Source organism: Channa argus, chromosome 1 (assembly GCF_033026475.1).
Source record: "Channa argus isolate prfri chromosome 1, Channa argus male v1.0, whole genome shotgun sequence".
NCBI lineage: Eukaryota > Metazoa > Chordata > Actinopteri > Anabantiformes > Channidae > Channa > Channa argus.
The window spans coordinates 20,961,151-21,090,854 of record NC_090197.1 but is presented as its reverse complement, the minus strand read 5'-3'; the positions used below and the strand labels follow the sequence as shown (position 1 = coordinate 21,090,854).

The 129,704-nt window shown below is 39.3% G+C and overlaps 4 protein-coding genes and 2 long non-coding RNA genes across 11 annotated transcripts; 4 read left to right on the top strand and 2 right to left on the bottom strand.

Moving 5' to 3' along the window:
• Nucleotides 1–8,503: 8,503 nt before the first annotated feature.
• Nucleotides 8,504–11,522, bottom strand: LOC137128521 (1-acylglycerol-3-phosphate O-acyltransferase ABHD5-like). The gene is made up of 7 exons (XM_067506683.1): nt 11,373–11,522; nt 10,635–10,717; nt 10,115–10,520; nt 9,703–9,854; nt 9,409–9,520; nt 9,144–9,324; nt 8,504–8,810 (listed from the first exon to the last, which is right to left on the bottom strand). The coding sequence occupies exons 1-7, from the start codon at nt 11,441–11,443 to the stop codon at nt 8,730–8,732; spliced, it is 1,086 nt and encodes a 361-aa protein (XP_067362784.1). The 5' UTR covers nt 11,444–11,522; the 3' UTR covers nt 8,504–8,729.
• Nucleotides 11,523–16,662: 5,140 nt separating this feature from the next.
• Nucleotides 16,663–29,966, top strand: LOC137128527 (uncharacterized). 2 transcript variants are annotated; one of them, XR_010914590.1, is made up of 4 exons: nt 16,663–20,865; nt 23,680–23,823; nt 26,113–26,174; nt 29,574–29,966. It is a non-coding gene; the product is annotated as an uncharacterized lncRNA (long non-coding RNA). The 2 variants fall into 2 exon arrangements; XR_010914591.1 differs by lacking the exon at nt 26,113–26,174 and having other exon boundaries at nt 16,675–20,865.
• Nucleotides 29,967–36,753: 6,787 nt separating this feature from the next.
• On the top strand, nt 36,754–37,166 carry LOC137128515 (uncharacterized). Its single transcript, XR_010914585.1, has 3 exons — nt 36,754–36,853; nt 36,939–37,003; nt 37,108–37,166. It is a non-coding gene; the product is annotated as an uncharacterized lncRNA (long non-coding RNA).
• Nucleotides 37,167–45,287: 8,121 nt separating this feature from the next.
• trim71 (tripartite motif containing 71, E3 ubiquitin protein ligase) lies at nt 45,288–77,525 on the top strand. 2 transcript variants are annotated; one of them, XM_067506664.1, is made up of 8 exons: nt 45,311–45,412; nt 45,529–47,133; nt 62,120–62,287; nt 66,100–66,234; nt 70,321–70,563; nt 70,710–71,207; nt 71,726–71,866; nt 72,095–77,525. In XM_067506664.1, the coding sequence occupies exons 2-8, from the start codon at nt 46,405–46,407 to the stop codon at nt 72,665–72,667; spliced, it is 2,487 nt and encodes an 828-aa protein (XP_067362765.1). In that variant the 5' UTR covers nt 45,311–45,412; nt 45,529–46,404; the 3' UTR covers nt 72,668–77,525. The 2 variants fall into 2 exon arrangements, with proteins under 2 accessions (XP_067362754.1, XP_067362765.1); XM_067506653.1 differs by having other exon boundaries at nt 45,288–47,133.
• A 26,565-nt stretch (nt 77,526–104,090) lies between these two features.
• cckb (cholecystokinin b) lies at nt 104,091–107,636 on the top strand. The gene is made up of 4 exons (XM_067506637.1): nt 104,091–104,221; nt 104,815–104,935; nt 105,042–105,197; nt 107,192–107,636. The coding sequence occupies exons 2-4, from the start codon at nt 104,815–104,817 to the stop codon at nt 107,326–107,328; spliced, it is 414 nt and encodes a 137-aa protein (XP_067362738.1). The 5' UTR covers nt 104,091–104,221; the 3' UTR covers nt 107,329–107,636.
• A 15-nt stretch (nt 107,637–107,651) lies between these two features.
• LOC137128494 (trafficking kinesin-binding protein 1-like) lies at nt 107,652–127,103 on the bottom strand. 4 transcript variants are annotated; one of them, XM_067506614.1, is made up of 18 exons: nt 126,939–127,103; nt 125,048–125,242; nt 122,864–122,940; nt 122,406–122,522; nt 121,889–121,989; nt 121,625–121,730; nt 121,463–121,541; nt 121,137–121,267; nt 120,975–121,049; nt 120,681–120,818; nt 120,528–120,604; nt 119,553–119,801; nt 119,110–119,387; nt 117,256–117,374; nt 116,701–116,908; nt 116,476–116,581; nt 115,701–115,826; nt 107,652–115,515 (listed from the first exon to the last, which is right to left on the bottom strand). In XM_067506614.1, exons 3-18 carry the CDS (start codon nt 122,912–122,914, stop codon nt 114,927–114,929), a joined length of 2,550 nt encoding a protein of 849 aa, XP_067362715.1. In that variant the 5' UTR covers nt 122,915–122,940; nt 125,048–125,242; nt 126,939–127,103; the 3' UTR covers nt 107,652–114,926. The 4 variants fall into 4 exon arrangements, with proteins under 4 accessions (XP_067362715.1, XP_067362723.1, XP_067362697.1 ...); XM_067506622.1 differs by having other exon boundaries at nt 119,110–119,384; XM_067506596.1 differs by lacking the exons at nt 125,048–125,242; nt 126,939–127,103 and adding an exon at nt 123,800–124,042.
• Between the last annotated feature and the right edge of the window lie 2,601 nt (nt 127,104–129,704).

Below are 129,704 nucleotides of genomic sequence, written 5' to 3'. Positions count from 1 at the left end.
GCACGTGTTGATCCTTTGTCTGAAAGTGCTTATTTGATTTTAGTTTAGGCTGTCAGAGATAGCAGTCGAGAGAGAACAGCAAGTCAATTAAAGAGAAAGTTTCGAAATGGTAGCTTGGGAAAAGGACATTTAAAGACAAGACATAAAAAGTAAAAAAATCCATGGAACAACAACTAGACCTGTGAAAACTAAAATATAAGACCAGAAGTAGAAAGAACAAACTGCCACAGGGAGAAGAAAAGGAACATTTTAGACACTGTTGCTAAACAGAAAATTATAAAGCAGGAATGATCAAAGCTTAAATTAATTTAAGCTTTTTTGTTGTTGACATCTTTGATTTGGTTTTCTAGTGTATGAGTTCCACAATGAATGAATAAAAGCAGGGCTGGGAGCTGGTGCCTTTAGATTTAATGGATGTGAAATTTACCCAAAATGATAGGAAATCTTCACTGACATTCCATGATCCACCATTTACAACGTTACATTAAACAAATCAATTTGTTTATTGATATTTCATTTCCTTCTGACAAATAATGGCATATCTATCCAGATTGAGTTTATACACAGTTATGTGTTTTACAAAAGTCATAAGAATAATTGTGTAACTTAATTCTTTCCAATACATCTTTAGCAGGGTACATATGATGTAAAACATAAAGCATACTTCTTTTTACTGATCACTTTTAATTACTGATGCAATACTTATGTTGAATACTACAAGCTTTTTTCCACTGTATATCGCCCATGATGGAATCTTGCTGCAGGAAGCATTGCATAATTCAAAGTGTTGATTATGTGTCTGTTACTGCATTGTTTATTTCTTATATCAATATCTCCTATTAAGATGCACATGCTTTCAGTATTAGTCTCTCTGCCATACCAATTCTTTGAAAACAGAAGGGAACCAGAGGGAATTGCATAACAAATGATAAAATAAAAAGTTTTGAAGGAAGTCTGAATATGAAAGTAAAACCACATTTTTATTGCACTCCATTGTCAATGAGTGATTTGTTCTGGTATATCAGGTGCTTGTTATTCCAGATGAAGTGTCTCTCAGGGCTGAAATTGTGATTATATACTAAAGTCCAGGCTAAAAGAGCTTGCTTGTGGTTAATTTAATTGGAGTTTGTCCACAGAATAATTGTATTTCAACAAAAAAATCAATAGCACCAATGAGATTGAATAGATATGTGGGAAAAGCAAACCAGATGCTGTCAGATTTTTAATGAATTCAACATTCTGCTTAACCTTAAATGTGTTGTTTAGAATAGTGAAGTCCAAAATTTCAAGACCACCTTGTTCTCTACTGCCTCTGTTGACATAATGGGGTAGTTTTTTTCCCATCCAAAAACGTACTGTGTATTCTTTTCACCCTGTTCAAGCCATTTATGGTGAGACCTAATAAAGGCCCCCTTAGTATTCTCATCATATACACTATCTAACTAGTTTTGGAATATGTTAATATCTAATTTATTGTGATTGTTAGAATTCTCATATTTTTTTTGTAATTCCAAAATTGCTTTAATGATTAATTTTTCTTTATCTCTCTTAGTTGTGATTATAGTTGTCTTTTTTTAATTGCAACTTTTTGGATGTCATATTATATCAATTCTCAAAAGCATCCACAGTTAATTATGTTAAACAGGCTCCATGATACTCGGTGAGATACGGGTTGTTGAGGCTGAGCTCTATGCACACACACACCCACAATGTGCTATGAGAAACTAAAATAATAGACTGATAAGGAGTCAATAAATTATTCTTTTTTTATTTTTATTTATTTTTTATTTATTATTTATTTTTCTTTTTTCACTGCAGCGCTTTAGTGACAGAAATCAGAACGAATCATACCTTATTATAAACACTAATATTGTTTTATTCTGTTTAGGCATGTAAGCAAAGGCTCAGGTTTCTAGAACCTCAAAAACACAGTTTCAAACTATGCAAACAGTTTAATTTTGATGTGAAAGGGATTCTGAGATACCATATCTCCTGAATCCTCTGCCACTGCTGCAGAGCAGTGGAGGTAAACAGACTTTAACGTGTTTCTCTAAGAACTAAAAATTTCTATCTTAAAAACATGCAACAGCAACATGTCTTTCATTTATGATGATAATCTGTATATTAGACAAGATGGCTAAAATTAAAATAGAAACATGTAAAATAACAGAAACAGAATAAAATAAATAGAACAGAAAAACAATGTTATGTTAATAATAAATAAATTAAAATAAATTAACTTGTACCACACTATAGCTTTTTTGGTAAGCTTCCATTTCTGTTCTCCAGTGTGCCTTCTTGTCTTGTTATCCCAGCCTTTGAGGAGTACAGCAGAGCAGAAGGTTTGTTATACATCTTTACCCTACGTATCATAACCTTGTGTTTTCAACTTTCGTATTTTTTACCTCATGTCTTTGTTTTCTCTGAATGTGTTGCACTGTCATGGGTCAAACAATCAAAGTTTAAAGTTATAAACCACCAGGCTCTATACTGAGGATAGCAGGGCTTGACAACACCATTTACAGTGGTGAATGGGTGGGGAGAATTCTATTTTCCTGAGATAGTGAGCATGGAAGTTGGAGGGCACATCATGCCCGTACATCATGCAGCTTATTCTGACATGTGAGGACAAAAACATGTACGCTTATGATGCAGAGGACATGCATTTGGTGGCTTTAGGCCTGAAGGAGCTCTCTGACTAAAGGGGCTAAAGTCTCCAGCCTCCAACACCGTTACAGTGGGAAATCCTTCAAAGATATGGTGAGAAGCTTTGGTTATTAAATGAGACTAAGTGGGCGTGGTGATTCCTAGAGATTCCTAGAGATCCCCCAGAGATTAAAGAAACAACATCAAGAACTTGTGAAGTCCACATGGTTGGAATACAAAAATTCCACACATGCAAACTGTAGGTGAGTGTTTGTCCTAACATTGGATGTTGGGTGAAAACTAATGTCTTTGTGGTGCAAAATTTTCTTTAATTACTTGAGCTCCTCACAAAGAACTGAGAAAAATTATCTATGTATGGGGGTCTTGAATGAGATTAAGATTGCAAATGTATTGAGGTCATTCATAAATTCATTCATTCATGTAGGGAGTGTAATACAGGAAATGAATATTAATGTTAGTAGAAATTGTCATGCAATAAACTAATAAAAGATAAACAATTTCCAATAATTTTAAGCATATTTGAACACAAAATGGTCTAATTAATAGTGCATGTTAAGCTTCACTTTCATCAAAAATACCGCAGTAACTTTCTGACAGATCTGTAGCATTCTACCAGTCTGTGAAATTCAAATGCAGATGCACTTAAATTGATGGTGCATGCTGCTCTGGTCTCAAGAGACAAGCTGCAACTGGATCCAATCAGGACAGAAGACACAGTGGAAGCCCTAAGTACACATCTGCCCAAGACAACAAGTACTTATGAGTGTCCACCTCGGAAAAGCAGATGCATTACTAACCCTAAATTGGCAGCATTGTTAAATAAAATGAAAGAAACCAAATGCCCAAAAGGGCAGAATTGGGCAGTCGGCTAAGATACTTAAAGAGTGGATTTACATGACTGGTATAAAGGTTTGTAAACCAAAGAGTAAAGGTTTGAGGAGATTAGATCCAAGTAAAGAACATACAACTCAGAGCCCATAAAAAGATAACAGAAGCCTAACACCATCAGTAAAGCATAGAGGTGGAAATGTGATGATCTGGTGATGCTTTGCAGTGGAAGAGTGGGTGATCTGCATTGTGTGCAAGGCTTCCTCAATCAGCATGAATTACCTTCATTTTGACAAAGAACTGATGTCAAAGCAGCGCACAATGTTTAATATCTGCCTGCAAACTTTCTAAGACAACTGCTCAATTTATGATCTACTGTACAGCAATTAAAGTACACTTAAACTTTTATTTGTCTTGGAGTCCATTGTGTTTTCTTGGCTGCATCTTATGTTGCTTCATACAGTCTAATTTTATTCTGTTTTACAGTTTAGCTTCTCATCTTTGATTAGTCACTATCACAGACACTTGTGCAACTGCATTATGCAAACCTTATCTCCAGAAAAGCTGGTACTTTTTGTAAAATGCAAAAACTGAAATCTGATTTGTCAATTCGCTTGAACCTTTATCCCTTATGGGTTTCTGCTCTTGGCCTTTACACAGTTAGTTTTCCCTGGAGTCCCTGAAGCGTTTCACATTGTACTGTAGACTGTGAAACTCTGAAATTCAAATAAGTTGATGAGTGGAAACAAATAATTGTTTTGTTGTATATTTCTCAGGTAATAGTAAACACAAATTGTTAAATCACACGTTTTAGTTTTTATTGCATTTTCTGGAAACTAAGTGTTTACTTGCTAAGGCACTAAAATGACAATACTTTCACTTTTCTCACATTGTCGAGCCCTCCCACTCTCTGGCAAGACAAGAAACAAGGAATTATAGTTTTCTGCTACACCTCAAGTCTCGGTTACATACAGTATCAGATTTGCACAGACATTGCTTCATCAATTTTAGACTGTTCATATTAAAACAGGCTTTACATGGGCAATTTAAATTCCTTTACTCTATTGTTGGGTTCTTTTAACATCCATGATCGACATTGTTCCCACAGAGGCAAAACAAGACTGAAAATTTCTATAAGGTATATACATAGCTATGACATTAATAGAATGTCTGTGTTACTGACTTTATGTGTTACCACCACAAAATGGTTGTGTGTCATGGATGACATTATTGGATCTTTATAATATTATCATAATAATTATATAATATTATTATAATATTGTCTGAGCCAATAATTGGACAGTTATTAAAGTCTTTAAAAATGTGAGAAGTCTTCAGATAGCTAAACCAGAACTAGAGATCAAATCAGCCAATTTCAGAACATTATACTCACCTTGAAAGTGAAACCAATTCTACTCCAGGACATCAAAAGACAACTGGGTTTACAAAACAGATGTACATGATTGTCAGGATTTAAGTGGGGGTGGCAGACTTCCTCTCAAATCTCATCCTGTTGGTCAGGACACTGCTTCAAATGATCACGAGTATGAGAACAGGCTGTTGGATGCTACCCAAATTAGTTTAAATGAGAACCCACAAAGGAATAGCTCTAACCCTAACCAGGAGACAGAAATTCTAGCTAAAAAGCCTTTATTTCTAAAATAAATTAGTTTTACCAAATTAGTAGTCTGGAGAGTGAAAATAAACATTCATTGTCTGGTTTTAAAGGAGCCCTTCATTGATTTTACAAGACAAGACTCCAAGACTCCATTTACTGGTCACAGAGAGTAGATGAGAGTTTTCCTCACCCTGTTAAACATGTATAATATCCTCTATGGACCTAAATACAGATTTGACCTGATTTATCTCAGGTTGACCTGGAGATCACAGATTTCTATTAAGGATGTGTGCCTTACAAACTGAGGAAAGGGATATTTAGGATTAGTTGAAATGAGGTGTAAACATAGCAGTGACATATTTTGATCTTTTATACTGTGAATGGAATTTATTAGCATGTTTTTCAAGGTTATGATGCATTTGGAGACATGTTTCTGGCCACTGTTAACGATCCACTGTTTGCTCCCCTTATGCTGGTAAGGGGCAAACCTTGGTCTTTAGTCATCAGGCTACTTGCTAACTCTGCTGTTTGGGTGCTGGGCAGGTAAGACTGAAAACAGTAAAGCTGTGTGCTGCCTGTGGGCTTTTTCTATAAACCACCCTGTTTTACTCAATACAAACAGAATGTCAACCGAGTACAAAACATATAGGAGAATGTGGGAAGATATCAGGCAAAGTGCCACTGGAGATCACTCAAGTGCTCTTTTTAATGAGGAAAGGCCCAGCTGTAGTTTAAAAATCAATGTACACAGTTGAGACAATTATGATTATTTATTTGGTTACAGTCAGTCGCTCAGAGACCAGATCTGCAGGATCAATAGGTTCAGTGAAGAGAGAAAAATTACCAGCTTTAGAGGATTTTATGAATGAGTAGCTCTTCAGCATCAGTCTCAGTGAAGTCACTCATGACATGCCTCTGCATGACTCTAAATGTAAAAGCCTCAGTGCCTCTTCAGATCCTTTTCATTGCTTCTGCGAGGTGAAGAGAAAATCATCCCATCGACAGCTTTTCCTGTGCTATGTCTGTAGAGAATAACCAACCAGCTGGCAAACTCCATCTCTTCCTCTGTTAGTTTTTCCCAATGCACTCAGTCAGAATTGAAATGGTGCGATCATTAGGTGCTGTCGTTTTCGCTGTAATGCAAGAGCTGCGAGCTTCTGTGAAGTGCTCTCACCACATAATAACTGAGAAAGTTACTGTACATTTCAGATCTTGTGGTAAAGTAACTTTCTAGATAAAAGTGAAAGATACTGCTTTTATTTAATATCGGTTACACAGACTTGTTTTTGGAAATGTTTTTTGGAGTGTGCAAATGTCAATCTGGCATCTTTGTAGGTAAAAATATATCTCTGGACTGTAAATATCATTAGTCAGTCAGAAGCAGACTATAATTGTTTAGCTCAGACAAGATATGGGAGTGGAGCCGCGTGTGTATGATGCATATATCTCATTAGGTGGTTGACATTGAGAAAAATAATTTACTTTATCTTCTGCACAGTGATGAAGGTTGTCCAGTAGTAAAGCAATTGGGTGACAAGTGGAGCCTTTAGCAGGATTGACTTCATGTTCACTTGCAAAGATTTTGATCATGTATTAAGCACAAACACATTATTCTGAAACTATGAGGAGCAAAGAAAGTAAGATTAATGAGAAAGAAATATCAGTTCAGTCTTGTGAATCAAAAAGAAGTGTCACTGTTTTTTGGCTGCACTAAGCTGTATGTGGTGTTGCTGATTAAAGATAAACAGAGTTGATAGGCTTCCAGCAGCATCAGCACAGTTTGTTAGTGTGTGCACACCTTTTATGTGCAGTTATTTCAGGCCTTCTAGCTTTTAGTTATATCCAAACCCCAAATGAAAGCTCCTGTCACTTTTCTCACTTTTTTTAATGAAACGATTGTGTCCATGTGACTGTGTGGGTGACAGCGAAAGACTCATGATGAATAAAAGCCTACAGGCTTGTTGAGTGAGTATTATGAACAGAGGCCTGGGCACGTTGTGGGTGCAAGTTTCCAAACACGAGAGGCTGTGCACATGTAGGTCCTGCTGAATGTTCCTCGCTGGCTTGACAAGCAGGCAGAGTCTTCAAGAAAAAGCAAACAACCCATAATTACCCCGTCCAACCACAGCATTGCTTCCTGCAGTTCGTTGATCCAAAAGACTGTCTCCGTGGCTACCCTGTTGCCAGGAGACAGTTTGGGTGGGCCGAGTTGATGTCTCAGAAATGACAGAGATGGACAGAGGTAGGGTTGGACTGGTAAAAGGCCAAGGTCCTCTGTGCTCAGAAATATTTTCTCTCTAGGTTATTAACTCTCAATTTGTACCAAACTGCAGCCTTTAATACTATCATGACCCAAAGCATCATGCTGTGGGAGACATCTGTTTGAATAAGTCAGCATTAAGGAAAACCTCTGTAATTTTCTTAATCATGTTTTCTATAATTCTACATGCAGAAAAAAAAAATAGATTTGTGTCTACTAATGGGGAATCTCAAGTAAGTCTACAACCTGTATTAGCTTACTTTATCTGTTAAAAAAATAAAAATACATCAGACAGATACATGGCTCCACTCTGTGGCATGATGTGCATCCTGTAGCAGGTTTTGTCAATAGTGCCTAGTTTAGTGTAACACTCCGTACTTCTCAGAGGTCTAAGTGAACTAACTTATTTACCCTGTAAAAGATGTTTTTTTTTTCCTATCATAAAATGTTTAGTTTCTCATACCATAAAAATGCAGAATGTAAACAGTGTGCCCTCAGTGACTAGACTGCACGTTGTACATTAAAATGTAACTTAAAACACAGATTTGTTTGGTTAAGGCTTCTTTTGAAGAATCACACTCACAAAATTACCTCCTACTAAAATACCAAGTTGTTAAATTTATGTTGGAGCCCCATGAAACAGGAGGCCTATTTTTAATCCAACACACATCTGACCCTATTCTGTCACTGCACTTGTGACTTAACAGAGAGCTGAGTGTCATACTGCTCTTAAGGCAGCCCTGTCCAGGTCTCCTGAGTAGGTCACTCAGCTCAGCATGAACGTGAGGGCGCTCTGGGAGGGATTCAATGCTACCATTCTGGAAAACAGTAGAGGTGAAGCATGCAGGCTGCTACTGTACTGCCATCTGCTGGCTGCTCTCAGCAAGAGTGGTTCTGCAGAATTGGAGAAGGAAGTATGCTGAAAGTTACCAGCCCTTTGCCCTAGTTACTTCTCCCTCATATCTCTGAGTGGGTGAGGGGTCATAAAAGGAACATTTGGTGTTTGTGTAGGTTCAAAACAAGATACTCCAGATGATTTTTCTTCTTTTACTAAGAAGAATTGCCCAATATTTTAAACGTCATCTGACAACAGCAGGAGAAAAAAGAAAAAAAAATGAAGCAAGCAACACTCACTGCATCTCACATTTATTTACGAAACTTATCTACACAAGACTGAATATAGAACATAGTGGCATCATCTGACCTTTGATCGTGAGCCCTGGAGAGAGGCAGAGCTTGGATGGATTGTTTCAGTCAGTGAAAGAGTAAAAGGACAGTATGAAGAGGGTTACAGCTCTCCTACATGTCTCCTGTATGTCAGAAAGACGAATTGTTCCTTCATTCTCACTTTTCTTCTTAGGCGAGGATCTGAAGGACAGTTTGGTTAAAGTCGTCTGGCTGGTCAGCAAAAACATAATGGCCTGCTCCTCTGATCACCTAAAGGACAAATACATAAACAGAATCAGCTATTCTGAAATAACATGTGCTTTGCATTCTTAAAAGGTGAAAATGTATGAGTTTGTTTGAATATAAGTGGAACACTTTATGAAATGTATCTGATGAACATTTAAGTCATCCTAAAGAGCAAATTATCTGTGAATGCCTTCATAATGAGTCTATGAAGTGCCGCAGCTCAATGTGGATGTTCCTCATAAAACTTCCACATCCTTTGACTGCATCCAAAGGATACACTCGGTTTTGTCATGTTATTTTTCCAGCAACTTCATATTAGTAAAATAAATGACAGTAAAAAATAAATGAATAACATACTGTGATTTTCACATCGGGTCTGTCTTTTTTTAATGAATAGCCAGAGTCACTGTCGATACTGGAGCGTGAGCCATAGATGAAGGAAATGGGAATGTCAGCTTCGACCTGTCTGATCCTCTCCACCATAGGCCTCTTAGCCCAGCCGTAGGGAATGGTCATGTTTTTAAAGGCTGTTTCTCCACTGAAAATGGAAAGACAATGTTGAGCTTGTGTGATGTAGTGAGAAATGACATATCTGTTCATGTCAGCCTGAACACTTCCTCACCTTGGGGTCTGGGCATTCAGATGGTAGATGTAGTCAGAAACAGTGTTGTCGTCAAACACAGAGGAGTATTTCTGCTTAAAATCTGACCTAATGGTTTGGACCAGCAATGGGCCTGAGAGAAGAGAGTGGAAAAAAATTAGGAGGGGGGAAAATAAAACAAAAAAATCCCACAAAAACAAAAAACAAACTTACTTTGGTCTCACTTGTGTTGCATTTTCATGATTTAAAAATGTAAATCTATAGCCAAATACAGCCAAGGAAACACCTGTGTGGTTGTGTCTGTGTGTGATTCACCTAGAGGCCCAGCAAGTCTAAGTCCAGCTAGAGGATTGAAAGGGGTCATGACAGCCCCCATGGTTCTGATCCACATTGGGATGGAGCTCTGGTTTGAGTTCTCTGGACGGGCTGGGAATCCCCAGGGCTCTACCAGAAGCAGATGTTTTACCCTGCATGCAGACACACACACAATGCTTCTTGATAAATGACATAAGGTAAATGCTGAATTTCAATTACAAAACACACATGCGCTTATTGAATTAATTTAGCAGATGGGACAATGAAACAGTTCATTATACATTTTTTAAAATACTAAATTACTAAATAATGAATAGTCTGAATACTTACAATAGAGGTCACTGCTCTCAACAAAATTCTTAAGAGTTGAAAAACTGAATGCATGGCCATCCATGCACTCATCAACACACACCTGTGTGGGTATTTGAGAGCGTAGGCAGCAGACAGGTATCCTCCAAGGTTATGTCCAAGTAGCACCATTTCCTCCAGTCCCACCTTCTTCCTCCATTCCTCCAGTGCTTCCAAGAATTGGTCCTCAGCCTCCTCTGCATCAGCGCTGAACTGGGGATGGCTGCTCCTGCCGAAGCCCAGAAGGTCTACAGCATAGACTGGCCCACTGCTGGAGAGAGTGTCCAGGTTTTGGGCCCAGAGAGCAACTCCACCCCCAAAACCATGCAGCAGAACCAGAGGAGGCCTGGTCTGGGTAGCAGGCTGGGAGAAAGATGAGGAGGCCTGTAGTTGATTAGAAAATGCCAAGGTCCACAGGTAGTTGCCGTTAGAAATCCGAACATGCTGCCTGGAGAAAGGCCGGTTCACACCTGCAAAAAAAGGGAGTAAAGTAGGGAAAACAAAAACTAATGCCCCTTTAGGCAATATAAAACTCCCGACTAAAAATCTGTCGAGTCCCAAAAGTGCTTTAAAGCTACACTTACTCTTGAGCATCTTTTCTTCTGCATCTTTCAGCCGAGAGGGAGACGTAGGGCACCAAGAGGGAAGCCAGCTTGATATCCAGGAGCTGAGATTCAGGCAACAAACATGGACACAAGCAGGCAGACAAAACACAAAGTGCAGTTAAAGACAGACATAAAATGAACTTTGACCATTTCTGTTATCAGTGATGGTGTTGTCTATACAGTACTTGTCCCAATCTTCCTTCTAGAAAACACAGGGAACAGCTTGCTAATATATTTGAGAATTAAGCAGAGACACATGAGCTTGTTCTGTATTTGTAGAACCAGATGCCTACTTGTATTAAACAGAAATGCCAGCTTATTGTAAATCGTCTCCAACATGCTTCTTTTCTTAGTAAAAGTTAACTAAAAATCGTGGGCCTACAAAGAATATTTGGGGAGAACTTCTGCTGAGATTAACTGAAAGAGAGAGTTAACTAAAATTGTATTTAAAAATGACAAAATTTTTGCCCAGAGGCTATTAACAGGAGATACATTAAAAGCTGTTAAAACAATTTTTAAAGGGGTTGGTATTTTGGTTTTGTTAAAGCTACTAAATTGGTCAAGACTAGTTCAAGAAAACGATGTAACTTATCTGGTGAAAAGCATCTCAAAACGGACGGCGCTCACGATAAAGGGTAAAATAAGACGAACTTTTACAAACCAGACAAAGACATGTATGAAGACAAGTTGAAATCAAATCATTTTTTGAAAACTCACCTCTGCTCCTTACCAGGCTGAATCTCCTCCGCCATCCTTCGCATGTTGTTTGGTGATTGTGTCGCCAACATGTGAGAAAGTACAGAGTTTATTGTGAGGCGTTCAGGCACATCCGGTACTCCAAGATAAATTTTACAATTAATGACTAAATAGATCCCAAAGTATGTGTGTTCAGCATATGACTTAGAATAAAAGGTAGCAAATATGTGTTGTGTAATGACAAACTACGTTCCCCTCAATGTTTAGGACTTCCCCGGTGCCCCAATGTTGTTCGTCCAACAGCACCTGAAGGTGCAGCAACCCTATGGTCCTCTGGTATTCGACACACCTGCGTTCATCGCCTCTTTATATTGTCAATTAATTATTTGTCGTGTTGTAGTTAGTTGATTTAATCTAAGCAGTAAAATAATTTGTGCATCAGAAAAAGCATTAAGAGACGTTCAGGAACATAATAAATGCCCACGGCCGAACTTCGCACAACAGAGGTAATGCACTGTTATACAAAACATTTTAGCCCTCAAGACCTTTACGTAAAAATCCAACAATGAAACACTTAAACAGTGCGTGTAAATTACACTGAGGGTGTGTTTGGTGAATTGAAGTAATTAGTGTCTCAAATCATCGCTCAGCCAATCAGAGGCGCCACCACTACGTGACCTGAAAACACAGTTAACATTATGAAGAGTTGTTGAATGCATTTTACTTTTCTCAGTATTAGTACAAACTAAACAACTGGTTCAAAGCGTGCAGAAAAACAACATCAACAACAAATACACACTAGCTAAAGAACATATTGATAATGTACAAATTGTACACAATTTCAAATGAGGACAATATTTCATATTTGAACCAAGGCAGAGGTACTGTCCATATACACCAAAAGAAAGCTGTGTGTGTGTGTGTGTGTGTGTGTGTTGTTGAAAAATAAATCTAATCACTGTCATGCGGATCTTGTGCAATGTCAATCCAAGATGATTTTGGCTTCCCTCAAACATATCGCAGGCTAATAATAGACACAACACACATGCTTGCATAGAGATTAAAAATTTACTTATCTGCATAAATGTCTTCCTATAATTTAAGATAAGGGCAGAGATTAAAGGAAAAGTTAATCTGATTAATTTCCCTGAAGGATTGGGTTGTACAGTGTAATCCTGCTGCTAAAGGAATAACACTTTTGCTGCCTTACAATTTTTCCCCCATCTCTTACCGTGAGTCTCATTAAATCTTAAAAGGGGCGGTTATCTTATAGATTTATAGAGGTGCTGTTTTTCAAAAGCTCCTTCAAGAGATGGTTTTAAAGTCTCTGTATGGTGACTCTTAAGAGTAATTTGGGTCTTTTGGAGATCTGAAAGACTGGGAACTACCCAGTAAATTCAGTAGGGTGGTATAGGATTTAAACTTATCAGCAAACAATATGTTTTAAAAGAGTGTGCACATTATATAAGAAATAAAGAAATACGGCCATATATCTGATGTTATTTATAGTTTTATTACTTCAAGATGGTGCCATGTCAACTTAGCAGGAAACTAGAAAAATGTTTCAAAAACAGTGTCTACTGTTTTATTTGAAGTCTTACAGGAGGGAAATTTGAGGACAGTCCTGACTGTCCCGGTCCACAAGGTGGCATAGTTGTGTTTTATTAACACACACACAAACAAACACAATCTATGACTACTTTGTCATTTATTCCTCAAACACAATTTTCCTCTCATACCACCGACTTCTGGTGGCTCTTGGACTATGGGCTGACTGAGTGGTTCGTGAGTGCTTCATTTCCTTTGATGCACACCCTCATCCTCTGTGTGTGTTTCTATCTGTTCCCTCTGCTGAGCACTCAAAATTTCATAAGGCATTAGACAATGAGGCTGTAGCCGAGCCCAACAACTAGCAGGGGTAGTATAGGATTGTATCAGTCTGAAGAGGAGTAACCAGGTGAAGCTTTTAGTGAGGAGACAGTGTAAAGCTGCAGTGTGGAGCCAGCCTGATCTCTGTGTCTCTAAACTAAATGCTGGTCATGCTAGCTAGAGGTTATATGATATATCATATTTTTCACGTTTTATCATAGGCTCAGAATCAGCAACCCATGGTCTGGCAGTAAATTGATTTAAACAAAGTGCTTGTTCAGTCTCATAAGACCAGGGACAGGAGGAAAGTTCAGGGAACAAGCAAAGCCATCACAATCTGTTCTTAAATTGTCTGATTGTGTAATCTAATAACTGGAAGTGTGTGGTATACTGTTGTCTCAGGTGGCATCTAGGGTTCCTGCGTGCAGAACACCGTTCCTACAACGTATTGATTTTGACATTCAAAATGAAGATGCATCTTATTGTCATATTTCAGATAATACCATGCTTTTGACTGATCCTTAAAATTTGTGCAAAAACCAGATGAGATCTCTTTAGTTTTATCTCAGCTATGCAGTTAGGGTTAGTTAGAAAAAGTGTTATAATTTCCAATTACAATGCTAAAACAGTGTCTCAGCATAATACCACAGGCTTCAGGATTCTATAATGCTGGAAAGTTGACAAAACAAACATATTTAAAGAACCAGATAGTCATGGGAAAAAGATAAAACAATGTGTGTGTTGCTGACATATACTCTTGTTCACTATGTAAAAGTTGTTTATCATGGAGATATTCCTTGTTGTACATTACCTCATAAGGTAACTACCCAGCAAGTATCCTAAATGCTTTTATTTATAGCCCATTTTCAGCATGTGTTAGAACAAAATGATGAAGCATATAGTGAACAGAAAAAGCATAGTTGTAACTAGAATCATTGTCTTAGTTTCATTTTATGTGTGACATTGGAGCCAGAGTGCACATTACCAGGACCCTGAATATGAACCAGAAATTCAGACATTATTGGGAAGTAGTAGCATTCACTGTGTACTAATTGGACCTTGAAAACCAATGTGTCTTTTCAGGCTCTCCCACCCCTTTTGTGTTGTCGCACTTGTTAAAGCTACAATATGCAACTATCCTAGCACTAGAATGAGGCTAAAAGTCAATCCCCACTTCTCTGCCCAGCCCTTCCCCTCTAAATGCTCTGCTATACTCTGCTACGATCTGCTGCAACATTCTTCTTAATAGATAAAGTGTGTTGACCTGACACATTTCCCTGCAAAGCCACACCAACAAGGACCTGAACAGGAGGGCTAATTAGCTGGAGCAAATGAAAACGTGTGACTTTAGGACAAAATCGGTTCTCTGATGTGATTTGTATCCTGAATTGCAGCTCATGTTTTTTGAGCGTAATTTGTCCTAATTAGCCACTGTTTTTTTTTTTATTAAAACCATCAATGCACTGTCCTGGGGTTTGCTAATATGAGGTCTGATTGCTAGAAATATAAATCCTCTGCAGATCACTCTGCTAGCTGTATGCACAAAGCGCCATTTTTAGGGCATGGCCCAGTGCACTATGGGTAATAAGAGTGACCAGGCTGTTGGAAGGAATGGAGGAGAGGTGGAGAGACTGTCTGGTTGCTAGGATACGTGGCCGGCACCAACAGCGGATATGATTTATAATGGCCAGTCTTACTGTCTCACTTTCTCTGCTAGTTTCTTCCTTCCTCTCCTCCCTCTCACTTTTACATGGACTCTTGCCATCCAGTACCCTCATTTCTCTCTGCAGCGTCTCTACTGGTCTATTAACTGGCTCTGTCCGACTGATCTTGATCTTTGTGCTACTGGCATTGGTAGAGACATTTATGTGTGTTTCTAATATTCTCTCTTGCATCATGAGCAAATTCTGATCAGTTTCAGTTAGTTGATGATAACAGAACTCATTTGTGGGTCTACTGACACAATGTCGATGTAGTTGCTGTTTGCGAATGTGAGTGTGCATGTTCACATGATCATGCATAGGCTACACCCACATGAATGGATATTTTGATTTGCCGAGACCTGATCTACCTCGGGATGTAAAAATGCAGTGTAAGGCAGAGGGGGCAAGGGGCCACATGAGGGACGGAGACAAAAGGAAAAGGGAGGGCCATATGTAATATGAAAAGGTGTCACACGAGGATGTCTAATACAGGCTTTTGAAATATGTTTGTGTTAAAAGTACAATTATTAAAATAGTCAGTGATAGTTTTGTAGTTGCATTTGGGTTGAGAGAACACTATGAACTATGCTAAAAGACAGACTAATAGTTGATAGTACCGCTGCAAGAACAGACAGATAAGTCATATATGATCAGATTATATCATGATATAATTATGTTCCCCACAGTAATAGTGTTTAAAAATTTCATGTGTACTTGCGTAACAAGAACAAGGAGAAAACAAATTGACATATTGTATCTTATCACTGAATTTAAATCTATAGAACCCCAATAATCACCTTATTTACTTACAGTACATTTAGTTATTTGGCAGATGCTTTTATCCAAAGTGACTTAAGAGAGAGGTACAAAAAAAGCAAAAAATCTAAGTCAGGGAGAACATTGGAAGCAAAGTGCCAATTATCTCTCAGTTTAATTTACCTCCTTTCATTCAGTGTTGAGTCGAATGTTTGTGTGGATGGCTTGGTGTGTGCTGAATGATAGGTTTACAAATCAAGTTTATGTTTAGACTTAAAATAAAATCCTTTAAAGGGGCATCACACATTATCATTACAACCGGCTGTTACATCCAAATTATTTCAAATAGTGTGATTAGTAGAGAAAAGCAATGGTCGTGAAGGAGCTGCAGTCATGGCTCGGGGGTGGGTGGTCGTGACAGACAGACACCAACACATCGACAGGATAAAGTCAGAGTAATAGTAGAAATATATTGTTGATAATTTAACAAGGAATCCTAGAGAAATTAAGTTGCTGACAGGAATTTTACTACTAAAAATATACTATTGTACATGTAGCCAAAGTAGTACTGTACATGTGTAGGCTCTGCAGCAGTGCTGTGAGGTCTTTATGCATTAGTATAAATCCAGTATTATTACTAATGCTCCATGAGTATGAGAAGATGTTTTGTGTTGTTAGAATAGCTCAGTTGGTAAAGGCAGTTGCTTACGGACCACAGGGTGAGTGGTTCGATCCCCGGCCCTGGCTATATGTCGAAGTGTCCCTGGGCAAGACCCTGAACCCCTAACAGCCCATTCCCCTTCCCCAGCGATGCAGTGCCGGTCCAAGCCCGGTAGAAATTGGGGAGGGTTGCGTCAGGAAGGGCATCCGGCGTAAAAACTGTGCCAAATCAACATGCGGACAATGATCCGCTGTGGCGACCCCAAAAAAACTCACGGGATAAGCCGAAAGGAGAGTAGTAGTAGTAGTAGAAAGCTAAAATGTCTGCTCTGGTCAGGAGAGACATCAGTCTATCAGACTTTTTAACCTACCCAATTTTATTGTATTAGATCATTAGACAAAGAAGACTGTTTTCCTCTTAGTTCTACATCCATAAGTGATCCAGGAAGACATTCACACTAGAATGTCCATATTTCTTTTTCCCTTTCAGTCTGTCAAGTGTCTTCCAGTAAATGGAGGATAATTTTAGAGCGATAAAGAGCCCAGAGGATATCGAGGGGAGGGAAAACACACACACAATAAGATGGTCCCTCGTTCCCTATTGCACCTGCTGACCCCAGAGGATCCACTGAGATCGGCTACTGCTGAGTGTGCGGCTTCTACACACACTCAGACGCACACACATACAGGAATGCGTGCGCACTTTGACTAATAGGCCTAATGCTTCCTGAAGAGGGCCCAGCACTGCATTAGCTACGGATGTGGGATTGATTTAGAAACTGAAAGCCTTCTAGTGTACGTGCACGGGTGTGTGTATGAATATGTTGCACACTCGTAGTGTGTGTTTTTTCCATTCCACTCCTCTTAGATTGACTGTTTACTCACAAATGATGCACACACATCCATAGACAGACACAAACTGCATGAGGGTAATTCAGCTGATTTTTTAACATTGTCTTTTCAAATGTTTACATTTGGTCATTTTCAATGCAAAAAAATTATAGGGACACATAATTCACTCTACAATGTCACACTGGTCAGAGTAGGAAAGCTGTTAAATGAATCTTTAGACCATTATTAGACAGTAAAATTAATTGTAGCGTTAACAGTAGGGCTAATTAAAGCAGTTTGACCCATCACACTAATTAAACAACAGTGAAACTCCACTCCCTCGAATGCCAGACTAATCCTGACATCAGTATTAACATTTTTAATTAAATATTGTAATAGATTAATGAAAAATAATCATTTTTCATATGGTCTGTGGTCCATCATTGCCGTAGTAGACATCCTGGACATATTGTCTGCAACATTTACTAACCTGAAACAGCCAGGCTCCTGTTACTGCTGACACAATGATGTCCGATCCATCTGATTTTTGAATCTGAATTTTTTTTTCCGCTGTTAAAATTAAGAAAAGCCTGAAAGATCTGGGGATGGGGGGATTCCATATGCTGATTGATGATTAGGTAACATCCAAAGTAACAAAGCTTTTTGTTCCCACAGCGTGTAACATGAGACCTTAAAAATCCTACATACTTTTTTCAAAGACTGGTTAAAAATTTTCAAGTAAATATTAATACAGATGGCTAGTTGCCTGCAGTTTTGTAATCTGTCCTTCTCTCTCCACACTGGTTGAGGAGCAATACCTTCACACTTAAAGTGCATTGCAAGAAGTGAAGAGTGCAAAGTTACAGTATAATTAAAATTAAATTTGTGTTTCTACTAGCAGTGTTTCCTTGCTCATCTTGTTGGAAGATACTTCCTGGCAGTTGCAGGCCTGGATTAACTTGTCCTCACATTAGCTTCTACTCAACTAGGGCCATGGATGTTGTTCGTCTTGTCCTACATACCAGTCATAATATAATTAAGAGCCAATAACTTATTGCCATACATATGCCATTTGAGTATTGCTTTAGGGTTGACCTTTACTTTAAGACTTATCTTTTGAATAAGACATGTTATTGTATTGCACAAAAACTGATGGAGAGTAATGTCAAACTTGGTCACCCCCTGCATGTTTCTGTCCAAAGTTGCTGGGAAATATTAGTAAACAAGATATAACCTTAGTATATCTAATCAAAGAGAGGCCATACTGTCTGTGTGGGGGAGACTATTGGTAAGGAACCAAGTGACTGGCAGAGAATGCTGGTAGAAAGAACGAGAACGAGGGCAGAAGAACGGGTTAAAGCGTGTTGAGAGCAGAGGAGAGGGTGAGGTGGCCTGGGGGGAGGAGAAGAGAAAGAGCAGAGAAACAGAAAAGCAGACGTGGAGGAGGTGGGGAATTGATGAAGCAGAAAGCTGGGTTATTCCTGCTGTGAATCTATGTGTCTTTGCCTTGATTGCGTGTGTGAATGTGCACATGCCAGAGTATGTATGTGTGCGTGTGTGTGAGTGTGACTATGAATGGCTTTGGCAGTAAATGAAACTGTTTATCAGATCAATATGGCCATCATCTCCGAGATGACTGTGGCCTCTACTGAAGAGCAATCATAAATCACAGCAAAATATGGAGGACGCCGATCTATACCGGCTGTTTGTGTTGCTTTTGTAAGTGTGCGCGGGCACGTTGTACACTACTAGTATCACACTCTGCTACATTTTTGTGTTTTTGTGGTAGCCCATCTGTATATGTAGCTATTTGTGTGTGTTTCTGCGGGAAATAATCTTCCTCCTGATGCTCTGGGGCTGAGATTTCCGATGAAGCAGTCAGAAAATGGAGACTCGTGAAAGACATGCCACACCTAAGTCCAGTGGTGTGTACAACATTTTGCAAAATCACAGCTTCACAGCGCGCAGAGTAAGGATGAAAGGCAATGCAAACGTACACGATCGCCCATATTGTAAGTGTGACATAAACGTCCTTCCTTCTCCATAGGGTTAACAATAGCACTCATGTTCTGTGTCTGACGGCCCTCGGTGCTCTCACTCTGAATAATGTAGCCTCCTGATATCAGTGACAAGAGTCTCAAAACCAAAATAGCATCTTGAGCTCCGATAAATATAGAAGGTAATTAAATCGGCAGCGGCAGAGAGACGGAGAAAAGCCAGGAAAAAAGGAAGGTCTGTTTTATATGTGAGCATATAACTCTCCTCCGCAGCGAACTACAGAGGATCGATTGGATGGGGATGAAGCGCTGTTTGTAGTGCTTTCTGTCTTAGCCGCCCCTGCACTGACATTATCAGTAATCAATTTCTATGTTTTGAATAGTATTGTTTGAATTAGCTGTATTTAGATGGCGATCTGTGTGTGCTTTAGGGCCGGCCACGAGCACAGTGAGTCAGCACAATTTCACTGCTTAGTTCTCAGGAGACTCGGCCGTGTGTGAGTGCTCGTTGCCACTCTTTCACCCATTTTTTTACTGCCTTCCTGTGTGTTGTGTCCCTTTTCCACCTTGTCTAATTCTACCTGCATTTTGTATGAGAAACGTTTTCAGTTCACAGTCAAACCGACAAATCAGGGCATTGATCCTGTGCATGACACCGTGGGCAAAGGAGTGAGAGGCAAGGGGTGAAAGGTTGTGGAGGGGTTGAATCACCTTGTCAGAGCAACCCGGCCACCATCTTGACATGATCTCCTCTGGGAGGGTGTGTGTGTGCGTGAAAGTGTGTGTTCGTGTGTGTGTGTCCATTCAGTGTGACATGTTGTGACAGAAACTGACTGACAAGCCCCTTTGCAACACCAGCCGCTGCAGAGAGACTAATGATGACAGCTCTCAGGCCGTACACACTGCTCTCTTTTTCTTTCCCTTCATGACACACACATACACGCACACACACATACACGCTCACCATGTCTTCCTATCTCTCAGTCTCTTTGTCTTGTGTCTCTCCCTCGACTACCTCTTCCTCTATCACACGCCCACACAGACAATGGCATCCTGTATATCGTCTCCCTGACACAAAGACACAAACACACACATTTACATGAATGCTCAGGCAAACACACACACGCAAACACATGCACACAGTCATACCAGTCTATATGACAAATATTTCACAAATACACACACACAGGGAACACACATTTCTCCTTTTGAATTGTCTGTCTTTCTCTTAGACACACACACTCTCTTTTTTAATACACGCACATACACACACACACACACACACACACACACACACCCACACACAAATGCTGCACTACTCTCTCTGTCTTGGAATTTTACATTTTGATGAAGGAGGAAGCACTTCGTCCAATCAGAGCACCGAGAACAGGCACAGACCATCTCAGCGCAGACAGGAGGGTGGTTCGGATGGAGTTGGCTGGAGCTCTACCAGGGCCATTTCTACCAGCTCTGCACCGTGGTACTCCCTCGTCTCTAAGCAGCTGTTGGTACAATCTGCCAGGCTCGATAAAAACCCCTCCTCTCTGTCTCCCCCTTTTCTGTCAGTGCTAGGGTGTAGCTACTGATCCTATACTACAGCACAGAGAGTGAGAGGGAGGAGGGACATCAGGTGTCATAGCTCTGCAACCCCACCTGAGGCTGCATTACCACGACAACCAGCTCCAGGGGTACTGCCAGGTGAGTCTGAGGAGACGCACTCACACACACAGTCTCTAATGTAAAATGCACACAATGAAATTATTCCACATTGCTTTCACATAGGGATGTGTTAATCTGAACATTTACGTACTCAGGTGTGTAGCCGCTGATGTTCTCCAGGATGTCAGCTTTGTTACTTTTGCATCCTGTGTTCCCACACTGTACTGATGTGTCAGCGTAGAAGCCGTGTGTGTGTGTGTGTGTGTGTGTGTGTGTGTGAGAGAGAGAGAGAGAGAGAGGGAGGGAGCGTGTGCGTAGTTGCTCTCAGAAAGCTTGTGTGTGTGTCTACATTTGCAGCCATGCCAGTATGTACAGTATATGTGTGTGTACGCACGCCGTCCCTCCCAGTGTGGTGGTGGGAGACAAAGGGTCCTCTCTGTCTGGAACTGTAGCACCGCTCACACCGTCATGTCGGAGGCGAAAAAGAAAATAAGTCAAATAGGGTGCACCCTCCACCCATCGCCGTCGAACACTCCTGACTCACGGTGATAGGAGGACACGGTCACAGCAGATGATCACCCGGTAGGTGGGGGTTGGTGTGGGGGTGGGGTGTGTTCTAAGGACACAGGGACTGAGAGGAGGGAGGGGGGCTGGCGGTCATGACACTACTGTAATATCTGATAGACATGCCATAGAAAATGAGATTACAGCACATGTGTGTGAGAAGGGGACAACTTCCATGCACATGACTACTGGTGTGGATGTGTGTGTGTATGTGAGAGGAGAGAAAGAAAAGAATGGGAAAAGGAGCATAATGTGCCAAACTGCCGGCCATCACTGACCAATGAACCCAGACAAAGGGCGGTGGATTGTATGTGTAGTCATATTCTGTAAGAGTGTGTGTGAGTTGGTAGGGGAAGGGATTATATGTTGAATGGAACATGCAGGGTGCCTCCGTAAGCATGTGCATACAGTATGTCTGATCATCATGTCTGAGAAGATCACATGGGCGCATTGAGCCGCGGTGTTCTCACTCGTCTCTCCCTTCTCAGTCCTTGACGCCCCTATTGAACCTGTCCCATTTGACAGCTTGCCACCATCCCACCCCGACTCTTCACCGTCATGCACCAAGCCTTATTCAGCCTCTGTCTCATAAGGCTGCAGACTGACTCAACCCCGTCCATATGACACAAGATTATCAATTCCCTCTTTGTGTCAGCTACTGTAATAGATGTGCCCATCTCTTTATGTGGCCTTTGTTAAATCCTGCTCATGTGATTGCAGATATTTGTAAGGGGTGGGGGTGGGGGGTTGCAATCTAGTGTATTTTGTAGTACTGTACATTAGCATTTTAGGACTACTGCAAGCTTTTTACGGTTTGTGGAAAATATCCATTCAGATTGGTAAAGTCCTAAATGGCATTAGTTTGTACTCAAAGAAGACAATATTCTGGATGCACAAAGACTCATCTCAAAGATTTTGGCAAAAAGATTTTGTGTAAGAAGTGACAATTCCACCTTGTTTAGTTTATTTTTCAAATAGTTATTGGTTACGAATTAGAGTTTAGCTTAGTTAGAGAGGGTTTAAACTCTAGACATGAAAGTGCTCAGGTTTCGCGCTTGTCTAAAGTAACACAGACATTCAATGTGCAATAACCTGCAGATGCATATCATTATATTATGAAAATGAGTGGAGCGTGACAGGTGTGGGCTGTTCATTGTCCTCTATATATGATTACTATACACATCATGAGAACGCGATGATCTATATTCTTAGTCCACTGCATCTCCAAAACCTAATTAACACTGACCGAACTGCATAATCTTGAGTGTAAAAATGGTGGCAATCAGAACAAGCTGTACATTTCTTTTTCAGTGCCCTTTTCTCCTCTCCTCTCTCTCCCTCTCTGTCTCCCTCCTCTTACATTTTATTCCCTTTCTCAATCTTCCCATTTCCTCTCTTTTCTCTGAGATCACATGCACACACTCATCCCCTCCTCCATATGCGAGCACTGACAAGCTGTAGGGCGTGCCCTCCCCCCTCAATTGCCACAAACCTTAAAATGAGCCGTGCAGCGTACATACATTTCATACCCTTTGGAGTTCACACATGACTGACGCACTGGTCATCATATACATCTGTGGTGTACACTATGGGACCTCTGCGCCGAGTAAAGATATTGAAGACACACAATTAAGGACTGTTCTTTAATTTGAATTCTGGGAGGTGAGTGTAATGGCACAAAGACCACAAATGGTACTTTCTTTCATATACGGTGACTGTGGTGCTGAGAAATGATGGCGATGCAACAATTACCCTAATTGAACATTCTAGAGCAGCCCTGCAAAATGGCTGCCGAGCCAGCACGCTGTCTGTGATGGCCGACAAGAGTGTGTAGGTCTGAGGTGTGAGCGTGTATAGCTGCACATCTGTGTGCATGCGTCTGCGTCTACGCCTGTTTGTATATGTGTGTTTATGCCTACGTATTTGTGCTAACTCTACGTGAGAGTAATCCTTCTTTAGCTTTTTACTGACTGCTTTGTGTCAGGGGAAGTCTCCACTCACTCGAGATCTCTGCTAATCCATAATTACCAACCTGAATATACCTAGACTGTAGGACCCATTATGTCAAACCACCTAACTGTAATAGTTGATTATTGTATTTCCTGTCCTTATAAAAAGACTCTACATTTACCTTGTAAAATATAACTCTTTGCCTCAGATACCAACAGCATTTGGAGTTGCCGGAGTCCTTTTAGTTTCACTTCCACCATCTTCAGAAGTCTGCATTTTCACAGCATTGAGGTGCTGAATGTGTTCTGTCAAAGAGCTGACCTTGTTGTTTCTTTACAGCTCTCTGCCCTGCCAGCCCAGCACCCAGCCGGCCGCGGCCAGCCAGCTATCCAGCTATCTGCTCAACTATCCGTCCAGCCAAACAGCCAGCCAGCCAGGCCACCCTGCCCTGCCCAGACCTGGCAACCTACAAGAGTCATCAGGGTTAGTGCTCTTTTGGCATGCCCCTGTGCCAAAATCATCTGCAAGCATCAAGCAGAAACTCGTAAATTTATAGATCTGCACTTGAACTAAAGGCCAAACAATCAAATAATATACTACATAAGAGAAGATAAGTGGTCGAGCATGCAGCTAAGCTGCTACGCAGGCTTTGAATAAACATAGCTACTTGTCCTGATTTATTATAGTCAATAGACTTGTAGTAACTTTATTGTAGCACAAATGCTGTTACATTCTAATTTTAGAGAAGATATTGAGTTTTTTTCGTCTAATTTATGCTTGTATTTCTTTATGGTCTGACACAATGACTGCAATGGCTCCTCAATTTTGGCAATTTTTCTTCGCATCAGTCTCTTATGACACTATTGCCATATAATTCCTTAAAGAAAAAGCATTTTTGGGAGGTGGGTACCTTCTCCAACACATACACATAAACAGCCACACACACGTTTGTACCAAGATAAGCAGTATTCTCTCATTTAAATACCCACTTTTCTTCCATTTTTATTAGGCTACACACACACGCGCATATACAGAACACAGATTATCAGCATCACTGGATTAAGTTAAAGCTGTGTCTTTTTGCTAATAATTCAAATACTGCAAGTGCCTGCATATTTGCAGTTTATTAAGGAGACGCTGTAAGGAGACGACGTTAACCTAAATGACTACCAGCACTCAGGACTTATCACAGTTGTGTGGGTGTGTGGCTTGTGCTCGTGTGAGAGAGCATGTGTGTGTATGTGTGTGCGTGTGTGTGTGTGTGTTGATGTAAATGTGCATTCACTTGAAAGTGACAGCTGAGGGTCGGACTTACGGACACAAAATCTCTGCCACTGTTTTTCCTGCATTTGTCAAGCAAAAGTGTGGTCACAGAAAGGAAAGCTGCAGGTGAGGGACTACACCATTATCCAACAGAGACTGTAATAGGGTGTGTCTGTGTCTCTGTGTGTATATATGTGTGCATGTGTTTGTGTGTGTGAGAGAGAGAGAGAGCGCATGCGTATATGTCAGATACATCTGCCATTTACAATTGTGAATAATGCTTCTCTTTTGTCCACTGTCTGTCCCCTACCATTGGGTTTAAATACTGGCTTGTTTAAGACCCATAAATAAAGTAAGTTAAAACTAAGAAGAAAGATAAATGCAGAGTTTTTTTTATCTTAAAAAACCCACTAATGCACAAAGATTGGTCTTTTACAAATGAGAGAAAATTGTATATTTAGAAATATTAACCATATTTTTGGATAATTATTGTACAAACTATTACAAAGCTATAATAAGCAGAGAGACATGAGACAAGATGCATTTAGTATTGCTTTGGGTATTAAACACTATGCCAGCAAAAATTTAGAAATAACAGACATAATGATAGAAAGGTCAGGGTAAAGACATAAACCAGTTTTTTAACCTATTTCATGGGAATGATATTGATGTTCACCTTTCAGTAAAGGGAACACGAGGACAGCAGTCTCTGTGTGTGTGTCTGTGCCTGTGTGTGAGCACATGTGTGTACCTGTGTTTGCCGAAGGGCCTTTTAAACCCGAGTTAAGAGGAAATGGATGCTTGGCAGATGCTCAGCAAGCATCCTTATCACTGCTACTCTAAGCTGACCACCACAGCTCCTTAATAATGGACACAAAACACTGTCATTTCTATTTATGCACTCCCTGACACCTAACAGCCTTGCAGTGTGTTGCTACAGATAATATTAAATCCCCAATAATGCAGCGTTCAGAAAACTGGTCATTCTTAGTTCTATTAACACAATCTCATTTAACCATAGAGAAAGTAAAAGAAAAAGCTGATGCGACACATACAAAGAAGGAAAAAACCTATAGAAAACCAAAGAAATAGTGAGACTCTCTCTTTGTCAGCATGAGGAGTTGTGGGATAATGAGAATGGTGTTTGACACCAAGTGGAGGTCTGCTGGTTAATAGAGTGGGTCCAAAACACAGAGATGTGGAGAATGCTCTCCACAGCAAAGCCTTTTGCCTCCCTGGCTTCCATCCCAAGTGCAGACAACAGACGTCGTCATTTTCCAACTCAATTTACAGACGCATTAGGAGATGCTGAGGCGTGCCCAGCTCTCTCAAATGCAATCAGCCTGCCTGTGTGTTTTAAGAGGAAATTGAGGGTGCCATCTTTATTGACTTCTTTTTGACTTCTCCTCTGGTGTAGACTTTCTTCTCTTTTATTTCCACGGAAATAGTTTCAAAATGTAGACATCTGCATACGGATTTCTTTTTTTTCATGGCCTGTCTCCCTTTTAGGCTACATGAAACAAGGCAAAGAGGACGTTTGTGAGAAAACATTTAAACTCAGATTTCCTGAGGTGAGTTTAAAATACATCTGGCTACATATTGTTGAGTTGTTTTTGTTTTAAGCTAAAGTCTTAGCTATTAAATATCCACCTCTGTCCAAGTGGTCGTGCACATCTATATGCAAAATAAGCATTTTTTATTATTTGGCTGTAAAAGACAATTAAAATGTGATTGAACTTATATGAAATGTGTAGGGTGGTTTTGTAATGATTTAGTGAATAAAATTTAAGGCCATAAATTTGAATATATGCAAGATTTTTCATCTATGATGCAGCTTTTTTTGAAAAGACACGACATTTATAGTTTCTTTGATGAATCCATGATTTGAAATGAACTGATGCTGAAATTTGATTCATTTAAAAATTAAAAAAAATTAATTAATTGTGCAAATACCATTTGTTTTGCACCAGATGTTCAGTGTAATGGCAGTAAATACCTAAAATATTTTCTTATGTTAAATATGTTGAAATAATCACACCAATAGCCAATAGGGCTAATAAAATATTGTAGGAATGCATATTTGAGTTTTTTCAGTCATAAATATCCCAGACAGGATTTTGTTCTGTATTTGGGTTGTTAAAACGATGTTAAATTCAGTTCCAGGTCACTAAAAAGCTCTTTAAAATTGGCTTTGTCCAACCTGCTGGTACACTGTAAGTCTGCCTTTCCCTCTCTCTTCCTGTAATTGATTTCACACCTTTGAGCCTCACAATAGTTCTTCTGAGTGCACTTAGGGAAGAGATTCAGGAGAAAGTCAGCTTGAAAGCTACATCTATGTAGATACACCCGCACACACAAGATGCCTCCTGTCCTGCACTGCTAATGTCCTTTTTGACCCTCAGTTAAACATATGAGTAATTAAGAGCTTGGGTAAAACTGACGAGAAAAAAGCTGGACGCCAGACAAAGGATGGGGGCTGGGAATGGTGGAACTGAGATGAGGAGATTGGGAAGAGGTGGTAAAAATTAGAAGAATGTGCAGGAAAAGGAGTTATTTATAAATAAAAAAGGGACGTCTTTGAAAAGATGACATCTGATATTTCGCTCTCTTATCCACAGCCATTTTTCAATTCCTTCATTTTCTGAAAAATGTCACACATCAGTCATCTTCTTTTTCACTCTCCATTTCTCTCTGTATCACCTCATTTCTTGTACCAGCTGTTCACTCATCTGTTTCACTTTTGATCCTTCTCTACCTCCTTAACATTTTTTTCTTCTTCCCTCTTTTGTATCCCTCAGGCACTTGTCATTTTATTAAATAAGCTCCTATCTTGAATCGCCCCATAAGAGAAGCCTCGACAACAGCAGATTGATCTCACGTACAAATTCATAGCTCAAATATTGATTATTTCACACTTTGTGGACATGTAGACACAGAAAACATTATTCATATGTGCTGTTAAGTGGATGCATCGCTTCGGCAAACCTCTATTTCACTGAGCAGCGACACAGATCTATAGCGTTTAGGTGGAGGAGGTCTCTCAGAGCATGTGGACGTTATCTTGAAGCGAGGGGCTGGCTGCCATAGCAACCATATGATGAGGCAGGCAGGGCTATTTAAAGGAATTCAGCTGCTGCTTGCGTTCCTGTCAGCTTTACACCGGTCCAGTGAAAGACAAAGAATTAGATGTGAATGCAAGATAATTCCTTGCAGTTCCAATGCTACAGTGATATTACAGCCGGGTTACAAGTCAAATCCAACAGATAGCAACAGTCTAAATATTGGGTATATCACACAAACAATGGTCACTCATTTAATCTTACAACTCGATAAGTTTAATTAGCCTTTAACCCCTAATTTTTAAATCTCTTTCATATGAAATTCCGGTTAGATTTGTTTGCCCACCACTCCCAAGTGTGTATTTGTTCAGCAGCACAACCTCAGTGCCAAGCAGATTTAATTGCAGTGTTCCTCCTTATCAACACAGCTTAACATGTGAATGCATCACCATGTCTTTTTGGTGAGAACACGCAGCACACGCACACACAATTGCATCCTTACACACAGGTTCTCCCAGAATGGATTGGTAAGATACGTTCATCTTCTGTTCAAATATATGCAAATGAGAATTCAACAATGGCTAAAGCTCGCTGCACAGTTGTGGAAATGGTGATGTCCATATGCTTGAATCATCTCCACAAGGGGCCTCTGTATTGTAATGTCTCACATTATTCATGATTAAAAAAGCATACTTCTTCTCCAGAGAGGTATTGCTCAGTGGGCAGCAACACATGAGGAGACAAGTGTGAGAGGAAGAACTGCTGTGCACCTACAGCGCCTTGCATGCTAAAAACACACAGGGAGAGCAAACAAAGCATTTCTTCAACACAGTGTTTCATACACACATTTGGATGAAGAAGCTGAACATCTGAGGGAAACTGACATATACTTCCTCTCACCTACAGAGACGGTGGCTTTATTTTAGCTTAGCTTCCCATGTGTTTCTGTCAGCATTTAACTCTGGTAATGATAGACAGAGCTTCCTTTACTTTCTGCAGCTTTTACTCAACATCTGTGCCTCTTTCATGTCTCATTTTCAGCATTTCACGAAATTACCACCAAAAGGAAGCTGTTTTTAGTACAGTAGTTCAGTTTTCCCCGGTCAAAAAATTAAATAGATCAAATGTTTACCTGGCATTTGTCTTTACACAAGTAGACACTTAGTTTTTATTTGTACTTTGTCAGGCTTTTAGGCATATACCATGATTATGATCTATAGGGAGGGGGGGTGTCTTACAATAATGATAACACACTGTAATGTAGAGCTGTACATCAGCTAAATGAAAACACATAATAATCTGAATCAACCTTGTGGTCTGGGGACACAGGCTTGATTGGCAATGATCCTGAACTTTATGTCTTTTTTTATCATTGCTGGATTGCACAGCATTTTAATTTGAAGAGCAGAGTAATTGGTAAAACTGCCACTGTTCTTTTATCACTCAGTCGAGCCCAGCATGCTATCCCAATGTCTGTGAGAGCAGTCAGGAAGATTTAAAGTGCTTCACAGAAGCAAAATTATGAGTGACCTCTCTTGTAATACTCCCTCTGCTCTTCACTCTGCTCTTTATCTCATTCTAATCCCAACTCATTTCATATGCTAAGTAAAAGCTTATATTCCTCTTCACTGTACGTACACACACAGCCCTCATTGCTGTGGTGTGATTATAAAATTTACATAGAAGATGTTGTTGGAGCTGTGGCAAGAAGGAGCCGCAGAAGTGCAGCAGGGGGTTGTGGGAGGTCTAATGCCTGTCAGGTGTAGAGACTCCCAGATTCCCTCATGTCTGGTTTTATGAGGAAAACTCAACGAGAGCAACCCATGGAAAGTTCCCCTCGTGTCTCAATGCCTCTCTCCTCACCTCGAATGGTTTCCTCAGATTTCTAATTTGCATGTTCTTTTCTCACAGCTGTCACAGATGTAGCGAAGATTAGGAAAGAGAGGATGAGGGAGAGATGACTCTACACCCCTGGGGAGGACGTAATGAGGTGGAACCACTTCTCTGCTTCTCAATGGAAAGCCACTTCCACAAAGAGAGCGCCATCTGTTGGCTCGGTGGGGCGGGACAGCTGGTGTTGTGAATCAGGCCGCCACAGTCCAGGGACCGGCTACTTCCCAACACCAGGGTTTCACCATCACCCCTAACATCTCAGATTGCTTTATTTTAAACTTGGTGTATAACATGTCTCTGTTGAAATTCATTTAAATAAATATTTAACAATATATTACAGGCTGTGTATAAACATGAATGTCATTTTAACATTTTTTCCAGCTTGAATAAATCAAAGCTACATTATGAAAATGTGTCATTTAATGCTTAATAATTTTATTTTTCAAAAGTGAATCTAAAACCAAATCATGAAAACTACAAAAGGTTCAGAACATATTACTTGTCAAATTTTAAATTTTAATCAAATTATAGTGTTTCTACAAGAATTGTGCAAATATTTCAAAGTGGCTGCACAGTTGAGCAATTTACTCGGCAGCAATTTGCTGTCATCAGTTGACAGTGGACTTCTACAGGCCTTCATTTTTTGACATTTGTTTTTTCCTGGTCTCGATTGTACCAAAAAACATAAATTATTACCATTAAAATGCAATTAGGTAACATTTTCATTAAAAGTGACATTTTCTTAAATTTCCCCTCCAATGTTTCATGCTGTCAGCAGGCTCAAATGGCATAAATGTAATTCCATTAGTACACATAGAAAAGTCACGGGTTTTCATTTACTGGAAGAATACATTTATTGGGCAACATATAGAAATAACTGTGATTGTAACCAGCAAAAGTGTATTTCCACAAACAAGGAAAAATTCTCCTACTTTATTACTTTTATATTGTATTTCAACTCCTGACCCCATTTTACTGACTTTAACATCTAAAAGTGAGATGAGCCTGGCAAGTAAAAAGGTTTAACTTTAACTGTATGTGTTTAAGGTTGATACTGTGTCTATAAAAAAGAAAATATGAAATTAATTTTGAATGGCCATTGCATATATTGTACGAATGATAGGATCCTGATTTATGTACAGTCACACCTGATAATACTTTATGGAAAAAGCTTATCACTAACACAATATGTAAGTGCGACAAGAAAGAAACAATTTGCCATTAAACACAAAGCAAAAAGTAAACATTTTTTTACTTTTAGTATTTTCATAGTAAGAAAATAATGTCACCAGTAAATTGCCTCAATGCACAACACACAGTGGCAAATTTCTGCAGCTCTGCATAAACAGCTGTTTGCACATGTCAGTATGACGCCAGTAGTTTACAGGACAATTATGTCTACCTCTAACATTATGTTGTATGTTCATCCCCCTCTTACCCAGCCCTTAGGCCAAACCTTTCTAGATTGTCTTAGCTGTAGAACAGTGACATCAGTTTTTTAGTTTGCATATATCTCATAACATTTTCATGTATTAAATGATTGATGATTCATAAATGAACTATGATATATTTTAAGTTTAAATATACATATTTTACATGTTAAATACATGCTCCCTGTCAATCTAATTGAGTTTTTGATTTTCCATGTCCCTCTATGATTTTATTTTCTACATTTACATCTTCTATACATTCTTCTAATTGTCTTTTAATTTCGTTTAGGTATTATTCATCTAAATTAATTACAGACTGATTAAACCGAATTTAAAAGAATTGTGTAGTGTGCAGTAGGGTGTATCATTGCATAAATCTCGTACAATTCTACATGCCTTGCTGTATGGACAAAACACAACGAAAACCATCGGCATGCCAGTTTCGCAATGGTATAACTTTTATGTATTCGTTGGCTTTGAAATAATTGTATTCCAATTAAATATAACCACAGTGCACATGCGCATGCGGGCAGCACACCTCAACTCCCGTGAAGTTGTAATTAATAAAATGAGAGCAGCAGGGAAAGGTGGACTCTAGGAACAAGACTTTTGGTGTCGTTTCGAAGATTTATTTGTGGCACTTTTTTAATAGTTGGCAGGAGTAAGTCTGATTTAGTAACCTCCGATGGTCATTGTTTTAGTTGTCGGCATGCCCCAGTCATCAAGCAGGGTGAAACTCAACCGAGTCGTGTTCAAAGACGTTGATGCGCTAAAAGTGCTGCCGCGGCGGAGACGAGTCTCGAAGTCACCGGGCAGACTTGACCCTCAAAAGCCAGAGGACAAACTGCACTTTTCTGCAGTAATGCCAGTAAAAGACACTGCCGACGAGCCCAATAGAAATAAACGTGCCCAAAGTTTATCAGCCCGAACGAGACGAGAAAAAGTGTCCCATACAGCCAGTGACATGCCCGAAGGAGAGCCGGAGGAGAACGGCGCAGGTACGGAGAAAGAAAAGAGAAAAAAAGATGTTCGGTCATGGAAAGAGTTGAAACACGAGGAGACGTACACTAGAGGCAAGTATCACCATCCCAAACCAAACTCTAGGAGCAAAAGCAAAGTGGACCCTCAGGCTGAGGTGCCTCAATTCCGCTAAAGATTTGACACCGGTCCGCCGAGTGAAACCAAAAATTAAAAATCTCCAAAATGTCATGTGAAATGTGGCTGAGTAATGAGGCACCAGAGGCTACACGTACGATCACAGAGAGTCGCACATTCACTGATCCAAAGTCTGCAGGTGTGGATTGACACGGCGGGATGTCAGTGGTCAAACAAGTGTCAGTGAAAGCAGCAGGGACAGAGGTAGCGTTAGAGAGGGACAAAGCGGAGGGAGGGTCAAGTCCTGTGGGGGTGATCCTCAGCCTGCTGCTGCAACAGTGCCAAGGGGAGCGCAAGCGGGACCGACTGGACTGTCAAGTAAGATGCACTTTAGCAGCATTACTTGATTAGGCCTCGTTAGTTTACATCCAGCAAGTTAATGTTGTTGGACTATAGCTTACGTGCTTTAATTGACGAATTTCTTTTTTAGCCAACTTTTGGTTATGTAATGCTCAGCCATGAACCGTGCACATGCAAAGCTAACAGCGCGGCTAATTCTTTACTAACCAAACATTAACTGAACAGTGTTTCATTTAAGTGGCTGCTGATTTAATTTCGTGTCATCATCAGGATACGTATAAGTTAGCTTTCACATATAGGATTTGATACAGTATTAAATATGATGCTAACTGGCTATTCGGTTAAACGCCCTTGAGGCCAGCTCACATGGACTGCCACTTTGTGCCAGGGTCACTGCTGCACACTACTAAGTAGTTGGGCCCTTGGGGGTCACTGCCTAGATTACCTATCAGAAGCCACTGTACTAGACAGTTTGTTTATGCTTACTCAGCCAAAGTTTTATTACCCGGGCTCTGTTGGTTCCTTAATAGTAAAGCAAAGTGCTAGTACATAAGTTTTCCACTGGTGTGCTATAATTTTCTCCAGAGTGGAATTCTTAGTGTTAAACCAAAATTGTGTGTCCTCATAACATTTAAATAATTCTCACTGCAACAATTTAATTTAGTAATACACTGTTTGACAAATTTTTTTTCCCTCTTGCAGACAATAAAAATTCACACCTAAGCCGCACTGGTCTTTCTGGTAAAGAAGGGTATTTGACAACAGCTGTTGGAGCCTCCGGCTGTGCTCTCTGTGGAGACTCTAAATACATTTTCCCTCTGCAGAAGATACAGCATAAACACGGGGAAAAACGCAGAAGCCCAAGTCCAGAGCAGTCTTCAGTTAAATTTCAAGACGCACATAAGACAGAAAGCCTAGACACTAAGCTATCCAAGAAGATCCTCATATGGATAGACAAGTACCCGAAGGTGACGCTTTGTGATTTAGCTCAGTATTGTGACCGATGCAGTCACAATTGTGGCTTTGTATTACCGCATGTTCTTGAGAACAAGGTTTTGCATTGCTTCAAAAAGGACATTGCTGGATTTCGGTTTGGACCTGCTTGTTTAGGGCACAACAAACACAAAAGTGAGAAATGTGCTTTGGCTAAAAATAGTAAGTTAGTTCCCAGGGTTCATTCTGTCGAAAGGGTCTCTCGGTATCGTAGTCTGACTGAACACCAGAGAATAATGACAGAGCCCCCAGATACAGAGACTTTAACAAGTTGTAATCCAACTAATTTCTTCAAGGGTTGGACAGGTGAAGCCTCTGCAACTTGTTCTGCTTCCTCTTTAGTAGGTAAATGTAGAAATAAAGGGGAGTGGAGGACTAACATGTGGAACACAGCTGTTGAGGACCCTAGGCCAGAGGAGGAAACTCAAGGAGACAAAAGAACAAGTATTGGGAAAATCCTTAATAGTAATTTGACTTCCACCCCAGAGTTAGAAAGAATTTATTGCAATGAGACAGCAAAACCTGGCTCTGTAGACAAAGGGAAGACATACTCTTGTGTCCTGGATGATAGTCAGTCAGGTGTAGAACTTGCATTCTATAGTTGTGGCAGTTTTGGCTCAAGGGAGAAAGAAAACGGTGTTCATAGGAAACTTTTCGGTCAGTTAGGTGAACCCAGAAAAAACGATGCAGTGGAAATGTCATCCGAGCTACTCTTTCAGAGGAGCGAGGTGGACACAAACGATCCAGAGTTGTTTACCTGCCAGAGAGTGAGACCCTTTTTCAAAAAAATGCATTTTTCTTGTGCACGCACAGATAAGCCCTGGCCTTTCTGTAACAGTGGATCCACAGTTGGGTCACATGCTTGCACCACAGCCTGTCCAGCAGATAGCAATCTAATTAATCAATCAGGTACACTGAACAGCCAAACAACTGACATACTCTTGAATGCGCCTACAGACCCCTCTTCAGACATGACCCACGTGGTTTCTCATCAAAATGCAGAATGCAGTTTAGGTGAGAGAAACCTGGAGAGACATGCTAATAAGTCTTTATGCTCTCCAGACAGCAGAAACTTTACTGAGGCTGAAGTATCAGTACCCAGTCGACTCTCAGATACAGCTATCCTGTCCTCCCCAAGTCTGCTTGAAACAGAGCCTGATACTGCCACAGTATCAGCTGCATCTACACCAGTCAATGGACAAGAAACCAACAGCTCAATCTCCACCCCTTCCCCATCAGTCCTTGGCCCTAGTGACTGGGAAACAGTGACTACATTGTCTCCTATGTTTTCTCCATTCACACACAGTGGTTTCAGCAGCCTCTCAACTCTACCATCCTCTCTTCCACCTCTGCTTATACTGAAAAAAGTGAAAGGTGTTGAGGTGAACAGTGCTAATTTCACAAACTCATCACCATCATCACCACCCAAACAAATGCTAAAAACTCTAGAAAAGCCATTGATACACTCTGAAGAAACCCAAGTGACCTCATGTAATTCTGCTCTTTCACACAGCTTAGACTCCTTTTATTCATGTCAATCCAATTTCCCCCCAGAGAAGCAAGCCAGTGATGAAGACAGTTTGTCGGACAGGACCCCACCAAAACTAGAGCCATATTATAACAGTCCATTTAACCTGCACAATATTCCCAAGGAACACTGTGTGGAAATGAAAACAAATGAGTTAATGCTTTTACCATTACTCTCTCCCGTCACTTCCCCACAACCACACTCGCGGCCAAGCTCCATGCCCCATCTCCAAGAGGAGACAAACAGAGGTACCAGCAAACACAAAATGTTACTTGAACATCACCTGGTGAAATATCTTGACCACAAAGACTTTAAAGAACACAGGTATGAAGCATTGGATGGAATCCCAACTTCCAGCAGTGTCAGAGATGTGAACAATCAGAATGAAGAGGAAACCCAGGAGGAAACTGAATACGAAGACGATGTGCAAGAGGTTAACAGAAGTTCTGATCAAGCTCCCTTAGATCCTAAAGTAAAGGCCACCCTTACCTCAGGTGTTCTGACTGAGTCCAGCTCTTGTTCCAGCAGCGATGAAGATGATAACGGAGTCGTGAATGACGAGGGGCAGCCACCACATTTTGCTACAGATGGGGGATCAAGTCCATCTAAAATCACTGACCATGAAAGTGGAACGGCAAAGGCAGCTGGCGATACTCAGCCCAATGTTTTGGATGAGTTCACAGCTTATGAACAGGATATATTGCTTGTCAGTGTGATCCAGGATGACCCAGAGCTCTTTGAAAACTTGCCTGAGCAAAGCCTGCTGAAATTAGGGCCCACAAGAGTGGGCAAGGACCCTAAAAGCAGACCTCCTGGAGTGTTGAATATGCTGTCACAAAGGCCAGATGGAGCATCAATAGAGTTTGAGCAAAGGTAATCTGTCATATTTGTTAAAATCTCCTTACAGTTGTGTAGTATCAGTGAAACTAATTAACTAACTAATAAATATGTATTTTGTTTGTTTGTTTCAGATTGAGACAAGTTAATGTGGCTTTTAACTGTGACAGTTCTGAAATCACAGGTATGGCCACCGAAATATTCAACATTAATTTCAGGTAAATGGTGGGTTGTTCGAAATCCTCAAGCTGGGAAATTCCTAGCCAGCCAGTGGCTTGTTGGATATAAAGGGATGAGCAAACATAGCCAGAATGACACACGGAGCAAATTTGTAATAGAGAAATACATTTTTTACGGTAGTAAAAGATAGTAAGTTCTGCTTGCATTTCCACATCCAATGTATAGCTCATATTTCTTTTATGGAAAATACTGACCTGTTCCCTTTTTAAACCGTAAATTACATCTACTTCTACTAGAATTAGCTTCATTTGCTTGTTGTATTTTTTCAGACCTCATCCTATGGCTTAATTTTTTTGTGCGTTTGTGTTTGACAGAGAAGACACCCAGTCGACCATGGAGACCTCAGTATAGCAACATCACTTCCAAAGCACCAAACAAATGTCTTATCACAGAGAAGCAAGCCAGAAACTTGGTAAGGTAGTGAGCAGCTGTGTCATATAACTGGATAAGGACCACACTTCCCATTACAATTTATTGCAACAATTCATTGCATTACTGTGGACATTACAGCATCCTGCTGGCAGTTGACAGTTGTTTCTTGTTTTTGGGTGAACCCCCTCAAAATAAAAGTTCAGAAGGAAAAGAGAGGAAGAGATAATAATGAAATAGAATGTGTTATGTACAACTTAAATAAGTCTTAAATCTATTTCATATAAAATTCCATCCTTACAAGTTAGTGTAACAGTAGACATCTGAACCTTATGATTGAACCTTTATCAATATTAAGAAAAATGCACTGTATTAGCCTAAATCTGTGTTTTTGTACAGTGTCAGCCTGATGCCAACAATAATCATGTAAGCAGAGGCTTGGAAAGGTAACTGTTTGCACTCAAATGAAAGTATATTTCTCAGTCAGTCTTGTAGTATTCAGATAATCATTGTAGTATTGTCCTATAAAAGGATCCTGCTTATCGAGACAGTGAACTCTTCACAAACCCTCCCTCCACTTCTGAAGATAAGAAATGGTGAGTAGAGAAAAAAAATGGCATGTGTACTTTATTTGGTAGCAAGTGGAGCAAAAAGGCAAAGTGCTGTGTATGAGTGTACATTTGATCTATATTTTACACAGGCCCGAGGATCACAAACCCAACAAACATGGCAGAGTTTAGGCAACAGAAGTCTAATTCTGTAAGTATTGAATTAAAGTACATGGTTGTTCTTGCGGCTGTTTAAAAGAATAATACTAATAAATTAGTTTCTGTACCTTATGCAAGAGCTCTTAATTCTAAAAATAAAGTAAAATAATTTACTTGTATACACAGCATCACATCTATCTGTGCATTTGAGTATCAACTTATCTTCTTCTCAGTACTGCAGGCAGTACTTCAGTGAATCACAGTCCTGTGGGTTCAAGATGTGTTGGTTTCAGCATGTGCCTCTTGATGGGGATGAGAAGGTAAGCTCAGTGTGAAGTTCTCGTGTTTTATTTAACTTGCAAGCAGTATGTGAAGCCATGCATACACTAGAGTTCTCGACCGTTTCTTGTTTGGAGTCACATTGTATTTATTTTTTGTTTTTTCTCCTGTCTTTCAGTTTTGTGTTGAAACTGTGATGCGTTTCACCAAAAACCCAATGTGCCTTCACAAAGCAGGCAAGTTTTGAGTTAATGCAGTGACCAATTGTCTAGTGATAATTTTTCCTTTAAATTATGTTTTGTGTGTGAGTGACTGTCTTTACTTGTCTTGTCATTCCTTGACTGTCTTCCCCCATCTCTTTTCTGCAGGGGCTGTGTTTACAGGCTATTATAATAATAACCCACCAGGAGTGTATTTTTCGAAGCCGGCACTAGTGGCACTGCTCTGGGCTCTGCTCAAAGCTGCCATGGTGTCTGATGTATTCTCTGTTCTCAATGTCAGCTTGGCCCACAAGATAGTGGTCAGTGTGGCTATCATTGGTCTCTTAATAATATTGCCCGTGTTCTTTGTATTCCAGTAGAAGGCTGATAGCATAATTTTACTGCATGTTATTTTTACTGTTAATGGTCATTTACTATTTATTCAGTATGTTTTTGGGCATAAAATAAACTTTAAGCTTATTCCTCACTTCCTTGCTAGCCCAGCCTTGAGTTCCTGCTAGCCCTCTTTAACTTTGTGAGAGAAAAGGGTCTAATGAGCTTTGTACCTGAGCTCATGCAACTCATTTTTAAGGTATTTCCTACACACTTGACTTACACTAAGGAAGCTAGATCTGGTTTAAAAAATAAATAAATAAATAATTAAATTATTTTCCATGTGTGTTCACAGATGAACAACGCGGGTCTGCTGGACTGCCTTGATGGGGTAAAAAACACTCCTGAATTCCAGCACACAGTCTGTCCGGCCTCACCTACTTCAGTGTAAGTTGAACTTTTTCAGGCCTTATTTATCAAACACTTTCAGTCATGTTACTTGTATAACCTCCTGAATAAGGTATTTATGGTTTTATGATAAAGGTTATCCAATGGTGCACCCTTTCCAGAGTACCTCAGTTGGGCCCACTCCATTGTGGAAATAGAGGTTAGTTTTTCTATTCAGTAGATGACCTTGGTTGACTTATCCACAAAGATTAAATGATTTTGTGTTCAAGCTGTCATTGTATTCGGGCCTGCCTCTCTGTTTTCTGTCAGTTTTGTACCAAGCAAGAGGACTGGAGGCGGATGGGGGAGGTTTTCAAGTCCATCTGCCAATTCAGCCAACATCCCAACCAAGTGGAGCGAATCAGCGGGCGCATTGCTGTAGCACTCTTGTCTGAGAGCAAAGACAAGCTGTCTCTGCCCTTTGCTGTCTTTGCTGAGACTGGTAAAAACGGGTTACTTTAGCTTAAAAATCTGCATTTGTCTCCCCATAACTGTGCCTAATCACTCCTTGTAATGCGTATTCTCTTTGTTCAGTGTGTCAGAATGAAGGTGAGGACAACCTAATCAGGAGTTTTTTAGGCAGAATTGGAGTTTCGCTAATGTTACGATACCACAAAACACATCAGTGGGTTAAGGTAAATACATTAACTTGCATGTTTGGCATGCCTGTCACCGCAATTGGTATAATTGGTACAGAAGTACTTTAGAGCTACAAAGATGACATATTTTTGAAAAGAAGTTTAAGATGCGGTAATGCTAGAAGGTATGTGTTGTCTTGTATTGTGTCTCTGAATGTAGGGTCGAAGAGTGGTGGAACTGCTGTCCGTGTCGAAAGTCAACTATTCCACACTGAAGGGTTTGTTTGGGAATGAGGATGGAGCTTCACGCTGTTGCCTGGTCACTGTGGCGGCTGAGCTCTTTCTCCTGAGTGGTAGCGTGGAGGGATCTCTGAAGACACTTCGAGGTACCACTGGTTGCAATTGGTTTACCTGACCTTATATGTTAACAAATAAACTGCATTTAAACCCAGGGTTTCAGGGCCTTTGTTTACGCGTCTTTTCATTCAGAAAACAAATGGTTCCTGAGTTCATCTTTGTGGCCGTGTGAGCCTGCAGATCTGGAAAGTAGGATCTGTGTCCTAATGCGTTTGGCTGAAACAACATCTCATCGAGACACACTGGAGGTCCTTTGTAATCTTCCTGGAATCAAAGAAGCGAATAGTGAGAGAAAACAACCTTTTTATATAAAGACTGTTGAACATGGAGGCACAGGGACAGGGTTGTTGTCATGACCAGCATCCCAGTATTGTTACTCTTAAGTGATCATGTTTTATTTTTTTATTTATATATGTAATTTCTCACATCTTCAGAGAAATTAGGACCCAGTGCTTTGGTTTGTGGGTACGTGCTTATGGCTATATTTTTCTGTCTTCCCCCAGACATGATAGATGCGTCCAGGTACTGTCCTCTTTTTAACTCTCATCTACAAGTGTGTGTGGAGAGACAGGTCCTCCCTGTAGCTGCAGACACAGTAGACTTCATGCTGTCAAAAAAACTTCCAGTTGACCATAAAGTGTTACAGACACTCTTACACAAACTGGGAAAGCAAAACCTTTGGCTCCGTGCACGGGAAGTCTTCAGACGTGAGTAAAATGTTTAGGTTTTTGTTTTGGCTGCTCCACATATATGTAAATATGGATCATAGGAAACAGAGTTTAGGAAAAGCTGAATGGCACTGTCAACTGGATTGTAGCTCCATCTGCTGGTTTCATTGTGGGTCTGAACAGCTGATCAGAGTCAACTTAAAAGATACACATAAGCGTAGACTAATTGCCTTTGACAGCGGTTATTTTAACCTTTTAAATGCTAATACCAATGTGTACATTCATCAGACTCTCTGAGTGTGGGGTACTACTCTGGTGTGTCTGCTCCCACTGGTTTCATGTCACTGATCGTCCCCTGTCAGCTAGGAGAGGTGGAGCTGGCTCTCATTTTTGAGATGTTTATCACAGTCAATGCAACGATCATTCTCCAGCTTTCGGAGCGTAGCACTTCCTCCCTCGCCATCACTCTTAAAAGGTGACGTATGTTTGTCCAAGGGAAGCCTGCTTCTAATATGTGATCTGCGTGTATGTGATGATCCTGTTTCTCTTGTAGGAATCTAAGCTGTGAGAGTGAGTACCTCTCTGCTGGTAGCCGCCTCCTCTCTGCAGCTAGCATCCCTCAGCCCAAACTAACTGTGCACTACACAGCAGTTAACACCTCACAGGAGCAAGTGTTCACACTTGACATTTCCTCAGCTCGTCGATGGCTTCGCCACAATCATCTGTGGGCCAATGAGGTTTGGCTGCAGTAAACCAATGGGTTTTACACTGCTTTAATTAACTTTTCATTGCCTTGAAACTGCTTATGTTGAGCTGACTTCAGTTGACTCGAGGAAAAAGACCAAATAATTAGGATGTTTTAATGTCCCCTTAGAATAAGAAGCAGAAATCAAAACAGCGCTAACAAAGACTGACACCACGACTTTAACCTCTTTCTTTTTGTAATACTAAAAACGTGTTTTTGTTCAACTTGTTTTAAAATATGTTAATCGTGTTATGTGTTAATTTTGTATTTGTTCCTTGTTTTATGTGGTTATTTTTGTTTCCTTGTTAGTTAGACAGTTATTTTAGCTCATTTCAATCAGTCATCTTGTGCTTTACCATTTGGACAAAAACATATAGAACGGAGCCCAGCATAATTTTGTAGTGTTTTTTTGTTTGTTTGTTTGTTTGTTTTTTTCCCCCCCCAAGTCGTGGGTTTTCTTTACTCAGTTGTAAATAACAACTGAGTGTAAATAGCTTTATATTTATCATGGTGTTTCGTCTTTGACAGTATTGTTGCTGAAACTGCTTTTTACTGGTTGTCAACACCTTGCTTGAATTCCTTAATTCCGCATTGCCTGGTTAAGAGCTGTAACTTGCATTTTCTTTGTATGATATTTTTATAAAGGAAAAAGTTGTTCTACTCTAAAGAATTTGGCTCTGTAGTATTTCTTCACAAATCCCCACCCTCAACAATTATTTTTGGAATAATACAAGTAGTTGTGTACGCATTACATTCATCATACATATCAATGAGTCGTTGCACAATTACAGCCAGTGCTTTAACAGATGATAATTGATGTCTTACCAAGTATGAGAGAAAGGGAGTAGGCTGGGGCCAAAGCCTATTTATAACCCTATGCATATGACCACATTATATTCCTCTTCATACCCCAGGTTTAAAAAAAAAGTCAGTAAACAAAGAGATCTATGTCATCTCACTAAACAATTTGTTGCCCCTGGTCACAATGTCATGTTATATGTTCTTGTACTTCAACAAATTATTTTTAAACATGAGCTTAAGTCCAGTGGGAGTTTTGCACATTTTTTATTCATCCCCAAGGTTGTTCCATATAGTCACCCCTCTTGACTGAAACACATCTGATTTTTAAACTTATCCTGGATTTTTTTTAAAGTTTCCTTTTAAGATTGTAACAACTCGATCTCTTGAAATCCATATTTTGTATGTCCTGTGGTAGCATTAGTAATTGTTTTTTTACTTTAGTCCACTATGTCATTATATAGTATTGTGGTTCGATAAACACATGGCTGGTGGGTTTTTATAAGTACTCTTCTTAGAGATCAGAATGAAAATTTGATTACATCTCTTCCCAAACATTGACACAGTAGGTGACATGTGGAACATATAACAGAGCAACCAATTTTTAGTTTTGATTTCACTATATCTAGTGTGGTTCTCAACACAGCTTGTTAATAATGATGACACCCAAAACCTGAACTTTATTTAATCTTTCGATGTCAGCACCATCTGTTTCTGTTTTCTCTTCCTTATTGATTATTCTGTTGCTATATATGAATTTTGTTTTTGTAAAATTAAAGGATAATTTATTAATGCAAGATCATTCATAATTATCATTCATAAACACATTCAAGAACTGGGCTAAAGGATGACACTTGTGGCAGTCCACAATTCACCCTTGCCATTTCTGAAGTGCTTTTATGTAGCTTCACTTACAGCAATTTATAATGGCCTCATTCATAGCAATTGTCTGCTAGTAGTCACTGCAGACGTCTGTAATAAAAAGCCCAGTTTCCCGATAGTCCTAATATTACAAACATTTTCACATTAAAATGGTTTCTCTAACAGCACAGAGCTATTTTTATCGCAGCAGCATTATATTCTTTTAGTTTCTGGGCTTAATATTTGCTAACTCTCAGTAACCGTGAGCCCAAAGGTATCACGGGGCTACTTAACCACAAGGGGGAAGCACTGGCCTATGTTAAACTAAAGTAAAGCATGACAAGCAAGAGATGCCAAACTAAATAATTGTGACTTGTGACGTTTGTATTCCTGCATAATTAACCTGACGAGTTTCTTTCTCATGTGTTACTCTTTTGCCAAGGACGAGATGATAATCGACACAATTGATAAACACATAAATGTCCCATTCCGGTCTGCAAAACCCTTTTTTCTCTCACATATTTTACAGTCTATGAGACAGTCCTGAGAGAAGAGCTCCAGGGCAGGATAAATAAAACCCACTCCCAGCAGACATTCACATGCTCTGGATACACAAATGTCTATTGAGATGTTATTTCATGTTTACATTGTTAAGAGCCCCATGCTACAGAGTCAGATGATGTGCTGTAAATAATGGAAAATTACCGTACTGTCCAAACAAGCGGCAATGTGGGTGTCATCCAAGGAAAGAGACAATCATAACAAAGAGAGGGCAGCCCCCACCCCCCTTTTTTTTTTCAGGGACATGTCTTAATAATGTTTGCCTCTGCCTCAAGTGTCTCAGTAACCTTGACTGCCCTCCAGACCTTGCCCTGTGTCATCTCAGGGATGATGTTGCACCTATTATATATGCAAGACTCTATCATTCTGTAAACTTAAACAAGGCAGAGGTTAATGCACTGATTCTACAGTCACATGTTAGATGGGAAATTATCAGCTGCAAGCACAATTTTATTGTGCAGGGAAACATGCTTTCTGGCTGGTGACTTGACAATAAACACTTTGAATCCTTGAATCCAGAAGTCTGCAGTGGTTTTATGTGAGAGGTCTGTGAAACATTATGCTTGATGGACTGCTCCTTCGGGGACAATGTTTACTCACTTTGACACATCGTCATAGCCTCTAGCATGTTTTGAAGCCATTCATCCTTTTATCTGTCCCCGCTCACATTGGTCACCTTGCGAAGTTGCTGTATATCAATACACTGTCTCCCCTCTTTGTCTGAACCATTGTTAGTGTTTCCTTGAACTCCACGATTAATGGACTAACATTTGTGACCTGTGGCAAATTAGATGAGTTGCGTTGTCAATATGATCTCCTTCAGACAATAGCACAACCTCATTTCCTTTAACACACCATACTAAAGGCATATAGAAAATTAAAACTGTAAAGGCTGTCAATATTACTTTCATGTCATTTGTGTGAGTAGGTAAAAAACAAGACTCTGTGTTACTTTTCTCAGGAAGAGGAGCCTTTAATATTAATGGTCAATTAGGTTGTAATAGACTGGTATCAGTTCACCTTTCCTAGTGTTTGAGTAGAACTGAAACAAGCTAAGTTATTGTTAGGAACTTCAGAAGCAGCTTCCGTTTCAAAATAAAATTATTACAGTGGTTTCTCTTTTGCTGGTAATATTATGATAGGTAGTTACAGTGGTGGAAAATGTAATTTCTGAAGTACTGTGCTTACTTAGACTTTTACTTAAGAAAGATTTGAAATGCAGGACTTTTTCTCGTGAGGTGTACATTTAAAATTAGAATTAGTGTAAATTTAGTATAACATTTTTACTAATGGATTTAAATAATTCCAGTGGGTCATTTAATATCTTTTAAATGTTGGAATGCAAAATGAACTAATTGAAGATGTCGCTATTAGTGCTCTGGACAGTTTTTCAGACCACAGCAAGTGGTGTAACAACAGTTACTTAAGTAGTGTAACAGATATTTAATTCTGTGTATTTTAATTATATTTATCTCAAAATGCTGAAATGGTTGATTTAGGTTTTTTATGATAGCTTCAGAAAATCTGATAAATTGCCTATTCATAAACTTTTCATACATTGAATCATATACTGAATTTGCTGTCATACATTCAATTTGCTTTATAGGTATATGTAGTTGGTATACTCCTACAGAGATGCATAGTTTTGATAAAAAAAATACAAGCTAAATTATAAAATCTAAGTAGTTGATTTTATAATTATTATATAATCTAAAAAAATTATTTTTTAGATTAAGTGAATACTTGAGAACTGATCACAATTAAATGTTCGGTAAATTACAAATTTACCTCCATTTCTATGTAAGTGTGTGATAGACCTAATTTCTTTATCTTGACTTGTATATAGGCTGTTTTTCTTGGTCACCTTCAGATGAGATAAAAAAAGAAAAAGAAGTGAAGGTTTTGTGCAACCCATAACAGAGGAAATTGGTCTTTGACTAGCTCCCCCGCTTAAAACCACAACTCCCAAATGTATACAATACATGTGTGAAGTTGTCCAGTAACTTCAGCAGCCTAGTTATTAGCTAACAGCTGGGGGCCCCAGTAATCACTGTATGAACATCAATCACAATTAACTTTATATGCTGTATATCCCGGGGAATCTCTAAATGGAATTTAGTCTAATTCATGACTCATGATTTCAATTAATTTCATTCTACTTCCTTTAGCTTTTCTCAATCTGATGTTAAAACTATTTGATTCATCTTTAACTGACTGTTTTGTCACATTGCTCATTAACGCTCGTGAGCGCATCTAAGCACGCGCGCACTCACGAGCACGTGCTCTTCGCTATCGGGAACGAGCAGTTGGGGCACGCCTCTCTCTCCTCCCTTAGACGGAAGTGGGTCCATTTTTTTTTTCAGTCGGAGAAGAGCGGCTAGAGGAGCTGCAGGCCGAGCATAACGAGCCCACGAGAGCGCACAGGTTATGTTTATGTTTATTGGCTCTAGAGTAAACAACGGCATTAGCAAGTAAGTAAATGGCATATTTAAAGTTCGTATGGTGGCTGGACTGAGATTTTCCGGTTTTAGGGCCCCGTTTTTTCACGCTGTCGGACTAAAAATCCTGCGCATTCCTCCGTGCACAGAGCCAGAGAGAGTCCGACCTACAGACTGAACGGGACAGGGGAGCTGGAAGCGGCCTCTTCAACAAGGTGGACCTGTGAATTCAACAACAGAGCCTTGTCGCAGACGTCCTCTCTGATGTTTGCGCTTTATAGGAGGCTCCATGTGTTTGTTTTTGATGTCCTGACGACCCAAGGTACACCATGAAAGTGCTGCTTTGATTAATCATTTACGGTCTTTCGGTCCGAGGCTCGCGCTGCGACTACCCACCGACCGCTGGCTGCGCCCGTCGCCGCCTCCACGGGCTCCGATGGTGGATTAGATAGAAAAACAACTACGACGACACGGGCAGAAAACAAAATACAATTATAAATTCTTTGCACTCTTGTGGGTGCTGTTGCGTAGCGCAGAGCTCCGTAGTCATGTTGCTGAGGCGGTGGGAGAGGACAGGCGGAGCCCCCAGTACTTCGAGGCCAGTCCAGCGTCTCTCCAGTTTCGGGTTCGTTTTATGAGACACATCGAAGCACCATCAGGATTTCTGCCCAATGTCATCTCATTGGTCGCATTTGAAGGAATAGCGCAGATGCCTCTGACATAGACCTTACACAACTCTATTAATATTAAAAACCAAAGTGTTTTTTTCTTTTTGTTACCTCAGAAGTTTTGAAGAACTGGCTACCTTTTTGTTTTGCTTCGCGTCAGAGTTGTATAATACAGAATAAATCCTATGGACGAGAACCATTTTCACAGTTGAACTGACTTTAACACTCAATGAATCTACCTCAATTTCCACATTATCTTCTGCACAGCACAACGGGCCAATGTGTCCCCATATAAATACCACCGCCTCGTTGCTGCGCGTGTTTGTGAACTGATCCTGTGTTTCGGTAACACTGCAGATGGCTTCATTTCCAGACTCGGACCTGCAGACGTGCCCGCTCTGCAAAGAGCTGTGCGGCTCATCTGCTCCTATTTCATCTAGCTCTTCTACATCCTCATCTTCCTCACATACCTCGTCCTCTTCCAGCCAGACCACCAGGAGGCTCCACGTCCTGCCCTGCCTCCATGCTTTCTGCAGGCACTGCCTGGAGGGCCAGCGCAGTCCCGGAGACCCCCTAAAGCTACGATGTCCCACCTGCGACCAGAAAGTGTCCATCTCTGAGGCTGGGGTGGACTCCCTGCCGTCCTCTAACTTCCTTTTCAACAACTTATTGGATGTGGTGGTGAGCTCTGAGGACCAGATCCAGCACAAGAATGGCCTTCATCACAGAGGAGGCTTAGGTGGTGGCTCCTCCAGCTTTCATCACCCCCATGGAGGCCTGCTGCATCCGCACCAACTAGGAGAGCCTCAGTGCAGCTCCTGTGATGAGGAGAACCCAGCTACCTCCCACTGCCTTGACTGCCAGGAGTATCTGTGTGATAATTGTGTGCGGGCACACCAGCGGGTGCGGCTGACCAAGGACCACTTCATTGAGCGCCTTGGAGAGAACCTCCACCTGGGCAACTCCAACAGTCACCCGGGCCAGCCAGGGGTGTCTGTGTGTCTTGCTCAGTCCTTGCAGAACAACTTTGCCCTGCTGTCCCTCTTCCAGGATCGCATGAGCTTCTGCCAACAACATGACAATGAGGTGAGTAAAGCATAAAAGTAGCTAAAACCACAAATGCTGCCCCAGGGGTGAAAACAAAGGGTGTATTTGTTCATTAAAATGGGCAACAACTTTTACAGTTAACTGGGAAATGTGTGCATGTCTCACCTACATCATCTATTTAGACTGGCAAACCTACCCTACTGGTGTTGTGGTATTGCTAGGGTGGTAACATTATAGACATTCACACACACACTCCTGCAGTGTAATAGCATTATGCATGTATTATAGAACCATACTGGGGGGCCATATGGCCTTAGGTTCAAAGTGAGCTGAATGGCTCTTCACCTAGTTCCCTGGAGATGAACAGACTAGTGTGCTGAGCTGGATTTACACACACATCACCCTGCGTGCATACACACACTTATAGGCACAGACACATGCAGTGTCTGGTTAATCTGTACCACACCATCTATTCAGGATAGAGAGAGGCCCCTTTAGCAACTGCACACATGTTTCTATGACTGTTAGAAGTTCTATCCATGGACATATTATGGAGATCTAGTTTTTTTCTTATAATGGGAAGGACAAGTGGGAGCCCAAGCCTAGACTTCTTTTCTTCTTATGTGATGAGTGAAGTAAACTACAAAGACCTATAAAAAAGGAAACCAGCTTTTTCTTGGTATAGTCATATGGTCAGGAAGAATAACAAATAGCATACCTAGGGGGTATTGGAATGTCAAATTGGTACCACTTAAAGTTTTTGTTGAGGAGGTAAAGGAAGTTCCTCCTGCAGCTGAAGAATATCCTTTTGGTCCTAAGAGCATGAATAAAAATATATTTTTATTCATGCTTTATTATGAAGGTTTAGCATAATGAAGTGTGAATGTGCATTCAGAGATCACATGGTACGTGTGTTTACAAATGGTATAGATCTGTTGAAAAAGTTAAATCAATGTTAATTTATCACACAATCAATTAACAATTACATAAACATTACACAGAACACTTTGAATTTATAGTTGTAAACTGTCACATCATAAAGTACTCAAATGCCTTTACTTTTACACATTTTATTTTGAAAAAGTCATAAACACATAGAAAACTAAAATGGCAAAGTGAAAGTCATACCACTGTTCCTGCAAACATTGAAGATGCTGCAGGATGCCTTTCGTTAGGTGAAGTGAACATTTAAAAGCATGCTGGCAATACCCAGTGCTACTTAAACACTAGATGCGCAGAGGAAATCCTGATGCTTATTTCAACATCCTTGAGGCGAATTATGTTTTTTCACTCTTTCATGTTCAGATACACAAACGATGATGTCCAGAGTTTCCATCATATTTTGTAGTGTCCATTACACGTATCCTGAGTTGTAGGATAATTTGGAGCGCTTGTACACCCATAATGCAAGAACAGGCCTCTAGTCATCTGTTAGCATTGAAACCTGGTTCATGAGTAACCCACGTGCAAACTCCTCGGTGGATGTGTTTCTGTATGTCAACACTGGAGAACGCGTGTGCTGCTTGCTTCTATGTTCAGATGGTCTTTTTAATTACATTGGTCAACTTGTTATCAGTGTATTTTGGAAGTAGGTGAAAAAGGAATCATCGGTAAGCCAAGAAGCCACACAGTCAGTATGACCAGTTGATTTCAGCAAGCACATCCCGTGTCTGTGGACTGGCCACAGTTATGTAATAACTAAGCAGTTTATGCAGCCTGCCACAAGAAGCTTGCAGTGGGCTTAAGAGTGAAGTAAAATGTTAGTTCTCTGCATTTCCCACAGACAGTGAGCGAACCACATGCATAGTGTTTGAAAATGAACCAAGATGACAACAATGAGCCAGCTTTCGAATAACAGCACAAACCGACCATCAAACTTAAAAACGTAATATATATAAACATATATATATATATATGATTCACCTTCTCCTTTACGATAATTAAGTGGCCACAAGACCACTTCAGATTTCTAATTGATTTTTTTACATGACCCCCTCAGCCTCGCCAGTCCCTATACACCCCCACCCTTTACAACCCCCCATCTATTGCCAGTAAATAGGCGGGTTCAGTTTTCCAGTAAGAGCTTCATTTCCCAGTCACTCACTGTGTTTCAGCCCTGGGGGAGGGAATGACACAGGAGAAGGCTAGCCTTTCTTTACCTATGAGCACTGAGCAAGCAGTCATTGTCCATCACCCACCTCCACATCCATCTTAAAATTCCACTTATCCCCATTTATTTTGTTAGAAAGTTATTCGGGTGTTATTACTCAGTTTTTTTGTCCATTTAAACCTCGGTTTGTTTATCTAGTGTATTACTCAATACAAAAGTTGCCATTTCTTTGTGTGTGTAGTCACTCTTGGAACTTGCCAGTTTATTTAGAAACTAGTCATTTCCTCAAGTTTGTGTGCATTGTGAGTGTTGACACTGTGTTGTTTTAGCCTCAGGGTTTATGTTGTTTCAAACTGATGTGTGAATGGTAAGAAAAGGTGTTACTATTTTGAATGCTATTGTCCAGCAAAGCGCCAGCAAGATATTTCTGTCATTCAGTTTTATGGCTTGTGGGAGCTGGTTGCTGGTGGGTATAACAGGGACTATTAAGGTACTTTAATATACACAGCCAGAGTTTCTTTCACAGAATTGTTACACAGTTGCAATTTTTGCTTAGCGGTCTATCGATTTAAACTGTTTTTCAGCAGCCCAAACTGGCTAGTTGTTTCTCTTTTTTTTTTTTTTTCACCGTTTTCCATCCTGGTAATATAGACTACTGACTCGCTATATCTCACAGGTCCAGAATTACAGTGGATGTGTGCAGTTAACAGTAGCCTTTGTTCATTATTCATGTGCATCACATAATAGAAACGCTGCTTCTAATTTTGTCAGGGCTAATTCTTTGTGGTTGGCTAGGCATGTCAAAGTCCTCACACCAATATGAGAGGGCTGATAAGTTTATTCAGACTGTTGTCTTATTTTGGTCACCCTGAATAAACTGTGTGAAAAAACATAGCCTTTCACATTCATTTCAATTGAGAAGTGCATTATATAAGGTAAAACTTTTCTGAAAGTGAATGTAATATCATCTGGCAAGGTGTGGCATTGTCCACTTACATAAATTCAACCATGCATTCATGGCACATTACTTTGTCATGTCACAGCTGTATTTCTGCTTTATTGCTGAAGTATCACAGCAAAACAAAAGCAGTGTGTGTATTATAACAGTCCAGAGGTGTAAAATCCTATCTTTATTACAAACTTTTCCTTCATGCAGACCTAAAGTCTGCCTGAACGCAGATTTAAGGAGCAGAGCTTTATCAAGTTGCTGTGGTCTTCTTATCTTCAGTGTCATGTAAGCCTGCCAACTACTTTCTCCTCTCCCAGAAGATTTTACTGACAATGGTTACAGTTTCATAGTCTACACACAAAAAAAGAAAGATTTAGTTTGTTATTTTGAAAGTATGGAAAATCAGTCCTCTGAGTCCAAAAGAAATTGAATTGAAAATAAAATACAAAGGCTAATCATTTACCTTCTTAAAAGGATTTTGTCATCTACAAACATTTTTATAGGTTGGATTTGGAAAAGGATGAAATCAGAGGAAATTTTGCACATGTGTAAGTGTTTGTGTTTAAGTAATAACATCAACAATGGCTACATTCCATTTAGGTTTTTCTGTTTTCAGGGTCCTGGTTTACACATATGCCTTTAACCGTAATTATTGTTATTAGCCACACCTGTGGATTTTCTGCTGTAACAAGTCAAAATGCCTGCTGTGAAGAGACCTTTTAATAACAAATTGTAACTCAAGCCTGACAGTTTAAAATAAAATCTTAATGACTGATCTGACTGATGGCCTGACATTTTAATGGCTCTGTGCTATAGCTTCTGGTAATCATGAAATGTCTGTAATAGTTAAATCAAACTAATTTAGCCCATATTGCATGTTGTGTTCTCAATTTGTGTTCCGCATACAATCAAAATTGTTGTATAAAAACCGAAAGAAAAAAAAAATGCAAACGGCCATCAACAAGCTCGCTGCCCTATGGTTTTCTGGAATGCACACAGTGAACTTTGAGACTAAACTCCATTAAAATAACTGTGCATTTTGATCCAACGTAATATGGAGAGATGCCCTTAGATACTTTTAACAGTATTAGCACTTATATGATACCTTGCATAGTTGATGTTGGAGATTGTATCAGCAGATGGGTTTATAATCATATGATTAAAAAATGGCTTTTAGTGCTGACTTAAAGGGCAGCTTCGCTTATTTTAACTTCCCCCCTAAAATGTGATCATTATTTACTTATAAAACTGTTGTAACAAAGTGACATAATATAAATAAGGATATTTCAGCAGGTAAAAGTATGAAATAAATTACTGAAAATTGCTTAAAAACTGAAACGTGTTGGTTTTTGTAATTGTATAGCAAATTATGACTTGATGTAATCAATATATTTAGTAAATAAACAAATTACAATTACAAACAAGATCTCTATAAATACACTTCATTTCCAGACTGAAAATAGTTTGTGTTTACTAGATATGTGGTAAATGGCCACATTTACTTTTACCCAAAGCAATTTACAGTGTTGCTTCTCATTCACCCGTTCACACACACCGACACACACACTCAAACCAATGACAGTGGCTGCCATGCAAGGTGCTCGCCTGACCCACCAGGAGTTACTTGGGGTTCAGTGTCTTGCCAAAGGACTTGCCAAAGGACACGGTTTGTTTATCTAGTGTATTACTCAATACAAAAGTTGCCATTTTTTTGTGTGTGTAGTCACTCTTGGAACTTGCTAGTTTATTTAGAAACTAGTCATTTCCTCAAGTTTGTGTGCATTGTGAGTGTTGACACTGTGTTGTTTTAGCCTCAGGGTTCATGTTGTTTCAAACTGATGCCAAAGGACACATCAATACGATATGATATCAATTAACTTTTCGTTTTTTTACACAGTTGTATGACATGTCACTGTTAACAATCAAATGCATTGTTTATAATCTAGTCCCTATCACAAGGCATTTTCTATTGACGAACTTAGCATACAATGCTGGTTAGTAACTGATGTGTTTTATCAGCATCTAGATGATGACCCTTCAGATAGGGTTTGGAAACCAAGTCCCCAAAATCATTGCCCAGTTAGCTACTGTGAAAACACTACGCAACACAAAGTAAGAACATTGTGACCAAATAGGAGCTCAAGGAGTTAGCTGACCACAGCTGATGAGCTCCAGCTCATCCAACATCTATGTGTCATAAATTAGGGAGAAGTGGAAGTTGATTCAAACTAACAAGTCTCTACTGAGTGAAATTCATGTCTGTTTTTCCTTACTTATAATCTACTCAATATAATTGGTTATAGTTTTTCAACAAACTTAAAAAAATCTAACGATTTATTCAAATGTATTTATTACAATGTAATGTTATCTTAAACTAGCTAATATTATTTCATCCAAGTCTCAATTTTTACAGTGCTGCTTTCTTTGATTCTTGTTTGTAGACAAATCCATATGAACAGTATAAACTGCCATTTCTTTCCCATGTTGAAATATTACCCCTTCAAATGCCATTTAGTTCAGATCTGGTTGCATCTACTACTGGGGTCTCCGTCTTGGTTGTTCTGTCTAACTAGAACTGTAAAAATTTGTTGATTTGCCCTTAAGAATCTAGAGGTGTTTTGTGCGATTGCTATCTTGGAAAAGCGTATTCAACAAATACCTAGTTCTTCTGCGCATTCTTTCATCTAAAACCAAAATAAGCCCAGAAAATATTCTGTTGAATTGCAATATTATGTTTCATGCAATAATTAATTGTTTTGCAACTTCACCTTGAAACTCAGAACCCCAGTAGACCTAAGACTCCGGTAATGGAAATGAGTGGTATACTTCTACAGGGAAGGACATGCAAAATCATATTCATTTTTATCAAATAAATAAAATATAATATAAATTTATATACATGCATTTGCTTTGGCTCGAGTTTTCTCACTGTTATGGGCACACAGATTAGGCAGTCATATAGATCGGTTAGCCTTCTTTTAACCTTCTGTTTAAGTGTTTGGCAACAGGAATCAGAAATTGTGGAATCTCATCAATTCCAAAATAATGGAAACAGACCGATTGGTAGTGAAACAAAGGGTTTCAGTTGGAAGATAAGGCTTCTTGGGCAGTAACTACTACTACACACTGATAAGATTATACAGGGTATGTGCACACGTGTGGATGTGTTGGCCTACTCAAACTTAACATAAATGCCATTACCTACTCATGTGTAGCACTGCCAGTCAGGAAAGGTGCCATGCTATGTGTGAAATGGAAATGGAAAATTAGATTTCATCAAATGAGTGCCCCCTTCATGCTGTGATGTCACCCTCCAGCATAATAATAGAAATGTAGCTCTATCTGAAAGCTACCTAATGATATGGTAATCCTACAAAATGTCACAGTGTGATTTAGAATACATTTTTGTCACCAAAACTACATGCCTGCTGTAAAAGTGCATTGCTTCTAATTAGTGCACACAAATACCTTTTGTAACCTAGTGCACATCCCAGAGAAGATGTATCTCCACAGGGCCCATTTTTGTCTAGTTTTAAAGCAATGAAGCTTGTGAAATATTCAGCTGCAGTTGGAGGTCTAGGAATTTTATTTTAGTTTGTCTGACATTTCAACAATTCTATTTTTCTTGGTGGGTTTTTACTGCTCTGTTGTCGGGCCCTGTAGAACAAGACTATCACTTAAAACATATGCTGGGTTGACTTGGGTTGACTCTGATCCCCCCCCTACTTTTTGGAGCTTGCTAGCAGAGAATGTTTGCAAGGAAACCTAACCCAACACTGTCGCTGATACAAGGCCTGAGGAATTCCTGTAACTTGAGTTTATACCTCCTGGGTTCTCTTTCTCTCTCTCTGTCTCTCTCTCTCTGTCTCCCTCTCTCTGTCTATCTCTGTCTCTCTCTCTCTCTCTCTGTCTCTCTCATTGTCTCTCTGTGTCTCTTTCTCTCTCTCTGTCTCTGTCTCTCGCTCTCTCTCACTCACACATACACACATTCTAGGTATTTCCTTTAGCGACTCCTGCCTTTCTCATTAGCAGCCTCTGTCTGCTCTGTGTCAGAAAAAATGGACATTATAGATGCCGCACGTCTTCTCAACATGATTTAGCAGCTGTTGCTGTTAAGGGGCAAATGATTACATTTCATCAGTCCTGGAAATATCTGTGTGAGTGTGTGGCAGCAGCATTTTCATTTACAAGAGCATCTCCCATCTGTAGGTAGTTATCGTCTGAAGAGGACTTCAGTGTGTGTCTGTGTGTGTGTTTCCACACACCCAGCACAGTTGGATTATATGAAGTTGGACTTCCAGTGTTTTAATGCACAACATATGCCCAATAATTAGAGAGCATTTCCTGTTTTCATGTGTTTTGTTAATGTGTTTTATGTAGTCTAAGAAGTAGTATGTGTGTGTGTGTGTGTGTGTGTGTCCTAGCTTTGATGTCCATTTTGAGGACATATAAATTTAATGGATAGAGAGGAAGGCATTTATCACATTCTCTTTGACAACAGGATTTAAAAGGCCATTCAAAAGCTGGAACCTGCCACTTACTTCCCAGTAGCTGGGCACAAATAGGGTTTTGATTTGCTATTATTTGATTTCACTCAATGGGTTTGTGCTGTTAACACATTTGATGTTGACCCTGACCTGGTAAAAGACATTATCTACTCACCATTATGCATTACATAACCCATATTCTAAAACCTGACCACCCTTGATAAAAAATGCTTTCCCCCATAAAATTTTGCATGTAACAGCCATGTTGATGGCCTCTGTGCTAACCAACAAACCAGTGTTATGCAGAAAATAAGGTTAAACCTCAGCATCGGCTGTTTAGGTAAAGAGTTCTGTGTATGGCCTGAGTCTGAGTTCATGACTCACGTTCGACTATAGTACTGCTTGGATGTATGTATTGTGGCAGTGTCCTCTTTAATTTTTTTTTACTTGCCCTAGTCAGCTGTTTGCAGTATTAAAAGCACAGTCTGCTGGTTACATTTGCAAATAATTAACCATGTGAAACTTGGTGTGTGGAGTAATTCCACTACTAGTGGAAATTAAGACCACTAGTAAGAGCTTGATGTGACAAAGTGGTAGAATGTGCGGAAAATGCATTCTTGTTTTCTAATTTGAGGGTCATTAGTCATGTGGTATGTTTTTTATTATGCTATCTGTCATAGTACAAAACAATACACACATTTATTCGAGCCCTACTTTTTTAAACAGCTCAGGTATTAAACACACTCAGTCACGTGGTGGCTGGCTAAGAAGCTTTCCAGCTGACTCTAGTTTGTTTTCCTTCTCTGTCCAATCAGATCACTGACTCACAGCCACCACCCCCTTGTTGTATGTGGCAGAGTTTCAAAACATTGACTGCATCAGCTAGGAAAAGAAAGGAAATGGCAAAGCATAAATGATGGCTAGATAATAGAATAAAGGTAAAGGTAATACTGTCTTTTTGTAGCACATGGTATTCCTGGTATTGCTGGGAATGTTGGGAATAGATTTTCCACAGATTATCTACTCTGACCACATCTGTCATATCAGTCTTTCATATATGGGATAACACTGCTAATCTCCCCTTGATCAAGGAGTGCAGCTTTTTAAAAGAATATAATATAAGAATATAAGAATATAATTATTTGTCAGACAATAATTTCTTGAAAGCTGCTACTGACTGGTGTGTCATGTAGGGCATTTTTATCAAATGTTTTTATATGCTTGGCAGATTCTTCCACACTTCTATGTGTGGGTGTGTTGCTACAGTATTTTTATGCACAAAAAACTCAATGTATGCATCGTTTGTAAACTGGTTTTGCTTACCTGGCCAGAACTTCTATTGTTATGGTAAATTAGTTTGTCAAATGGTTAGTTATTTAGTCAACTGGAATCTGGTAAATCCAGGTGTGACATCATTCCAACCTCTGATTTCCAACTTCATGTATCAATCCATGTAACAATCCATGTATAAATGCAGCAGAAGGTAACCTGATTGCTCCTCTACCTCAGACTTCTTTTGGAAACCTGGTAGCAGAGATGCCCTTAGGAACCGTTAGTCAGCTGTGTTTTACATGTGTTGCACACAAGCATTAAACGCCTCAAATTCCTGAGAGTAAAACTAAATATGTTTGCGAATAACATTGGCTTTATTTTGTCCATTACCAGTACTAAATGCCTGGATCTGTGCGGATACCAGTACTTAATATCAGAGTGGGACATCCTTAGTTTAAGCAAGTTCCTGATTAATTAACCACAGGGTCAGTGGTTCGATTCCCGGTCCCGGATATATATCGAAGTGTCCCTGGGCAAGACACTGAACCCCCAGCAGCTCTTTCCTATCCCCAGCTGTGCAGGGCCGGTCCAAGGCCAACAGAAATTGGGGAGGGTTACATCAGGAAGGGCATCCAGCATAAAAATTCTGCCAAATCAACATGCGGACAATGATCCGCTGTGGCGACCCTGAACTCACGGGATAAGCCGAAAGGACCAAAAAAAAAAAAAACCTGAGGTTGGAACCATACAAGTACTAAATTTGAAAAGCTTTGCAAAACATATTCTGATGGAAACAGTGAAGTATTGTGAAGCATTGCAGAAGTTCTAGCATCTCACCTTCAATTAAAATGGCTTAATTTTCAACTCCTACAGCAGCATTGGTTTTTCTTGCACTACGGTGTGACATTACATGGTCCTTGTCCCTTCCCCCCACTTGGCTGTGCACACAGGCAACAAATGCTGTATGGAGTGATTTTATTGGCTAGTTGAGCTCTGCCCTCTCCCCCAGTTCCCAATACCTGTTGAGGGAGTGTGGCAAGGACTGTTTCTTGCTCACTGTAATGTGAACAAAGGGTCAGGCAACTCACAGCTATTCAGTATTTTGCTCTTGTAATGCTTTAATGTGTCATGTCCATCATAACTTGAGCTAGTAGCTTAAAATGTATATGAGCATGTTACAGTTGGACATAACTAGATTTATTCTCCATGTCCTCTGTAGCTTGTGTGTCTCTGCTACTTATGACCTATGACATAACTGTGCTCCAGGGCATCGTCCATCATTTATTAACAATGCTACTATGGCATTGCTGGATAGGTTCCTCACTAGTGCTTTCACTACTTGGCTTGTGTGTGCGCTAGTAGTGTTGACTTATATTTAAATGCATTTGCCTGCAGCTAACAACCAACATACCCGAAAATAATTTACCTTTCAATAAATAATATAAATAATTGGCTATGTGTTTACTATATGAAATGGTAACTACTTTCTCGATTGGTCCCTAAATTCTTTCAGAGGCATCCCTTTAATTCATAACATGCCATTTTTAAGCACACAAAAACACCCTAACCTATGTTGGTGTGTCTAAAATCATAATGGAGGAGTGTAATGACCAGAGAGGGAGAATGAGAAACATCCGGTGCACTAATGAAATACAGTAACTCACTTCCCCCAATGTAGCTGAGCCCTGTAGCTTAAAGCTTTATAGCTGTTGATGGCATGTTGGTTCCAGCCCCTTTCCAACAAGAAAACAGTAAAATCCTGAACATATCAAGCTAGCATTTCACTTTTTGTTCCTGGTTCTTTGTTTTGCTCTGCATTTCATGCCGGCTCGTGCTTCTCTATGTATATTTTGTTATGGCGTGCTTAATGTTGATATGTAATAAATAAATTCTGTAGGTTAGTCACCTATGCCTAAAGGGCTCTCCCCCAGGGTGTTCTCTCTGGAATTTACAACTTTGTTAGCATGACACCACACCTACTTCACGGTTTTTAGGTTGTTTTTCACGTTTCTCCCCCATGTGCACACTGGATGTTTCTGGATGGTATCTGTCATGTCCAGCGCATGGGATCGGCTATGAAATGTCGTCTCTGTTCAAGTTGTACTTGTGTAAAAGAACAGTTGTATTCCCAGCTTGCAAAGAAAATGTTTACTATCTGATTAATTTTTATTTTCCATGGGCTACAAATCCTTATGGCAAATTACTTTGAACATTAAGCTTATTGTGTTTGAGAGGCAGTTAAATATATGGAAAGCCAAAGAAGCACAGGATCATTTACATGGAGAGTTCAGTATTCTGTTTAGTTCAATAATATTGATTAGTGCTCCAAGAGGCCAGTGTGTTACGTAATCTACAACCTTGTGTATGAGTGAGTGTGTTTCACCTCAAGAGCTGCTGAGCTGTTGATAAGCACCAGATAGCATTAAAGATATCTGAAGAAGCTTTGAACTATTTGTCATAGGATCTAGTTCCATGAAGTAGGACTTAAGTGTTTTTAGTTACCTGCTAGTGGTTATCCTATTTAGTTGTCAGAATCAAAAATATTGACTGTAAAAATAATGCAGACATAATAAAATAAAGATTTCAAGATGCTCCTTGGTTATTCTTACTGATTATTTTAGTCTATTTAATGCTTGTGTGCCATATGTATGATTATGATTTTGATATAATTGTATTGCAGTGGTTGCAATGGTGACAATATAGTATGAAGCTAGACCCCTATCCACAGGACAGGGGTCAGCATGGAAAAATTATAATGCTGGCCATGATTGATGGGGTTAGCACAAACACTGCATCAAAGTTTGGCATGTTTGGGGCTTCGTGATGGCAGACTGGACAGAGTTTCCGAAACCTCTCCACCACAACACTACACTTTTAATGACTGCGTTTACTTGCATTTAAGTAACCAGGCTCTTCTGAGAAATTAACTTATTCAGGTAATTAGGAAACAGTGTTTACTGGAAATCCATGTATACATCCAGCAGAACAGTAACCTGATTTCTCCCCCATCTCTGACTTTTAGATGCATTGCTCACAGCTTTTACCTGCATAGTGACAGAAATTACAGTTTTCTGACTTTATATGTATGTGTTTTCATGACACAGAGGGTGACAACACATGCAGCTGATCTAATACAAGAGCTGGCTGTTTGGAAAGTGACTTATTTATACATATTCGAGGCACAGAAATGAAAGAAATCTGCTTTCTTCAACAGGAGTCTACCTGATGAAACCAAGTTTCCCTTATCACATCCCCCAATATCAGAAATCAGCTTTCCTGTTTACATGACAGTTAAGAAATGAGCTTTCCAGAGAAAGCCAACTGTAACCTAGTACTTAAGTCCATCTAAACGCACTAAATGATGTGGCTGATTGGGGGTAAAGTATGGGTACATGTGTGTAGCTTCATGTGATTAATTTTTTCCATCCTTTTATGTTTTAATGTGTGCTACAGCAAATAATAGTTCGGCAACACTATATTAGGAAAGCACTCCTTTTAAAAAGGTAATAAAAAAATTGGTGGTTGTGTTGTTTCACATTTTAGAGCTAAAGCACAAAATAAGATTAGGGAAAGTTAAAATTGGAAAATGCTAACTTCCTGCAAAGTTGCTTTTAAACAGGAGAAACTGTACATAATGAAAAATGCTTTTTGAGATTGTTATAAATACAAAGTAATGTTTTTATTTTTCCTTTATGTCCCCAATCTGCCACTCAGTGTCTGTTGTGAAACTTGTGGATGGTTTTCAGTCATGTCCAAAATGCTTTTTCCTACAGAAATCATAAAATAACTATAATTCATTGCTCAGGTAACTCTTATTGTTACACTGAGTAAATTATAATTAATTAATTAATTATTATTAAATTATTAATTTGGATAGATCCATGCTGTTCTTTGTGTGACAGAATGGGTAAAATAAAATTGATTAGCATGTTTTATTATTCTCCTTTTACATCTACAAACCTCACAAATGACTGTAAAGCAAGTCACCATTTTAACTGTAACCAAAATGAATAATCATTATTTAATCATTAATAATAAGCCAGCTTTAGCAAATGGAATGCTGCTGAATTCCCTAGCACTGCAAACATTATAGGCCAACAGGAGCCATTCCGCCATCAATCTGGCTGTCCATCACCCCCAACTGCCTTAATCCTGTGTCCATCATTGTCTATCTCCTCCTCCCTCCTCCACACCAGCCCAGCTGCATTCCCTACTTTTGTGAGTCCCATCCCCTTGGAATTTTAGAGATGTCTCAACTGGAGGGGTGACAAAAGGAGGGCACTCAGTGACAGAGCTGTGCAGAGACTGTAGTAAAGGACAGGACTCAGCAGAATGAGAGGCAACAAGAAAAGGACAAGATGAAAAGGTTCCAAGAGGAGCTTAAGAAAAAGGCAGGATGGAGGAGGAAGTCAGATAAAGGGGAAGATGGGCGTGTATGTCTCATTAGGTCTTGCTGCTCTCCAGGGAAATAGCCATTATTGATAGATTGATGGATTGATTGCAGGCCTCTCCCCGTCCACTCAGCTCTCTTTTTTATTGGAGACTATTGATCTGATGTCTCTTTGGGATATGATGGCCATTGCATATTTAATTTAAATAACATTCAGACAAAGGTTCTAAATCAAAGCCTAGATTTTTCAACAAAGTTAAATGACCTTTTTTCTACTTATCCCAACAGATAGGTTCACTTATTTGTCTACAGTGATCAGTGCTGCTTTTATTCCATCTATCAGGTATTTACTAATAATTTCCCTTTGCAGAATCAGAATGGGAATTAATAAGATTTGAATATATTTAAATCTAAGAATATGTGAAGCTGAAAGTGGTATAATTAAACTTAATTTAGCAAATTGTAACTTTTAGGCAAAACTTAATACATTTATGTTCAAACCAAGAATAAAGAATGTTGTCAAAGCAGTTATGGCAATAAATGGTTTGAAATGTGACATGGGAGTAAAATCCCTTTATGGCCATTGTCTTCATATTTTAAAAGACTGTCCAGAATGAGTATTGATTTTTGTTTTATTGGCTTTTTGTCTCTCTGTGAATGTTTTGGCACTGTGTTTTCGAAGAGAGATACCATCTGGGGTGTCAAGGCCCCCTGGTAACTCATGAATATGGATGACTTGTTTATCATTCATTGGTGTTTTCTCAGTAATTGTGTGTAGGTGTGTGTGGGGGTGGGTATGTGTGGCGGGGGTGCGAATCAAAATGATACAGTAACAGTAATTGATCTGGATCATTTACCAGATTTTAAAGTTGCTTATTTATTCCTGTTGTGAGGTAAAGCATGAATTTCTATTTGAAAGACTATTTTCACTCTGAACAGTGGTATGTGAATATTTTGTCCACTTTATGTTAACGGCCTTCAAACATTTAGTTAGTAAAGAATTTAAAAGAACAATATATCATCCTAGCATTCTTAAACAGCTTGCTGAGTGTTGTTTCTAATAATAGCTTATTAAGATTTTAATATTTACCACAATGATCCATGGGACCATAATCACCCTACCTGAACATAGCTATAAGATGTTAAAAACCCCGACATTGAACAGAAAGATGGTTTAAATAATGTAAAAAGAACCGAGGAAAATTTCCAAACGGATACAAGCTGTCCTCTAAGATCAAAGTTACAACAACCTTAAACCACTTTCTAAATGAAAGTGGACTCCATAGAGAAACACCTAGAAAGAGCACACTTTTTGAAAACTACAGAACGGGTGTTAACACGCACTGTTGCTTCTTGGACAATATCATTTGGACAGATGGACAGATGAAACCATGAGATATTTTTGGTAAATCTATGGTCATTCAAAGAAAAGAACAGCATCCTCACTGTAAAACATGGGTGCTCAGTTATGTTATTGGTTTTGCTTTGCTGAATACATCACATGATGACTTAAATCTTACTTAAACTTAAAGTTTATAAAGTTGTGCAGGGTAGAAATACACAGCTCTGAAAGCACCCAAAAAGTTAGGAAACTTCATCATTTTTAATAATTTTTCATTTTTAAATCATTTTTTAGATCATTTTTAAATGGTTGTATATTACTCTAACCACTTATTAAAAGAGCTAAACCTTGCAGTTGGGAGAAATACCGAGAACTGAGAGAACTGTAACAGTGTAAGTTCTAATAAACATGGAAGTTTTAGTTTGTAATATTTTCTACACAAAATTGATTTCTCTATGTATCTGTGTTTTTCCAGGTTTTTCTGTTTTTCTGTGAAACCTGCTCGTTGCCTATCTGCAGGGAATGCAGCATGGGCCATCACATGGGCCACACCTTTGTGTACCTACAAGATGCCGTGCAGGACTGCAGAGCAATTACCATCCAGCTGCTAGCGGATGCACAGCAGGGTCGACAGGCTGTACAGGTGAGAGAACACCAAATACACTCATTCACAGTTTTATTCACAAGAAATGCTATTTAATTACTTTATTTGTTGTTCTGTATAAAAATCAATAACTAATCATTGTTTTTATAGAATTGTTGAATGTAAAAAAAATCTCAATTGGATTAATTTAAGAGAAGGAGAGCAAGGCCAGATGTTTTTCATAATTTCAGAGCTTTCCTGTGTCACTCCACAGGACTCAGAGAGGTCAAACTGATTTCAGTCTCAACTAAACAAGCCAAGAGCTCTCCTGAAAGTTTTTTCTCTGTCTGACAAAAAGACAATCGTTATAGGGGTCAAACCACACAAATCCACACTCGTCCATCTCCTAGAGAGATTGAATAGGCGCTGAGCAGAGCAGCTGTGTCTCTTCATCACAGCACAGAGCACAGAGCAACTGGCTATTAGAGATAATCAGCTTGAATATGTTTGAGAGTGACCAGTTCTGGGCTGCTGGGAAGCCTGGGGTTAGAGGTGTCCAGCTGGCCCTGAAAGGAGGTAGGTCACATGGGGTGAGGTCTGGCGGGGGCTGGGCTGAAGGTCAAAGGGGGGAGCAGGAGTGGAGAGGTGGATGGGGGAGGGAGGGTGAGGTATTTAAAGGATTTCAGAGAAAGGAAAACTCCCCATCTCTTTTAAGAGATGTCTAACACTTTGTCCTCCCACATTCACTCACTCACTCATTCACACTCCAGGCCTTTTAATCTCACTCCCACACAAACACACACATACACACCTTCTCTTCATTTATGTAATTATAGATTGGGTGGTAGCTTCCTAGACCACCACCCCTTCAACTTTCAGCTTATACACTGACAAATTTATGAGTAGAAAAAGGAGGTGAGGTTCAACTAAGTGTTTGACCATTGCCTGAACATGCTTATGTCCAAAAGCACAATATTTGCTTTTTCTGTCACTGACCCTAAGCGAATCATTTTACGTTGTTCTGTAGCAATTCATTAATTAAGTGATAATTTAATTTACACAAAGGTTATCAGTTAACAATTAAATTAACTCATGTCATGTATGAAAAAAAACTGTGGCTGGGTCCAGCTTCTCGTGCGATGTCACTTTTTTTTTAAAGATGTGTAATGATTTGTTTAAATGAAACATTAAATAGAGAGAAATGTACAGAAGAGCAGGGATTTGTCACAGCCTGTGTGTGTGGGTGGGTGGTGAGCAGTATTATGACCTTGGTAAAAACTTGTTTGAAACATGAAACACTTTATTGCTAAGGTCATGTGACATGCTCCTCAGAAAAACTATACCTTTTTTAACTTAACCTTTGTGTGATTAGATCGCACTTTGTGCCTCAATGAATAGGTACTTAGGGTGTTCTTGAAATTTCGGAAATGTCACAACACAGATATGCTTAGTTTAAATTTACATTCAGGTTACAGACCTTTTCTTAACCAATCATATCTATCTATCTATCCATCCATCCATCTATTGTTTTAAGCACCAGAATACATGGAATGCATAAGAGATAACGCATACCATCTGCCGGTACCTTGTGGGTTTTGGTCTGTGTTTGTCTGTTTTTGTCCCAGGTCAACACAGGACTAAATGCTGACGCCAGATAATATGTAAACACACACAGCACTCTTGGTCTTGTCCCCTGAGGTACGAAATTTCCGCCCACTCTATACCCATTATCTTCCCTGACTTCTGACCCTGGACTTGTGACCTCCTGCATGGCCAGAGCTCTTTCTCTCTGCATTTTGATTGGTCAGTTTGACCCGCTTTGTGTTCCATGTTGTGCTCTTTGGGAAATGTTGACAGAAAGGTGGAAAAGTGAGAGGATGGAGACTCCAGTATTTGATTATTCTCTGCTTCTCTCTTGAGAAAACCATTCTCTATATTGAAGGTTCTCCCAAAGCTGTTATTTTTGCTATTTGGATAAAGAAAGCATTTTTGAGGAAAACATTTGGATTAATACATCATTTCTACAAAACATTAAAAACATTATGAAATAACAAAAAAAAATAAAAATACCAATACACATTCAAATAAAAAATTTAAAGAACACTTTGCTGACTATAGAAATATGTTTCAGGTGAATTCAGTGTTTAAGCTCCTGTACTTTTCCACAGTGGTTTGACAGATTCCAGAGCAAATAAAAAATGCGAATGTTTATACATGTCAGTTTATACATACTACATACATAATAATGATGTGCAGTTACTATTAAGAATGAATTTATCATTAGACAACGGAAAAACCAAACCAACTAACAGGGACTAGTTTGTTCAGCTGTCGTCTGAGCTGACGTCATATGTAGTGGTCGTCACTTCAGATGAAGCTTCAGAGGAGAGGATGTCTCATTTCTCTAAAACCACCTAATTTCCTTTGTAGTTATATTTGCGGGAGCCACACAATTAAAAGATAGAGAAGTCAGGGAAGCATGGATGTAAATAAAACTATTTGAAATTTACCCACAGACATAGAGTTAGAGCTCATGATACAAAGAGTATGATAAAAAAAAGACTAATTAGAGTTGTGACAGTAGGAAAATCAAACAATAAGTAATACAAATAACGGAAAAAGGTTTTTGAAAGAAAGATATGAATTACAACATTACACAAAGCCAGTAAAAAAAGGCGTTTCCTTTTTGAATTTCACTCTGTGTTGATAACAGTCCACCCCCAGTTCTTGCTGGATCCCCTCCCTGCTGCTCCCTCTCCTGGGGCCTGATTTAATTGACCCTTTAGCTGCCCACCTCAAATGGCCTGGCCGAAGAGAAAAGGGCCCTTCTGCTAGCCTTTGTTCTTGCAGGGATGCTGTGGGGGTGGGCGGGTATGTGTCTTAAGACAGGGGTTGCAGATCACGACCTGTAAAGGTTTAGGTGACCTTTGATCCCTGCAGCTATTATCACAAAGGAAGCCTTTTCCCACCTCCCCTTCGTCCTTGTGAGGTCCAGTTCACCCTGTGACCTCCCAGAATGCGCTAGAGAAAAAGGCAGATAAAACCATGGGGGGGAAGGGAGGCAGACAAAGAGAAAAATATGCATGTGTAAATGCTAACACTTTAAAAGATGCGTTTTTTTTTTTTTTTTTTTTTTTTTTTTAGTTTATGGTATGTCTGTAGTCTGTATATATTAAGTAAATCAAGAAGCATTGTGTTCTCATTTCAGTGAGAGATTTGTTCAGCACATAAAAACGCAAGTCCAAAAGAATTATCTTCATATGTTGCTATCTGGGTTGTTTGTCAAAAAATCTGACAAATTTAATATTAATAAAATACAGTTAGGCTCAAAAGTTTTTGATTTTACTGATATATTTAATTTTTTTCAGAATCTCATCAAGCCAAGTGTGTCATGTCAACTTTGACTTTTCAGCAACCAATTCTATGGAAACATTTCAATCCAAAACACTTTGAATAAAATGAGTATTTTTCCACTTTTTCTGTTCACCCCTGAAGGAGCCATCAGTCGTGAGAAAGGAATAGATTAAAAAAGTCAGCAGGTGTTTGTGCCAGGAAGACGTCACATATAGCAGTTTAATTTTTATGTTTCCTTATCCTGTGTTTCCTGTTTATGGTGGCCATCTGTATCCCATCTAAGTAATACAACAGGCCAGAGAGTGATGTGTTTGAGCATTCAGATCAGCATTCTGGTCAGTTCTTTGTCACACAGTAGAGCGAGTGGTAGCCATATGTCTGTTTATTCCTACATCTAATATCTCTTTGTTGTGGTCTCACTGTTCTCTATGATTATTAGTGGTGAAAAGGCTAATTAAAAAAGATAACAGTATTTTGTCACATCAATTAAATCACATTATTGTCTTTTGTTTCCCCAGTTAAGCATGGAGAAAGTCCAGGCCATGGCAGAGCAGGTGGAGATTAAAGCAAAAGTGGTGCAGTCTGAAGTGAAGGCTCTTGTTCTCCGGCACAAGAAAGCACTTGAGGAGAGGGAGTGTGAACTGCTATGGAAGGTGAGGTGCTACATTCACGTTAGTTTCACAAACCTGTTTTGCTTTTGTTATGGTCTGGCGATTACAGTAGCTGCCAGGTCAGGTTGGCACAATTGGCCAATGAACATTTGGCACATTGGGCCTCATTCACAAACATTGCATAGGGAGAATTCTTGCTTAACTGCACACAATTTACAAATATTCTGGTATTTATAAATATTTTCTATCTGGATTTTACTCTGTAAACAAATTTAGAACTGCCTCTGACAATGCCCAAACTCCCAGCCATCTTAGAAAATGTCAACACATGACTGTTTATAAATGCACTGGCATATTACAAACAATTTCATTAAAAAGGCTTTAATAGACAATTTTTGAAGCTGTTAATTTACTAACAGCCAAAATGTAATAAATTACCATGAAATTGACACCCTTTTATCAATATCATCTATTGTCATAATGTCAATTTTTCTCTCTAAAAATTGAGTGTTTTAAATATCATCTTACCTTTCTGAGTAAACGTCCTTGCTGGATGTCATCACTTTCACTCTTATTTCCTGAAAGTAATCCACTAACAAATGTTTGTTCAATAGCTTTGGCAAGTTTCTGATGTTAGGTTGAACGATCAGGTGGTCCTTGTCTTCCACCTGTTTTCTTCTCTTTTTGGGGGGTTTTAGGAGACACTTCTGGTTTCCAGTGTGTTTTTCGACACATGTAATTCCTAATATAGAGAAATCTAGGCGTGGCAGTGTGCAGATAGTGAATTGCTAGCACACTGTTGGTTTAGAATTTTTCAGATTTACACACCATGGTAATATCAAAATTGGTCCATGTACCTGTGTCATGAATCTGACTTGATTGTGCGTGTGCACTTATTTTCCGCACAAATTGATAAATATTTTGTGCACATTAATAAATAAGGCTCATTGTGTGCATTTTCCCTAATTCTTCCTGGTAGATCCTCTCAGGCTCAAGTGTCTGTGAACTCAGTCTTTCCACAGATGAATTTTGGTAGGGCCACTCAGTCATAGACTTGCCCTTAAGACAGTTTAGTGTGTATGGTTTGGGTCATTGATAAAAGTTTTTTTTAAATGAGCGCTACATCCTCATCCATACCCAGGCCTAGCTACCTGCATCCTAGTTACAATTACATGTAAAATGCCTGCAACAGAAGCTACTATTCAAAAGGTTGAATTTAACATACTGTAAGAAATGAGAAACCATTATATCTGAGCTTTTTTAGAGTATAAAGTGCAGGATTGGTTGATTAAATGTGTTTAAACCAAAACAAACATAAGAGTCGGTAGTTAACTTGGAAGTTTGATCAGTCTGTACTTGAGAAGACCTCTGCAGGAGCCTTTAAAGTTTAGAGGGGTTTTGGCTGAAAGTGCCCTCATCTGGGGCCCCTGAACTCTGCTTAAACTGTTTCCAAATCCCTTACCTGCCATAAAAAGCATTGCACATACAGCACTACATGCATGCTATTGTACCAGTCATGTTTCCAGTTTACACACACAAACACACATCTTCATAGGATATGGTACAGCTCAAACCAGATGGTAAAATGTTTGTAAATTTGCCAGATATGCACATGTGCAATGTTGATGCTTTGGGCCTAACAGAACTTGGCTATTAGTTAAGCTGAACACCAAGCAGTATACCAGACTCTTATTTCTGCCCATCCTACTGAGAGCAGGCTCAGTGACGTTATAAAACTGACCTTCGTCTTACTCCCTCAGATCTTAAACCCCCATTTTGTGTGTGTGTGTTGGGTCAAAGTGTCACAAAGAAGGTTTTTCAGTCACCCATGTTCCTGATTTAATCCTTTTTATACCACTACAGGACTTGTTCTTTATCCCTGACATGATAAGTCATTACTGTCAACCAAAACACACTTCACACACTGAGTTTTTCTTTTTCTTTTTTCATTCTACTGAACTTTCACCCTTGAGTGTTGTCAATTTTGATTGCTTGACTGTAGTAGGAAGTTATTAATTAAATTAAATTGATTAATTGCTTTTTTTAGTGTTACCACCAAGGCAAATGAAAGTTACATCTAAAGTACTGCACTGGTGTTCAGTGATGTAAAAACAGAAATGTCATTAGCAAAACACGTGGCACTGAAGTGTGTATTAGTGGCTTTTCTCTAATTTACTGTATATCTTTTTTTTTCATTGAGTTTCAAATGTTGCTCAGATAAAATCATTAATTTGAGTATTTTTACACTTTAATTGAAAAGAAAAATCACCCTAATAGAATTGATCGGTTGATTGATTTATAATAGTTGAACACACCCTATAACCTTTAAACCACTGGAATCACACAAAGGTGATCATCGCCTGTGCTAACAGGACAGGAAATTGAATCCAAGAAGGCACTCTGCAGTGACTCATCATTGTGTCACTGAACTAGAGAGAATTGTGGCTGTGAAATGACACCAAGGCACTGTGACTCACACATAAAATCTGAGACATTTGAAAGCTAGGAGTGTATGTCTGGGTGTGTCTTACATATATTATTGTGTGAATGTGTGAGTCTAGAGCTGAAAACATCTGTCTCTGTTTCTTTCAAAGGATTTTGCTCTAAAATGCTGTGGACAGTTGTGGACTCTAAAATCCATTAATTTTCCTAACTTACATAAATGAGTTATCACTTTACTCAGTTATCAACAATATGCACTTAGTACTAGTTTTTTATCAAATTAGGGTAATTGCAGAGTGAAAAACTATTTATTTGTCAAACTAACTTAAAACAATCATTACAGTGTGCACCTCGTCTCTTAGAATCTAGAACGGGATTGAAGGATCAGGGTCCAATTTGGTCTTGGCTCCTGAGGATTTGTCCTCTACAACATCAGTATGATCAGACTCTACCTTTCTGAATATGCAACCCAAGTCCTTGTGCAGGCACTGGTCATATCTTGTCTTAGCTACTGCTACGTGCTGCTAACAAAGCTACCAGCATGCACAATCAAGTCTCTCCAGATGATCTAAAATGCAGCAGAACTTCTCTTGTGATCAGCCAAAATGTCACAAACACTTTTTAGGACTTTGCAGTGGCACTTTGCACTCGTAGCACTGTTCTTTAATGTTTTGTCTCTTTCCTAGTCTACTTAGTTTTTTTAGGGGAATCAATTTTAATGCTTTTTAAAAGTAAGGTTAACTAATTAGTTTAGTGTACCATTCTCCTCTTTTTCAACTATGGTACTACAAGTGACTATTGTAAGGAAGCATAACTTGAGTCTTTGTCCTGAAAGTCACCCTTGGTGAATATAAAGTGTAACTCTAGTTTAACAGATGCAAATTACTATTCCACTGATGGCAAGGTCAAACAAAAGACCCCATTCTTTTGGACCCTTTGTTCTTTTTTCACAGTCACTCTCTCTACTTTGAAAAGTACTTCTAACCATAGAGGCGTTCAGACTATTGTGTTTTACACTTTTTTTGTTTGGTGGTGGGAAGAAACAGCCCGATCCCTGTAACTTTATCTGGGTTTTCCACAGAAATATGTGGTGGTCACGTTTATTTTATTTTTATTTTTTTCAAATTAGCACTGTAATTCATCCCAGTTCCTACTGCTGTTCTCTGTCTTTTGGTTCCTCCTGTTTTTCAGTTTGTTTGACCTCAACACAAACCTGTTTGAATAGAGTACTTGTGTACAATTTTACATTGGTAACTATATAATTGTGGCACCAAGCTAAAAATAATTTTTGCTCCAAAAATACAACATAAAACATGGCTTTTGTTTTTATGAAACATTGCATCACAGTGTAAAACATTTATGTTGTAGTAATAATGCTTCTTTTTTTGTTGAATTTTTTGTCAGAAGCCTGCAATTTGATTTTACAATTTACAGTAATGATTAATATTGAAAAAGTTACCCAATGAAAATAGATTTGCACGCACTGAACTCCATGTCAAGCACTACTTGTACTTATAAACTACCTGGCAGATATGCTACAGCCAACACATTGCTGCCATCCAGTGGACAGACTTGCTATGTTCAGTCTGTAATATCAGAGGTTGCAGCAGGCAGGATGATGTCTTTGTTCTAACCCTGTTTTATTGAAAGTATCTACTAAAACATTCGTGTTCTCTCTCGTTTTAGGTGGAGAAGATCCGTCAAGTAAAGGCCAAATCTCTGTACCTGCAGGTGGAGAAACTGCATCAGAGTCTGACCAAGTTGGACAGCACCATCGCAGCTGTCACCCAGGTGCTGGACGAGGGTCGCCACCTGGACGTGCTACTTGCCAGGGAAAGAATGCTTACCCAGATCCATGAACTCAAGGCTTTGAGGGGTCTGCTGCAGCCACAAGAAGATGACCGTTTCATGTTCACTCCTCCAGACCAGGTAGGCACTGGAACAGTGTTGACGGATCATAAACTAGTGGCCAGGATCACAACTTTATATCGATATTTACCTTGTAAATATATAAATGTTTATTATTAATTTAAGGAAGACAAAGAGCTCATTTTATGCCTTCATGGTTCCCACAGGCTCTTTACATAGCTATCCAGTCCATGGGCCTGATCAGCAGTGGAGCCTTTGCCCCAGTCACCAAAGCCCATGGTGAGGGTCTGAAAAGTGCACTTCGTGGCAAGCCTGCCTCCTTTACTGTAATTGGATATGACCATGATGGCGAGCCACGTCTTTCTGGTGGGGATGCAGTTTCTGCAGTAGTCATGTCTGTCACTGATGGTAACCTGTCTGCAGTGGAGGTAACAGATCACCAGAATGGCTCCTACACTGTCAGCTACCTCCCCAAGTTTGAGGGAGAGCACCTCGTGTCTGTGCTGGTCTGTAACCAGCACATCCAAGGCAGCCCCTTTAAAGTGATGGTGAAGTCAGGCCGGAGCTATGGATCCCTGGGCTCCCATGTGTCATCATTTGGGTGTGAGGGCGAGGGAGATGGTCAGTTGTGTCGACCCTGGGGTGTCAGCGTGGACAAGGAAGGATATGTGGTGGTTGCTGATCGCAGCAACAATCGCATACAGGTTAGAGCCCAACATTTACAAATGTGGTTATTGAGTTATATTTCATAAACCCTAAAATGAAGCAATTAAAGGTGGATAAAGCTAATGTAAAGAAAGCTATGTTATCTTTTTTATTCAGAACTTGGCCATTTTTTTCCTCTCTTTTGTTTCTACTCAGCCTGACAAATTAAAATAGCCATCTGCTATTTGAATTTAGAGTGCTTATATATAATTTATCATTCACCCATCAGTTAATGCAAACTTCAAACTGTTTTGTGCAGAATTGTTTATGTAGCAGAGTCTGCTTTCAAATGTTGTGTTGGAATGTAGTAAATTGTGTGATTTCACTGTACTTTCTTCAATTGACGTGAATACAATTGACATTCTTACATTTCTACAGTCTATAAAACTACACAAAAACACAAGTGAAAGTTTGACCACTGCATTTAGCAGGCTTGTTAATGTCAAAGCTTTACAGGAGTAAACCTATAAAGTATGTAACATTAAAATCATTAAATGTTTGTTTAAACCCCCTCCAGATATTCAAGCCTTGCGGTGCCTTCCACCATAAGTTTGGCTCTCTGGGTTCTCGACCTGGTCAGTTTGATCGTCCAGCCGGGGTTGCTTGTGACAGCCAGAGACGAATCATTGTGGCTGATAAGGACAATCACCGTGTGCAGGTATAAAAATCAGTGTAGTTAGACAAAAAACCCACTTGGTAATTGTGTAGAATAGCTGGAATTTCAATATAATCATCAGGGCAGAGAGTTGAATGAAAAGAAAATCTCTAAGTTACAAAAGCATGTTTGCTTCTGAAAACTATCTAAATGTATAGCTTCTCGTGCTTATTCTCCCGCTCATTCACATATGAATATGTTGGGCTTTAAGGCATTTGCTTTATCTGACAGGTGTTTACATTTGAGGGCCAGTTCCTGCTGAAGTTTGGGGAAAAGGGTACCAAGAATGGGCAGTTCAACTATCCTTGGGACGTGGCTGTCAACTCTGAGGGTAAGATTCTTGTCTCAGACACCAGGAACCATCGTGTGCAGCTTTTCGCCCCCGATGGGTCTTTCCTCAACAAGTATGGATTTGAAGGGGCCCTATGGAAACACTTTGACTCTCCCAGAGGCGTAGCCTTTAACCATGAAGACCACCTGGTGGTGACCGATTTCAACAACCACCGGCTCCTAGTTATCCGGCCAGACTGCCAGTCAGCTCGCTTCCTCGGATCTGAGGGCACTGGGAATGGGCAGTTTCTTCGGCCCCAGGGTGTTGCTGTAGACCAGGAGAACCGCATTATTGTGGCCGACTCCCGCAACCATCGAATCCAAGTGTTTGAGCCCAATGGAAACTTCTTATGCAAATTTGGCACACAGGGGAGTGGATTTGGGCAGATGGATCGCCCCTCCGGAGTGGCCGTGACACCTGATGGAGTCATTGTGGTTGTTGACTTTGGAAATAATCGCATACTCAAGTTCTAAAAAAGTTTATTTTTGCATTCTCTTCCTCCAGATTTCCTTCTACATTTTTTTTGATGAGGGAAAATGCAGAGAGAGAATGAATCAACAGACACAAAAGGAGGAGAGTGCAGAGAGGATTGAGAGCATGTTGAAATGAAGGGAAATTGAAACTATAGGTGATTATTGTTTTCATTTTCATTGAAATACTGATAGTCATATCAGATATCTGTGGCATTTATGATAAAGGGGACCTCCACAGTTGATAATCAGTAGACAAAGAGCCATGTTTCCCTTCTTCAGTCTCAGCTGCTCAGAATTCTCTCTGTAAGCTCTCCTTAAGTATCCATCTCAGGGAATTTCTCACTTTTTTGAAATATTGTACTCTGTGCTCCATACCTACCTCATTTAGCTCTTTATGAATGTACTCATTGTCAGTGAGCAGAGGTTTTAGTCTGAGAAGTTTTGCAAAGAAGAATAGTCTACCTCTAAAGTTTGTTATTTAAGAGAGACAAAAAAGGAAGACTCTTCACTTGATATTTGCACAGGATTAATAGAATTCTTGCTGTGCATTTTGAAATTATGAGTTAAATTGAACCTCCTGAATGTTGAGCTGAGACATGCTGAGTTAGTACTCACTGTAGAGGCTGCATGGTTGATTCTCATTAGAAGGCTGTTCTCTGAGATTAAACTAGGGTACAGTTATATCCTTTCATGTTTTTCGGATAGTTTTTCGGATAGTTTTTCGGTTATACATTGACCCCCCATAGCTTTGTGGCTCTATGGAATCTCATTATAGCCTTAGAAGAGAGTGTGAAGCAATGCCAAACTTGATAGAATCAAAATTAGCACAGGTCACTGTAGTACTGATTTTAAAATGACCGGCAATTTTCAGGCGGACCCACTAGCTTTACTGGCTAATGCTGATTTGATATATTATATTAGCAAAAACATTTGGGGAATTTTCTCCATATTGAACGTTAAAATGAGCCCAAAAAATAAAATTGCCCTGCCCTAATCGTGTCTTATAGGACTGGATAAACAGTGTTTGGTAAAATAACACTAACCAAGCCAATACTATTCAGTCAGCTGCATGAATAACTAAGATGCAAGTTAGTATGCAAGTAGTGCAGCATCTTCTCCAAACAGGAGGACTCACCAAAGGATGTTGGAAATGAATATTTAACATCCTGTATGTAGTAGTGATCTTAATATAAAGATTTAATAGTATAATTGAATAAATTTTGATGAGGCATGCTGTGTGACAAAAGCCTCAGAAATGCATCAAATTAAAGACCTACCATTACAATCTTTTGGATTGTGTTTGTGGTTGAAAGCAACTCCCTTTAGCACCTGTGGGCAAGAATTTGGTTCATTCCAATGAGAGTGCATCATCACAAAGATCTGCTCAATTTATTGATGCTTGGAGTTAAGGACACATTTCCAGATTGAGTGGTGTTGGACCACTTCATTAAAGATGGAGGTCTATAGACCAATGTCTGGAGTCAACCAAAGTTAGATTTTCTGCACAATGGCCAATTTTAAATTTGGCAATTAAAAGAACTAATTTTTTTCTGTAATCTTAAGTCATTGTTGCTGAGAAATGTAAAGTTCACAAAACAATTTGAGTTGAGATCATAGCACTGTCCATGTTAGACAAAAAGAATAGTGTGCCTGGGTCACACTAAGGAGTCCCTTGCTGTGTGAGGCAGGTTTCAAAACATCCTTTTCATCTGTCTGCAGAGACACCTGCACCAAAGAAAACCTGTCTCACTGTTGCATTTATTGCCTCAGCCCATCAAACAATGCCCCAGTTTTATCATAATTAGAAGGCTCAAAGTAGCATCTCAGACAAGCTTCTGTATCCCAAACTAATTTTATTAGAACTACTAGACAGTAACTCTTAGTGGAGAAAAAATGGGGTTTTGAATGCCCTTTGTAAAACCTGTCTCCCTCCAGAAGCACTAAGACAATTAAGGCTTTGTTAGCCACTTTATTAGCCTAGCAAAGAATCTAGGGACCTATGAAAATATTGACCGACTGGCTCTCACCTCTGAGGAAAGAGCCCGTCTGCACATGATCAGGATTCACAATGTTATATCTCATCTATTCTGTACCTCAACATTTGTTTTACCTCATTTCTTAATACCTCAATTCTTGAATACCTCATATCTACTGTGGATTTGAATTTTCAAATACCTCAACTTGTTACTCATTTTGAATACCTCAGTGTTTCTCTTTTATGTAAGCATACAGATATTTATACATTATAAATTCATGATAAATATACCTCATTCTTTGACTCTTCCTGTGTTAAAGTGCAGCATATGTCCCATAGCTCTAGGACCAAAGATCATGGTACTGTTTAGTGTTGAAATGAAATTTGTATTATGGTCATCTCTCCATGTTGCAACCCTGAACAACTTTTGGTTTGTTGAATCTACTGTAAATTGCCTGGTAAAATGCCTTTTATCACCAAGAAACCAAATATTTCAGATGAAAGCATTGTGCCAAAATGTGTGAGAGCTCTGTGCCAAACAGGGTTGGCATTTGGACCACACTGTTATTGAAAACAAATGTCACTGGACCATTATATCATAGATACAAATGTTTAGTTAGAGCCTCGCACTCTGATTGGATGCACTTAAGAGGGCTGGGCCCAATTTATCTTTACCTCATGATGATGATGATGATGATGAACATGCAGATTCCACTTGTACTTTGTTACCGTGTGCTAGGGCTGAGGGGAAGAAGAAAATGCCTCTTTTAAGGAGTTAAGAACTTCACATATCTGCCTGTGAGCACACAAGAGTTACCTCTATTTTCACAATTTACCAGTTTTTCATTGTGGATTCTAAGATGCTTGATGTTGGTGTCCAGGACCTCAGACAACTTTAAACTTAACTGAGGTTTACTCTAATACTCCAGAGAATTTCACCTAATGGTGACAACAGGCTGGTTTATTATTTAAGTTCAGCTATAAGCACACTGATAGCAAGCCTGTTAAAGTCCACATACCCTGCTGCTTTAAACCCAACTCAAAATCTTATTCACCTTATTCATTCTTGTTTGTTTTTGCTTTTCAGTATTACTCAGTTTTGTTTTAATTAAGATTGCAGAATTCTATCTTTAAGATCCTTAGGTCTTCACTCTTAAAGAGGAAAAATGTATTTTAAATCTTTGTTTTTCATTTTGTTGCATGCTTTAAAAAGTCCTTGTATTGTATTGACGTCTCTCAGATGGCATGGGTAGTTGACTATTGGGATGGTTTTATCAAAATATATACCCAAAGATGTGTATGTGTGTGTTGGGATTGCGTTGGATGGAATTAGCCTTTGACATTTACGATTGTATTTCCTGTTCTCTAGAAGCTCTGCAGAGCACAACCTGTTCAGCCAGCCATGCCTCAATTCCTGAGAAACAAGAATTCTCAGATAAATGCAGAAATGCAGCTGGTGTGTTCCTTGACCATTAATGCTTAGGTTTTTTAAAATCACAATAATATGCATAATATGAGTAGTCATTAGCATATCTTAACAATCTCTGTAAGTTTTAGAGACTATGAAAGCTTCTTGCTGTGCATAGCTTAACTTTTCAAAAATTATGAATCCATAAGGCGACCATTTTGTGTTCAACTTGATGAAATTGGAACTCTCGTTGTCATGTAAGAAACAGCTCAGTTTCTCCAGCACAATCATTTTGTCTCCTCATCTTTAATAATCTAGGAACTTGGGTGATGGCTGCTGATCATGTGATCATTGATTGTATTCCTTGTTTTTCTTTTTTTGGGGGGGCCTATGTGGTTTTTATCCCTTGTTTTTATTTCAGGCCTCTTACAGCTTTCAAAAACAGAAAAAAAAACAAAGCTGCAGCAGGTGATGTACAAGGACCTACTTTTAAGTGATTGTAATGTTTTAAAATTTAGAAAGGAAAAGAAATACAACTCAGGTAGTTCTCAGCATCCCTGCCCTGCAGATGACTGATGATGTAGTGACTTTGTTTCCCCCTCTCTTAGGTCTTCTCTAGATTGATTCTTTTGTGTCCATTAACATATAAAAAAATGTCTCAATCTAAAAATCAATGCCTTTGATTAGTTTCTCCTCTATTATTATTTTTTCGTTACCAATTAGAGTTTTCTTCTTTTACATAAAAAGTACAAATACTTCACACTACTTGATGCTCATTTGCTCCTTTAGAATGTAATTTGTGAAGAAAGGGGTTAAATGGGATCCTGTTGATGCTTACTTGCTACAACCAGCTGCTGGTGTCATTGGAAGACAGAACAGAGATCACAGAACACTAGCTACTAGAATGTGGTTGCAGGTGGAACATACAGCAGCGTTGTAGTTTTTAAACCTGCTTTAACATCATCCAATGAGTGAGGTGTTCGGCCTTGAAGTAAAAAAAATCAGCTCATCTTGTCCGTGCTCTTGTTTCTGTTGTGTACAATTTCTCCTAGCGGCTGATTGTTTGTACAGTGGGTGTTGTGTTTGTGCGCTGCATTTGTGTTGTCTCAGCAAAAATCCACTGAATGTATCCTTCTCACAGTCCAAGATGCAAAGGGAGCCAGCATGGCCAGCTGAATTTAGATGGGTGCTGCTGGCGCTTCCTCATCCAGGCCGCTGTGTATGTGTGTCTCTGTGTGTGTGATTATCAGTCAAACCTTATGTGTGTGAAGGTTTGCCAGCACACCTTCCCACACTCACACACCTTACTGAGTAGAAATGCAGATGTTAGGTCTTCAGTCTAAATAAGCCAGAGGAGACTATAATATATTGGCCACCTGCAGCTCTCTCTGTATTCTGTGGACTTTAAACATTTCCTATGCAGTTTTTTTTTTGTTTGTTTTTGTTTACACTAAAATAAAATTGTATTTCTTTGACTTGAGATTGTTTTCTCATTTCTTTGCTCTTAAACTCCACAAATGCAAAATAAAATCCTGTTGTTCAAGTTCTTATATTCATAGTATATAAATGATCACTCTCTGCCCTGTTTGTTGTTTCTGTCAATGGAACAAAAGGTGAACAGTATCACAGAGTCATATCATTGACACAGTTAACACCTAAAGCTGCCCAACACAGAAGGAAAACAGAAAAAATACGGGATACAAAACATTTTCAACAGTATGGGGGGAATTTGTTTTGTAATTGCTGGAGTCCTGTAAGTGCATTTCAGCATTAACTCAAACATAAGAGATCTTTTTATAGGACTCCAGGAAAATTTCAAACTTTACATCCACCAAGGATCCCACATAAACCATAAAAGGTTCTTGGTAGTAATTGTGACTGTACTGGAACAACTTAGTGTTGCCTCATTTCTTGCTTAAGTAATTACTGAAAATTACCTAATAGTTCAACATAGCACGCACATTTCTGGGATCTTCTGGAATATCTCGCTGATGCATATCATTTATAGTATCTTGGCAGTGATGCAAGCTAGGGAAACAAAACTAATTTCTATAGAATCTATTAGTTTTTTCCTACTATTAACTTTTAAATCTTCATTACATTTAATAAATAGTGAACTAAATAAATAGAAGAGTAGAGCATATGCAAAGATCTGTCATGTGTCTTCATTGGGTAATACGGAACATGTGACCATTCCATTGATTCAACCAATTACATGAACCTCAATCACAGATAACGGCCACATATCGATAACCAGGTTGCAATTAAATACTTCAATCCTTAAAGGCAATATAATATCAACTTTAAACTATAAGCTATGATAAACTTATCTTACTTTGACGAACAAACTATTCTACTTCCTGAAGGAAAGGCCTTATATTAACATATAAACTGCAAACATTTAACAGACATAGGTAGAGAAAACAAAGGTGGGATGATAATGCATATGTTTGCTGAACTATACACTAAGCCAGGCCAAGTAAGGACACTTTTGCAGGCAGCTCTTCCTGACATGTTCGTAAATGCCCTTTGAACATAAGAACAACTACTTGTCTTAACTGAGCATTTGATTATTCACAGTAATATGAGTGGAGGTTGGATTTTTATCGACAAGACAAGAAGGCCTAAGACAAGTTTCCCCTCAAGGTGCATGTGTAACAGACTCAGTTGTAGTTCCCTGCCTCTACAACTTGATGTCATCAGAGCTACATTTCACTTTCACCCTGATGGAACCACTGTGGGCTAATTATGTTACTGTAGGATGTGGTACAATGTGCTGTATTTTTGTAGGATGATGACCCTCATGAGATACAGAGAGGTACTAGATAATAGTGTGAGCTGTGTAAAACATAAAGCATCGGTGTGACTGAGATCTCTTACTGTGAAGTGTCTTTCCAGGTAAAGAGAGGTCACAGTGGAGGGGAAGCTGAAAAGTGACTGTTTGGACACAGATTAGTCATGAAGTGTTGATTCGCAAAATTACAGTGACAAGGCACGACACAGCATCGCCCATCAAATACAACAGCAATGCTGGTGAAACATCAAACATCTCCTGTGCACAGTGTGGGGGAAAGTGGGAGCACAGGAGCACCTGTATGCATGAGCCACCAACAGATGGCTGGGAGGTCCTCTGTTGGTGTATGTTTACGTGGATGTCTGAGTCTACTGTAGGGGTATGAGTGGCTGTACGTGGCTCTCGGAGGAGCCAATTAGACTAAGAAGAAGCCACAGTGCACAGAGATCCAGATTGTTTCGCTTTGGTGGCAGAACAAACTTGCCTGCTCTGCCAGGATCAGCCAAGAGCATCAGTCACCTTTAGTCACCAAAGACTTGGATCATGTTTATAGTTTTACTCTACTTATTTGTTTGCACTAAACATGGAGAAGAGCCTGACATCCAGGAAGGCCACAAGCTGTTCAATATTATATAAAGACATAATAAAGTGACACCATGTAGTAAATACAGTAAGTGAACCTATAAATGGGAAAATAATGTAAGCAATGTTACAACTCAGTTAATTACTATAAATATATCATTTCATGATGTTGCTGTACAGTAGAGTTTCTTAAAATTTAAGGTGCCATGGAATGTTTCAGAGGTCTCTCTGAAAAAGCTGCTAGTTAGGTTAGTTATAAAGATCATATGAATCATTGGTAATTGTGCAATTAAAATAATATGCAACAATGACTTTTCCCACTCTATCACTGTATCACTAGAACAGTTTACACATCCAACAGTTATGAAGTGGTCATTCATTCAGTGTTTCTGGCTACATGATGAACATTGTATTTCTTTTATTTCTGTTTTGTTCTCTACCAACTCCAAAGGTATAAATCTGGCTCTTCTGGTAAAGTAAGTGGTCTGCACTTATATAGCGCTTTTCCACTACTCAACGCTTTTATTTACGCATACGGACACACAACCACACACCGATGGGGGAGCTGCTATGCAGCTGGCCAACACTCACCGGGAGCAACTAAGTTGGTGTTCAGTGCCTTGCTCAAGGACACTGGAGGAGCCAGGCATTGAACCAACAACGGTGGGATTGATGGACGACTGCTCTACCTCCTGCACCAGTCTCCCCAAAAGTCTTCAATCGTTCACAAAGTAATGCCGTGAATGCTGCTATGGGCTAAAAATTACACTATAACAACAATGAGTGTGACTAGAACAGCTCTGTAGGTTTCTCCCTTTTAATACTGTGACATCATTTTTAATATTGTCATTTCATGCTTTTGTCATCAAATTATATTGTCATTGTCTGTATTTATTTACACTCAGAAACATCATTGTTGACAGATAACAGTAACTCAGGGTTACTGAGTACAAGTTTGAGGCAGTGTGACTGGGTGAAAGATGAGAGGGTGGTGACAACACTGATGAAAAATGATGAGTTCTTTTGAAAAAAGCCATTTTCAAATTACATGTGAATTGTTTTTTTGTTTTTCACAATGAATACAAATGATTACTGTGTTTTTTTAAAGTTGCACCTTGGGGATGAACGTGTTAAAATAAATGATTTTAAGTCACCAAGTTTGCCAAGACATGGTATGATTTTAGAGCTGTAGACAACTTTGAGTAAATTCCAGTTCTGGTATATTTAATTTGAAATGAGTACTGTGCTTTTTCTGCCTTAGATTTCGTTTTGCACAGGTCAGAAAGTAAGCAGAGGAGCTCACTGCTTGTCGTAATGTCAACCTGCAACATCGAGATGTGGGCGGATTTGACCAACTTGACGCCCCTGCCTTCTACACAGCTGACGTATTCTTAGCACAGAGATGACGGAGGGTGTGACGTAGTCGAGGCTCCAGAAGAACTCAATTCCCCTGAGGTGCCTTCATATCCAATTCAATCCTGGTCTTGAGGAGAGTCATTCCTCAGAGCTGAGGAGGTGTCAAGAAGGAGGAACGGAGGAGGGGGCAGATATGTGGCAGCAATAGCAGGGGGAGGGAAACAGAAAGAGAGATAGGAGACATCGATTTTGCCTTGTATTTCACATTCTTCAAGACTTTTCAAGCATATTGAGTCCAAGTCACAGCCAAAAGATGTTTATGCTCTGCTCATCACGCAAACCCCCCGAAAACAACCATGTAGATTGAGATAATGAGGATTTTTACCCCAAAAATGTCTTTAGTAATGGATACTGTGGGTTTGAAAAGAACAATTCATGGCTTGCCATTGTTTTGTCATTTGTTTATACCAGTGGTATTTAAGTCAGTTTCTTATTACTAGTATATTCCCCTACATGTTTTCAAGGGTGTAGAGTCATAAATATGTGTGTAGTTTCAGTTCCTCTGTTGCTCTTTTTCATGCCTGTTGTCACACCACGAACTGAGCTGTGGACTGACATGTACAGACAGATTCAGCTCTGCAAGGAGCTAAAGATAAGGCGTTAAAATCATCCTTATGTCTTGCAGCTACTGTTTATGCAATGTTGCAGCTGCTGGACTGTTCTACTGCAAGCCAAGAAAGGATCACTGTGCATCTACCCTCCCCTCTACTTCTCCGTTTCAAATGATTAGTGTCGATTAGTTATTTTACCCAGGACTGTAGCCTCACCAGCAGGAGGATGTCTCAGAAAAACTCACAAAATCACAATGGAACCTCTTTTGTATCAGAAATACAAAAGAGCACCCAATCCATTAGTCTCACCCACATGGAGAACATTCATGTAAGCACCTACATATGCATGCACACTTTTCTACAACATCCACAATGATCCTCAGTGAAGGCAACCGACCAAACTCCAAATATTATGGCCACTTTTCTGCCGAGGCAGATCAAGGTGACACGCTGAGTCATACTTTGGCTCATTTTCATCCAGGAGACAGGATCTGTACACGGTTTTAAATGAACCTGTTTGAAGAAGATGGGACAAATGAATTTGGATGACACTGTGGTGACGTAGCTGCTATGGGACATTTGGATACTTATAGCCATCACATTACCTGATGTCCTCTAATGAATTTCTTTTACAGACGAATTGGATCATGACATCTTCATCTTCCTCCCTTCCTGTCAGGGGAGTCATGGTAACCCCACTATAGCATTGTCGTCAGGCAGAATGTTATTGAATGTGATTAATGTGGGGGGACCACAAAGCAATGATGGGATTATGGACTCACTTCGGCCTTGTAACCTCAGGTTTTGTCTGGGCTGAACACTACTCTACCTAGTCATCATGCATCAGAGCAGCTTATTAGTGACACACATTCTGAAGGAAGCACACACACACACACACACACACACACACCTGACCAAGCCGTTATAAGAGGCAGGGGTCTGATGACCATGCAAAGCGACAGATGCAAGATGGAACCATGTAAGAGCTCAATGACCTTTGTTCTGTTCTGGACGCTGTGTTCACTGGCACAAATTACCTGTCCATCCATCCTATGAATCGTTCCAGCAAAATGAGACAGACTTGATCACTGCAACTCCTGCACAGATACAGTCTGTTTCCTATCCAGAAATGTAAATCCTTTCATGCGTGCGTCTTACAGAAATAACCACAGAGGATGAGAAAATACAAAGTTTAAATTTGAAATCTAATAAAAGCAAGGAGGTGTGTCTTTAGAGCTTTCTGTGTTGTTGGAAATTTTATGTTGAACTGAATTAAGTCAGAAAGCTGAATAATATTTATATTTATATAACTTAAAACACAAGTTTGGACCAAACCAAAGTAGTCTACTACAACTTTTATTGCATAAAGAATCATGGGGAAAAAAGCAGCTACAAAGTGGTGAATACAGTTTTTATTATCAGAATTGGATCCATTTATTTCATGAAAGAAGCCACAGGATATATTTTATTTTAGGGATATTAGTAAAACCATGACTGCAATCTGAAGGAATAAATAATATTTTTGTCACATACACAATAAGCTACCTTCACGGGAGTGAGTGGATGCCATGTGGACACAGTCTCTAAGTTATTCACCGTGGAAATAAAATGTATTATTTTAACAGTACAGAGAGATCTTCTCCATCACCCTATTCCATCCCAAAGCTCATGTATATATCAGATTTTTAACTTTTGAAGTGACTGTAATATTCATCAATCATGTACAAGCTCAAGGTAAACTTACGGTATCTAGCTGACACAAACTTAATGCTTCTGTCTTCTTAACATTATCTTCATCTCAAGTAAATTTGTCTTCGTGGCGGGTGTCAGCGTTGTAATTAATATAGATTATGGATATGTGTGATTAAATGGCTCTTGCGATGCCAAACAAACCAAAACTAGGAGCAATATCTGACTAATGTTGATCAAATGCTAAGGAGCTAAGAGTTGATGCTAGTTTATTGTACAGATTAGTAACCTTTTCTACATTGGCTGATGAAGCAACACATGATTCCCAGTTTAAATACTCCAACTACTTGAACCAAAAAAAAAACGAAAAACATTTTGGGTATAAATATTAATTTATTGATTTACTGTTGTTTTGACACCTGCCTTACTTCAAGAAAAGCTCTCAGTTTCTCCTGAGAATTGTGTATTTTCAGCATGTTTCTGTGTTTGTATAGTTTACCTAACCAATTTGTTATTTCCTAACTCCTTCTTTGCTACATCAACCTCCAAGAAATCAGTCAAGCATATAAAGGTGTGCTGCTGCCTATCTGATGATCTAAAGTATTCTTTGTCCAAGCTGTCTCTCATTCTTGCTCTTATTTCTGTCTCAGATGGAAAAAAGCAGAGGGAGCTGAACTTCTCTTCATCAAAGAGAGAGTTTCCACACACACACACACACACACACACACACACACACACACACACACACACACACACACACACGAAAAGGGTCATGATATGTGTTTTATATAAATCACGACTTTCTCTTCATTTTTTTCTTGGTCTCCATCGTTCTGAGTTTCTTCTTTATCTTTATATCTTTATCTATCTACTTTATCTCCCACTCATTCATAAAAATTTCTGTTTGAATGAAATGAGTTCTTCCTCTCCAGAAGCAGAAGACCATCATGTAGGGGCACAAAAGCCTGCCTTTTTATTGTGAAGTTCTGATCAAATTTAGTGGATTTGTATTTGGAGCACTGGCCCAATTCAGTAAAACTACTATTTACTGTAGAGTAAGCATCGTCAGTGTGTTTATACATCCATTTATCTAAGATAACAAACTGGAAAAATAAGACTTGATGAAGGAACATAAGTGAAATTCATCAAAATTAAAGATACAGACATTCACTTACAGTGGCAAGAAAAAGTACAGAAATAATACTGTTTGCAACTTCCTGGTTTTCTGCAATTTAATTGGTTATAAAACGTTATGTGATCTTTACCAAACTCTTAAGCTGTTAGTAAAAAATTGTTAAGCAGTTAATATTTGATTTGGATTTTTGAAAAAAGCTAAAACAAGAGTAGTACAGGTGGGGTGACATCAGCAAAAAGGGATCTTTCAGCCATTGAAAAGTTGAAAAGGTTTTTCTACACGAATGGATTTAAAAACATTTATTACAAAATAAAGCCACTTCATTTAAAATAAAGCCACTTCATAAAGCCATTTCACTTTCATTTTCTACTTCAAGTCATTTTCTCTAATCCTGAAAATTAAAAATTAACATACATCCAGAGGTGTTGCCATGGAGCAGTAACAGGGGACATGTGTGTGAGTTTGAAGTCCCAGAGACATTGCAGACAAACAGCACATTGAGCTGAATGATGTGTGTACAATATTTAAAAGTCATCAGATAATGAGATAAAGACCTGAATTAGCATTGTTGCTTTTGCTGGGGTAATGATTTAGTCAATATCAGTACAACCAATGTTACCATCAGTACAGCAAACACAATGCTTCTGGTATAACAGATAACTGATCGATTGAATGGAACACCATCTTAGTAACTCATTCAAAATAAAGAGGGTGTAGGGTTACAAAGTATTAGATGCTTTTCTCATATCCTTTTATAGTTTCTTTTGGTCTATGTAATTGGCTAAAACTGATTAAAATGTGTGTAGTTCAATCCCAAAGCAAGTTAGAAAATAAGAAGCAATTTAATAGATATTTACAGCTGTTTTTAGATCGGATTTGAAATTGCACTTCAGAACTGGATGATTTAATGATAAGTGTAATGTGAGAGGAAGTGTTTGCACACTATAATGAATTGCTGTAAAAATTGATCATCATGATTTGCCAGTAATCCAGCTTCTTTCAACAATACTGCAGATACATGAAAGTTGCACTGCTTTCTAAGGACACCCAGGTTTTAAAATGTCCATCTGAACTACACCACTATGTATTACTTTAAATTCTAAATATACAGACGCACAGTGGGACATTACCAGGCAAGAATAATCAGCAACAACAAGAATGAGATGGATGTATGGCCAGCTAAGCCACATGGTTCAAAGCTCTAAAAGATTGTTGGTTATGAATTAGATTTAACTAGATAGCTATCTTAGCGTGATTTATTCTAATGCTAACACACCTTAAAAAATTTAAAAGGTTTTGGCCACATTAAATGATGATGATAGCCAATGAAAATTATTACAAAGTTTCCAGTTACTGTTGCTGCCATTTAGGAATGTAGGTTATTTTTGTGCATGAATTATTAGATGCATATTACATTGCATATTAATACAAGCGGCATGCTGTTAGTATGTAATTTCTTTTACAATTAAACACAATAATGCTTACATATTCATATTCAAATCTGTGTTCAGATTCACCCTTCTAAATGCAGGCAGCTGACAGCAGACGCAGCTGGTAAACTAGCTGGTTGACACAGTAAAGCATTTAACAGCTAGAGAGACAGATGTTTTCCTGAGTAGTTGGTGGATGATGTTGCCCAGTATCTGCTCAGTGGTGTAAAGCCAAACATGTTTGGTCTTTATTTATTTTGTAAGGGGAAATTACATCTATGCTGTATTTACAGTTTAATGTGTTGCCCCCAGGTGGCCAAAAAGCTGGTCCGCACCTGCTTAGAAACTCAGGGCAGAACATGCAGAGAAATGGAACACACTTGAAATAAATAAATAAAACCCTCATTTGTCACTCCATTTTGCACTTCTCTGTCTCCACCCTTTCCTCTTACAGCGGAAGGAACAAGTGTGTCACACTAAATGCACAGGCACTTATCTCAAATTGAGACACAGAATTTTAACTTCCAGCGTCTTCCTCCAGACTTGTAAAACTAACATCTGTCAGCTGATGCCACAATATCTGTGAAGCCTCTCGCCCCATCAAATATTGAAGGGATGTACATTAAAAATGCAGGAGGTTAACAATACTGTGCTGTTTCTCTGATATTCTCCTACTAATCATCTTTAAAGGACATAGACATGCTCATTGAATAGAAACCTACTACTACTAAACCTATCAACATCTAAATTGTTTCTAATACATTGTCACTCATTGTATTACCTTTTTTGTCACCTTGAAAATGGTCAGTGATGTAGAATAGATAGAAAACAAACGGTTTAATTGTTATTTTAATACTCTGAAGCCAGTATGGTGCTACATTTCCACCGTATGGGTTTGAAACTTCATTCACTTTCCTTAAGAATTTCAAAACAGCCGACACTGTGACCTTTTATCTGTGATTATCAGTTTGAGATACAGATATAATTATACACCACTGGTTTTATGCATATTTAAACATTAAACTTCATTACATGTGGCCATGAGCTACAGTTTTTATATGTGCCAACGGATGTACTCTAATTTCCAATGTCCCTCTCATTTCAACCCTCTTCCCATCCCTCCTCTGTAATTTTCTCTCCTAAGTCAACTTCATTTTCCTTTCTTTCCTCCTCTCCTTTTCTCTGTGTGTGTATGTGTGCAACCGAAGTTGTGAATAATAGCTCTAATGAATACCAGAGAGACTTTGCAATTGCGTGTGAACATGAAGATCTGGAGGCATACATAGATGAAGACAGAGTGACAGGGCAAATCCGCAGCCAAGAATAAATGTCATGATCAGGATGACTTATTTGACTGTAGAAACCCCCCTCAGAGCTGGAGATACTTTTGATGATGGGAAAAAACACATCCACATTTTAACTGCAATAAGCCACAATGCAACTGTAGCAAAGTGAAAACCCTCTGTAATATGTGGACGTCTCTATTATACTGATCAATCTGCAGGAGCACAAATACTGTTAAACCATATGCTGCTGGGATTTGTCTCAGAGCTGCTGCATTTTGACACGTGATGATGTTTCACGCATCCATCCATCTGAAGAGGAAAGGAATTGAGAGATTAGAAGATTTACTGCTGTTCTCACTGTCAGCTATGAGGACAAGCAATGTGCTGCTACCGGGGGAACTTTGGTACATTTTTAAACATCCTGTTATGAATGACTGTGTGTTATTTACATGCACAAACACACACTGAGAGTTAAATCATTCAGTTTCTAGTGTTTCTAAAAACACTAATGATCAGTGGCACTACAGTACAATGTCACAAGCATGGAAATGCTCCCGGGTAAATGTTAAAAATTTAAAATGTTGACTCGAGATTTTCTTTAAGAAGGAAGCAAAAATTTGGTTTGTGTTAAAAGTCAAAGCATCTGTTTGTTAACTACGTGAAACATGTCACACTCAGACATGATGAGTAAAGGACTACACAAACACTGTGGGTTGAGTTTGTAGCTGTGGGCTAGATATTTACACAATCTACATGGCAAAAAGTTTTTAGGACAAACAGATTAGCAATTTTATACCTGTGTAACATTTGGTGCTTTGAAGAACCAAAACACCATAATGTTGAGTTGAAAGGAAGTAAAAACAACACAAAGCTGAGGGGAACTGCACAGCTGGGTAACAATTTCATTTTTTCAACATGGCACACAGCTTTTTGATCCATTTTAAATACCTTTAATGCTTTACAACCACATTGAATGCAATTCTTCAAAGCAACTTTCAGCAATACAGCAACATATAACACAAACACTATGATTTTGTATTAATAAGTCGTTTTCATTCACTTTTCCACTTTTACATAAACATGATGCACTGATGATTCCCTTTTAATATTTTGAGCATGGTCACCAGTGGTATAGAGTGAGTGCAATCATTAGTGTGTTGTGTAGTGGATGATTTTTCTGACAAACAGTGAAGAGAAGAAACAAAAGAACAAAACAACAGGGTGGGCTGCAGGGGTGGACTCTGTGCCAGACAGAGAGATGTTATCGTCCCCCTTTTCTAATTAACAGGCTCTAAGACAGACATCAGGGTAGATTCAGTTTGGTCTTAAGTGTTCCAATGTTAATTTCAACCACCTTGTCCTACATGGACTGATAATGAGCACTGTTGAACATAACAAAACAAGGCTTCCACTTTACTGACAAGTAATCCTTCTAGAGTGGGATCTTTACACAGAAACAACACAAAACACTAGACATTTTCTTTTTATTTCAGAAAGGTACCACATAAACAAAGTGATTATTTTTAGGGTGACATGTAAAGGAATTTCTCTGCCCACTCTGTTACATAAGTTATCACACACAGGTGTCAATCAAGTAGGACTTTATTCAGAATACTGGGCATTTACAGGATGTCCTCTGTCCATTTTTCCAATATGTTGATACAGAGTGCTGTATGGAGTAATGGTCCATATTGACACATCCATTGAAGACTGGCAGAATACAATTTACTTTGGTGTTTTAGGTAAGAAATAGATAGAAATAAATTGCACTCAAATTTATTCAACCCCCATTGAAAATTGGACATTTTGGCAAAATGTATAATATTTCAGTTGTTGAAGAAATCCAGCAAGAACAATTTAAATAGCCTCCAAAGCTTCCTCCAAAGTCTACACACTATGCAGCTTGTAATAACTATTGCATTATTAAAATTATTGTGGGTAAAGGTCAGTCTCAGGATTATTCATGACAAGCATCTTCAGGAGTCAGTAGAGCACCCTTTGGCTGTTATGACCTTCTGAAAATGTGGTGCATAGCCAGAAACCTGTTTTTGGAAGCTTTGCAGAAGAATCTTACCCCGTTCCTCATGGGCAATGGCTTTCAGTTTACTAGAGCTTCAAGGACTTGAGGGCTTGATAATATTGCCTAGTTAAAACGCCCAATGATGCCCAAGCTTCAGCTAGGTTTTCTCCTAGGATGTCCTGATACTTGAATGAATCCATATTGCCTCTGTAGGCAGGGTGCACTCTTCAACAAATGGTAAATTCTTTATCCTCCCAACATACCACTGATACCTAGAACTGAAAAATTCCAGTTTTTAATCATTCCTCCATAGAACAGAAAACTTCTGTGGCTTATTTTTTATTTTTGATCAGTTTGGAGCTATCTCTTCTTGTGCTTTTGTGTAAGCAGAAGTATACGTATTGGAGTTCTGGGAACCTTCAGCATTTAGTATATGCCTTACTGCGCAAACTGGAACTTAACTACCTGTTGCCACCAAGTCTTGCTGCAGTTTTTTTGCAGTCAGTAGAGCACATTGCTACACCTGTGCCTCAGAAATATGGTTCCAGCCTTTGGTAGCTCCCTTTTTCAGGTAGTGTAGCCACTGTTTCTTTAACTTTGACCCTGTGAACTATGCTTACTGTGTGCCTCTAGGACTTTCTATTTGTATCCCTTTACTTGTTTGTGAAAGGCAATGAGCCCTTCTATTAATATTTTTGACATTTCTTTTGCATGCAGTCAAACATGACACTCAATAAACCTCGAGCCAGTTCATGTATTTCATGTGTTCTGTCTCAAGCACACCTGGAGATACCGATGCAGACTTTAATTAGTTGTATCGGATGTTAGTGAAACAAAAACCTGATTTGCAAATGTGTGCTCTTCTGTTTTATAGGATTGTATTCAGGAGGTAAAATAATTTTAATACTGCGGAATACGTTAAAAGTTGAATTTTGCGTGTAACCATGTGTCAAAATGACTAATTTTCAATGGGTTTTGAGTCATTTTGAGAGCATCTCTAGTTCCAATTCACACATTACACAAGAACATCAATTGTTCATTAAAACCCTTTGTATGAAACGAATGTCATAAAATACTGAGAACAAAATTATGTCAAATAACTATGTAGTTGAATTTGTGATACAGCTCACAGTCAGCTCTCCCGTGCTGTTTCTGGTGTATCAGTCTAATATGAGTCAATGGGTCAAATAGAGAGCATACTAAGAAAACTGTTGTTTTTGAATTTGCTGTTCTGAGATGAAACATAATAAGGAAGTCAATGACCTACATTATTAGTGTAGCATTTAGTGCCAGTAACCTGATGTCAGAAGACAATTTTAATTTCAATAGATACCAGTAGAATAATTCAAAATAATTTATTTTGGGGGGAAATAGTAGAAAATTAAAGTGCTTCTAATTATTTATGTTTCCATGGTTGATCTGACTTTGGGCGTGGAAACAACCACTTTGGCCCAGATTTTGGAGAGACATTAATGATCCTCTAACTTTTCAACGTGAACTTATAGTTTAAGGTTTGATGTTTACATCCTAATATGCTTAAGTGTGTGAAGGTGAAGGTGTGAAGGTGGAAATGGGAGTTATTGAGAATGTCTGGTATGGGACAAAATACCTCAGAAAATAGAGAAAATGTTTATAACATCTTCTAGACTCAAAAACTACAACACTTTATTAATTATGATAGTTACATTATCATCTTGTGTTTTAGCAGATTTAACCAAACATCTTGTTAACTGACTTATCAAAAACTCGACCAAGTGTTTCAAAAAGACAGCAATCCTCCACAAGAACAAAAGGTCATTTAGTCATTCAGTAATAAAGTCAAATGCACTCACACACTACTACATAAAATCCACAGTCAATGAAAACGTAATCATAACAAAGGTAGAAGGCAATAACAAAACATGAGAAAAGTGAGCCTTAAGATGGCTGAAAAGAGACAGATTGCAATTCAATTTTAATGCCTCACACTGTTCCACAGACCTAAACAACATCACTTAAAAAGGTTGTCTTGCAGCAACAGAAGCTTCATTAGCTCTTTTTGAAGGAATTTTGAAGCGTACACAGCCTAACTGTTGTAGATGGAGCCATCTGGGAGATGGGCGTCTTGGCTCCGCCGAGATCGTCTGTCAAGCTTTAGCACTGCCTCTCGCATTTGGCTTCATCTCTGTGGGATTCTCTGTGGACTCAGGTTGCTTTTTCTTCTTCTTCTTCTTTTTTTTTTAGCTTGGCATCATGCTAAACAAATGGCTGACTAATGGGATGCCTGTGGAACTGATATTGGCGTCTCTGCACAAGAATACACTGATCAGTCACAACAATAAATATACCTGGTGGTTTTAATGTGCATGGTACAGTGAATCACGGCTTGTGTTGCCGCAAGCTGATCAGAGTTTGCATGTTGACCTCTGACCAAAAACAACTAAACCACCATCATATTCATTAATAATCAACCTGTGAGACTGTTCTTCTGTAACATATGACTAGGTAGGTAATTTGTTCAAGCAGGGGGAAAAGGTAATGACTGTGGGGTGAAGACAAGACAACCACCTCTACACTCCCAGGTTAAATTCTTTGCTCAAGACCAAGTAATAAGTACATGCTCTAAAAAGGTAAAAAGTCTAGTCCAGATGTTAAAAAGTTACAAATTCAAGGAAAGACAATTTATAGTAATTAATAAAAGGAAAAGTTCAAGGGTTTCTTACCTGTTAACTTGGCTTGGAAAACAAACAAAACTGGTTGACAATAAACAAAATGTGGTTGAAATCAGGAGCAATTGAGCAGCTTATCTCATATTTTTAAATCAGTTTAATCAGACTTTTCCTGGAAAGTGAGTAAAACCTCCCCTCGCCCCCCACCCCCACAAACACACACACAGAAAAATACATAAAAAGAGAGGCAGAGAGACATAAAACATAGAAGAGTGAGACAGGGAGTAGACATTCGTAAATTCTATCATGTAAACAGGGTCCAGGTGCACAGGAGACAGGCAGAGGAACCATCTGCTTATACAGACAAGGCATGCCAAATATGAAATATTCATTGTGATTCACAGGAGCAAACAGACATACCATGCATACTGTATTTCAGGCCTTACTGAGGCCTTGTTCATCCCCCCCTGGGGCTGTGTGCATCCATATGCAATAAGCTGAGAGATGGATACACCTGTTAGCATGTGCGTGTGTGTGTGTGCCTGTGTGAGAGAGAGACAGACAGCGAGACAGTGTGTGAGATAGCATGGGTGCCCACATAAATGACTATATGGATTTCAGTGTGGCTGCCATTATGGTTGGGTAACTAATTTCTCATCCTGTCAGATGAGATTACGATTATTTAGTGTCTCATTGCCAGACCTACAGTATCCCAACAATATGACTGTCATCTTCCAGAAAAAAATGTCTAACTTAAAAATGTCATATCAAGTCATTCTGTCGTAAATCTTTGGAATTTCTTAATCTTTTTAGCCAGTTAGAATCTTCCAATTTGGGTTAAACTTTCACACATGTAAAATTTCTATAATTACTAAATTTTAAATCCTGAGATCATTTATTTATTTTTGGCACAGGTGCATAAAACAAAATACTTGTTTATTAGACACAAATGGAATCTAAAATGTGCAATGATAAATTGACAATACATGATAATACAGTATTTTTGAGGACCCGCCCTCTAAAAAGCAGCTGCTTATTAACTGATTTGGATAAATCCTGTATGAGAATTTTTTTTTATTTACAATTCTCCCTAAAGTGTTACTATTCACCTTACTAAGTGCATAATGTTGAGTGATGTTATGCAAGTATAATTTGCAAATGACAATTTTATAAATTGAAAAAAGTACATGTGACTTAACAAATTTGATCAAATCTGAATCAATGGAATAAAAATAATGTGCATATATTGACATGTAGTGATATGAATGGAGCAATGATACTGTACACTGTAATACTCGAATTAACACAGTTGGTCACTTCCATAGTTTCTTCTTTGCTGAGGTAATTTTGAACGATGACTGTTTGAAAAACATCCACCATCCAAACAAAGCATCCACGTCTGCCCCACAGGTTCCTGGAACTTGATATTGTACTACATGTTAAGGTCTGAATTTAGCTCACATGAACAACAAGTCTTTGGATAAATGGGGTCTTGAGCATCTTCAGCTCCAACACAACTATCAACTAAAAGTCCTTGTTATTGTAATGAAGTGACTGCATTGCAATCTGGCTGTGTGGCTTTTGAATGATGCTATTGGCTGCGTTATAGGAATGACAGGATCCAGTGAATTTGGAGCTTAAACCAACTAAAACCCTGGGAAAACACTTCAAAAGGTATATTAAAGTCCTTTGCCACAATGAGTACAGTGTTGAGTGAGAGCCTCATGCAGTTCACACACTGCCTGTGGTAAATAGCACGTAAATAGTACTGACTGAATAACACTGAGTGTGTGTTAGAGGAATGATGCTCCTGCAATCTTCAGACACACTCCCACCTCTCACTTAGAGAACATTTGTTCTGTCCAGGTGATAAACCGAGATGAACGTGACGTGATCTGGTTCTACTGAGTTTAGTCAAGTCAATTAGGTTACAGTCTTAAATATCCTTCTGGAAAACTGCCCTGAGATTTTTGAGCATGCTCTCCAAAAACTGGACATCGGCTTGCAGGATCCTAAGCAAAGGACCACAGTGAGCACAAGCCTTCAACCTGTTCCAGATGCCTGTTTGTTGTCCTTGTGCCCCCTCAGTGTCTCCCTCAGTCAGCAATTGGTGAGTGAATTGTAACAGAGCCTGGATGAGCCATGGTAATGTCATCTGGGTTCAAAAAATGTTTGCTCTCAGCTCCACCTACTTTAGCTTCAAAATTTTTAGATAGACTAAATTAATGCTACTTAGTCACACAAATGGATGGTTTCCAGTCACTGTGCTCCTCACTAGCAGTCAAGGCTATCGCTGACACCTGTAGTATAACACACCATTACAAACCAAATCTCTCTCTGTCCAACTTTCTCTCTCTGTGGACACTGCACATCCTCCCGTAGAGTCGGCTTGGACGCGTTTCTTCTGGTAACAGCCAAATTCGTGTCACATTACAGCTCTGAACTCTCACAGAGCCAATGGCTGCCAAGTTCCACTTCACAAACGCCTAATGAATTATACATCCTGTGGGAGGGAGAGAAGGAGGCAGAGACTGTATGTGCGTGTGTGTGTGTGTGTGTGTGTGTGTGCGTGTGTTAAAAAATCATTAGTGTGCTTGCAGTATTCATTATCAACAAGTGCTTAGAAGTGGATGACAAGCTGAGAGAGCAATATAAAGAGAAAAGTAAGTAGTGTATGAGGTGTTTGGATGACTGAAACTAATTTCTTCACTAATATGAATGTGAAAGACCCCAGTAAATACGTCAGGTCCTTTTACCCACTAACTGTCTGTCACTCGCTGAAATTCAGAAAAGCTGGCAGAGAATCACTGTGATACAGAGCAACAGTGACATAACAGAGCAGACAGCCTACTGTCTGCTACCGTGTTATTCTGCGGTCCAAACCTAAGAATAACTTTATACATTTATTGTTTTTTACATTCACAACTGCTCAGTTTTACAAAACCAAGTTTTAGGGGGCAGTACCATGGTCCAGGAAGCTAACAGATCAGTCAGAAAGGTGACCTATTGACAGGCTTTGTAACTGTGTGTAAAACAATCTTTGGGTTTTGTACAGGGATCACAGCATTTGCATGTTCACTATAGGGTAACTCAACTGTAAATTGGACCATAAGTTCAATGTTTGTGTTCATGAAGGTCTTATGGTTTGGCTATGAGAAACAATTTTGGTTCAGTTTAGGATTAAAGAGTAATTCTGCTTTATTTTAACATTGTAGTGTGTCCACGCTCCTTGAGCACAGAGAGACTGGTAAAAAGAAGTCCAAAAGGACAACAACTTGATGTTTTTAAAGTACTTTTTCACTGTCATTAGACATGTAGATCAATGACTGTAGGTGAAACATAAAGCTAAACATCTAGGATAAGGCTGAGACTTCTGGACATCACTGCTCCCGGTTAAGAACTAGTTCCAGCATGTAACTCTCTAGTGAATCACAATGTAATGTTTTAACATTTTAGTTTGTAAAAAATAAACAAACAACATTTAACATGTTGATTAATAATATTATGCTCTCATATTCTAATATGGGTTAGGGTTAAACTAAAATGTTGTTATTGAAATTAGCCAATCAAGCTGTTTCCCTATTTCTGGTCTTTAGGCGAACGTAGACTAAAAGGTTTTTGTCTCAGAGTAATATTGATTTTCAAACTTGTTTGGAAAAACAGTAAAATTACTCACACTGCCTATAAAGTGTTTTACATAGTCAGACTAAACTTTATAGCTTTTTTTAGAGATTAAATCCAGTGAATGGTAACTAAATAAATTAAAGTAATCAATATTTTGCTATTTTGTTAGGATTGTGTTTGATGTTTACTACTTCAGAGATCAATGAAGACTCTGTGAACCAGTTTTATATATCAGTGGTACATCAGCGGTTTCCTTTAAGAAGAGAAAATGGTTGTTCACTTTTTATTGGCCAATTCCTTCCTGTATCACAGATACACTCATAGAAAACATGAATGTCTCATGTGCATAAGCATGCACCTCAAATATGCACATATACGGTAAGTGGTTGTCAATTAGATAATTTTAGTTTATGTTTAATATTTAATGGTTTATTTAGTCTAATGGATTTGTGCTGGACTGCCCTGATGTGAGTTACAGAGCTGTATTAATGTACTAATCTATTCTCTGAAAATCACAGGAACATCACCAGGTAGAAAAGGTTGAAAAATTAACAAAATAAAAATTAATAAATAATAATAATCGGAATGATTCAAATTAAGGTAAAGGGTTCATCATAAGTGAAACCATTCCAATTATGACTGAATTATAAGTGTTTTTTATCATTTTTGACTCTATTTACCGCCAGTCTATTTTAATCATACATTTCGTTCTTCTGAAATATATGATCATATAAAGATTTTGGTTAGTTATGATGATGTGATTCCAGCCATGGTGAGTCACAGTTAGTGTTTGATGAAGAGAGTCGGATTGTTTAATTTATGTCTTTGTTGAAAAAAAAGTAGATACTGTTACATAGCTATTGCATTGGAGCTGATGAAGTAAAAGCGAGGCAACAAAGTCATCACACATCTCTTTTCCCTGTGTGATGAGCGAGTTTGCTCGGTGGGAGCAAGCTCTATTCACTCTTGTCTGTCAGCAGCAACACCCCACAGGGCCATTTATAATTCAGTACAAGTACATAGAGCCAGCAGAAGCCCACGGATGGTTTTCCTACACCACAGTGGCGCAACAATTACCAGCTTCTCAGGGCCAACTCCACTGATGTCTGTCTGTGCATTAACATGCAGGGAAACACATAGGTGATGACAAGTGCTATTACAGAGGGGAAAGGGTTACCGACCTTGGACCTTTCTGTTGGTCATCACTGCGATCACAAACCCTTTGAAGGATGCACTAAGTCATTATTCTTTGAGTCTCAGAATTTCTCTTCATCAAAAGCTTTGAAATATGCCAGGATTTAATGATCAACTAAGTTGCAGGCAAAAATGAAGACTGACTGCACAAATGTAGTACTTACAGATATGTGTGCATGTTTGTACAGACAGAAGCAGTACAGCATATAGTATATAGGGCAAAAACAACATACTTAAATATTTTACAGTACTATAATGGACAATGGACACTGTGGACACATCCTGCAAGAAGCTGCTTTTCTGTCTGTGTCCATAACTTCAGCTCCTCTTGGTTAGATCACTTGTTTAAGAGCCTCTCAAAAAAGTATTGATCAACTATTTTCACTGAGCATTATTCTTCATCTAAAATTGTGAAAACATGGTAAAGCCTAAATTAAACTGCAAAAAAGAAGGAACACTTCTACTGATGAGTTACAGGCCAAAACGTTTACAGTAGAAACTTACAAACCAAAGCACGCATATACACTTTGATGCTGAAATGTATTTTGACAGAAGCAAAAGACAAAGCTATCTTCATGAGGGTTATGTCCCCAGATGCAAACACTTTTTAAAGTTAGAAAGTGCTGCTGTTACACAATGAGTCATGAAGAGAAGATGCCGAGGATCACGACATGCAGGAGCAGTTTGAGAGAATGTAGCCAAGAGCAAAGAGCTGGCAAATGCAGTGCAAATATAAATAAAAAATCCGTTTTACTGCATCCAAATTCTATCCTGTACAGAATATACAGTAAAAAAAAATAGATCTGTATAAAGTTACACATAACTCTGACCTCATTAGACAACATTTCTACCACATATCTGGTCACAAAGACACCTTGATTATTATATGAATTAGAGTGCAATTGAAAGCATTAACATCCATCCGTTATCATTAAACACTTATCCTGTTCAGGGTCATGCAGGGCTGGAGCCTGTCCCAGCTGTCATTGGACCAACACAGACAGACAACAACTCACACCTACGGGCAATTTAAATTCACCATCTAACCTAACACGCATTCCTTTGGACTGTGGGAGGAAACTGTAGTACCCAGAGGAATCCCACGCAAGCACAGAGAGAACATGCAAACTCCTCACAGAAAGACTAAAGCTGGTCAGAGATTCAAACCAGACCTGACTGTCTGTCAGGCCACAGTGCTAACTAAGCCACCATACTCCCTCATTTAGCCACTGTTTCTACCAGTAATGACAAACAGATGCTGACAGTCAGAAACATTATGGTTTGAACTCTTATTGTGAATTAAGCTTTTAAGCCTTTCAATTGTGTGCGGCTTTGCAAAGAGTACGCTGAAATCTAAAACACCTGATTATTCCCAATGGTCAAATTGTGGCTCTATCTTTGTCTTTGGTTTAGGGTCAGTGTTACTTCTCTTTGATATGAAAGAGAACATATTAAACTGTCCTGTATGCTGTATGTATCCCTATATACACATATAGTTAAACAAGTACACACATAAGCATACATCATATCACTGGAAAGGAGGATAATTTATAGAAATATATTGCTAAACAAGTTCAAGGATAATATAACTTACTTTGCATGTGATTGATGTTAATAGCTGCAGAAGGCTGTAATTTTCCTCCTTTTCCCGGAATCACTTTCTCTTTTTATCACCACAGATCTTTGACAGTGTGTCAACCTGAGCTGAAGCATTTCATCTGAACTTGAAGAAAATCTGAGCTACAAGTTACTAGACTAGTGCGAGATTCAGCTGTAATGTTGTGACAAACAGTCAGGTTACAAATTATATATATATATATATATATATATATATATATATATATATATATATATATATATATATATAGAATCCAAAAGCAGATGATACAGTGTTTTTCATTAAAACTAATAAAATACTTTTGACCATTCTGAGATATTTGTTTTGGTGTTAATGACTAAGTAAATGCAGAGTCCAAAAACATTCCCTTTTGCCTTCGGTTATTTCATCTTCACCTTTCTTTCATTCACCTAACTGAAGCCTGATTTGTCTGTTCTTATAACTCTTGTGCGTCATGCATTCTCAGTTTAAAACTACAGTGAAGTGAGTGTAGCAGAGCATAGCAGATTATGGGAAGGTGGACCTGGGCAGAGCAGAGTGGACTGGTTTTGAGTTTTATGCTACCACTAGCTTAAGTTATATACTGTAGCTTTAAATCGGGAAATCGACGCTTGAGCAAAATGGGAATTGAATATAAATGAAAGGGCGAAGCTATTCCAATATTTACAACTTGCATCCTGGGCATTTGTATGTCTGTCACAAAAGATGGAAGGACTAACAGGGTGAAAACCTTGAGAACAAGTAGAATTGAGCAATTTGCACATGATAATACGTGTGACCATCTCCATCATAATGGGCCCCTTGCTGCCGTTAGGCGAGTTCGGTCTCATCAAACCATGTGTCAGAACAATTTATGGGAAGCACACAGTGTTATAGGTCTTCCTGTCCTGTCCATACTGGTGCCTGATATTCAGGGAGATTGATTCACATGACACTGAAAAGTCACCTGAAGCCTGGCAAAGAGAATGGAAAAGCTTGATGAGTGCAAATGAAGCCTACCTATCCAGCTGAGAGATGAATAAAATCGCTGAAGGTGGAATGACTTCTCCTCATTCGATCAAAACTATAGCACAAAAGGAAATTGATTTTGATATATTGAAAAGCCTGTTTAGATGCTTGCAAGCTATTTTACATGCGTTATGATTCAAAGATGAGAGAACTCTGGATGAAGATAATATATAATCAATTTTTATCATTCCTGCATCGAGTTTGTAACAGATCTTCCACTCCTGTGTGTAGTTACAGTACGTGTGTATGTAAATGATTATCCATAGCCTCAGACATGAGAACAAAGGGATGTGAACGTTGCCCCAGATGTAGATCAATGCGGATTTCCAAGGGTTGCTGTACTTGTTTTGTTTACTTTTAGCCAGACCTGGAAACATCCTGTCCCATGATTCATGTAAAAATCATAGATGTTTGGAAAGCTGGAAAGCTTTTTTTCTATTGGCTTGGCAAGTCTGGGGCACACACTCAAAAAAGGAAGGCACGTTTGAAAAGTGATTTAAAAGGTGTCAGAACTACTGCACCCACAGGGAAGATATCCTGAACAGGTAACAGATTTACCAAGTGAAACAATAGGGTGACAAAAGGAGCTGAAAATTGATCTGATGAGTAAACAGACCAATCAACATTGTCAGTCTGGCTGTATTTGTGTGAGTGAGGGGGAGACAGCGCAACCGAGACAGAGACACATTAATAGATCTATGCAGTATTTAGTGTGTTTACCTCAGCAAGGGTTCTCTTATTGTATCTCTACATATGTGCAGATTGTAGTTTGGTTTCTTTTACAGAAAACTCCTCTCTGTTACAAATCAGTTGTTTAAATAAACATTAAAACTTATCAGATCCAACACACATCAGTCCAGATGTGTGCTGGAATAATCCAGATAGACAATGAGCTCACAGGAGAGGTGAGTATTTGCTCGCCTACACTAGGAAGTGAGAGAATGATTACGGACACACACAAACACAAACATACTAAGACGAAATGTACAAAGTATACATCTCTTGGAGAAACTCAGATAAAAACACACACATATTTCACACACATGCACGCCTCCCACACCACATGCTTAATTAATTCTAATTTGAACGGCCGTGGCCTCACCTCCTACACTCATGCCTTCTCATGGTGCCTGGAGAAAACGTTACAGCATACACAGTAAGCGAGAAACACTGGAAGACTCAAGCACAGTTAAAATGTGAAATAAAAAATGTCAGAGTTGATGTGATTGAGAGATATTCATGGTTTCTGACTGGCAATGGGGAGCTGTGGCCCAAAGTTCAGCAGTCAGACTTATAACTGGCAGCCAGGGGTGGTCAAATTGAATTTTAATACCAGAAAATGTTGTAACATGATGTCAGTAAACAGGATAAAAGGAAAACACACTGGGGCTAGGTTACCATACTTTATATTATTACAGAAATACGACATGGTTTCCAACGGGCTGGCTCCTACCACAACCGCCTCAAACATCCCTCAGATCAGAGGAGCAGTTGGGAAATGACATTTCTATCAAGGTTTATGCAACTCAGCCTCATTAAGCGGGCTGCATGCTTGTTGTGGTAAGCTCTGAAACCACCGTCATGCGCTAGCAAACCTCCGCAATTATGTAATTGCGGCGGGTCCATGAACCTGAGATGTGCTTCGTAACGTTTGAAACATCACAGCTTGAGGCAACACCAACTCCACCTGGCTCGTTATTCAGAATATGAATCAAAAATAAAATTTTTATCTAGTAGGTTTTCATATACAATTACTTTGTCTTGGTGAGTTGCTGCAAAAACTAATTATAATGCACACACACACACACACACACACACACACACACACACACACACACACACACACACACACACACACACGCACGCACGCACACACACACACATGCACACACACACACACGCACACACACACACACACACGCACAAAGGTATGCTCAGAGACTTGTGTAAAAATGACTTGCAGTGTAAAAATGAGCATCACCAACAAGATGCACTATTGTGACACAGATAGTAGTTTGTGGGACAACATGCAGGGTCTGTGCATGCTGATGAGGCCAACTGCAGCAGAGAAGAAACTGTTGCCTGTGCTGTGAGGTTTGCCATAGGGGAGATTTTCAGGAAGTTACTTTCTGAAGTTATCACCCATTATTTTCTCTGCGCACTTCTAGGTCCTGGAGTCATGCAGGTCCTGGAGTGATGGCAGCCAATCACCCTCTCAGCCAAAAGAATCATATTCTGCAATCTGTTCTTATCGTTGGCAGTGGAGGCAGCATATCAAATGGTGATGGAGCAGGTCAGGATGGACTCAGTGATGGCACTGTAGAAGTGTGGCATTATTGGCTTTGGTGGGTTGAACTCCTTAAGCTGCTGCAGGAAGTACAGTACACTCTCTGCTGTGCGTTCATTGCTAGGAAGCTATTGTTCTGCTCCCACTGGGGTTCCTGGATGAATATTGATAAATGGCTAATTAAAGGTTTTAAGAGTAATACAAAATTGGGCCTAATTTATTAGTGGTCAGTTGTGCTCCCACAGTCCAAAAACATGCATATTGGGTTAAGTAGTGACCCATGGTAAACTTGCCTGTAGGTGTGAATGGTTGTCTGTCTGTCTGCATATGTCTCTCTGTGTGTTGGCGCTGAGATGGACTGGAGACCTGTCTAGGGTGGACCCTGGCTCTTGCCCAATGACAGCTAGGAAGGGATCCAGCCCTCCATGACCCTAAACAGGATAAGCAGCTACAGATAACGAATGGATGGATAATTCTGTGCCAGTATAACTAGAACTCACACCTTTTAGAGTGTTTCTGTAAAACACTAGTCTATACTGTAGGTCATTGGTATCAGCAGCATAAAACTACCAGAGATGGATTAAAGTTTGTTAACATATAGGGGCTATAGTTAACACAACATAACCATATAATATTTGAAGGAGCCATAGACTGTTTATATTGAATTTGGATTTTATTTGGTCTCATTTCAATCCCCCCAGTTGTTAGTTCAATCCCGGCTCCTCCGGTCACATGTCGAAGTGTCCTTGAGCAAGACACTGAACCCCAACTTAGTTGCTCCCAGCTGCATAGCACCCCCCCCCATTAGTGTATGAGTGTGTGTGGGATTGTTAGTGTGAATGGGTTAATAAGAAGCAGAGTGCCAATAGGTAGAAAAGTGCTATATAAGTGCAGACTATTTACCATAATAACATTTGTTGAGAGCAGGTTGGAGTCGGTGCTTGGGCCAACAAAGCAGAGGACTTTCCCACAGGACACTGGAGGTCAAGAGGGTAAAACAACTTTCTGGTATTGATTTTGTAAGCACAAGGATGTTACACAAAATAATGTGATGCTATGTTACATGGTGTATTTATTACTACATAACATTGGGGATGCAGTGATTTAAAGCCAAACCACAACATTTTTAGAAACAACATATAGTCAATGAGGCTGACGCAATTGTGGACCAATTACTCGACCAACTGGCATTAGTTTCATGCTTTATATAGAAAATGATAGAAATGGTAATTAGTGGAGCTTAAAATATCATAGTGGTTATAAAATGTAAAGACTGATCTTGCATTTTTGTGAAAACCTTAAGGACATAAACTCTATTTGTAAACATTTAGGACATGGGACATAAGAAGGACAGGGCGTGGCCTTTCTGTCTAAGGTCCTCATTTTTAATGAACATAAACTTTAGGTATATTTTTACTTTTCAACATCACCTATTGCAGCTTTAAAGTCCAGTGTGTATTTCTGTCCAAATCACAGGTATTTTCATCTTTCACTGTAGCAATAAACTGCAGATGTAAAATTGGCATTTTGTGCATTTCTTAAATAGGGAGGATTTAAAAACTTCGACTTGTTTTGAATTTGTATAAATCGTTTATGTTCTGTACAATAGGTTGTGCTCTAGTGTTAATTCCTGTGAAATTGACTTTACCAGCTGTTTTATTTATGCGTGGGTTATAGATTGTTTCTTTAAACACATCATTCATCTGCACTTGGAGCAATTTACGAAAACCGACAGGTGAACAGCCACTGATTTTAATAGAAACACTTCACTAGATCTTGTAATTGTGATTATTTGTACCTTATGTGGGATTAATCTTGTTTGTGTTTGGGTGTGTATGAAGAAGATCTTCACATTTAGCTTTTGTGGCCTGTCACTCATTTATCTCTCCTAATTAGACTGCAGCAATAAAGGATGCCCGTACTACTCCTCTGTGATTCCCCAGTGAAAGTTAATCTTAGTTAACAGCCTCACTGATGCTACATTTTCTTGTCGACATTATCTCAGCAGGTACAGACAGCTCCGGTGCCATGACAGACATCTTAATCCTGTCATGCATCAGCAGGCTGCCGGCCTCATTAATAAAAACATTAACTCACAACGTCTGATCGATAGCTGTTGACTCAAGCAGCCTAATTTGCTACACCTGTTTGATCGATGAACTGCGTTAATCCTGTGTGACTGGAGAGAGGTGAGGAGGGGGAGATGCAGCAGGAGGATCGTGGACATGTCTTAGTTTGAGCTAAGTCACCCATTAGATGAACAAAATTGAACAAAAGATTCTCATTTCTGCTTCTGCTCACTTTTTGTCAACATCCACTGACATCTGATGCATGTGTGGGTGTGTACAAATACACACACCCGCGCATGCCTGACCACAGAACACCCCCCCAAAGCCACCCACCCACCCACACACACTCACATCCTCCTTACAAGAATAGCTTATATGTGGATTATTTAACAAGGATTTTCCATAAAAAATAAACTTATTTTCAGCAAATATTACAAACTTTTTGATATTTTAACAGTTTGAATATACCTTTTCAGATAATTCACTGAAACACACTCTGCTACTACTAAACACACACACACACACACACACACGCACACAGATATTGCACATCAAAAGGCAGCTCCTGATGCGGAATTTTATGATGAGCAAACAGACAATAAAAGTATAGCTGAGGTTGTGACAAATACACTCAAATGAAACTCCATAGTCACACAGGAGAAATACACAGGATGTACGGAGGTAACACGCACACACACACACACACATACTCACAGGGTGCTGAGCGGGGAGTATAAAAGGGACATCCTTCCAACTCAACAGAGAAGTGCTCTCCTCACTCTCACACACTCCTCGAACACGCCGAAGCTCTTTTCTCAAGGTAAGGAAACCACATTATGTTTCTTATTATTTTACAAACTGGTTGTAAAATAGTTTTTATATTGAATATATCTTTTCTATTTCCATTTACACTGAAATTGATTTTCATAAAAAAATATTTATGTAAATGAAAGATGACACAATTCATAAATAGTGTTTCAAACATGTAAAGCATGAAATTTATCATGTTTTTTCTGAAGCAATTAGTTTGCTGCATTTGTTTGATTTATATTGGATTTATTTCCAGAGATGCGTCTCGACAGCAAAAGGGAAATAAGAAATTCTGTCAACACTGTCAGATTGTTTTGACCTGCTGATATCAAGATCTCGAGATCTACTGTGACCAAAGCTGTTGTGTTGCGTGCTGTGCCCCTGGATGACAGTCTGAACATCCTGCTCTGACTCACGCCTTAGTTCGGTGCTGAGAGAGTGATCATTAGCTGGGAAGAACCAGTTGTCTGGCAGATGGCAGATGGTCTCAGTTGTAGATTTTTAGTGTGGATGATGGCTGTTGACTCACAAGCTGGACTGCATCTCCAATTCATTCTTATTAAACTTTCTCTGTGTGCTTTCTCCTGCCCCTCTGTGTTTCAGATGACTGCAGGGCTGTGTGTGTGTGTCCTGCTGGCAGTACTGTGTACAAGCTGTTTGGGACTCCCCTTCTCCTCTCCGCCTCTAGATGAGGGCCAGCGCTCCCTCTCTGTTCCTTCTGAAGGTTTGTTTTAAGTCATGGCAGCGGAAGAAACCCCCGGAGCAAAAAACTTTTATTAATATTGCAGTTTGTTTTCATATCTCACATCTTCCTGTGTGTGCCTTTGTAGCTCTCCTTAAGGCTGACACCCACAGCTTAGGAGAGCCCCACCTCCGACACAGCCGCTCTGCCACCCAGCTGAAAGCTCTTCCTGCTGCTGATGAGGATGCAGACTCCCGAGCTAACCTTAGTGAGCTACTGGCAAGACTCATCTCCTCCAGAAAAGGTGTGTCTGCGGGGCGGGAGGTGCTTCTGTGTTACTTAGTTTGTATGTATTTGGTCATGAAACCTGCAAAATCCAGAATATGTGTGGATATATGTGTATGAGTGTGTGGATAAAGAAAACATTCGTGAACAATATTTACAGAGGGAAGTGATTTTCTTTGCCACCCCCCAACTCACACACACACACACACACACACACACACACACACGCCCCACCACCCCCTCATTCTTCCCACAGTCTTGCTAATTACTGGAATCAGTGCACGGTTAGCTTTGTAAAATGAATTAGTGGCTCTGAAAAGCTTTTGTGGTTTGAAAGAGCGTGTATTAGAGAGTGCAGCCTTCCGGCCATTCTCCTCATACCGCTTCATTTCAATTTTTTTCTTCCCATTTCATTCCTAGTTACTCGATTTTTTTTCCTTTAATGCCAAGAAAACAAACCCTAAACCCTGCCTTAGTTCCTCGGATTCAGTGCTCTGATCTCTTTGGTTTGTGGCAGAATGGTGGAATATCTGAGCTTTCGGAGAACATATTACATAAATTTACATGCTCCATGTCAAGATGTACATTTTCAGCTTGGCTTCAGGAAACCGACTAGTGCGTCAGCTTGCACACCATCTCCTACAGCCTGAAACTTTGTACATATTTTCTCCAGACTACAGACAGTCAGCAAAGTCTTCCAACATGGATTAATGCCCTCAGGAAAAAACATTTCAACCCCATTACCAAGCAATTTACTAATTATGAGTAAAGTAGAGTGATTTTCATGTTTGATTTTCAGTTCCAAAAGATTGAAACAAAATGGGTTACATTTTAGTTTAGGTCAAAACAGACCCCGAAACCATTCAACCAAACAGTGAAGTCTAAAAAAATATCAAATTGCACATCATTTCTGAAAATAATTTCTTTTACCTAATGTGTTGAGTTTTTGTATGTGTGTGCGTTTGTGTGTGTTTGTGGGTGTCTGTGCTCATGTCCTCGCTGTTCACTTGCATATTTCGGTGTAGGAGGTGTCGTTGTCGAGCCTTTTGCAGCCAGTCCTTTCGGCACACTGGGGAACAGAAACACTATGTGTGTGTATGTGTGTGTGTGTTTGTGTGTGCCTTGCGTAGGGGGATGTGGGTGGAGTGAAAACAGCATCTTAGTGAGCGCTCAATTGATTACCAAATGGACAGCAATCCTGCTTCTCAACTGTCCTTGGAATTAAAAAAGGTAAATTCAGAAATCAGAATCAGACCTGGTTTAAAGATTGGAGGTCACTGAGTGTGTGTGTGTGTGATATGATGATAGGACTGTCGAGGGAATGCACGCACACAGATTTGTTCACAGATACAGAAACATACAGGCATGGGCTCCCAAAGGAAGAGAGGGTAATAGCATGTTGTCAGTCTAACGTCCAGCTGTTTGCCTATGGCTTTGGTCTTTGTGTGTGTGTGTCTCTGTGTGTGTGCGTGTGTGTTTGTGTAAAAAAGAGAGAGAATTAATGAGATCAAGAGGGCAACAAAATCAGTCGTGAGCTGTGCTTTTTCTGATATTGCCATCACTTGTTTTCTTTGAAAGGCATTATGCATTAATTTGGTGATAAACTCAACTAACCTCTGTCATCTTAGGGCAACAAATCTGACTCAAAAAAGTCATAAAAGTGAAGGAAATTGTAATATTAAAAACATCAATCATTTTAAATATGTTTTAGTGCCAGAAGACCAATAACTGCACAGTTTGTGTAATTTGTGTCCAGTCTCACCCCAAAACTAGCACATTTCAACACACACTCGTTTTAAATATTTCATTACAGCCCATTTGCATTAGTGCATTTCAAACTAGTTTTATCCAGTTGTCTGTGTGCAGAAACAATCACAAAGTAAGTCCACAATCCTGTGAATTTCATATCCTTCTTCTGTTCTCTGAAGAATATTAATTTGTGTCCTGCTCTCCTCCACCCACTCATTCTATCACCCACACCCCCTCCTCAACCCTCCCCACTTCTCCTCCCAGGTTCCGTGCGCAGAAACTCCTCGGTGAACAGCAAAGGCAGCGGACTGAGTGCCAACCATCGGATAGCAGACAGAGATTACTTGGGCTGGATGGATTTTGGCCGCCGCAGCGCCGAGGAGTACGAGTATTCCTCGTAAGATGGGAATTTACCAGCTCATACTCCCTCCATACAGGCACAGGAGGAAAAGAAGCAACAAACCCACGCAAGCTGGCTCCTCACTGTCTCACAATAAGAGTCTATTTATGATGTATTTGTTGTACATTTGTTTGTAAAACTGTAATAATGCAATATACATATGCCAAATTTTGCAGAAAAGCTCTCACTATCCAAGGTTTGTTTGTTTCCTGTTTTCTCTGGTTTCTTTATCATTTTGGGGTGGAACGGATTGGGATGGTGTCAGGGTCTGTTGAGACTAACTAGGTTGAATAAAGATTGAAAACATTACTCTTTGCTTAGATGTTTTACTAATACAACGCATGCTGCTTAAATTAGATCCATTCACATTCATTAGATTGGTCCACACATTGCGTCAACAACAGGATGATCTGTAAATAAAGCAAGATAAAGGAACAATAATCATCATCATCATCATCATCATCGTCATCATCTTTAATAAATTGTCTAATTTTATATTTACTGACCTATATTTTTGGCCCAAAATCACAATAATCAGTAATATCTTTTTTTTACTCTCTGTAGCAAGTCACTGATTAAACAATAGTGAAGCTACCAATGATTACACACAAAGGATCAGTAGCATCGAGATAGTGTGGATGTATCGTAGCACTATAATAGTCAAAGAAATTATATTGGTATTGTGGTGTAAAAGTATAATTGCTGAAGAATCTGGGCTATAACGGGTACGTTTATGCTCTGACAGCCCTGTTGCTGTCACTTTGTAGTGTTACCACATAAATAGGAGAGTACTGTACAGCACTCCAAGGTTATGACAAACTATTTTTGAAAATTAGAATCAAAGACTGGACAGTTTCTCTTCGGTTATATTGTTATTATTTTAATAATCCTCAGACCTCAATATTAGCACAGTTTACCATGTGAAATAATGTATAAAGTAATTATCAAATATGTTCTTGTACATATTATGAAAGATAAAACCACGATCTGTCTGCAGATCCAGGATCCAGGAGAAGTGTTTTGCACTGGAATTGTCATTTAGTATCCTCTGCCGGGTTGACTTTGTATTAAATATTAACAGTAATAGATTAGATGTATTGACATCCCACTACTATACAGAGTATTATGTACAGTACGTTGCATAATTAAATTAGAATTACATTATATTCAATGAGCATTTCTGAAGCATTGTGGACTATGGATAATGAAGCTGGTTTTAGAGTATGATGAATGTAAAGGGAGAAACGTCTGATGTTGAGAAAAAGGGTCAGTGTGGAGCCACACAAAGGAGATGAAAGTCAATGAATGCAGCAACCAGGGACCGAGCTGGGGAATGTTCAAGAATATCATCAAAAGAACAGCAAGATCATTATAAAGTCTCTGCCAAATATTGAAGCTGTTCGGAGGCTTTCGAGAAGCTGATATTGACTCAATTATTAAAGTAGGCCCCAAATAAATCCTAATCATTACTTTGGGCTTCACAACAGAGACAATAATAGCTTTTTGAAAGCCCAGTATATTTGACAATTCTTTGGTCAAAAACTGAAAAGAGAGCTCTGAAAATGTTCTATTGACTTTTTAACTCACTTGACATTTCCATTGTTAAATAATCGTAAAAGCAGCAACAATGACCAAAGCCAGCAGTTATGAGAGCCATTTAGAAGATAGTAATTATATGGAGGATCCACAGTGGTGGGGAATTGTGAAGAAGCAGCAAATTATGCATGTTCTGTCCCTGTGTGTTACGTGAAAGATGTGTCTGTGTGAGTGAGAGATGGAAAGAGGGATCAATGAACAAATCAGGCTCAGTGAATTATTCAGAGAAGTGGTTATGGATGCCCTGGGGAAAAAGGGGGTTTCAGTTTGTATTTATGTGTTTGTGTGTGCTGGGCATTGAAGCCACCGGCTTCGTCTGAGGTCACACTTCAATCAGAAATTGACAGACTTGAGATTTGGAGAGTGTCCCGGGAATTGACTCAAACTTTCTGTTTAAAGCAGAGGCTGTGGGACTTCAGAGTTAAAGGCTTTGGAACGATTTAAGGGCTTCAATAGTACTGCCAGTAAATGTCTCCTGTTTGTGTGCGCGTGTGTGTTTACTAGCAGATAGGTATGTGTGGATGTGGATGTGTATCTGCTTCGAGTGCCAGTGACGCAGAAAATGTTAAAAGGCAAATGTTCAGTATGAGTAACCTACACCATTGTAGTGGAGTGATTTGAGCACTCATACAAGCATAAGTGCTATGGATTTGTGTGTTATAGGGCAAAGCCGCATAGTAATGAAAGGAAGATGAGCTCCATGAGTATAGCTTTAATGAAGACCCAGCAAAAGCAATGAGCAGATGGTCTGAGCTCCTCTTGAAACAAGCTGAACATACTGGCTTTCACTCTCGCTGCTGTCTGTCTCCAAATGTTTCTTTCTTTACCTTTAGAAAAACTTTAAACAGTTTAAAAGCTTTTTCTTGGCATCTGAAACAGAGGGACATCTGGTAAAAGCAGAGAATGATTCAGAATTGTACCCCAAAGCATGTTTCCAGACCCACATAATATAGATTCATTCAGCAAGTGCCGCCATTAGCACAACAGTAAAGTTCCAAAAATACTTAAAAAAAAATGCTTATTTTTGCCAAGAGTTAGATTAGAAAATAAACACCCTGCTCTCGTCTGTATAACAAGAGTAAAATTAATTTTTTTCATCAATGTAAAATTTAAGCTTATACAAATATTCCTTAATCATCATCAGAAGAAAAAACAAAAATGGTCAAAGAATGTATAAAAAGAAAGTGATATGAAAATAATGGAAATCATATCAGTGCAAAAGATTGCATCCCTCTTGATAAACACTCTTAGTTATTTCTCTTATGATGTAAAATCAGGAGTCTGATCTGTCATAACAAAGAAGGTCAACACTCATCGGCACCAGGTGTCTTAAATTTGCACTTGCACTTTAAATTTGCAAGTGTGTGGATCTTTGGGGTATAGTCTCAAACTGTTTGCTGAGAGCAGCAAAAACAGTGGGATAAGGTAGACTGCTTTCAGAAATTCTTAACATGAGTTTGGTAAACCTTCATAAAGCTGTAGAGGGAACAGCAGGGGATGTGACAAAGTCTTTAGAGGCAACTGTAATAAAAGTCCACATCTGTGCAGTCAAATGTTGTCTGCACAAGTCTGAATTGCTGGAAACAAAAGCACACAGGATACATTGCTTACTATACAAAGTAGCATGCTGGGAGTAGACAAAAGGGCATGTGAACAAAACGTATTTGGGAACAGGATTCTGTGGTCTAATGAGACCAAAGTTTAAATAATTGCTTCAACACAGTTATTCACATTATTTTCACAGTCAAACATGGTGGAGGCTTCCTGATGTTTTCTAGTGTGTGTCTGCATCAGGCACTTATGCAGACATACACATACATAGACAAGGAAGAATTTAAAGCAAAGCCTCCTTAAACAAGACGCAAAGTCAACTCAGGATTAGTTTCAAAAGGTTAAGGCAAATGTTTTTTATGGCCATGGTCTCCAGACTTAAATATCATTAAAAATCTGTGCATAGATCTAAAGAAGGCACATGGCACACAACCGCACAATCTGACAGAGTTGGAAGAATTATGCCATGAAGTATGGGCTAAAATGCCACTTGAAAGAATCAGCACACAGCTAAGAGGTTAACCAAAGAGGCTGGAGGAGGTTATAATGGTAGACCTTTACATTGATAAAATGTGTTATTGGTTTATAACCATAACATTTTATGCAATCTTTCTCCATTTTTATGACTTCTGATGATGAAAGAATATTTGTACTAGTTGAATGTGCATTAAATATTATGTTGATGAGAAATAATTCTTTGGCGTACTCTTTTTGCCATTTCAGAGTAAGATTTAGTGGCATCTAGTCGTGAAATTGCACAATGCAACCAGCCGAACACCCACCATCCCTCTCTTTTTAAATATGATTGTCTACTGTGTCTGTCAGGTGCCATGTCATCATATATGACTGCACCCAATAGCAATATTTGAAGTGATGGTGTTACCTTATAGCTGTATATACCCTATAGATCCAGATATTGAATTCTTTCTACTTCTTCTTCTTTATATTCCATATAGAGGACACGCTCCCTATAGATACAAAAAGGTCATTCTAAGCTAATGAAAACACAGTGACTCTTATTTTCAGGTGGTAGGACACTAAACATAAATTAATTCTATATTCCAACACCGCTGTGTTACCTCAAAAATTAAAACCAACTTATACGTGTCACATGAAGTACCACAAGTAAACATACTTGTTGTACAGAATTTGTGTGATTATTCACTTCTGCAGAATGGTTCATTTCACATTTGTAAATATGTTATCATATCATGTAATTGATGCATGTGTTAGTTTTAGTTTAATATTTGAGCTACTTATTGTAACTAATAATATAATTATATGTTTGTAAACTATACTTTGGGGATCAATAAAATCTTATGATTATATAGTTTGACTAAGCCTGATCTGAAAAGTAGTTATCACATCCCGTAACTGTACTACAACAAACTAATATTTCTCTTTGAAATACCGTGAAGTCGAAGCACGAAGCAGCTAAATACATTGCTTAAATAAATTTAGTTAATTACTTTCCAGAGCTGTATATGATGGTGATAAGTTTGTGTAATAGTCCAACTTTTCTGATAAATGATAATTATTCCAGTTTGATGCAGTTGGCCTCCATTACTCTTCTTTCAAAGAGAATGAAGACGTTGTTGTCTTCTAATTAGTGACCTTTGTTCTTTAGATGCAGCTAGGTGGTTCAGTCTTGTCCCGATGAGCCAGATCTCCTATGTTGTGCAATGCATTTGTAAAATTGGGTGTTTGTTTTATTTCTCATATGTATCTGTGCATCGTTCATGACAATACACTTCCCACATTACACTGCTCTGCTTGTGTCTGGGTAGTTTTTCTTTTACCAGCTTCTGGCTCACTGTGTTTTTGGGTTTGGAAATGTACATATATGCTTGTTGTGGTGCTTGTTGATGGTTTTTGGGTTTCTCAGATACTCTAGTAACTCAAAACAACCACTTCACAAATGCATGGCACAACACAGAAGAGCCCGCTCCTCAGGGCATGTCTCAGCAGTCCATCTGCATCTGAAAGACACGTTTTTTTGTAAATATTGACAAGTCTAACTGTTATGTAATATATTTATGTAATACTGTTAAATAACAACTTTAATATAATTCTTTCATTAACATGTTTGAAACACTAATGGTATTAAAACTTATCTGACATGACTGGCCTGGTAACCACTATCATACTGTTGTTCAGCTTACTATTTGCACCTGTGGCTGGATTTCCTCCTTTAGCTCAGCATGTGCTTGACTTGATCTTTTGATAAATGTAATTATCAAAATGTTATTCTAAGTGGAGAAATATCCAACATGGAACACGTCAGTGATATTCAAAGATCTCATTTCTTCTAATTAGACTGCCCAGCTGGCAGAGTGGCATTTTTTGGTTATTGCTCCCTTCTTGTTAACCCTGTGGCTAATAGAGGTTTAATAAGCAGCTCTCAAAATATCTCTCATAGTACAAGAGATACAGATGGTGAATGGGTAATGAATTATGACTGTGCCAATGTGATCAGAGGAAGAGACGTAATGTACTATGCTTACTATTTGCTGTGCTGAGTAATTCCCGAGCACCATCTGCTGGATGAGGGTAAATAATAATTTCATGCTTGGGACACCTTTTCTTTTTATGACTGTCCCAGCTTTGAATTTTTTTGTGCACAATGGAAAAACTCCTGATATCAAGTTTTCTGTTTGAGGACTTTTATTTATAAAATCCCCTGATGACATGCTCACCCCGATGCTTACCGTGATGTGTGGTTCTTGGTTATGCACTACACTGTTTCTTTACAAGTGTGTAATTACTGGCATTTCAGTGACACTAAATTGTAATATACAAGGAGTGAGGCGACATATGTCTCCTGAAAAATGGTTTAAAACAAGAACAGGTTTTTGAAAAATAAATAAATAAAACACAAGTGCAACAATGGCGTTGACAGCTACTTCACACCCTTTATCCAAACCATGAAGTACGTAAATCATCATGAACAGATGGTTGAGGCACTGTATCACTTCATTTTAACAAAACCTTGAGAAAAATATTCAAAAGCTTCCAACAACCAAAACTGATTAGCCCCAATCAAATTGCTTATTCTTCTCACTCTCCTCTTGGTTTAAGTGTATTGATCCGTCCAGTTCAGTCGAAGCACCATCAACTTCCCTGCCTAATGGTCAATTAAGAAACTAAACTAAAGTATCTTTAATACAGACATAAAATCTATTTGATGATTCTTTGAAATAGACTTGTCAGACTCACTACCAGAGGGATTTGAGATGGGGTAAGAGGGAAGCGAGTGAGAATAATTATGACATAATTTCATTTATTTGCAGTATCCAGTAATACTGAAGTAGAAAGACATGGTGCTTCAGTGACAACTGTTAGCCAACTAGTGTGGTGGCAGATTTAACAGTGCACCTGTGCTGAGTGTGGGTTTCTGAGGACGTGTTTCAGAAAAGGCAAGAGTGAGAGTACTACATCTAGCCAGCAGAGTCAGTCTCCAACGCAAGGATGTGAGTGGAAAGCAGTGGGAGATATTTGCAGAAGTAACTGCATAGTTTTAGAGTTTTCGTTTTTTTTTTACCAGACAGATATCTCAATATCTTTCTTTTAATAGGTCAGTTCACCCTGTTACATAATATTTTATCACATAAAACTGGTTTTATGTGCCTACATTTGAACATATCTGTTTCTGGACCCAATTCTGTACATTAATGTATTTTATAAATACAATAAAGGATTAAAATTTTGGTAAATCATTTTATACTTTTAAACAGTACATGTTGGTGAACTCCAGAGGTATTAGTAGGTACATTTTTTGTAATTAGAATGTGCTCAATCCATACACAAAGTATTTTAAGCAGACTTTCTGTACAAACAGAGAGACTGCCCAGAAGATGCAAACACCACGTACTCTATGTTCTTTGAAAGCTACAAGCTGTCATTGTTACAATATAATTTTGACCTGTAGCTTTTCCCGTTTCAAGTCTTTATGCTGAGTTAACCACCTTCTTAATCAATTCACATGAGAGTGCATTCTAAATCTTCTCATGTAAAACTCATAAAGAAAGCAAAAAGCTGTATTTCCCAATAAGCTGAACTTTTAACTGACGGAAAGTAATTTTTTAGGATTATCCAGATTAACAGGGACAACTTCCAAAAAGCAAAAGCAAAGCCCTGGAACCCCTCATTGTACTAGAATGGTGACAGATATCATGAAATGTAAGCACATGAAACCACAACTATATGCATGGCTACATAGTACACTAGTAGAAGTTAATGAAAGGAAAATGTTTTTTTTTTCCTTTGGGTGAAGCAAGCCTTTACTTGATTTTACCTTTATTTGAAGCATGATTTGCCATCTGAAAGCACTATAAAATCGACAGCATCTATATGGAACCAGAATAGTGATTGAAAACTGATCAGTAGTACCATGTTGTATGAAGAGTGAGTCAGTGCTTGGGATCCAGGTGACTGGTTCAGCTTCAGTCCATACTACTCTTTGGGCCCAGGGGCTTTCATGGCCATGCTGGCTCCGACCATGGCTGGATAGCTCTGGTTTCTCCGTAGTCCATCTGGCCCAAAAGGGGAGCCAGATCGGCGAAGCCCACCCAAAGGACCCAGCATTGGGCCTGGACTCATTGCTCTGGCCCCAGTGGCTCCAGACACTCCCAGCCGCTTCAGCTTATCTAGCAGGTTGAGGTTGTGGACGGTCACGCTAACATCAGTTTGGCTTTCACAGTCCCTCCCTCTCTGCCTGCCCCGTATCCCACCTGTCACTTCTTTCAAAATAGAACGAGCTGGTTTGGAAGCCAGGAAGTTGTCATACGAAGGGCTCTTAAAGTCGAAGCCTGCAGAGGTTGGCACCGCTGACGCCCCCTGTCCTGTGGGTGAGTTGGGAGGGGTAGAGGGCCGCTGAGTGTTGGCCGCTTGTTTAGGGGTGATAGACGTGCTGAATAAAACTCCTCCACTGCCCTGACCGTGATCCAGGCCCTGTGTCTGGTGATACATTGCTGCTGAGATTCCTCTCTCCTGGAGAAGGCGCACTAACCCCAGGGAGGTGCTGGTGGTTCGTGTTGCATCTCTGCAGACACATTAGAAACAAGTCATCACTCTGTCTCTGCTTTCTTATCTGCGTTCTTTTCTGCTTTTCTTAGCTAAAACACTAATGCACTTCCAGGTCAGTCACTGTGATTTACAGCAGGTAACAGATTTGCAAAACATTTTCTTTGAACAATAAATTATTTCTTTGAATATCTGGGGCCTTGCCTGAGGTTAGTGGAGGATTCAGAGGGCCTGAGACTGAGCCTGCGGGGTGTGCAGGGTGTTGCAGCAGGAGTACCCAACAGAGTGCTGGTCATCACACAGGAGGACGATCCTGGGACTGGGTTTAGACTGTAAGAGATCAAAAATAAAGTTAGACTTTAAAAACTTTTGCTGTTTTCAGCAGCTTAAATGTACCGTATTATCACCATATGTCTTAATTGTAATAGCACAAAATTTATATTTGCTGTGCACAGGGGATGGAGTTTCTTTAACCAGTAAGAACCTGCATGAATTATTTAGCACCTTCTTACTGTCTAACAAACAGTTTGACTGAATGTTGTTCTGAAGACACAAGTGCACCTTAACGACTGTTGTTAGGATCTAATTCGCCTGTGGGTCGAATTGAGATTGACGGCATTGTTAGCACATTGTGGGAATCCCTAAGCACCTCATATCTAACTTCATCAGATTCAGCTATATCATGTTTAAAACTGCATTCATGCCAAGAAATGTACTAAAAGCCACATTGTAGAAGCTTCTTAAAACCATTCTCCATTCAAGAGAGCAGACAATGAAAAAACATTGTTTCATTTGAACATTTGTAATAAAGAATATGTTTTAATATCCCTGCCTTTAGCAGAAAAGCAGACCAGTGTTGAAAATGTCCATGAGTGAATTCTGGCAGAACAAAAAGAAGTTTAAAAAGAAAACCCAAAGGGAAGTGTCACAAAAAGTTGTGATTTGATTCAGGTGGCACCACAGAGTGTATGTTTCTTACCTTGGTGTGACCCGTGTCTGCTCATCAGTGGGGTGGAGGATTCGACAGGTTGTGAACGTGTATGTAGAGCTGGTGTGGGCCATGCATTTACCTGGGTAGTATGCAGCTGCAAAGCCACAAAAACAGTAAAAGACAACCACCATTTTCAGTCCTCAGAACACACTAAAGGTCGATGTTCACATACATAAAGTATGTCAAAATTGACATAAAAGTGTTTTTCCTCACCCAGTGCGTCAGTGTTGCTGAGATGTGGTGATGGGGATGGTAAAGGTGGAGAAGGTGGAGCAAGGACGGGTGGTGGCTGCCCGAGGTTGGTATCACTAGTGCTGGAGGTAGAGGGCACAGCTGGGTTTATAGAGGCAGAGGAGGTAGGCAGATTCTGGAAGTACTGTTCGCCTGGTTCATCCTCCTCGAAGCCGCCCCATGGATATACCTGCAGACAACATGCGTAACAGTTATTTGGATTAGGGTGACGATTACAAACAGCAAGTCATACTGTGTAAATACAGAAACAATTTTTATTAATTACTGTGTTTAAATTATTATGACCTCTATCTGAACAAATTCCTTCATTTGTTTTGTGAAGTATTTTATTCAGTGGTAATAGTATCCTTCCACTGAGTTAAATGAAGGAGTAAAAATATTAATTGCTAGGTTTGCAGATCTTAATGTGTTCATTTATTTAATTTATTCTAATTTAAGTTCAATATAACGTAAACATAAAGAGAGTGAATCTTTGTTGTAGATGGACTCAGAAATGTCACACAAGGACACACACACCTGCTCCAGCTCTAGTTCGAGGGGTCTGTAGCCCTTTGGCACAACTCCTGGCCTGGCGTCTAGAATCACACCGAGGTGAGGCTGGGCTAACTGCTGCCAGTGGTGCAGGGTGGCAGAGCCTGGTGGAGATAATTAATATTATTAAAGACGCACTAATGACTCATTTGAATTTCTTTGATCACACACAAACAAGCACATTATTTCCTATATGCGACTGTATGTTTTTTTTTGACAGTAGACATTAAATGCTTGTGTCTGCATGATCAGCAACAGCAATCTCATATAGTTTCAGCTAAAGGGCTTCTTGTTCTCTTATTAAAGTTAAAGTTGGGCAAAATATTTGTCACATATTTTTGTATTAGAAGTATGCTCTGACACTTATCTTATGTGGAGAGGTTTGGTGGAAGCCTCCGGTGATACATGACTCATTGCAAAGGACTGGCAACGATGCAGATATATTCACTTCTAAATGTGATCTGATACCAGTCATTTCATTGTCATAAACTAATCAGAGAAGAGCAATGATTTATGTATAATTATTAAGTTTTGTCACATTCATTTTTATTGTAATTTGATAAATATGACTATCTGAAGGGTGGTGCAGAGTGCAGTGAAGTAAAGGAAAGGTGTTTCAAAGCAGAGAAGACTGATTTCACACATTAGCACTAGTTAAGTTGCACACCGTATTTTTAAAAGCTGAAACCTTGTGGTATTTATCGTCTATAATAAATAGGTTTTAAACTGGTTTTATGATCCTGGTGCAGGGGCCTCAGTGATCAGGACAAACAAAGATAGTGAGAATACAAAAAATCTACTGTAAAAGAATGCAAAGGATGGGTAAATATGATGAAATGAAATGAAAAGATGAAATGAAACATGCATTTAGAATGAGAAACAGATTTTATTAGTCAGCCACATGGATTTGAAACAGAAAGAAAGAAGGAACTGATAGAAACGAAAACAGAGGTTGTCAGTCAAATAATAAAATGTAAAAAAATTGTATAGTTAAGAAATAGATAAGAAATAAAAAGATGAAACAAATAAATGGAGATGTATGATGGGATAACAGTAGACAAGATCTTTTTCAAACAGTATAAATTAATACCAGCAGAGGGCAGCAGAGACAAAACATTTCAATACTTCTCATCACTTTAATATTATAAATATTGTGATTAAGTTTTAAATCAACAGTGAATTGTAAGGGGAACAAAACTGTGCTGCTGTGACTCTCTCTACGTTGAAACCTAAAACATGCCACACCTCTGACATGCTCTCCATCAGCTGCCAAATTAAAAACACCAGCTGTGACACCCAATGCATATAACTCTGTATTCACAGATAAGGATCATATGTACTCTGGATGTTAATTATTCTAAACCCGTTTCCCCTCGTCTCACAGTAGCAAATACTGAAATTTTCCATGCTTTTCTCTTTCCGTCCTTCCATCAAATTACAGCCATCCTCTCGGCTGTGGGTCTTTATAGTAGCCGTGTGAGGACGTAAAACTGCCTGACTTGTGATGGTGCATCAGAGACCAAAAAGAGTTGAAGAGCATTAGTGACAGAGGTGTGTCTTTCATCTCTCCTCCTCCCTTTACCTTCCTGCTCCCAGCTCGGTCTCTGGCCCACCTCCTTCCTCTCTCCCTCTCTATCTTAGCTCTGGTCTTCCTCGCCCACCCCCATCCTCTCTCACCTTCCACCTCAGGAATTTGCCCGTGCTTGCTTTCCCTCCTGCTTGTCTTCTCTGTTCCCCAGCCCCACTTGCTACCTTTCTTTGTCCCGGGTCGTCTGTGCCATTTGCCTTCCCACTTCCTTACTGCCTTGCAGTTCACTCCGTGCTCCCTTTCTCCCTCACCTTCAAGTGGTTTGACAATCTGGAGTTTGTCTGGGAGGTAGGGCCCTCGTGAAGCCCACAGATGAAGGTTGCCAAGGGACATGATGCTTTCTGAAGGGGTCAATGCACTCTCCTGGCCCAGCACATCCTGCAGTCCACCGCGTCCTCGTCTCCGTTCTCTCTCCTCTTCAAAGTAGCGTCTCTCGCTCAGGTTGTTTTGCCGTCGCAGAGACAGGCGGCGCAGGGCCAGCCGCAGGTCCTCAGCCCCACTAGCCTTCTTCTCTCTGCCCTCTGAGCTGCTGCCAGAGCAGGAATTTAACATTCTACTGTATGTGTCACACAGTTGATACAGTCTACTACTACAGCCTAGGGTTTATGTCATGCTTTGATCCATGCAGAGGTATAAAAACTCCTCAATTACAGCTTCCTCTCTAATAAGTTAATTGTATCTGCCCACTCCTCACCTTTCCCGATTAGATGCTGTCTCCAGCAGGATGCTTTGAGTTCGGTTGTCAAGGGCAACATTGTGTCCGGTGATGTCACCTCCATAAATGCTGGATTGAGGCGTGGAAAGGCCACTGGACTGAGGGGACGTCCGAGCAGACAGAGACTGGTTAGAGCCTGGGATGTTGGCACTGGTTGGAGTCAATGAACGCTGGCGGACTGTTTGGTTTACGTTCTTTACCGTGTCAAAAACACGCTTACGATGGATTCTGGAAACAATAAAACACAAGAGTGTTAGCCTTTAATGTTTGTAGTTGGTTGGTCAAACATTATAAAAATATATTTCCTAAGGTAGTTAGGACTTGGTCTATTGTGTTTAGATTATTTCATTGTTTATATTTTAGAACCAATAAATAAAATCTTTTGGTAATTAAATTACTTCTTAGCCAATAAAGTTAGTAGTAAACTGTTGTGTGTTTCCGAGGAATACTGTCTATGGTGCAAATTGTTTAAATATATTTTTGTGGTGTGGTTCGTGAAGTTGCATGCAGTTTTGGGGAGAGTAGTGAACAACAAGTAAATTAATTTTCATGTAAGTTAATGCTGCTGGTATTTAAACTTCATACTTGCATAATGATAATTTAATTGCATAATAATTACATTTTTTTTCTGATTTTCTTAACTACTGACTTTATGATTGTATGTATGACTGTATGTATGACCTGTGGATAAAAAGGCATTTTGCTATAAACTAAACTGTGCTGTGCCTTGTTAGTATTGTTGTGTCTTATGACTTTGTATCCCATGTAAAAATATTAAATATGATAATTTTTGACAATATAATTTGAACTAATTTTTTTGTTAACCAAACTAGATGTCTTAGGATGCAAAGCTACACATTTTAAAGTAGTTTTCATAACACTGCTTACAGCTATTAACAATATTAGCTTTTAGTTTCAATGTTTCAATGTTGAGTGTAAAACACTACTTCATACTTCTGCTCTTCGAACTCAGGATCATCCAGGCTCAACTCCTTCCTCATTGTTCCCTCAATCTCAGCTGCCAGAGAATCCTGCAACACGAAAACCCATGAAAGAACAGGAGATGATCATGTACACACACCCACAGTGACACACACACTCCCTCACCATGGGGTATAGTCCCAGGGGATGGTAACGACGTGGTGTTCCTGCGGTGTAGTTTCTGTTCCTCAGGTTCTTCAGCTCCTCCTGAGCTTCATGCAGCATTTCAATGCACTCTGAGTACTTCTCCTCTAACTCCTGGAGCTGTTGCATTGCAGATATCCAATTAAATTTTTGTATAAAGGTCAAAGATTGATAACACTAACAAAAACACAGTGCTACCACCAAATAAATCCTGATTTGAGCAGCCTGTCTAGGAGCGAAATGTGTGGCCAAGGAAATCAGTGACGTGGATGTTACCTCTGCTGTAAGCTGCCTTTGGGCATCTTTAGCTGCCATCAGGTGTTGAGAGAGCTCCTCATTCTCTACTGCATACTAGAAACAGGGATATAAATTAACAAAATGAGCAGAGCACAGTACCACAGACTTAAAATAAGTCTATGTGTCTAGATGTGTACTCACAGATTTGGCTTTCTTTTGCAGGTCCACTATCTGAGAGAGGAGGTGTGTGATTTCCTCTTGTTGTCGGGAGGCATCCTCAGTCTTACGGGCTAACTCCTCTGCTATGGTAGAGATTTGGAGACTGGACAACCCTAACGGAATGAAAAGAAAAAAGTTTATTTTCATTGTAAGAGAAGGAAAAGCAGGAGTGAGTTCAAAGTACTGGGTAGACACTGAAATAAAGAACACACAATAAAGAGGAAATAAGAGAGTCAATTTCAGCCAAACTCAAGGCTAGATGGGTACAGAAACACAGAGACAGAAAGAGATAGAAACTTTGGTCTTACGAAGCTCCTTCACACAGTCATTGACAAGCTGCTGCTCCTTTTCTTCATATGTCTCAGTCTCTGACTTTAGGTGGTTAGCCTGCATGTACACATCCACAATCAAACAGTACATTCCCAGTATTTGCAGTTTATTACTTTGATTGCTGCTGTGTGTGGAGATACCTCAGACCGGAGAGACAGGTTCTCCTCTTCCAGCTCCTTGAGTTTCCTCTGAAGTGTGTCGCTTACGAATCCTCCTGAAGCAGTTTCCACTTTACTTTTCTTACCCCTTTAGACAGATGAGAATGAGAATGAAACCTTGCACTCGGCTTTCCCTCTCATCTTCTGCATAGTGCTAGCTTTTAAGAATCTTGATCTCAAAAATGCTCAAATCCACTTTTCATAGGTAGAAAGAGACATAATGATTAATAAAGAAAGGGTGCTTACGTTGGGGAGCCGGTGGACTCCTCCTCGCTTTCCTCAGCTGCATTGGTGTAAAACTGCAGCAGCTCATCCTTCAGGTTCAGCTCATGGTGCAGCTGAGCAACCTGGAAGACATCAGACACTGCTCACTGTTCATGTATGTCTCTTATTGGATTTCTGTATGTATGGAATGTGAATGTGCTGCAAAGCATACATGTTATTTAAGGGTGAAATCTGTTGCAGTCTCTCACATGACTAACAAAATGACCCCAACTCAAAGTCTGTTTACGTGCTTTTTTTCCAGAGTTTTTAACTTTATCACATGGATCAGCAGGTGAGGTTTGTTCAACTGTCATGGAGATGTAACTGATGATTATGATTATCATCATTATGGATGTTGTTAACTTCATGCACTAAAGAAAACTATGAAAGCTAAAAAAAAGCAAGTAATTTGATATTGAGCTTGGAATATTTTGTCAAATTCCAAATTATTATTTCTATAATTTGGTGCTTGAGTAAATTCAAATGTGTGTGTGCAGACCTCCTCTGTAATTTGTCCAACTTGTATCTCCAGATAATCATTCTGTTCCGTCAGAGTTCGGTTCTTCTTAAGAAGGGACTGACCAATCTTTGCAGCCAACTCCAAATCTCTCTCTTTCTATTTGTTGTAATGCAAAAAGAGAGAGACAGAGATGACATTTATAGTTACAAAACTCAAAAGTATATTTCTTTGTGATGGTGTCCTGTGGGGGCGTAGGTTCAGACACTGTTGGTAAATTTAGAGGCAGAATTCACTTGTTTGTATTTTCTGTTAAGTGAAAGCTTCCGATTAAAAGGAGCTTTTCCTGCAACTTTTCAGGCCAAAGGCATATTTGATTTAAGCCAACAGAGCAAATCTACAGCGACGTGGGCTTTCTGTTGCAGCGCCACTTCGTGATTTTAACTGATTAAAGCTTGTCCTTGTGCAGCTTTGAATTACACTAAAATAGACCACCATACCTCCTCCAACAGACGTGTGACAGCATCAATGTCATTGTAGGTCTTCGTCATCTGGCCCACTCTGTCCGCACATAGCACTGTGAAAATACATAAAACAGAAGAAAATGAGAAGTAACTAGTGAGGATGTGCAAATCAAAACTGAGAAGAAACCTGCAGACTTTGGTGCCAATGAGCCATCTTCATCTAAGTCACTTGGAGTCATACAAGAGCAATTGCACAAACTCACGGTCACATTATGTAACACAGAAAGCATAAAAACATTGTACTTGTGGAGGAGGTGGTTGGGTCATGTTTAGGATGCAACACTTCTAGCACAACTGACACGTTAATGTTTGAAAGAACATGGCAGAGTGCAAGGGTAAAAGGTTGTTTTCCATGGCGCACAGCAGTGGGCTGAATTGCCCTGGGGAAACAGCTCTTATTGACTTTCGAGCTCTAATCAATAGGATTCTGTACAAAGTTATTGAATACATTATGCATTACTAAAAACCAACAAAGACATTAATTTACAGCCCTTTAAATTACATTAAATAAATGTAAGCAAGTGTGTTCACACTATGATTCAGTGTGGTTCACACAGGCACAACAATTAAATTTCTGCGTGTCCATGTGTGTGTGGGCTTGACAGCTAAACAAAAACAAAGCAGATTGATGATGAGCAAGTTCCAAGAATTTTTTCTTAATGAGAACAACAGGGGCAAAGCTTCACTGTACAATCTTTAACCAGCAAACAGTCAAAACTCTTTAAAAATGCTGGAGATTCTAATGTAATCAAAATATTTCTTTGCATTCACAAAAAACTTAAAAAGTAGGATTTACAGCTACATATGCTTGTTAGATTCTCTGCATCCACTGTACACACATCAAAACTTAATTAATCAAAGCAAAAGAAACGAATGCCACAAACACACTATTTATATATCACAAGTCTTTACCTTTCTTGTCCTCTTTATAGCACCTATCATCAGGCTCACTTGCATCCCCTACTGATTTCTCCAACTTGCTCTTGCTGTCCATCTCCTCCCAAGGCCTTGCAATGACCGACAACCAGTAATGACAACTGATCCACACTGATGTGTTAGCTTTCTATCACTCTCTCACTCCTACTGCTCAGCTAGGGTACAGTAAAACAGTCCTGGAGCCTGAATTACCCTCCACCCACATGAACACCCTGTGACTGAGTGCGAGAGATGCAGAGAGATGAAAAAGACAGCACATCCGTTTTGGAACAGCTCTACAGCTGCTTGAGTGAAACATACGAAGAAGCTGTTTTATGATTGGACAGAAGAGGACGAAACATGGAAGAAAAGAACCAATCAGAGAAGGCAGGCTGTAGTTTGGCCTCTTCTTCAAGTTGACAGAATTCCAGCATCTCTCTCCTTTCATCTTTCTTTCTTTCTTTAAACACTCTTCTATTCTGTGCAAGGCTTATGAACATCTTTCTGCCTCCAGCACCTGTTCCTATGGCGACCCTCATTATTAACAAACCCTTGACACAAGGTTACACACACTTAATTTAACCTAGTGATTATGTGGTAAACAAAAGATGGTATTGGTTTTCCTATAGCTATGAGGATTCTCATTGATAATATGCATTCCTTAGCAACTTTTTCATATTTTATTATTATAGCATAAATTAGTTCATATATTATTTGCAAGAAGAAGAATAAGTAGACAATAGAGCTAAATCATACTAAAGTCCACACACTGAGGAGGTTACAGTAGACCTGCTCAAAACAATCATAGTACAGGTGCAACAATGCCAATACTAATACACAGCATGAAGCTGGGCACCACCTCCCAGCACCTCCTCCACCTGGAGGAAAGATACCATCTAAGTTATGCATGTAAAAACAGATTAAAACATTTATGTCAATTAGTTAATGGGATTTTGTTTTTAAAATCCACGTATACACCAAAAGGAAGAATCAATATTAATTGCAGCCTCTGAAAAGAGTTTATATGATTAGGCCTTGGCAGGTGAGGCCATTTATGCTCCAAAAGCCTTTTGGTCTATGAAACATTGTATTAGGCAGAGTGGTGACATGGCAAGAGAGAAGATCTCCTCTTGATTTAAACACACTTCCCAAGCAAATTAACAGAATTGTTACTATCTTCAGGTTTATAAATAGAAGAATAAATCAAATCAATCAATCAAATTTGAATGAAGCAGCTGAACTTACAGAAGTATTTGAGCGTCTCTTCAATCTGCTCAGTTGTCAGGTCAAGCGTGGCCTCTGGCGCAACGAGGGGAGTGTGCAGCCAGTCATCGTTGTCATAGCCGTAGATGGTGTCAGCCCGCAACCGGTACACCGGCAACTGCTCCTCCAGAAGACTGATGATCTCAAACTCTGGCAGGTCAGTACTGTTGCACACATCTGGACAGGATGCACAGATGTGGACAGAGAAGGAGAAGAATGTACACATACAGTTTAAGGGTGGTTGAGTATGAAATCAATTCATGTTAAACAATCAGTGTGGTTCTATTCCAAATCAATATCAATGAAACACTACTATAAACCTTTAAAAAGTATAATGTTATGAATTCATAGTAGTTTTATAGTAAATGGCAACTATATACAGGGGGAAACAAAGTTTCATCAAGCTTTGAAGCAATGAGCATGTTTTGACAAAACAACAAGCAGGCGGTTCACACACCTTTTCTTGCCACTGTAGATACACTCTCTATTTGGTCACTTTACTTGATATCAACGTATTTTTTTGTAATTAGAAGGCTTTTTTCAGACCAATAAGTATTTTGTATCATGTGACTAATTTTGTATCTGAATGTAATGAATGTGAGTACACTTTAATTACAACTATCCGACAATACAAGAAGTGGTGAGTTTCCAGCACTATTATATTGCTTTTTAGCAGAGGGGGCTCCAGGGTAGCAACATTTGCTTTAGTTCTTCATCAGTCTGATTGGTCATAAACGTGGGGATAGAAAGGTCAGTAAGGAAAACAAAAACAGAAATGGACTAACAGAACAATTGTGGCACCTGTGGGTCAGTAAGTAAAGAAATTGTCCATGAACCACGGCGTCAGTGGTCGACTCTTGGTTCCTCCTGGCTACTTGATAAAGTGTTGTTTGGAAAAATAATGAAACCTCAAGGTACTCTGCTGTGGATAAAAGTGTCTCTCAAGTTAGAGGACTACCAATTGTCCACCCATCCTACCAGTTAATCGATTCACCAGTGACAATGTGGAAAGAAAACTACAATTCACATGATGGTAAATATTGAAGCTTTTAAGTTATAAGTCGACCTAAAATCCTTCTTCCACAAAGACAATATTTCTCTTTTTCCTTCATCTTTCTTTTCCAGCTTTTTCTACTGCACCACTGACAAGTTAGAGCATATTTGAATATTGTGTTTCATTTCCTAACATTTTTACTCCTGAGTTACATTATTTTGGACATTTGGACAAAACATACTTCCTGAACTGCATCTTTCTATTTACAATGTGTAGAGTTATGTTTGCTTATCATTCATGTTTAAGATTTATGATATAAATACAGAACTCATGACTGCACACACTGTTGACTGAAATGCTTCACTCTGGTACTAAATTAAAATGCTTTTATTCCTTTATTAATTATATTATTAAATAACCCAAACAAAAGCAGTATTACTGCAAAACGTGTTTTGTTGTAAATACATCTTTAAGTGACAAACAAAATAAAAACTAAGCTACGGGAATTTTAATTATTAACTGTGTTTACTTATTGCACTTAACAGCAAAACTGAACGAGAAAATGTTAGTGAAGATGTTTTTATATCTCAGTGGTAATGGCAGGTTAACCAGTAGACTATTACCATCAACGTTTACTGAGCTTGTGGCTACTGTTTTTTTATAATACGAAAAATATATTTAACACGGCACCTGTGCAACAATGTAAGCTCGAAACAACATATTTCAGAAATGAGCTACATTTGAACACAATGTAGCCACTTTTCTATATTTCTGTCTTGAGCTTATAAAACCCACCCATTGGATACTAAATCCCATAAAGTTATGTTTTCTTACTCTTATTAAGATGACCCATATGCACGCACACATACACACACACACCTGTGATGGTCTCAGCGTCCCTGCATTCAGGCAGTGCAGGGTATGTGTCAAGCTGCCTGGACTCGCCCTCGCTCACATACTGCTCCTCGTTGGTGCACTGCTGGTCAGGCTCGGGGTCTGGGTCTGGGTCTGGGGCCGGTGCCGGTGCCGGGGAGGCCAGCTTGACTCACCTCTCACTGTTGGAGAGAAACCGGGGCCATGGGCCTCTGGAACTGAAGCTCCACTGGGTTAACAGTTCAACCTGACAAAGAACATTAGATACACCAACCTGAAGAAGAGAGAAAAGAGTGGTAAGAATGGATGGAGGGAAGCAGAGAAGCAGAGACCTTTCCAGAATCACAAATATTTGTTGCATTATGCCCCAAAGTCCACACCAATTAATGCATCTCCCTCTCTCCTTAGAGTCTTTAACTTTAAGTAGAGCTGCTGAGTGTGCAGTGTGCAGTCTGCCAGCAAGCTGCATAAATCACAAACAGTCCTCTGCAGACCACTTTTCATCTGTCAGGAAATGAATAAGATGGCAGACGAGGGTTAAGAGCAACTCTTGATAATAGCATTATATATTGTGATCGTCTAAGCCCATAGATCCAGGTACGGGAAATGCTTTTTCTCCTTTAACAGTCATTAGTGATTACTAATGAACAGCATCTGCTAAAGAGACAAACTTTTTAACCATTAGCCAACTCTCCAATCCATGTTTCCTGACCTCTCAGTCACCCAAGAAGGCCTTCTCCATAGTCACACACTACCTGAGAAGAATAGTAAGACTGAAGTTCAATCCTGCGCCCTATTTTTCTGAAGCAGATACACCAGTGCTCATGCAAAGTGACCTTGCAGCACCCTGTTTCTTATTTTGCAGGAATCAGTGTGTTACTGCAGATGCAAAGCAGGCTACAATCTGTCAAAACACCACAGATCGGGGTCATAAAATACACTTGTCTGTAAGATCAAACAGCTAGTGACACTGCCAAATGAACAGAATATAAATAGAAGCAGAATAAAAATGTGGGTGTCCATATGCATGAGTGTTTGTGTGTTCTTTGAAGTCAGATGCATGAATAGAAAGATGACTGTCTCTGTACTTGTGTCTCTTGCGTGATGTTTGAATGCATTTACGATTTTTTTCTAAAAATGAAAAGCACGTCAACAACAAAAAATAAAGGTAAACAGGTGCGTTGCAGCCTGTCCAAGCTCTGCTCTCTGTATACCAACACTACAACCTTGGGACGTCTTTCCCATTGCGGCAGTTTGACCACTGTGCTCACATTCTCTGTTGGAGCAGATTAGTAAGACAAAACAATTGTCTTTCGTACACCTATTCAAGAATCACATAATTTTACAGACAAACTGCTAACATGCACTAAGCACATCCTCTCCCTCCTAAATCACTGACCCAAACCAACTCAACCACAAACAGTGTGTCAGACAGGGATGAGCTCCTTGAAAATAAAAGCCTGTTACTATAACAGTACTTCTTGTTCAATATTAAACCACGCATTAGACCAGACAACAAAGATTGAGCACAGCAAAGAAGAGATGGCCCACTAGCTCAGAATGACCACGAAATGAGTGTTGCTGCTGTTGGTGTCCTCCTAGTAAATAGGCCAGGGTTCATTCATGCATGTGGCATAAACGATGTTATTTAAATGCTGTCTGAGGGTGTGGCTTCATCTACCTCAGCGGGACGCGTCACGGATGCGGATCTGGGTCTTCAGAAATTGTGTTTGTACAGTACGAAGATAAGACCCACAACATGGTCAGCTGACCCTATGGTGCATGACATCGCCATTAAAATCATGTATTTGTGAAAGCGGGGGAAAGAAGCGCTGGCACTGAGCCGTACTCACACACTCAGAAGTGACTGATCGGAATAGTGTGCTCTGAGTCAACACCCCCCCCACCCCCAAGTCCGATACGGAATCGGGTACAGTTAATCCTGCAGAAATGGAAAAGTCAGATACTGCTGGATGTCCCTCAGATGAGCCGGTAGAAGGTGTCTCTGTTCACCAGGGCGCGGGCCGGGCGAAGCGCAGGGATGTCTGTGCGGCCGGGACTTTCTCCACAGCGCTGACAGATCTGGGTAATCAAGGTCACCTTAGGTTGGTTTGCAAAATCGATCCTGACCCGGTCCACTCCTCCTTCCATTCAGCCATATCCCCCGGTCTCTTTTCTCGGTCTGTCACTCCTTGGAGCCCCCCCCACCACTGTCAAGCCAAACCGGAGGAGAATAGTGATTGGATTACTAGCTACCGCCTTCAAAATAAAACCCTAATTTACGAGGTGCCTGTTCAAAAACACAGAGCCAGAGTCGGAAATAATCAGAAGATATTTTTAACCATAAAGGGATAAATATTTTAAAATGGTTTAAACTTATGGAGGGTCCACGGAAAACCTCAGAAAGACTGCAATAATAATACGCAACAAGAAAAAGATCGTTTAGAAAAATTAAAACCAGAATAAGAGCTCAGTCCTATAATATCAAGTGTATGAGCCATTCGTGTTTTACTGTATAATGTATATTTATACGTATGTATATTGGTATTTGCTTCAAACCCTTGAATGGTTCAATGCGCTATTTTAAAAATGTGCCTATTTGAAAACTATTTGAAAACATGTTGTGCTTTTAATTTTAAAGCAACTTTGTTTATTATTACGACACTGTATCTTAATTTTTCTTCCTGCTGCCTCCAGACACCCAAGCCAGGACGCAGCCCTCTGTGGATCAAGCAGTGACGTCAGGACCACCCAAATGAGGGAGGGGCACGA

Coding starts and splice junctions, on each gene's coding strand:
- trim71 (XM_067506653.1), top strand. CDS start 46,405: ATGGCTTCATTTCCAGACTCGGACCTGCAGACGTGCCCGCTCTGCAAA. Junction 66,235..70,320: donor AGTGTGAACTGCTATGGAAG/GTGAGGTGCTAC, acceptor CTCTCGTTTTAG/GTGGAGAAGATCCGTCAAGT. Junction 70,564..70,709: donor TGTTCACTCCTCCAGACCAG/GTAGGCACTGGA, acceptor TGGTTCCCACAG/GCTCTTTACATAGCTATCCA.
- LOC137128494 (XM_067506596.1), bottom strand. CDS start 123,881: ATGGACAGCAAGAGCAAGTTGGAGAAATCAGTAGGGGATGCAAGTGAG. Junction 116,582..116,700: donor CAGCAACACTGACGCACTGG/GTGAGGAAAAAC, acceptor GTGGCTTTGCAG/CTGCATACTACCCAGGTAAA. Junction 115,827..116,475: donor CAGACACGGGTCACACCAAG/GTAAGAAACATA, acceptor GATCTCTTACAG/TCTAAACCCAGTCCCAGGAT.
- LOC137128521 (XM_067506683.1), bottom strand. CDS start 11,443: ATGTTGGCGACACAATCACCAAACAACATGCGAAGGATGGCGGAGGAG. Junction 9,855..10,114: donor GCTCTCAAATACCCACACAG/GTGTGTGTTGAT, acceptor GTCTGCATGCAG/GGTAAAACATCTGCTTCTGG. Junction 9,521..9,702: donor TAGACTTGCTGGGCCTCTAG/GTGAATCACACA, acceptor CTCTTCTCTCAG/GCCCATTGCTGGTCCAAACC.
- cckb (XM_067506637.1), top strand. CDS start 104,815: ATGACTGCAGGGCTGTGTGTGTGTGTCCTGCTGGCAGTACTGTGTACA. Junction 104,936..105,041: donor CCTCTCTGTTCCTTCTGAAG/GTTTGTTTTAAG, acceptor GTGCCTTTGTAG/CTCTCCTTAAGGCTGACACC. Junction 105,198..107,191: donor ACTCATCTCCTCCAGAAAAG/GTGTGTCTGCGG, acceptor TTCTCCTCCCAG/GTTCCGTGCGCAGAAACTCC.